Genomic DNA, 117,290 nt, shown 5'->3' with positions numbered 1-117,290 from the left:
CAACCAAGCATATTCAACAGTGTCTAAGCATTAAAGGCAAGGCTTAAAAGCTTAGAGCATCCTTCTAAGTCCTCCAGCCTCACCCAACAAGTCAGCCAGCTTGTTGGCTTCTTTCATCATATGCTTGAAGGTAAAATTCTTGATCACTGCCTTAGATACATTTTAAACACTCCTACAAATCCTACATATATCTTAACACAATAAAATTAATGTTGAAATAACCATAAATGATGAAGGAATATTTGGCCCGGCCTCATAGTTACGCAACACGTGGCAAAGGCAACAGCTCGGCACAAAACCACGCCTAAGGTGCGAGCACCAAGGGGAGAAACCAGCAGACCGAACTCAGCAGTCCGAACTCCCTACTAGGAGCCCAAACTCTCCCTTCAGCCCCAAGCCAGACAGTAACCCGAACTGGCCTGCATGTAGCAGTTCGGGACACAACTCGCCGAATTGGCCTACCTTGTAGTAGTTTGGAACACACCTCACCGAACTGGCCAGCCCTATAGCAATACAGGACATACCTCCGAACTCAAGACTTCACCTCGCTCACCACTCCAGCACATCGCCTCCAGGATGCCAAAACCGAACAAACCGTACCATGTCTAACACCGAGGAAGTTTGTACCCAGGGGCGGCGCACCTGACTGACTTGGGATCTGACGCTTGACGGCCGCACTCCATCGGCCACCTGCCACCGCCTCCTGACACCGCCATCTCCAGTTACAGAGACGGCTCCGACAAAGAGCAGTGGCGGTTCTATTCCAGCAGAAACGACGACACCCAAACTAGCAAAAGCAAAGGTAATCATACCCGACCTGACAGGGACTTTGGAGTGAGTGCACGAAGTGGCTAGAAAAGGCCCCCTACCCCCAACAACAAGGTGTGTGAACTTTGTGTCATATGGTCTTTACTTTGCCTTTGAGAGAATACTAACTTGAGCTTCGGAGTTATCTCACCGGGTTCCCCCGGAGTTCCCTCATCTTCTCCGTTTCAGGCTCCCCGTCGCTCCAGTCAGAGGCGAAATCGTTGACAGCTAAGACCGGCCGGATTGCGCTCCATCAATTGGCGCCGTTTGTGGGAAAGCTTCTAAAAGCCTCCCTCTAAATCTCTCTTACCTACCCTTCTTTCAAAAACTTCAACACCCATGGCCTCCTCCAATAGTGTCGGACGTGGAACAGAAACGGCCACCATCGGAGAGCAACTCCAAGTTCCCGTGGTGTGCATTGGGCAGTTCACCATCCCTCTTTCAGTGGATGGGATCCCCAGCTTGAATGTGCCACAAGCAGTGGCGCCCCTGAACCCTCCATTGAACATCCCTCTTCCACTCCCTATTGAAACAAACTTCGTTGAACCAATTGTTGTCCCACTGGCAACCCGCCAGAACCAGCTGGATGATCTAATGCAATGCATGCGGGCAATGCAAGCCTAAATGCAGCAATTCCAGCAGCACCAACTCCAGCAACACCAGGTACAGCACCACCTCTCCCAACACCATTATCAGCAGTAGTTCCCTCAGCTACACCTAAACCAGTCACTGCTCCCCCCCCGGCACCCTGTTTTGAATCCGATTAAGGCCTCCCCTCAAGATGGATGACCTCACCGAGGAGAAGCTTCCCAACCCCAGAACCCCCTAATAGCTAGGCCTCATCTCCAGGCCGAAAGCAAAGAAAAATCACCCCCGCCTCGCAGCTCGCAGGTGGTTCAGGAACCTCGCCAACAAAATCACCTCGGCACTCCAAGCCCGAGTTCCCACTCACGGAGAACCGGTTCAGCGCCCTAGCAGCAGGCCAACATTCCGGGCCCATCGAGCTCGGTAACACGGAGGCCAGCAGTGCCAGCACCAGGCCCGCTCAAAGAAGGTGCCAGCGAAGTCGCCGAACTGCTACCCGTGTCCTACCCGAGCTCAGAGGCAAGGAAGAGACGAGCTCGGACGAGGTAAAAACCGTCCCAATTCTCTCAGTTCCTTCCCCCCTTTCATCAGAACTTTTGGCAGTCCCCATGCCCAGAGACTTCAAACTTCCATCTCTGAACAAGTATGATGGGTCATTTGACCCCAACGACCACCTCGACGCATTGCAATCACAAATTCACCTCGCTAGGGCCAGTGAGCCATGCATGTGTGTGGCCTTCACCACCACCTTTAGGGGGGTGGCCCACACCTGGTACCGGAACCTAGCTTCCGGGTCAATAAGAAGCTGGGCACAGTTCGTGTAGATCTTCACTGCACACTTTGTTACCAGCAAGCGGTGCCCCAAAACTGAGGAAAGTATCTTCGGGGTAATCCAATGAGAAGGAGAACTCATCTGGAGCTACATCAAGCGGTTCAATGAAGCATGCTTGCAGATCCCATGGTTAGACCCCGCGGTACAGCTTGCAGCGGCCAAAAGAGGGGTAACGCACAAAGAATTCAAATGGCACATGGTGGCCAGCCAGCCAACAACTGTGGCCGATTTTCTCAAGCTCGCGAACAAGTTCATGAGAACGGAGGAAGAAATCAACCAAAGAACCGAAAGCGGGGTTGAAAAAAGAAAAAGAGAAGGCGAGCTCTCCAACCCAAGCGACAGAAAAAGCCAGGCCTGAGAGGCGAAGCCAAGCCAACCATCCCGAGCTCCCTCAGCAGTTCGGACGGATTACACGCCGTTGAACACAAGGCGGACAGAGATCCTGATGACGATCAAGGACGCCCCCTACATAAAGTGGCCACCTCGCCTAAAGAGTAATCCAAACGAAAGGAACAAAAATCTATATTGTAGTTTTCATAAAGATCACGGTCATAGTACCAAACAATGTAATAATCTCCAGGACGAGATAGAGGGACTCATCCGTCGTGGATACTTGAGAAATTTTGTATATAATGACAATAATAATAAAGAAAGTCGGCAAGGGGAACACGGAAAGGATGCCCCCGAGTCAAGCCGTAGACCGGCCGAAGCCTTGTAGCGACCTCCCCCAGAAGAGAGGCCAGTTCGGGGAACCATCCACGTAATAGTGGGCGGTTCGGTGGTAGCAGGTTGCACTATCTCCACGACAACGTGCTCGTCATAAAACTAAGGATCAGTGACTTCGAAGTCCAGCACGTACTTGTGGACTCAGGCAGTTTGGCGGACATCCTCTTCAAATCGGCGTTCGACCAATTACAGTTGCAAAAAAGCGAGTTGAAGCCCGCGCACACTCCTCTGGTGGGCTTCAGTGGAGAGGAAGTCAGGCCCCTGGGGAAGATAACAGTACCTGTGGAAGTCGGCACATGGCCGTGCGTGGTAAGACCCAACCACGATTTCCTGGTGGTCGCGACCCCCTCCCCATACAATGCCATAATAGGGCGGCCAATTACGCATATTCTGCATGTAGTGGTCTCCACCTACTATCTGGCAATGAAGTTCCCCACGGACTTCGGTGTGGGGGTAGCGTAGGGCGACCAACTTGAGTCCCGCAAATGCTATGTGGCCGCTCTAAAGGGAAAAACCAAGGCAGCCGATGACCTCGAACTGGGGTGGCCAATGGAGCAAGGCGAGGAACAAGCTTCGCCCACTAAGGAAACAGTCGTTGTCCCGACCTCGGCTACAGATCCGACGCGAATGCTACAAATCGGTGCCTCCATCAAGGAGCCTCTACGAACAGAACTAGTGAGTTTCTTACTTCAAAATTTAGATATATTTGCATGGTCCGCGTTGGATATGCCCGGTATTGACCCTGGCCTTATAACTCACAAACTTAACACTGACCCTGTAGTCAGACCCATTAGACAGAAGAAACACAACTTAGCCCCGGAGTGCTGGAGGGCGGTCGACGAAGAAGTCGAAAAGCTCCTCACAGCGGACTTCATTAGGGAAGTTCATTACCCGAGCTAGGTAGCCAACCCAGTGCTGGTAAAAAAAGCAAACGATAAGTGGCGCATGTGCGTCGACTACACCGACCTGAACCGAGCTTGCCCAAAAGACTGCTTCCCCCTACCCCGAATTGACCGCCTAGTGGACACGACCTCGGGACATGAGCTGCTAAGCTTCCTGGATGCTTACTCAGGTTACAACCAAATCAAGATGGACCAGTCCGACGAGGAAAAAACCAGTTTCATAACCGAGTTCGGCTTGTACTGTTACAAGGTCATGCCCTTCGGACTAAAGAATGTTGGTGCAACCTTCCAAAGACTTGTAAATAAACTTTTTCGGCCCTTAATTGGCACGAAAATAAAATGTTATGTAGACGACATGGTTGTCAAAACACAGTTCTCACAGGAATTAATAAAAGACTTAAATTTTGTCTTCCAAATTCTGCGTCAATATAGAATGAGACTAAACCCAAACAAGTGTGTCTTCGGTGTCACATCGGGTAAGTTCCTAGGGTACATTGTCAACCGGCGTGGTATTGAGGCCAACCTGGACAAAATAAAGGCCATCCTTGATATGAGACCACCTTGGAAAGTAAAAGAGGTTCAGAGGCTAAACGGCCACATAGCCGCTCTAAGCCGCTTCATGTCCAAATCGGCAGACCACTGCTTCCCTTTCTTTAAGGCAATCAAAGGCAAAGGGTTCAAATGGACCCGAGATTGCTAGCTCGCGTTCGAAGAGCTAAAAACCTACCTCGCCATTGTGCCAACCTTAGCCAGACCCGAGGAGGGCGAGGTCTTAGAACTGTACCTCTTGGAGAGCGACGAGGTGGTCAGTTCGGTACTAATAAAGGAAGTAGATTGGGTTTAGCGGTCCGTCTATTACATTAGTAAAATTCAGCAAGGAGCAGAGATGAGATACCCGCGGATAGAAAAAATAGCATACGCACTGGTGATTTCAGCTCGAAAACTCCGCCCGTACTTCCAAGTTCACACCGTCGTCGTCTTAACTGACAAACCTCTCAAACAAGTCTTGCTCAAGCCCGAGGTCTCCGGTCGGTTGACGAAGTGGGCCATCGAACTCAGCGAGTACGATCTCCAGTACAAACCACGGACAGCCATTAAGGCTCAAGCCTTAGCAGATTTTATCGCCAAGTGCACATTTAGCCTCGAAGCCCCTCGAGTGAACCTGGAGCTCCCAAGCCAATAGAGTCTAAACCCCGTGAAGTAGCAGCCAGTGTGGCATCTCTCCTGGTCAGGCCAAGCGCGAACTAGGATGAGGAGCCCTGGATCCTTCACGTAGATGGTTCCTCGAACCAGCAAGGCAGTGGGGCTAGAATAGTCTTATGAGGGCCAGGTAGCACAAAATTAGAATACGCACTACGCTTTGAGTTCGTGGCATCCAACAACGAGGCAGAATACAAAGCACTGATAGCCGGGCTGAACCTAGCGCAAAATGTAAGAGCAAAGCACATAGTCATCTGCAGCGATTCCCAGCTAGTGGTCAACCAGGTTATGGGCGAGTACGAAGCACGCGAGCTCTCCATGATCGCATACTTAGCGAAAGTAAAAGAGGCCCTGCTCAACTTCCAGTCACACTTCATCAGGCAAATCCCGAGGTCAGAGAACACTGAGGCCGATGCTCTATCCCGGTTAGCCAGCACAAGTCAAAACAACATGAGAACCATGTACATAGAGGACTTACCTCGACCTAGTATTCTCGATGGGGCAGAGGAGGTCGCTCCCGTCCTTGAAGCAGAGCCGAGCTGGATTGACCCACTCGTGAGCTTCTTGCTAGATGGAACCCTCCCAGCAGACTGCAATGTGGCCAAGAGAGTGCAGCGCCAGGCAGCCAAATACGTCATAATTGACGAACGGTTGTATCGGTGGTCCTACACGCTCCCTTACTTGCGTTGCCTGTGACCTGTTGAAGCCGAGCTCGTACTCCGTGACACTCATGAAGGTCTGTGCGGCGGACACCTAGGGGGTAGAGCACTCGCCCAAAAAGCACTTCGACAAGGATACTACTGGCCAACGATGAAGGCAGAAGCCGTCGAGCTGGTCAGAAAATGAGACAAGTATCAGAAGCACACCAATATCCACCATCAGCCTACTTCCGACCTCAAATACCTCACCAGCCCATGGCCCTTCGCACAATGGGGCATCGACCTCCTGGGGCCATTCCCGCCAGCAACAGCAGGGAGAAAGTTCCTAGTGGTGGCAGTAGATTACTTCACATAGTGGATAGAAGTCGAACCTCTGACAACAGTTACAACCCAAAATATACAGAACTTCTTTTGGAAGAACATAGTATATCGCTTCGGGTTACCTCGGGTACTGATCTCTGACAACGACAAGCAGTTCGAGGATATCAAGTTCCAAGAATGGTGCCAGAGTATGGGAATTCGGCAGAACTTCACATCGGTCACGCACCCGTAGGCAAACGGTCAAACAGAAGTAATGAACAGAGCCATCCTGCGCGGACTAAAAGCATGTCTAGACCGAGCTAAAGGGTTGTGGGTGGAAGAGCTACCAAGTGTTTTATGGGCTCACCGAACTACAAAAAAAACCGCCACAGGAGAGACCCCCTTCAACCTCACCTACGGCACTTTAGCTGTAATCCCAGCGGAAATTGAAGTACCTACACTGCGACTAGAAACATATGACGATCTGACAAACGGAGACGAGTTACGCACCAACCTCGACCTACTGGATGAGGTAAGAGACATCGCGCACATTCGAACGGTGGCCTATCAACAGCAGGTAGCTCGGTACTACAACGCCAAAGTAAAGAAGCGAACTTCCAAGTCGGCAACCTAGTTCTCCGTAAGATTATGGTACCTGAACCCGGCGTGGGCAAACTTGGATCAAATTGGGAAGGGCCCTATAGAGTAAAGAGAGCACTCGGGGGGGCATACGAGCTCGAAACCTTAGAAGGAAAACAAGTACCCCGAGCGTGGAACATCATTAACTTAAGGCGATACTACCTATAGACTGCCAAGAGAAGTGGAGAAAATCTCTACAAGAGCCTAAGGGCCAGGATGTCGAGCTAATAAGAGGAACCTCGGCATAGGCAAGTAAAGAAAAGTCGGGCATATTAGCAGTTCGGCAAAATATCAGTCAAAAGACTAAAGCAAAGCAGAGACTAAGTATTAAAACACCGAAACAGGTCGTGCGAGTGCAATAACCCAGACAAGAAATAGATCGGGCATATTATCAGTTCGGCGAATTATCAGTTCGAAAAAAAAAGAACAACGCTTAACCAAAAAGATTGTCTATTTCATTGCAAGAAAAGGAAGAGTACAAAAAAAAATTTACAAGCCCGGAGCTACTTCTACCCCATCAGAAAGCACTTCAACGACACCCAAAGGCCCTGCCTCACCCTTAGAATCCGACTCGCCATCAGCCGCATTGGCCATCTCCTGAGTTATATGCGAAGTGGATATGGCACAACATCGAGGTCGGGATACGTGTTCCGAATCATCTACCGGCTCAGTTTGAATCCCCTTCTATAAGAATCCACCATCAGGTTGTCAAAACGCGGCGAGGCAAGGTAGTCCTCAACGGCCTTCTTCTTGGCATCTTCAATACCTTGGGAAAAGATCTACGTTTTCTACCTGATGTCCTCCTGAAGATATTCAACCTGATGCTGCAGGTCCAACCCTAGGTCCGCCATATGCTTCACGACTACCCCCATGGCCTCGGCATCTCGCTGAAACATCACCTGCCTAGCCATAGCAACCCGAGCAACCTCTTCGGCAGCATGAGCGGCCACCTCAGCAGTGCGGGTATTCGCCTCGGCGGCACGAAAAGCCTCTTCGGCAGCATGAGCAGCCGCCTCAGCAGCTCACACCTGTCGCGAGCTCCTCTCCACTTGAGCCGCTAAGGCGTGAATAGAAGAGTTCACCTACCAAAAGAAACAAGTGAGCGACAACAGCAAGAAGGATAGAAAACGAAGAAGGCAGACGAAATCTGACTTACCACCATAGCATGAGTTACGGCACGGCAGGCAACCTGATTCAAGGGAAGATCGGTCCACGCTGTGATCTCCTCGGGAAAAGTAGCCTCCCTACTCTTCTGAAGAGCATAGTTCGGCGACAACACACTCCTGAACTCCCCTTGAGCTCCCGAGCCCGAGGGCCCAGCCCGCGTATGAGCGGACCTAGAGTAAGCAGGAGCACTCGAGTAGGCAGGAGCACCCGTGTGAGTGGTCTCGGCGTAAGGGGCCCATGTCGCTTCATGCACCGGAGGAGCCACCTCGGGCTCCCTGGACAGATCCTCCGGCGTGTGGCCTGGAACTTGAGGCTCCTCATCTTGGGGTAGCTCGGTACGTGTTCGCTTGGCGACCCGCTTCCTCCTCTTCATGCCTTGGAGCAAGCGCCCCCCACGAGTCCTCTCTGAGTCCATCACACCTGCAGAAAAGAGTTCGGCATAAGAAAAAATGAAGGAACAAAGCGAACAAGAAACCTCTAAGCAAGAAACCTACCCAAACTCAGGTCGGCCGCAATAAGCTTGGCCTCCGTTAAGTACTTATGGCACTTTAACCCTTGTCGTGCCCATTGTCGAAGGCCCTTCACCGTCTCTTTATCGAGAGTGACACCAGAATCAGGAGCGGCCTCCCCCCACCCAGTCTGAAAAGGCCACCCTTGTGCACTTTGCACCCCAAAGTAATCCCGCTTCCACGCCGAGACCTTGTTGGGAAATTTGTGCAGAAGCTTAAAACCCGGGCGAGGAGACAGGTAATACGCCAGTCTTCCCCTGGGAAGAGAACCCGCTTGTTTCGTGAGCATTAAAATAGAGGAGAATATCTCCAAGTCTAAAGAGAAGTTCTGTTCGTAAAAAAGGGAGACTGTCTCCACCAGGTTCCGAATAGAGTTCGGATGAAGCTAGCCAACGGTAACGCCGAAGTGGTTTATGACATCGACGAGAAGGGGGTGGAAAGGCAATCGTAGCCCCGTAGCGAGCTGCTCCCAAAAAATCACGATCTCATCAGGACCGTGTTCCCAAGGAAAGCTACCTGAAGGAATGAAATAGGTGTACCCCCCAAGCATATTGTAAGAGATAAGTAGAGATTGGAGCCCCTCGGGCGTCATGGTCGAAGGACCAAACCTGTCTAGCATCCGACCTCGACAAGAGGTAGATGCCAAACTGCCCGAAGCGGCTCGGCCTACGGGTTCGAGGTCATCCTCAAGTTCCACCTCAGGATCACTAAGGCAATCGGGGGATATGACTCAGTTCATAGAACCTACATCAGCCCTACTTGAAGAATCGTCTGAGCTATCAAAGCTAAACATCGAGGAGAAAAGGTGGATTCAAGAAAGTACTCACCGGAAGAAAGTTTTGAAGGCTCCGAAAACTGGAACAAGCCAAAAACCTTGAAGGCAAAATAACAAGCCTAGACGCAAACTGAAAGGCCTGGATGCGAGCTGAAAAGTTGGACGCGAGCTCAAGAAGCAAACCGCAGAAGTGACAAATCGACTGGGGTCCCCTCTATTTATAGCTACAGTAACCAATCCGATAGCCTGCATTCGCGCTGACTGCACGTCCCCTGAGACCGAGACATGGCTGGCGCACATCTCTCCGAAATGGACGAAACGTCAGCGCACGTCTTTCTGAAACCGACAATGCGTCAGCATGTCTTTCTGAAACTGACAACACGCCGCACACGTCTCTCTGCAACTGACAACTGCCAGCGCACGTCTCCTCAAAATGGTAGTGGCGCGCTTTTTTCAAAATTAAAAGACCCGCTGTCACGTCCCCAACAGCGTGATTTTTTGAAATTTAAAATAAACGCACGCTGCCACGCCTATCAACATTTATAAGCAGGTAGGCACGTCTCCCGCCTTTTCAGACACTCCAGAAAACCGAAGAACCCTGGCAAAGCACCTCGCGCTGTCAAGATTCGAAGAATGGGACAAATCCACCTACCACCTCGCAAACTCCCCACGCCAGGGCAAGACCCTTGGCACAAGGAGTGGGGAGCAATTGATGAAGGAAGATTTGACCTGACCTCATAGTTATGCAACATGTGGTAGAGGCAACAACTCGGCACAAAAGCATGCCTAAGGCGCGAGCACCAAGGGGAGAAACTAGTGAACGAACTCAGCAGTTCGAACTCCCTACAAGGAGCCCGAACTCTCCCTTCAGCCCCAAGCCAGACAGTAACCCGAACTGGCCTGCATGTAGCAGTTCGGGACACACCTCGCCGAATTGGCCTGCCTTGTAGCAGTTCGAAACACACCTCACCGAACTGGCCTACCCTATAGCAATACAGGACATACCTCCAAACTCAAGACTTCACCTCGCTCACCACTCCAGCACATCGCCTCCAGGATGCCAAAACCGAACAAACCGTACCATGCCTGACACTGAGGAAGTTCGTACCCAGGGGTGGCGCACCTGACTGACTTGGGATCTGACGCTTGACGGCCGCACTCCAACGGCCACCTGCCACCGCCTCCTGACACCGCCATCTCCAGTTACAGAGACGGTTCCGACAAAGAGCAGTGGCAGTTCTGTCCCAGCAGAAAGGACGACATCAGAACTGGCAGAAGCAAAGGTAATCATACCCGACCTGACAGGGACTTCGGAGTGAGTGCACGAAGTGGCTATAAAAGGCCCCCTACCCCCAACAACAAGGTATGTGAACTTTGCGCCATCTGGTCTTTACTTTGCCTTTGAGAGAATACTAACTTGAGCTTCGGAGTTATCTCACCGGGTTCCCCCGGAGTTCCCTCATCTTCTCCGTTTCAGGCTCCCCGTCGCTCCAGTCAGAAGCGAAATCATTGACAGCTAAGACCGGCCAGATTGCGCTCCATCAATAAGTAATATATAAAATACATATTTTAATAGTATATATGAGAGACACATTATAGTCAATGTGGTGGCATACTTAGATATCATACAACTTTATTACTAACGCATCAATTAACACTCAAAATATATTATATAAAATTGTATCATACAACTTTATTTGTAGAAGACTACCGGGTTTTTTTTTTTTGTCTTAAATCAATTCAATTTTGATTTAGTGCTATCATACAATGAGGAATCATTCCTCTCCGCATACCCCAAAACTCGAATATTTGGAACCTTAGCCAAGCCAAGCTTAACATTTTCTGTACGAATGTGTCATTTGGCTTGCGAGTAAAGTCTCTCGGTGCTTTAGCCATGAATTTCCTTGTTGGGCATGAAGTGTTTTGAGCAGCCCATTCTAATGCACGACTCCTTTTGTCTTAGTTTTTTGTTAGTGAGAAATCTTGTTATCTATGGATCTGGGAAAGGTTAGTTTATGTCCTCCCATCCTCTATCCAGAGTAAATTTTGGGGTCGAAAAAAAATTATACTAGTACTCAGTGGATCACACTTCACTATTTTTTTAACTTCTTTTACAAGTCTCTTTTGTTGAGAGAGTACAGAGACTCTTGACATTCTACAAGACTTCACCTATTGAGTTCGTGACCATCATCAATCCACAATTCATCTTTGGTTTTCAATTTTATGTGATGATATTTCTCTATTTATCTCTTGTAATCAACTTATTAATACCATAGAGAATGTCTTCATTTAATTTTGTTTTGACTATTTGATTCTCCATCTTATTTTGGTGGACTGTGAACCCTATTATTAACCTTTGATATCCAAAACTGCTCCACCCGGGTGCTTTGTCTGCATACCGAGATTGGTAAGAGTTTCCGACGATTATATTTATGCATTTCCAGCCTCACTCAAATTAAAAAAAAAAATAGCAATTTACCAACAGATGGTCCTTGCATACCATTCGAACTGTAAGGGAATCATGTGAAAAAAATGACTCGATATATAGCAATTTGCCAACGTTGGTTCCACAGGTTTCGATCAGATAGATGGAACATTTAAAACCAAAACAGAAAAACAGAAGAGAGAGAGAGAGAGAGAGAGAGAGAGAGAGAGAGAGATGGTCCTTTATTGTTGCTTTTCAACCTTGCACGAGCTGTTGGATGGTTGGAGAACAGACAGAAGAATAATTAAAGCAACGGGTTCCGATGGTTGAATAGATAGCTTCAGTGAGGTGCATACCATCCCAGAAGGCATGTCTGCCACCGTCGGAGCACGAAACTAAACCTGGAATGCAGGTCCAAGCTCCATTGTTAACCGCAATGCAACATGGGTCTGTTGTATCTCCTAGCCCTGATAAAGAAAATCCACAGATGTTATGTAAATGCTTACATTTTCTGAGCAGTAGTTAGTTATCAGAGAATATATAGTAGGGATTATATATTCAAGGGTACGTAGAATTAGGTCGATATCAATGCTCACCATATTTTGAAGGATTTGTGATCATATCATGTCCAAGCTTCGAAAAATATCAAGTGCAAAGGTGGAGCCTTGGAGCGAAGTTGTCAATTGTTTCAGCATTGCAGGAAGCCCACCATTGAAGACTGATACAACCTGATTTAGTTCTTCAACACATGGTCCTTCGTGTGGTACTAATCTTGTAACTATTGGCATGCATCGGAGCAATCTCGAACACTAGAAACTTCCTGGCCCCCAACTTGTAAAGAGTCTGTCCATTTATATATTTGTCAATAAATCAAAGGATAGATGCACCATATATACATATATATATATACGCTATTATTGTTCTTCTTGTTATTGCCATCAAGGTTCCAATATTTAACATTCATAAATCAATATGATCCTAAGATACCCATTTGAATTATCTTTTCATTGCACAGATTGCAGTGTAGTAAGACCCAAAATCGAACCGGCCGGATGGTCAGACCATGAACAGTGAGTGGTGGTGGATATTTACCTCCAAGCGTTGAGAAAGTATGTCTTTGAGTAGTTGAGCAAATGCTTGAGGAGTGTACATTAAATTGGTTTTAGAAACATAAGACACAAGGTAGCCGCCGTAGTCATTGTTTCCAATATTGATAACAAAGATGGACTTGGAAAGGTAGTCTGAAAGCTCTTTGGAGCTGCCGAAGTGTGGTTGCAGCTCCATCTCTATAGTCTTTTGGAACAAGACGACCTGATCATCTAGGTTGAGGCACTTACCCTGCACAAAACCCATTAGTCCAAACTGGAGAAAACAAAAGAAACCGAGAGAGAAGCAGTTAAATATGTATCAAATGACTAGTAGTAGACATGATTCCTTACGAATTCGCTTCCAGTCAATGGGAGAATGCCGCATGATCCAGACGCATAATTCCGGCCAGTTATTGTACCAGACTTGAACAGGCGTATGGATGGAGGAGCGAATGGTAGCCCAAGTTGTTCAGCTGTGGAAGAACATACAACAAGTAGCATTGAGATGAACACAGCAGAAGAAAATTCTAAAACCCAGAAACAAATTAGTTTTGGGTTAATTTCAATGTTTTACATATTGACACCATGACTCACCAATGTAATCTGCGACTGTTTTGCCATTGGTGAATCTCCCCGTGACGCCACCGGCAAAGTCTACCCCATATGGCAGGTAATTCGCTTTGGCAATTGTTGGTAGAAAATTATTGTAGCAACTGTCAAGCAGAGAGTCTCCAAACACGTACAGTGCTGGTGCCAGAGGATTCTCTGCTATGGCTACCAAGGCATGGGAGAAAATAGTGAAACAAATGAAAACGAGGGAATTGGAATTAGGAGATCTTCTCATTCTGCTCAAAATTCTTTCCAGCAGGAGTTGCAGCCTGTGAAGGAAATGAGTTGCAGGAAGTTTAGTTTTGGAGGGTTTTAAAAGATTTTCTGTTTACTCCACACCCGAGAATTCAGTTTTCACTGGTTATGGGTAATTTACTATTTTTGTTGGACCAATAAACGAATTCAACCAATGGAAGCTCGAGCAGTTACAAATCAAGTCAAGACTGATAACTGTTTCGGTCTTGTTTTCAAATTTTGTAATCAAAATACAATCTGTATATAAATACTCACACCAACACATAAAATGACATGAGACTTTCAGACTCCGAATTATTCTCCAATAATTTATATAGTCAGGCTACCGTTATTTTCTAATCTTTCGATCTCTCAAGGTATATCCGTCTATCTCCCTTCATTAATGGCGTCGTCGACACTATTTTGTTTCAAATCAACGGTTTAATTAATCGGCCAAAATACAAAAACCCCCCTAGTTTCGTTGTAATAAATACCTCCCTTGAATTTTTGTTAACTAAACCTTCCTTCCGTGGAAAACGTATACATTTAAAAGATTATCACTAGGGCGTCATTTAAAGAAATCATAAAATACCATATTTGCCCTGTGCACTATCTCCCAATTTCCTTCATTACTGCTAACGAATAAGCACGAGCTACATACAACTAAGGCTGCAATGTGGGCCGGGTTGGCTTAAACCCAACCCATAAAAGTCAGGTTGGGTTGGTCAGGTTGATGCTCGGATTAGGGTTAGGGTTGACCCCTCAAACAACCCAGCCAAACCCAAACCCAATTCTATAGTACATATCATATATAAATATGTATTATATATAAGATATCATACATTGGTTTATTTATATGCATGATAGTTGTGTAGCCCCTATTACATAATACCATTTATTTCTTTTAAGATAATCACCTCACTTAATCTTAATTGGAAATACCAAAATCTTAATAACATTTTTTATATGTTTTTTGAATATTTTATTCTTTTATCTCCTCTTTGTTGTTTGCCACCCGTAGTCCATAAAAAATCTATTATAAGCTATAACTCACAAGAAACTATAATCATTTCAAACACTTTTTTTTTAAATTGTGTACTTAAAGAACCAATAAATACATAACAAATAAATACTAATAAAACATAGAATTAATATATGTAGTGAGAGTTGAGTTAAGATCTGAGATTAAGAAGTTCTATGAGATTTTAAAGGATGGGAAGAAAGTTGGGTTGGGTTAAGGATTTAGAACTTAGGGTTGGGCTAGGGTTGGACTCAACCTGACCTAACCTGGCCCAACTTGCAACCCTAGCTACAACTAAACATGTTCATGGATCAACCGCGGCTCGGAGTTTGCCAAAATTTGAATGTGCCCAACCCAAAGCCAAGCACAACAAAGTGTAAAGTCAAGTCCAAAGCTCGACCCATTAATGGGTCTAGGTACAACCATGGCCATCAAACCACTCTCATTCTAATGAAAGAGGGGATCCTTAGATGAATTCGTTCATTTTCATTTGAATGAATTCTTTCTCCCACTTAAACCCAAACATATGCCCTCCAAAAGGTATACTAGAATACCTTTATCATTGATGTCGTGCATCTGCATTCTTAGAATTTTAGAATCTTCAGTCCATTTGGCATCAGCTCCATTTAATCTGTTAGCCTGTGCTTTCTTCACAGCAAACTACTACTCAACAATTTTGCTTCATATTTTATTTAGAACTTCAGAAAGGCGATTAGGGCTCTAATGATAATTGATAAAGTCAACAGGAATTGATCAGTTAGTCATTGTAATCAATACTAAACCCAATGGCTACTTCGACTAGTTTTTTGTGCAAATGAGATTTTATGAGCAAAGAACCTAAAAGATAAACTAAAAATGGTGTATATCTTCAGTAAAATGGTGACTTGACAAACTAGAAGATGGCTCTCAATCTCTTATTAGAGATCACATGGAAAAGTTATAACAAAAGCATTGTCTTTACTCTTAACTTCAATTCTAAAACTTGTGTAAGGAATAGAGAGGCCGATACTCACCAAATAATGATTCTAATGTAGTTATATAAGCTGTTTGGATCCTAGGAAATTACTTACCTAGGTATTCCATAAACATTCAAAGTTCTCTTTGGTGTTCAAGAATTGAGATAGCGGCTAAGAAAGAATGATATGGTTTAGACTTTGAAGCCATAGTTGCAATTTTAGCATCTTCCTTAACTAAGTGTTTGTTTGGCATCAATGCCGTTGCTCCAGAAAATGGGGACACATCAGTGCAACGTCGGAGAAAACAATGCTCCAGAAAATATAAATATATTTGGAACCATTTTTCATAAAAAAATGGTGCTCCAAGCCAAGCTTGGAAATCGAGAAGGCATGGTTTGGAGCAATGACGAATTTGACATTTTCTCAAAATGGAGCTTATTGCTGCCAATGAGGAAGACATGATGTGGAAGTGATGTGGACTTCCTATGATGGGTACCAATGCTGAAAACAGATATAGAACACTAGTACCAAACAAAAGGTGCTGTTGTTGCTCCAAGAAACACCCTACCTAGCAACAATGTTTCCAAACAAAAAAAAGACACCATTTTCTCAGAAAGTGGTGCTTCCAACCCACACATCAGCATTAATCTGCAACATCAGTGCCAAACATATACTAAAGCTTCATCAGAGCTAATCATTGCAATATGAAATTGAATTTAGGGCACTTTGATCATAGAAATGTGCTTCCGTTCAATGTTGTTTTGGCCTTTGAGGTTGCAGTAGTGTGGCTTGGAAATGCTGTAATATGGGAAAAACTGAAGCTCTTTTTGATTTCAAACAACGAATTTAGAGCTGCATGCATTCTTGGACCATCACCATGTTAGTTTTGCCAAATGATACTAGTGCGAAACCTCTTATTTCTTTCTTTCTTGGTTATTATTGGATTTTAACCTCATAAGAGATTAAATCCAATGGGTTTGATTGGTCAATTACATGAGAAATTTCACCTACACACTCGATTGAAAAATTAGTTTTTTTCTTACAAAACTCAATTTTGAACTTGTCCCACATTGGAAAATTATAAGCTTTATTTTCAGTATTTTAATAGGAGTTGATTTACTCCTCTTAGAAATAGTAGAGGAGAGAGTGTGGGGGTTTGTTACCGCGCAATACGCATGCACACGTGTGTGGTGCAATGAAGTGCTTTAGACGTGTGCGCGTGTGTGTGCGACACAATGAGGTGCTTTAGAGGTGCACTTTACTCGCACTTCGAGCACACCCATGTGGCTCGTGAAGGGCAGTTTGGTTTTGGTGTGATGTTGGCCGTTGGTCACTGTTGATGAGATCAATGGTCATGATTCGATCAGGTGTGATCAAGAGGCATGATTCAAAATAGTCACAATGTTTGAAATTGTGATTATTCAAGATGCCTTCTCTAAACCAGCACCTACATTTTCTTCATACCTCTCAATAAACTATTTAAGGAGCATGAATTAGACTTCAAAAACATACAATTTCGAAATTCACTTTCTCTCTCTCTTAGTCTGGTTTCCTACAATCTCACAGAAGGTTTCTCTAGAGATTCTTCAACTTTGCTGGTTGCGGATTCTCGCCCAAGGCTCTGTTATATCCTAGGAATGAATTTGCTTGTAACCCAACAACAAACCCAGTGAAACTGAGTGGGGGCAAATAACATTCTAAAGACAGTGTCTTCAGATGAGCCTCAGAGCTTCTCCTCCAAAGTTACAGTGACCCCATTTTCCAACAATTATCACATCAAAGAGGGTTCTAAATGTGAACATTACACATTTGATAGATACACAAGAGCTATTTGTAGAGAGAGAGAGAGAGGTGAACAAGGATCATGGCATATGCTCAAAAATTGAAACATGGAACTAAGTTACTAGTTATCTTTCAGAATTGGAAAAACAATAATAATACAAGGCCGTTACTTTTAAGTCAATAAAAACGCAAATTGATCGATATGAACTCTCAAATTGTGGTTGTGCTTTACTTCTTTAGTCTATTTAGTCTGTAGAAGAGATGAAACTATTTATGGCGGGCATGACCTCAAGCACACACGTATAGAGGAACTTGTGGAGTCTGTGTTCCACATATTTCTCTCCTTCCTCAATGTTCTTGTAATCAACTGTAGGTGTGTACAGATTCAACTAGTTAGTTGTTGGGTGAGATATATGTTCCTGTGTTTACTCAAGCCAGGAGAAAAGGAATAACTAGTTGAAACATATCTAGGTCTAACAAGCAAGAAACATATCTTGGTCTGAGTATGTCCTAGACAGGCAATGAGAAGGAATAACACAAAGACTAGACTTCATCTTGGCAGAAGCCGTGGTGCCATTGTCGTTGCCACATAGGTGGTAAGTGAGATTTTCCATTTGGATTAGTAACAAAAGTGTAAATTCAGTATTTAAAAAAGTTATGCATCAATTAACATTTTATGTCTAGATCAATGATGAAAGTGAGGTTTTTGTCAAATTTCTTAAAAGATCAAGGAGGTATTTGTTAAAATGAATCTATAGGAAAGGTTTTTATGATTGTAATAAAACTGACCAAGGATAACTATATCCTTTTGGGCAGCTTATTTCATTCTTGCAGCCTTGCTTGAGGATCTTTGGGTAGGTAGATGAATCTTTCCGTGCCAATCTAAATTCCTCAACAAATCTAACATAGAATAAGGTTATGATCAGATTGTCAACCCAGTTTATACTGCATGGATAGAATAGGACCAAATCTTGTGCATGTTAAGAAAGGAAATTTCACTATTGCTTCTTAGGTTAAGTATTGAATTGGACGATTCACCAAAGATCTTGATTAATCCTATTAATAAGTAACTAAGGCTTAGTTTGGAAGGAGTACAAATGCAAATATGTAGAGTGCAAAATCTTATATTTTGTATTATTTTTTATGTATTTGGACTGTACATATTTGTATCTGTATTCTTTACAAACTGAGTCCAAAGTCAACACACTCAATTGCACAAGGACAATGATACAATTAGTGAAAAAGATAAAATATCATGTAAGACGATGTTTGTTTTATTAAAACACTGACATGTTGAAAACAATTCACATTTGCACCCTACAAACACCCCACAACGTGTATTGGGAATATCTCTAAATGACAAGTACAAGAGATGTTCCCAATGCATGCTATGGACTCTATTAAGGTAAGTTCACATTAGATATATAGTCTAATTGTCATTGCCATTTTGAAAGATTCCATGTTGAATATGGAGGTGTTTGGCAATACTTTTGAATGGGTTTTTTTTAACTTTTCAAAGCTAGGAAGATCAAAATTTGGTAATTTCTATATGACAAGGAAAGATAAGAAACCAAAAATGGCCTATGCCCTAAAAAGCTCATTAAAACTTGTTGAAATAATTTAGTTATTTATGTTAGGGTCTGTTTGGCTAGTTAAAGCATTTTTTATTTTTGTTATATCTGTAATTGTACTCACTTACAACAGGGGCACAAGGGTCTTTTCCCTTCTTATTTCTACCACCCTATATAATATAACAAAAGTTGGCGCTGCCAGCACCATTCCATTGCCAATCTCTTCTCTTCTCCCTTCTCTCTTCTTCTTTTCTTCTCTTCTCTTCCTCTTATTTCTGGCCAGCCACACTCTTAAGATGGTATCAGAGCAAGAATGCTGACTGAGAGAACAGATCGAACAAGCTTCCTTCCTTTTTTGCTGAATCTGGGTGGAACAAAGATTTGAATTTGGGCAGAAGGAAATAGATCTACAACCGGTACAATCCTTCCTTTTTTTTCTCTTCCTTACCCTCCTTGGTCGTGTACCAACTTTTAGACCTTTGTGAGGTTTATACCTCTTGCTTTTTGGATTGTGTGATCGTATTCTTGTGTTAAGGTGACTATAGGTCACGGATGACCTGTTATCTTAATTTTTTGGCTTGATTATAAGTGTTAAGGATCTCTCTTGCTTATTAGTGTTCTTAGAAATTCTGGAAGGTTGGTAGGTTGGGACTGTTAAACCATATAGGTCTGAAATTTGCCGAATCTTGCTTTTTTTTGTCCTGAAATTGGTATTGTTTATACTCAAACTATTTTTCAAACCCAAGTGTGTGGGTGTGGACTGAGTATGTGTGTAGAGCAATTTTGTTTTTGAGTAAGGAGGGATCCTAAGTCCAGTGTTTGGGACTGATTATTTGTTTTGACCATGTTGTTTGAGAATTATGCTACTTCAAAGATTCTAGAGAGCTACAATGGAGTGAGTGGGGGAATGGATATGAGTTTCCCCATGGCTGTTATTCCCTTTGATGATCAGAGCTACCTCAAGTGATCTAGGGGAATAAAACTCTACATCACTGCTAGGGGGAAAATAGGATACATCAATGGGAGAGTGAAGGAACTACATTACAGAAGTATTGAATATAATAGGTAGAACCAAGAGAATAGTATGATGATATCATGGCTCTTGGTTTCCATGCTGCCACAGGTAAGGAAGACTTTTATGTGGGCAGAAACTACTTGTGAGATATGGGAACAAGCAAAGTCCACCTATTTAGAGCTGAGACATTATGCCAAGATATAACAACTACAAGCTGAATCCTCTATTTGCAAGCAGGGGGAGAGGAGTCTCTCAATGTACTATTCTGATTTAACATTAATATAGAAAGAACTTGATCACTACTAGAATGTGAATCAGAAGTGTGATGAAGATGCAAACGCGTACAAGTCACTTGTATCTCAACAACAGGTCTTTGCCTTTCTCCTAGGGATGAATCCTTCATATGAGTTCATTAGGGTGTAAATCTTGGGTAGTAAAGACTTGCCATTAGTTTAGGAGGTGTATGCCTTAGTGCAGTTAGAAGAGAGTAGAAGAAGTGTGATGAATTGTGTAGAAGGCGAGTCAGTTGCCCTAGTTGTCCGGGGAAATTCGATAGGTGACTCTCAAAAAAGAACAGATGATAAGAGTAAACTTTAGTGCACTCACTACTAGAAGACATGACACATGAGAGATACATATTGGGATTTCCATGGAAAACCTAATTGGGCATAGGATTTGGGTAAGAAGTCAGCACCTGATCAGAGTAAGAAATCAAGCCAGTAGAATAAAAAAAAAGTATAACTCAGCTAATATGACATTGACAAAGACTAGTCCATTGGTGACTCAGGAGAGGCATCCCAGTTTTGACCCTAAGGAATAAATTATCAACTTCTTTCGTGACCATTTGGAATTGTATGGTAAGACTCTTCGCCAAATGGATTCTGGTCCTACTCCTACTACGTCTTTTGTGTTTACATTAGGTAATGCTATCATTGCCTTCCATGTGTCATCTCATACCATTGATTCTCCTTGGGTTATTGACTCCGGGCCTCAAACCACATGATCAGTAAGTCAAATTTATTTCAGACATGTAACTTCTCTAGGAGAGATAAGGTGAGACTAGTTGATGGTTCTTTCTTTACCATAGTTGGCCAAGGTACCATACCCCTCCCACTCGGCCTTACCCTTTCTAATGTACTGCATATTCCAAAATTACCTATTAATTTGCTATCAATTAGTAGTATAACTCACTCCTTGAACTGTTTAGTCACTTTTCTTCTATCTTCATGTGTGTTTTAGGATTTGGCCTTGGGGAAGACAATTGGTAAAAGAAGCATGGTGGATGGTCTCTACGTGTTGGAGAATAAAGCTTGTCTTGTGGCTACAAAGTCCATGAGTTTGTCAAGTGAGAGTCAAGCCTATTTATGGGATAGTCGTCTAAGTCATCTTTCTTTTGAGTCATTAAAAGTTATGTTCCCAAAGTTGTTTGAGTCATTGTCAATGAGTCAGTTACAGTGTCAGGCATGTTAATTGATTAAACATTGTAGAAGTTCTTTACCTTTGAGAAAAAGAAGATCTGAATTTCCATTTCGTATTGTTTATTCTAATGTTTGGGGCCCTGTTACTCTACTCACTGAGGTTACTTATAAGTACTTCATTACCTTGACTAATGATTACTCCAGATACACTTGGGTTTACCCTATGCAATTTTGAGATGAAGTGCCAAAATTTGTGAAAGACTTTCAACGCATGGTGTTCACTCAGTTTCAAATTAAAATCCATATCTTCCAGTCGAACAGTGTGAAGGAATACTTCCATACTGATCTCATTGAGTGTTTTTTGCTTCGAGTGGGTCACTTTAGTGAAGCTCTTGTGCTAGGACACCCCAACAAAATGGTGTTGTTGAACGGAAGAACTGTCACCTTCTTGAAGTAGCTTGTGGCTTATTAATTCATATGAATGTGCCAAAACATTTTTAGATTAATGTAGTTTTGTGTGCTACATACATCATCAATCGTATGTCATCTTGGTCACTGGAGTATAAGGCCCCACATCAGCTCCTGTTTCCTATAGCTCCATTGTTCACTATTCTGATGCATGTTTTTGGGTGTCGTTGCCTTGTCCATAACATGTCCCCTACTCAAGGTAAGCTTTATCCTCAGGCTAATCCTTGTGTTTTCCTTGGTTACCCTTTATCTCAAAAGGGGTATTATTGCTATGATCTTACCTCAAGCAAGTACTATGTCTCCATTGATGAACCCTTCTTTGAGAATCAACATTTCTTCTTGGTTTCTCCTCAGGGGGAGAGTAGGGTTGAGGAGAAACAAGCAACTCAAACTCAACTACCTCCTTTACTTGATCTTCCTCCATTCCGAGTTTTTTATCATTGGCATAAAAGCCAACAAAGTTCATGAGCTATGGAACCTGACACTGTGCAACCAACATCATTGGATTCACCATAGGCAGATCCATCTCATCAACCAGGTACACTTGCTCCTATTAATATGCCTATTCCTCTGAATGTTGATTCACTTGTCATCAATGATCTTGATGTTCCTATTGCTAAGAGAAAGGGTGTTAGATCTTGTACCACTAATCACCCTATCTCTAATTTTGTGTCTTATGATCATGTTTAACTTTCATTATGTGCATTTCTCTCCTCTATAGATAGTGTCCCCATTCCTAAGAATATGGAAAAAGCTTTGTCTAACCTAAATGGACAGATTTAATGTAGAAAGAAATTGATGCATTACACAAAAATGGCACTTGAGATTTGGTGGGCCTTCCTGAAGGGAAAGAACCAATGGGTTGCAAGTGGATGTTCACAATGAAACACAAGGTTGATGGGACTGTTGAAAGGTACAAGGTTAGACTTGTAGCAAGAGATTTTATACAGGTATATGGAGTAGATTATGTAGAGACTTTTGCTTCAATAGTCAAGATGAACTCTATTAGGGTCCTTTCATTGGTAGCAAATCTTGATTGGGAACTTCACCAATTGGACATAAAAAATGCTTTTTTGAATGGTGACTTGGAAGAGGAAGTGTACATGACCCAACATCTAGGTTTTTATGCTAAAGGTAGAGAACAAAAGGTATATAGGTTAAAAAAATCTTTATATAGGTTGAAACAATCACCTTAGGCTTGGTTTAGTAAGTTCCATTTAGCAATTCAACAAATGGAGTTCAAACAATGCCAGTCAAATTACACTCTATTTGTGAAAAGAGGTGAAGGGAGATTTGCAGCTCTTATTGTGCATGTGGATGACATAGTGATCACTAGAGATTGGGAGGCTGAAATATGGAGACAATTCTTAGCCACTCAATTTGAGGTGAAAAATCTAGACCCTTTACGTTATTTCCTTGGAATTGAAGTTGCCCGCTCTCACAAGGGCATCTTTATTTTCCAACGAAAATATGTACTATGTCTACTAGAAGATATAGGCAAATTGGGAGTAAAACCAATTGACTCACCAATTAAATCTAATCATCATCTAGGAGACAGTCAATGAGAGTTTTTGAAAGATGTGAAGAAGTTCCAAAGACTCGTAGGGAGACTCTTGTATTTGTTTATGACCAGGCCAGATATTGCTTATGCAGTGGATGTCCTTAGTCAATTCATGCACAACCCTAGGACAACTCATTTTGAAGCTGTAGAGAGGATTCTTAGATACCTCAAGAAATTTCTCAGAACTGGTTTGTTGTTTCAGATACATGGTCACTTAAATGTGAAAGTATATACTGATGCTGATTAGGCAAGAGCAGTCGATGATCAAAAGTCTACCAATGGGTACTGTGCCTTTGTAAGAGGAAACCTAGTCACATGGAGAAGTGAAAAACAAAGTGTGGTGGCTAGATCTAGTGCTGAGGCAGAATATAAAACGATGTCTCATGGGGTTTCTGAAATCATGTGGATAAGAAATTCGTTAGGTGAATTGGGTCTTGTAGTGAATAACCCTATGTCACTCAACTGTGACAATAAAGCTGCCATCATCCAGTCCTATATGACAATATGAAACACGTTGAAGTAGACAAGCATTTTATTAGAGAGAAACTTGTAAATAGAGAAGTGTGCACTCCATATGTTAGCTCAGAAGAATAACTTGCAGATATCTTCACCAAAGGTCTTTAACTTTTGTGGCACAATGATTTGTATGACAAATTAGGTTTGATTGTCATCTGTGCTCCAACTTGAGGAGGAGTGTTGAAATAATTTAGTTATTTGTGTTAGGGTCTATTTGACTAGTTAAAGCATTTTTTATTTCTGTTATGTTTGTTATTGTACGCACTTATAGTAGAGGCACAAGGGTCTTTTCCCTTCTCATTTCTGCCGCCCTATATAATATAATAAAAGTTGGTGCCGCTAGCACCATTCCATTGCCAATCTCTTCTCTTCTCCATTCTCCCTTCTTTTCTTCTCTTCTCTTCCTCTTATTTCTGGCTGACCACACTGTCAAGATCAAACTGGCCAATAATTTGAAAACTTTAAATGAAACTTCCTGTCTTTTTGAATCTAAAATCTTTTATTAACAAATCTAGAGATCATGTTAGATTTGGATACTTACCAAACAACCTACATCTTTATAGACAAAGCCCCAAAAACTTATTACGTCTTTTGGCCATCTACATTGTCAAAAGATATTTACAAAAAGACTTGCCAAACAATACTTAATCTTTCTTTGTATATATCTTACTAAATATAAACAACCAAACATTATTATTTAATTCATTGGCGCCCAACCAATTGGTGACGAGCACCATTTACCACCACCAAAACATTGTTGCACAGATAGAAGTCATCTCTTTCAACCTCGACACGTACCTATTAAAAGTAGAGTACAGAAATGAGAGACCAGACACCATTATCTTTGAAATAGATGGGCACCGACCCCATTTCCACTTGTGACACAGGCCATTCACTGTGGAAATGAATACAATACACCCCGAATTGGAGATAGACCTGTCCATGGGACCGGCCCGGGTTCAGTTTTTGCCAAATTTGGATGAGCCCGCCCAAATCTCAAGCCCAAAATAGTGTAATGTTGAACCCGATGGACTGCCGATGAAGAGGTAGGTCTATTTGAAGCTATCTTATTGATACTTTAAACCTTGAGATTGCTATTATCCACAAAAGTACATCCGAAAATTTACAAACAATCCAATAATTCTGGAACAGAGGATCAACATCAGGAACCAATCTCTACTTACAGTCTCAAAGAACTTGATGCCATATTCATCATCAAGCACTTGGCCCTTTGAAGTGGGCACATCTTAAAAAAAGGATGGATCTATCTTATTTCAATATATTACTTGAAAATGATGAAGACAAGAGAAAGCCAAACCCGAATTATCTTTATTTCAACCATATGGAGAAAAAAATAGCACCACACAAGTACCAGATTAAGGTGGCTGATTCTATCAAGAAAAAAAAAAAAATCAAAGTGACTGATTCAATCAAAACTTTTCTTCATTTTCCTTTTATGCGTGATACATGGGCCCAAAAATCAACCCCAACAATGTAACTCAAAAGCAAGCACTTCCATAGCCAATGAGAGAGCTCATGATCCATCTTAAACAGAGTCTTTTAAAAGCAATAGGGACAAGTAAAGCACAAGCATAGAAACTGAGGTGAAGGCCTGAACCAAAGTTAAGTGCCACTTATTGGAGAAAAAGTAAACAAAAACACACACATACACACTCCCACAAAATGAGCCTCGTCTGTGAGCCTAAGTGGACCAATGCTGCCCTTAACCAAGCACTGCTAAACCACCAATAAAGACATGCAAATCCAAGGGCAGAGCCTTACCCTTTTACTTTCATCCATATCAGCTTTGTTCCCCACCAGAATCTTGTTCACATTGTCAGAAGCATGTTGTTCAATGTTGCGAATCCAATTCCTGATGTCTGTCATCATGGTAATAAGCCAATTTTAATGAAAACAAGAAGAAAACTGAAGATTATAAATCAAAGGTCCACTATTAGCAGTGAAGCAACCTCCTCCATAAAGTAGATACACAGAAACATCAACATAAGCACCAATCTGGCGAAGTTCTTGATGATAAAGCCAGAGAAATCGGCAATAACTATACAGTTCTTGATATATCCCAGACGTACAAAATTATCTGCTTATTATGAATATATTAACTTCAAAGTTCAAAATATAGATACATCCGTTACATCGGTAGTGGCGTATTGAACAGTATCGATAACTTTTCTTTTATTTTTTAGTTTCTTTTCGAATCTGATTCAGAGAAGCTGGTTTAAGGTCCGTTCACCCTCTAATTCGGTCAAGACCCCAAAACACCTCAATAGGATCATATCAAGAAACCCCGGATATAATATGTATCAATACTTTGAACTTTGATTAAATTGAAAGATGCCCTGAACAAGAATTTTACACTAGATCAACCTCTCCAATATAACAATTTGTAAGGAGAGAGAACATTTTTGAATTAACATCATAGATTCGGAATAATAAGTCTGAATCAGTTTTGGATGGCTATAATATGTACACGGCATTCACTTTAGAATTAGACACTATTTTCACCCGAATTAGAAAAATGGGTCAAAATGTGGATGCTCTTTAAAATAGTTGGACCGGAATCTGGTTTTGGGTCCTTACATCATGGGCTTTGGATAAGATCCAGCTAGAACCTCTGGATCCGACTTGCACCATGTGGGAATATTGTGACCATGAGATATACACGCATACTTGAATTATGAAAACTGCCAAAATTAAGAAGATCTTTTAATAAAATAAATATCGAAAGAAAAGAAATAGCAATTCACAAGACTAAAATACTTCCACCACAGGTCCAAAGTTCATTGTTAAATCTGAATGATTTTTAGTTCCCAAATTAAGACATCATTTTTCTAGATATTAACTTCTCAGATGTAAATACTGACACAACAAATCTACACACAGAAACATCATCTTCGCCGGCCATGGTTTTGCTGTTGTGGCTCTAGAGGAACACCACCATTGTTTTGGTTGGGCGGTGGCAATGGAGGAGCATCAACCTGGCTTGGCTGGAGTACCGGTGGCAATGGAGGAACACCCACATGGTTTTCATTCAGTAGTTGCACCAGAGGATCACCCACAAGGTTGTGATTGAATTGTTGCAGTGGCAACGGGGGAACATCAACAAAGTTGTAATTCAATGGTGACGGAGAAGCAACAATGCGCCTCCGTCTGAGTGGTGGCACTGGTGGAACTGTTGAATCATCACCGTGCTCGGTTTTGAGCTCTGGTTGTAGAACTGAAGCTTCAGCGATACACGGAGACAACGTATCATGCAAGAATCACTTAACTGCCGAAAGAGATCATTACAGCTTCCGTGCACTGATTTTCAAGGGTTATCTGCACCATTAGTGTGCAGATTCGAGTTGGATTCCAGTAGTCTGAATCCAATTCAGCAGATCCATGAAGTAACCCCATATTTGTGAACCTCTGGTCGTTGTTAGGAAAGTTCTACCGGTACTCTAAATTACTATTTTGCAGAGGTTGATCTGGTATACCTTCGTTAGTGTAAAAGTTTTGCTCAGGATCTTCCTTATGCATGTTAATATATTCACCACAAAATGACGATTGTGTGTATGGGATATCAAGATCACTGTGATTATTGCCGATTTCTCTGGCTTCACTATCAACCTTCGCCTTCTCTCGACCTCCCGCCACCCGAGTCGTTTCCGATTTCTCTGGCTTCTTATAAATCTTGCAAAGAACAAAGTCGTCCAAATGCATCATAAATGAAAAGAAAAAGATTAGGGTTTAAAAGAAAAAGAAAGATTAATTCAGTATTTAAAACGAAAGAGTATGCTCAAAATTAAAGATGAAACTCGATAAGAAAGACGTAAAAGAAAAGTTAGAAAACTTGCTCAGGTATCTAAATGAACAAAATAAAATTAACGAAGAATGCAAGAGAGCCGGTGCAAGGAAAGAACAAGACAGTCGGATCAGATATTAAACCTTGGTGATGAAAACATAAGAAGGCGGCTGGAAGACTTGCTCAAAGCAGACTGGAATGAACAACTGATTAAAACAAATGAAAAGAATGATCAAAAACCATATTCTCATGTCATGGCCTTTTTCCTTAGGACGAGGATTAATGTATTTAGCGACCCTATACTCGTGCATAATCCAGTTAGTCTTCTCACCCTCGGAGGCTTCCCCTTGTAGAATACCAATGCCTTCTTATACCTGATATGCACACCTCACTGTAAATCGATTTATCAGCTCCGGTGGTCTTCCGATACCCATCTCTGGCAGATCGGTTCGACCAAGATCCATTCCTGTACTTTCGATCTCTATGGGTAAAGAAATAGCATTCCTTCTACCTCAAGTAGGTTTCATGTTTCTCTGTATATCAATGGATACATTAAATACACAGCATAGAGAAAGAAGAAATCAAGAAGGAAAAAAAGATTATATCCACCATCACCCATGTCAAGAAGAAGCAAACCTGTTAGTGCTGTGGACTGTAATCGTAAAGAGAAACCAATTTAATCTTGTTCGCAGGCGACCGTTCATTTAAAAGAATTTTCTTCCAGTAAGAAACGACGAGTTCTTCGTCGCTTGGAGTGAATCTGAAGCCAGGTGGAATGTCGGAGAAATCAACGTCACCTCTGGAGTCGTTGGTCTTACACGGACTCTTCACCGAAGTTGGACTGCTGCTACTAACGTCCTCCATGGTTATGGTTTTAGGTGGGTAGAGATGTTTACGAAAAAAAACTCTTCTATTTATATCAAAATTCAGATAATTTTCACTTAGAGACTTTTAGATAACGATTTCAAGATTAGTATTACAAATCTTTAATCTTATCTTTTCATCTACTAGAGATAATATTTACAACCCCCAATTTTTGTACTGAGCCAATAGAATCTCAGCGGGTGGGGTCAACCCATCACAATTATTAGGCGGAATAAATTCAAAATCATAGACCAGCAGAATGAACCATCCCGATTAAATAATCGGTATCCACAACTACAATCATTTAAATAAACTAGCAAGATACATGCGATGCACGACAAAAATTGAAATATTTAATAATTTTATTTTTCATTTAATGTTGATTTATAAAAAATAATTATTGTTAATTGAATATGAATAAATATTTTTTAATAAATTTAGTTTTATTAATAATTTGTAGTATTTTTAGTAATTTTTATTCTTTTTTATTATTTTATGAAATTTTGATTAAATTTAAATAAATAAAAATAATTATAAAAGCTAATATTTTTATTAATTCCACTAATAATTAACAATTATATAAGAATGGCAATAGGGTGGGTTCAGGGCAAGGCACCCCATCCCTTTACCTGCCCCATAGTCAAAGACACTCTACCCTATCCCTACCCCGTCCCCAATGTCACACGGGTTCAGGGCAAGGTAACTAATCGTGCATGATCAAGGTGCTCTTAGCGGGAGGGTAGATTGGATGTCGATGCTTAGCTGGCCGGTTGAACTGTAAGAGAAAGGACCAGAGAACCTAGGGTGGCTAACCCGATGAGGTCGCTCTGATGCTTAAGTTAGTACTTGCTTAGTAGATTGTGAGCTGGAAATCAGTAATCTAAAGAGCTAGAATGCACTTAATCGTGCGTACCTAGGTACTAGGGGTTGATGCATTTTTATAGTTTAGATGTCGTGAACCTCAAGGAACCTCTCAGAGATCTACGGGCTGAGCCAAAGGAGTCCATTCCGCTTCGGGAGGTGACTAACGTGCTAGCTGATAAGGCTTATGTGTCCACTCAATTCGGGCAGGATGAGGATAAGGCCTACGGTTGTGCGACATGATCCCAGACGATTCGGAGGTAGTTGACGAGCTTCTAGAATCTGCTACGTGTTGTCTTCGGCAGATTTAGTCATCCGAGGTACCCAGACCTCGGTGCTATCCGAGATGACTAGGGCACCCGAGGTGACCTAATTCACTGAGAGGGCGGGAGGTGTTAAATCATCATCCAATTGGCGAGCCACATCCACGTGTCTTCTGCTTTTCAAGTCGGACCAAATCACCCCTCATCAATTGACTCCCACTCCTCAATCAGGGGTCTCGACCCGGTACGAGGAGTCCATGACGAGCTAAGGTGGATTTGGCCTTAGTTAAGTAAGGTTAATGGGCATGACGCAGCAATTTTCCAACTATGTCTAGCAGTTAGGTAAGGTTAATGGGCAAACTGTACTGATCTTGTTTTGAGGGTTCCATTGGAGCTAGTCTCCAACTATATTGGACTGGAATCAGTTTGTGATATCTACCACTTATGTGAGATTTGAAAGGGGAAAGAAAGAATGAAAATCTGTACTTTCACTTGATAAATTAATGGCAATCCAATCTGAACTATCCGTCGTCCAATAGGATGAACTCCATTTGTCTTTCTGTAACCATTTCTGATGGTGCTTGGATGCATGATGCTTGTCTTGGACTGGTATCCAAGTTTGAACGAGGTTTCTATCAATGGAGAAACTGATATCCAAATCTTCTGCTGGAAGTGGAACAAAATTAGGAACTTGGTTCATGAGATGATGGTATAGTTGGACTTGGGCCTGAAAAGAAAATGCATGTCATAAATCATTAAGCTAAATTTGGGCCTGATAAGAAGTCGAGCCCATGTTTTTCAGATGGGAGGTCACTAAATCAGTGCCCCCAAAACCTCTAATGGATGTGGGTTAGCAATTAAGAATGAAATATAAGAGGGCCCAAATTAAGGTTTGCTCCAATCTGTCTCTTCCTTGAATTCAATTTAGTGTCGATTCTTCACATTTGAACATTTACTAGTCAATGATCACTCATACTGAGGAGTGAGTATGGGCCACTGGGACGGAAATTAAAGGATTCGAAGTGAGAACATGTGCTGGAAGAGTGAAACCAGGAAAGAGCAAACATAAGAGGGCCATTGCTTGCTTCGAATTGACAACCATTGGTAGACAAGTTATTTTAATATATTATATATGTGATTCTTATATCTTATATCTTCTCCGAAGTGGCAGTCTTGGCGTTATTCAGGGTAAAATAAAATGCTTTTTAGTAGAATAAACTAAAGGAGAATAAGCTATTTTATATTTAGAGTTCCTTAGTCCTTGTGATTCAATGTTTGACAATAGAGAATTCCTTGCTTTCAGTGCTAATGCATTGGAATGTAGAAATCCTCCTTGCAATCCTATGGACTCGAGAACTCCAACTTTTCAATGCAAAGGATTCTTATCTACAGTCTCATTTGTTTTTTTTTATTTTTCCTTTTCATTCTGATATTGTTGGAAAGAGTGGTCCAAGATAAGTGGTGAGAGCTAGGAAGAAGATTATTAATATAACAGATTAGCAATCATAAGCAGGGCCCTTCACTGGCGAGATTTATTTGATCAGTTTTAGCTGGAGAGAAGTTAACACTACAAGAAAACCGGTCTAAGCTGGCTTAGGCCTTAAAGACTGCCAGCTTTGATCTAAGGCGGCAGTCTTCAGTCCTCCCCTTAAACCTCTACTGGCTTAGATGCAAAAAGACTGCCGCCTTAGGTGGCCAGTTCAAATTGCTCTAAAGCAGCGATCACACCAAGCCGCTGGCTTAGCATTAATCAGGTGGCGGTTTAGACCGCCGGCTTAGATTTCTATCAAACTCTCTTGTGTTCTTAGCTGGCGGTCCGAACTGCTGGCTTATATGCTAATTGGCCGCCGCCTTGTGTGTTGCTTGTGGCTAAACTGGCGGTTGATCTTTTTTTTTTATTTTTTTTTATGCTAGGTTAATTCTAACATTTTTTTGGTCATGTTGATAGCTAAGCCGGCGGACATGACCGCTGGCATATACCTATTTTTTTCAAAAAAAATGCATATACCTGCTTAATTGCAGCATTTTTGTGGTACCTGAATTATTTATTGATTTAACATTTTCATACCTGTTTAATACAGCAAAACCATTTGATAAAAATCAATTTAAAATGAAATCTATTTATTCAAAGATTATATATTAAAATATCCAAAAGACATTGTTCAAATGCAATATCCAATTAACATATAAATAGTACAAGAACATAAAAAATAATCGAATTCTCTAATAATGCAACACATCTTCCAATGTCTCTGCACCTAAAGAATTGCATCACTTCCTGCACCCATTCAAAAGTGAAATAAGTATAAATCTACAGTACCAAATAGCTCTTAGACATGTAACTTCAAAAAAACAAAAAAAGATGCATGATAAACCATGGAAAAATATGAGGATCTCCCACTTGGGATATGACTTGCCATCCAATACGGCATTTGCAACATCAGTAGCCTCAGCACGAGTTGGTCTCAGGTTATTAGTCATATTGTCCACAACTTGGGTAACAACTACAGGTTTTCCAGACATGTTGCACTTGTAGACAGCAGATTTTTGAAATAAGAAAACCTGATCACAATTCAGGAAGGATAAAGTATCATATCCAGGTTAGTTCCAATGGTTAGCATAGCAAATCGCTAATACCAGATGGTTAACCAACAAGCAGTGTTCAATGGGTTGGCAGATTTTCTAGCCAAACAAGAGGTACATAGGACTCAGCTATGTTGGGCTCAACTGTACATAGGATCTCATCAAAATGGGTTAAGCCCTGCAAGAATCGAAGAAAGGTTGCATTACTCACATTGTCATACAAGTACTACTGCGAAGAAGATGGTCAAAACTACATTAATTTAGAATGTACTAATAATATTTTAGAAGCTTACCTCAACATTTTCAATCTTTGCAAAAATCTGAGTCTGACTAAGGTCAACCAATTTAGTAAGGTACTCACGAGCCTGCATCATCAAGCTCATTATGTTAATTAACAGCTAATTTTATATATTTAATCCCAGAATATTCCTTGGAAATAGATTACATATGCACATGTATATACATAAACTGTAACAACGAAAATAATCTAAGCATGAATGTCCACACAAAGTGATTCTTACCTGACGAACATCCTCTGCATGACGGGTATATGACAAAGACAAAATCAATATTGTTTCTGACACTCCATGTACTTATTACCTGAAATAATCAATGAAATATCATGAAACATAATGGACAAAAACCTATAGGCAAGCAGCAAAACACCATAACATTTAGTGTGAGAAGATTCAAATTTTAAAAGCACCTACTCAATCTGAAAATCACTGAAGATCAAGCTAACACTAAGAGATCCATAATCACTACATGAAAGTTGCTAAGTAATAAATCTTTCATTTTACATCCATAATCACTAGATGAAAGTTCATAAGTAATAAATCTTTACTTTTACATTCTAAAGGTATCAAATGTTTCATCATGTCCACCCACCCAACTCAAGAAACGCAACTTCTAATAGCCATACTATTGTTTAGCATTAAATGGAGCATATAAATAGTTCTATAGTAGGAAAGATTATTGCAAAATAACTAAAACTTACTTCTTTATCTTTATCAGTTAGGGTAGGCAGGTCAATACGGATTTGAGAAACATGCAATGTGAACTACTTGGTTCAGAAACCTGCAATGAAAGACACAAGTTTACAAATTCAGATTAGTGTCATTTCCACTAGGCAAAATAATATCTTACTCGAAATTACATACTTTACTGAACTACTTGGTCCTCCACCCAGACTAATTGCCCCAACAGGTCACACCACCCAAGTTTTTATGTTTTTCCACTTCTTTTTTATTTCTTTTTAGCTGGGGGTTAGAGACAAAAATTTTTTTAAATCGGTATATAGACTAACCTTTGAAATGCTAGGACCCTTCATTTAGTTTCATAATGTTATGGATGCATTCGTGGGGAAGACATACCGCCGCTGGCCGCAGCAATGAGGAGGGGCCCACACGACAGCTTATCCTGCCAGCTCTCCACCACCTTACCTTATCCCATCTATTCTTACTTTATCTATTAGAAATAGGAGTTAAGTTCTGTTCTTAGTAGGACTTTGTTTACCTATTAGAAGTAGGAGTTTGATTTAAAGTTGGATTATCCTAGCCTAGTCGAATTCAATAAGGAGTCACCTCTTGTAATCTCCTATTTAAGGAGTTGTGAATTGGGAATAAAGGCATTCAGTTTTTCACTCAAGGGAAGAGTGAGGAGAGTTCGGGTGATCTCTTGGACAAATCACCCATCAGGTTGCCACAATAGGGTCTACACGCAAAGGGAGGGGCAAGGGGAAGCTAGAGGTTCTCCCCGTGAACCGACCCATGACGAGATCCTATGCCTGGGCCCATAACATCTTGGTACCAGAGCCTACCGTCATGGGAGATCTGGAGTCGCTATCATCCAGGGTCCACGAACTGGAGCATAGGCTCACAGAAACCAGCATGGAGGTTCATGAGGCAAGGTCAGTCTGGCCGCCTTCCACCTAACGGAAGAGGCACAACTCTGGTTCTACCGTCTGGAGCAGGAAGAACTCGGGCTCAGTTGGGAACAATTTAAATCCTATTGCCTCCTCAGGTTTGGACCCCCGTTGACAAGCAACCCGCTGGGCGAGTTAATTAACCTCAAGCAAACTGGGACCGTGGCAGAATACCAATGACAGTTCCAAACCCTTCTCACCAGGGCAGCCTCGGTATGCCCAGATCAGCAAGTAGATATGTTCACCGCAGGGTTAGCAGAACCCCTAAGGGTGGACATGGAGATGCAACACCCTCCCAACCTGGTCACAGCAATGAACCCCGCATGCTCCTTTGAACGGAAACTGCAGCTCACCCACGGAACACTCAATATAGGTCGGCCAGCAACGACCTAGGCACCTTCGAAGACAGCAGAAGTGTCTCCTTCGAAGACCACCAGCAGGGAACAGAGGCCTCCTACCAGTAACCCTAACAGATTGGCATCAAGTATAGGGAGTAGCAGGACAACGCCCAGACGACTGTCCCGAGCCGAGATGGCAGAATGGCGCACAAGAAGGCAGTGCTTCAACTGTGATGATCTGTACTCCTCTAGGCACAGGTGCAAGAAGCTATTCTGTCTTCTGGTAGACAAACCCGAAGAAGATGAGGATGAACCTGTAGCATCAGATCCCGAGATCTCCATCCATGCAATCACGGGGATCAAAACCTCACAAACCATGCAACTAAGGGCACTGGTAGCAAGGAAACCAGTATGCATTCTCGTAGACTCCGAAAGCACCCACAACTTTGTCAGTGAACAGGCTGCCCGCCAGTTAGAATTACCGATGGAAATCAGGCCGCAATTACAGGTAGCCATGGCAAATGGGGAAAGAGTTCACAACCCCGATATCTACAAGGACACCAAAATTCAGGTCGGATCAGAATCTTTCCTTGCTGATTTATTCGTACTCTCCTTGGATGAATTCGACATCGTCCTAGGAGTCAAGTGGCTGATCACTCTAGGGACAATCCTATGGGATTTCAGCACCCTGACAATGACATTCCACCTGGATGGAAAACCGGTTACATGGCAGGGAACCAGGATAAGAACAAAGACGCAGTTGCATACACTTCAAGGTGAGAACTTGCATGCAACAGATATGGAGAGGCTTCTCACAGATTTCTCTACAGTATTCCAAGAACCCAAGGGGCTCCCACCATCCAAAGCCTGTGATCATCAGATCCTTCTGATAGCCGGATCAGATCCCATCGTCGTCTAACCCTATCACTAGCCACACCGACAAAAGGATGAAATAGAAAGGCAGTGTGCGGATATGTTACAGCAGGGGATCATCCGTCCTAGCCGCTCCCCCTTCTCCTCTCCGGTTCTGTTGGTACCTAAGCAAGATGGGACTTGGAGATTTTGTGTGGACTACAGAGAGCTTAACAGTCGAACGGTCAAGGATAAATTTCCTATCCCCATCGTAGATGAGCTATTGGACGAACTCCATGGCGCCCAATACTTCTCAAAATTAGACCTCCAGTCGGGTTACTTCCAGGTCCAAATGACTCCCAAAGATATAGAGAAAACAGCCTTCAAAACACATCATGGCCATTTTGAATTCCTAGTTATGCCATTCGGCCTCAGCAACGCACCTTCCACGTTCCAGTCCCTGATGAACGAGGTATTTCACTCCCACCTCCGCAGATTTGTCTTGGTATTCTTTGACGACATCCTAGTATAGCAAGTCGTGGGTAGAACACGTGCAACATCTACGTACTGTTTTTGAACTCCTGCGACAACACCAACTCTTCCTTAAGCGATCCAAGTGCTCCTTTGGGGAACGTCGGGTCCTTTATTTAGGACATGTGATCAGCGGGCAAGGGGTCACTGTGGATGACTCCAAGATTCAGGCGATCAAGGAATGGCCCTGACCGCAATCCGCCAAGGCTCTCCGCGAGTTCCTAGGGTTGACAGGTTACTACCGCAAGTTCGTACAAAATTACGGACTTTTGGCGGCCCCACTAACCAATCTGCTCAAGAAAAATGCCTTCCACTGGGATAATACAGCCGATGCAGCCTTTGCGAGTTTAAGAGAAGCCCTCTCCTCCACACCGGTTTTATAGCTGCCAAACTTTAAGCTTGAGTTCACATTCGAATGCAATGCATCCGGCATCGGCGTTGGTGCCATACTACAACAGCAAGGGCATCCGGTAGCCTTCTTCAGCCGCAAACTAGCTGACCGCCACCTTAAATTACCCGCCGACGAATGTGAACTGATTGGGCTGGCTAAGGCAGTGCAGCACTGGAGGCCATACTTATGGGGAAGGTCCTTCATCGTCAAGACAGACCACTACAGCCTCAAATACTTGTTGGAATAACGGCTTACCACTTCGCCGCAACAGCATTGGGTCAACAAACTACTTGGTTTCGACTTTCGGGTGGAATACAAGGCAGGAACCTTGAACCGTGCAGTAGATGCCTTGTCTTGCCAAGAAGAAGACAATATGCTCCTCCATGCGATCTCCCAACCCCGAGCCACCCTGCTGGAAGACATCCGGAACACACTGCCGCAATCACCAGAGTGGAACGATCTTGTCCAGAAAATACAGTCCGGAACGACCAACCCAAACTAGTCCATGCACGACGGGTTGGCACTATACAAGGGATGGATATATCTCCCAGCCGACTGTCCCTTAATCCCCTCCGTCATCTCCAGCATACACAACTCCACGCATGAAGGTGTCCATAAAACATTGCACCGCATCCATGTTGATTTCCACTGGCAGGGTATGAAGGCTTCGGTGCGGAACTTCATTCAGAATTGCTCTATGTGCCAACAACAAAAGCGGGAAAACTTGCACCCAGCTGGCCTTCTCCAACCACTTTCACTCCCAACTCAGATCTGGGCCAATATTTCCATGGACTTCATTGAGGGCCTACACAAGGTTGGTGGGAAATCGGTCTTATTCGTGGTGGTGGATTGTTTTTCCAAGTATGCTCATTTCCTTCCCTTATCCCACCCATAAAGCGCGGTTTCAATTGCCCACGCCTTCTTTACCCATATTTTTCGATTGCATGGGCTACCCGAATCCATCATCAGTGACAGGGACCCGGTTTTTACTAGCACCTTCTGGAAGGAGCTATTTCGACTGCAGGGAACAGCCCTAGCCTTCTCCTCCGCCTACCATCCGCAGACTGATGGCCAAACGGAGGTGGTAAACCGAACAATAGAGATGTTCCGCTGTTTTGTGGGAGACCAGCCACGGCGTTGTGTAGAGTACCTTCCGTGGGCCGAATACTGTTACAACACGTCTTACCACTCCTCTCTTGGCATGACTCCCTTTCGGGTTGTTTATGGTCGGGACCCTCCCCGCCTATTGTCTTACGAACCCGGTTCAACACAGTTGGAAGAAGTGGACCAAAGCCTACAAGACCGTGATGCCGTCCTAGCCGAAGTCTCCCTACACTTACAGCAGGCTCAGACGCGCATGAAGAACGCCTACGATCAGCGCCACAGAGAATTAACCTTTGAACTCGGACAGTTCGTATGGCTAAAGCTCCAACCCTATCAGCAACACTCCCTCAGACACAGAGCTTTCCCTAAACTGGCTCCCAAATTCTATGGGCCCTTCAAGATTTTACGGCAGATGGGGAAGGTTGCATATCAACTCGAGCTACCAGAACATAGTAGACTCCATGATACCTTCCACGTGTCCTTACTTAAGCCATTTATAGGGACTCCTACTGATAAGATACCTCCCTTACCACCCTTAAAGGACGGCAGACCCATTCTCTGACCTCGGGCTCTTGTCCGGTCCCGCGTCAATCGGGGTACCTTAGAAGTCCTAGTGGAGTGGGACGAACTACCATTAGCTGAGGCCACCTGGATCCCCTGGTTTGATCTTCACAATGCCTATCCAGATCTCAAGCATGGGGACAAGCTCGTTGCCCATAGACTTGTTCATGGGCCGGGTGGCCCAACAGGCCATCCTGGCCCGGCCCGACCCTCGGGTGGGCTTGAACATGCTTATACGCCCGCGAGCTTAAATTCGGGCCAAAAAAGCCGACCCACAATAAATTCGAGCCGGGCTCGGGTTTTGTCAAAATAGCCCGGCCCGAGCCCGGCCCGGCCCGACCTAATATTAAACTTAAAATTAGTTATGTGATTATGTCCATTTGAATAAACTTTTTGATTTAAGAATGTAAAATTGTGTTTTAAAATATAAAAGAAAGGGAAAAATACCATCTTGTAGGCCCTTTGTTCATTTAAATAGAAAAAAAATATTATCTGAATTTTAATTCTAATTTGAATAGAGAAAATTGTTTTTTTTTTTCAATTAGGTCAGGCTTCGGGCTCGGGCTCGGGTTTCGGGCTTTTTACCAGGGTCGGGCTCAGGCCCAAGTTATAGGCCCGTTGGTCGGGCCGGGCTCAGGCTCGGGCCTAGTATATTTTCATTAATGACAAGTGAAAGCCCGGCCCCAACCTGACCCGGCCCATGAACAGGTCTAGTTGCCCAGGAGAGGTGTGATGTTATGGATGCATTCTTGGGGAAGACATACTGCCGCCAGTAGTAGCAATGAGGAGGGGCCCACACGACAGCTTATCCTGCTAGCTCTCCACCACCTTACCTTATCCCATCTATTCTTACTTTATCTATTAGAAATAAGAGTTAAGTTTTGTTCTTAGTAGACTTTGTTTACCTATTAGAAGTAGGAGTTTGATTTAAAGTTGGATTATCCTAGCCTAGTCGAATTCAATAAGGAGTCACCTCTTGTAATCTCCTATTTAAGGAGCTGTGAATTGGGAATAAAGGCATTCAGTTTTTCAGTCAAGGGAAGAGTGAGGAGAGTTCGGGTGATCTCTTGGACAAATCACCCATCAGGTTGCCACAATAGGGTCTGCATGCAAAGGGAGGGGCAAGGGGAAGCTAGAGGTTCTCCCCGTGGACCGACCCATGACGAGATCCTACGCCCAGGCCCATAACACATAATACTTTTTGAAGCATGCTAGGTCTACATGAGATACATGATTTGCAACTCAGGAATTTCAACAGATCAAAGGACCTTCAAATAACCCAGTCAACCAAATTTTTCTTGTGAAAGAACATTAATTAAATATTAATTAGATATATACAACATAGCAAAGTCACTATCCTTTTCTATAGGATGGCATAAGGGCCACTTAACCCAAACTTCTGGTTTTCTTTAAAACCCTACCCCCTAAACAATATCTGTCAATTTACCCCTTGTTCAAACGGTTGAGTTTTGGTGGCAGTAAGAAGTTTCACTGTGGTTTAGACATTTTTGTTTTGATCAACCCACTATGGTTTAGATATCTAAGCATCTGTTCCTCAATTTTGAATTGTTGTGTTTGCTTGATTAGAATGAGCAATCAATCTGATTCTTGATTGTAGAATTATGTAAAGTTCAACTTAGCTTTCACTATGTCAGGCATGAGGACTTGGTTGTTGCACTTGATCTCTATGAATTTCTTTCTAGGTCCACATACCCTGTTGGTAGCAGGGCTGAAATTTATCTCTTAATCCCTCAGTAAGAGTGTTATCAATGAGACCAATTAGTTTAGAATTCTTGGTGTATTTTGTTTCAGGATAGTCCTTTTTGGGTACTTTCTTGGCTATTGGTTTCAGGATAGTCCTTTTTGGGTACTTTCTTGGCTATTGGTATTTTAATGTTAATTTGGATGGGTAAGATGCTTTACTGGCTAGGTGATCCAAGAGATGGTAGAACAAGTTAAAGAGTTGGGTTATTGGTACATGACAGATACTCTATGTTACAATGTGGATTGAAGTTTTTGATTTCTTGGGTTTGCGGAGAAGCCTGCCTTCCACAACTGAATTTAGATCAACAAAAAGCACTCCATCAGGGCTGGAAGCATTTTAATTTTGTATCAGTATGTTTTGGATTTGAGTGAATCTTTATTTGTTCTGTACCTAGAGAGAAGATAAAAGAGAAAAAGTAATAGGGATATAAAAGAAAAAGGCAAGATAGTAGGTATACTTGAGATATATTTTTTTCTTATGAGAAAAGAGAAGAGAACAAAACTAGTTGCTTCCATTGTCATAAACTATGCTTCTCTCTATTAACTTATTGAGATGATGGCCCTATTTTCTGATGCATTGAAAATCTATTTAGCTACGATGACAAATTGCTTAAGCCTACACTATGAGTTGATCACTGGGATTCACATTACACGAAACTCAGAAACCATCCACCCAAGGACAAGGAGTGCGTTACTGCACAGGACACCTAAATTCTACTTTCCAGATTTTAAAAGAACCCTGATGGAACCTCCCCACATGAACAGCCGAGGCTTGGTCCTATGACCATCCCTTTGTTTTAAAGCTAAGTAGCCTCTGTATTATGTTCTGTTGCAGTGGAATGTTTCATAATGCCATCATTCAGACTGCCACTCTAGCCATTTAGCTTGTTAAGCATCATTCAAACTTTCATGTTTCCCATCTCACTATTTAATTTTATCAGTAAAATTATTGTATGATGCCTGTATATTCCTAGTATTTTTTTCTTTTTTTTTTTTTTTTTTGGGGGGGGGGGGGGGAATGCATTGGAGCTCCATCTGGGTTCCCTACCCTCAAGATGGTTCAGATGTCGATAAATCTAAACCATTCAATGAAGGGATTCTTTCTATGCATGTGGTCTATAAGCACTAATCAATTGTTTGTGCTTTATCAATGGACATATATCTAAGAAGCAAGTAATAGGGTCCCCCTAGGAATATGAGATGAGCATCAATTATACCAACTGCAATTCATCACTTGGGTGAGATATAAATGAAACAGTCCACCAGAGGAGAATAATGCACTGTATATTTGCATTGAAAGACTCTGGAGTACTCAGTACGAAAGAATGACCCTTAGCAACTATACTACAAATCCTGTAACTGAGTTTAGAGAGTTACAGGTGAAAGAAGCTAGCTGGTGGGAGAGGGTGGTTTGAGAGAATGGGGTTTGGTGGTTCCACAGCAGAACTTACTTATTATGAATGTGTCTAGTTGGGGCTAAGCTGACTTTGTAGGGGAAGGACAGACGTGTCAAACATTGCTGGGCTGAAAGTATCAGTCTTATCAAAAATGCAGAAAAAGCTGTTTCCACTATATGGTGTGGGCCATATAAAAAGTGCATGTGTGGCATTTAAAGGCAAATATGCTGTTCATATCACTAGACAAAAACGCAACAGTGAGATTTAGTAGGTAGTTTTGTGTTTGCCACCAAGCTCACTCCTGGACCCGCTTTTTTTTTTTACTTCTATCTCTTCAAATTTAATCACAAAGCTCAAACCTTTTGATTTGTCTAGTTATAGCCATCTAGATCCAATCTTCTGTGCTGTCTGCTATTTGATTCTTGGAAAGCTATATGCCTATACCTATATGAGTTACAGTTCAATGTTTGAGCTGTCACTGGATAAACCATGAGCATGCTAATGTTTTGATTTCACTAGTTGGCTTGACAATTATAGTTAGAAAAAGAGTTGTGACTACTATGTTTCTTTTGCTATCTAATAAACCAAGCATTCCATCCTTCTCTGGACTGGTTAGCATTTTAGGGTCATCCAACTAAATATATGTGAAGGAGATGGATTGTAGCCTGCTAAGATATATATCACCCAAAGAGCCCAATATATAATTTTTTCACTTGGTTATATATGAATTTGATCTTAAATTTCATGGTGAATTCAATATGGGTTAATAATATCAAAGCTTTTATTTCTCTGTACAATATATGGACTTGGAAACAGAAACTACGGGAAGAGGGGAAGAAATGATCCATAAACTATGCAACAAATCCAGTTGGATGTAACAGTACATTTGAAGAAATAAACAAAGTGCAACCACCTTCAAAGAAGAAGATAAGAAAAAAACAACAAGAAGAAGAACCAACACAATTCCAAGCGTAGGAATATTTGAATAAAAATAAGATGAATTATGCATACAGCTATGTTCATGCAAGCTACAAGTTTCCCAACTGATCCCATCCAAAATATATGCCACTTTCACTTCACTCCCACAACCCTAACTCTAGATAAGCTCTCGGTTGATAGTATGCTAGCTGCTTTAGTCTTAGAAGAAGGGTTCTTCTATAGGTCTAGGGTTTCCAAGATGAAGACCATACAACAGGTTCCTCCTCCCATGTCAAGTAAAGGCCTGAATCATCATCTCCTTGGGGAAGCACAAGTGACCATCCGACTCTGTACCTCTTCAGGAGCGCCCTTACATCATCCACCACATCGTCACTGAACTCAACTGGTGAGAAGGCCTCCTTATAAGCCTATCACACCATTGTCTCCCCCTCTCTCTTCTCTCAGATTCCTCACTGCAGCTACCACCATCACCTTCATCACAAGACAACACACTAATGGGTGTTCTATAAGGTGTCCTGTTCAAATTTCAATACTCCTGGAGCACTCCCTCTCCAACATCAATCTCTCATTGCTGGTTGGAGGAAAACTCTCCTCTAGCATCTCAAAAAACAATGCGTAAAATCTGAGGCATTCACCGAACCACCACATTCCCAGAAAACTGATTCAAGAGATCTAAACGTGCACCAAACCCTAACCACCGATTTTTCAATTATATTTTTCTTTAAAAGTCATTAGTTTAAAGAGGAAAATTAAACTCAGCATGTAAGAAAATCTTAAACTTCAAGGCTATGGAGTTAGAAGTCAAAAAATAAAACCTAAATGAAACCCGATTCAGGTCAAAGAATTTAAAATCTAACTCAACCATAAAGCTGAATATACCTAGATTTGAATATCGATACGATACTGGACATGTCATATTGTTATCGATTAATAACAGTACGACATATGTTATGAATACAAGTGTATCTTGTCAATCGTTCGTATTGAATGGATGCGTATCGGCTCGTACCGCATTGTATTGTCCGATACGCACGATAAGCGCTGCATCCATTCAATAATCTCCATAAAGACACAAATGAAGTGATTCAAAGTCATCTCACCTAATACGCGTTTTGTGCTTCCAAACCAGTAAGTTATTCTTCATTTCGTGATATAATGTAAAATAAAACAAATTTTAGGGTAAATTACAAAGACCCCCCTATACTTTGTTTTGTGACAAAAACACCCCTTGTACTATGACCATGAGACAAAGACCCCCTTCCGTTATCCTTCCATCCAAAAAGGCTGTTATAATATTTTTTAATTCCCATACTACCCTTGAAGATGGGAATTGGAAATACTCCGACGACTGGATTGAATCCATTTAATCCTGACTACAACCAAATGGCGATTGGCTACTAGTACAAGCAAGCAAATACTACAACCAAATGACAATTCGATCTTAAGCCGACTACACTATCAGGATTGTACCAACAAGCAAATAATACAGCGTCATGAGAAGAGAGGCGGAGAGTTGAAAATACTAAGTTACTAACAACGATTGCTTGCTTCAGACTTTAGAGTTGAGAGTTAGACATCGACGCCGCGGGATTGTACCAGCTAGTACTTGAAGGTCGTTTCGATGGGAATCCCTATGTTCTGATTGCCAAAGGTGATATAAGTTGGAGATCCAAGTACCCACCTTCCACCTAAGCTTTCCATTATTCTTGATTTTGATCAAGACGGTACCAAAATTATGCTCTTGAGAAAACGAGGCAGCGAGGTAAGGTGCAATTGGCACAGACATGTCGTAGATGAACGGAGACCAAACGTTGATGTCTTTGTGACCCTGGTAGGTGGGTGGTAATCTAATCGGGAGGGTGATCTACTGATTACTCTACATCGCACACACATGCTTTTGGGGCTCTTTTGGAATCATATTGGATATCCACTTTATAAGTTTTGGTTTTCCATAACCTTTTTGGAAGATGAAATTCGATTCTTTGGTTCCTGGTTCTTGTTGGACTTTATTTTGTTCTGATTCAATGGGAGTTTCAGAACCTTTGATTGTATCAGGAGTTTGATTTGATCTTAACTAAGACTTTTTTTGTTCATTTTTTTAACTAATACAGAAGGTGGTGCTAAAGTTGGATTTACATGATGACAAGGCCAAGCAGAAGGCCATGAAGGCAGTCTCTAGACTTTCAGGTATCAAGATGATCTTTACCCTATTTTCTTATTGAACTGAAGTAAGCAATCTCAATTTTGAGAAAGAAAAAATAGCCTGAAGCTATCGAAATAACTTTTGCGTTTTTCATCTTTATGAATTTGTAGGAATTGATTCTATCGCCATGGACATGAAAGAGAAGAAATTGAAAATCGTCGAAGATGTGGTGAGCAAGCTATGCAAACTCTGGCACATAGATATAGTTTTTGTAGGGCTTGCAAAAGAGCCAGAGAAAGAAGGAGGAACCCAAGAAGGAAGAAAAGAAGGAAGAACCCAAGAAAGATCCAGTGGAGTAGTAGATCTAGAACATGGTCAAGGCCTATCAGGATTATAATCCCCACATGACCACTCACTACTATGTCCAAAGTGTGGAAGAGAATCCAAATGCTTGTGTTATTTGTTAATTCTTAGATATTTAAGGAGGGGAAAGGAACAATCTGAGATGCTAATGGATTCGAAATTCTGAGTGTATTGTCGACGACTATATCTGAGGCGAGATACCCAAAACAGGGAGGCTAATATGTATAGTTTTAGGTGAGAAAGTTCCCACCGAAGATGTTAAACTGATATACCATAGTGTCTTGCAGTGTGAACTGGGGCTTGGAGGGTTAGAGGATCGCCCATACAAGGAAAGAATGAAAGAGGGTGGGGAAAAGAAGAGAAGAAAGGGAAAGGGGCAAAAAAAATAAAATAGAAAAAGTTTAGTGGAGTATTTTGGTAATTTAACGTGTTCCGTCATCTAACTTAACGGTCAAGGGGGTTTTGATCTTACGATCATAGTATAGGGGGGTCTTTGTCACAAATGTTACTATGGGATGAAAGGGGTAGAGTCCTCCTTCAGTCGGTCCTTGGTGCAGGATCCTCCTAGTCACCTTGTCCTATACAACAAAGCCAGATGCATCAAAAACAAATTTGCAGTTATTATCTTTTGAGAATTGGTAAATTGAAAGCAGGTTAGAGGAGTCATCGGGACAGTGAAGAACATGATTTAGGTGAAAAGTAGAAGATGGCTAGGTTAGAGTGGAGGTGCTGGTGTGTTTGATGTCTAAGCCATGTCCGTTACCCACTGTGACCAAGTTGGAACAAGCATAAGGAAGCAGATTAGAAACTCTACCAAGATCTGGAGTGATGTGGTGAGATGCTCCGGTATCGGAGTACCATGTGCCGTCATCAAGAGGATCATGAGAAGTTGTTGCCATTGCAACTAGTTTATGTGGTTTATGTCTACCTTGATAGGTGAGATTCAGCCTCTGGAAACAGTCAATGGCTATGTGTCCAAATTTGTTGTAGATTTGGCAAGTTGGTCGAGAGTCGTTATTGGTTGGATGTGGACACATAGTGGATCAGTTGCTCCCTTGATTAGATTGTGAAGGTCGCAAGGCGACTGCATTTTGTTGCTGGCATTTGGAATCATACTATGAAGTGTTTTGGCGATTTGAAGAGTTGGGATGGCGAGAATGTTGTTGTTGTTGTGTCTTGGCTACCACCAGGGCATGGGAGTTTTTTGTAGGAGCATCTTCTACAAGAGACATTTCTTCACAGATGAGCAGGTCGTGGAGTTCTTCTAGCGTAACTACTGCAATTCAGGCATGCCCATGAATAGTAGAGGCAAATGGATGATATGATGAAGGCAATCCGTCCAAGATATAGATCTGTAATTCATCATCAGATATGGGTGCACCACCTCGAAAGTTGATCACTGATAGATTTAACTTACTGGAGGTAGTCATGCATGGTGAGAGAACCCTTTTTCAGATATGGGTGCACCACCTCGAAAGTTGATCACTTCCCTTGCGAAGGGAAGTGACGTGCATGGGGGTGGAAGAGGCATAGAGACGTTCCGGAATATCCCATGCTTCCTTGGATGACTTCACGCCAACCATGTAGGGCAGAGCCCATGTGGACAGAGTAGCTCGAGTCTAGGAGAGAAGCATTTGGTTATATTCGTACTTGGTTTCAAACATTTGATCATCAGTACTTGAAGCTGATTTAGATCCAATGATGAAAGACATAAGCTGGTGCCCTGTGAAAATGGGCTCAAACAATGATTTCCATAGGAGATAGTTTGTGTTGTCGAGCTTTATGGGCACAAGATTGGAGATGTTTGATATCACCAATGAAGAGGATGTTGGGAACGAACTGGCATCGATCTAGGAAGTTGAGGTTGAAGCTAACATGATGATGATGCAATTTTGCTATGCCTCTGACACCATAAAGTAAACACTGAGTTGATTCAAACAGAAAGATCACACACTCAATGGGTGATCATTGATAGTATTTATAGTTATTCTAATATGTTTATCATGTACAAGGATAAATACAAAGGGAGATCAGATTGGTTAGGAGTTTTGGTTTATCTTGATTAGAAGATGAGGCTTATCTGGGTTAGTTGGCGTATAGATGAGGTTTATCTTGAATAGTTGGTGTGTGGCCTGATGCATGGGCCTGATGAGTGGGCTCACTATCATTGTATACTTTAATTTTTTTGTAGATAGGTTGACATGTTCATGTCGCCCTTTTGGAGAGAACCTAGTTCATTGCAAATTCCCATTGCATTTTTTGTTTCTCTAAATACAATTTTTCGAGAGTGTCCCACACTTCTCTGCTTGTTTTAGAGCCAACAATTTGGGTGAGTATAGCCTCGTTGAGTGAGGCTGGCAGCCATCTAAATATGTACCTGTCTTGCTTGACCCATTGGCAATATTGTTCACTCGAAGATGATGATGATGAGACCTCTGATGAAGAGGAGGACGAATGGGATGCACATGGATTTGAACCATCTACAAAACTGAGGAGCTCATGACTCAAAAGAGCATTTTTGACTTAAAAATGCCAAACAATGTAGTTTGTTCCGTCTAGGTGGACTATAATAAAGTGGGGAAGTTGATTTCCCAGTGATCCAAAACTAATATGAGTAACAGTGGTGGATCCGATTGAGTTTCTGGATGACATGACGAAAGGTGCAAAGAGTAAAATGAAGGAATTAGGGATGACAGTTTTCCTCATTTCCCCAATCCCCGTGGGGATCCACCCCGAATGGGGTGGGGACAGGGAGAACACTCCCCGCCCTATAGGGACCCCGATCCTTGTCATTGGAATCCCCACTAATATATATGTATATATATGTATACGTTATATATGTACACATACGTCTATGTATTAATGTTCTAAAAATATGATTGAATATATTTGAATCTTTTTTAATATATTGTAAATTTTAATTATTTTATTTTTATTTTTTAAATAAAATAAAAAACAAAAATAAATTTATTAACATTATAAAAAATTATGAAGAATAAAGATGGGAATGGAGATAGGAATAACCTTATCCCCGTTAGCGGGGATGGGGATTTTCACGGGGACGGGCAAAGGGATGAAGATGTTAGTCGTTTATGGCTCTAATACCATGTAAACGCTAACTCAAAAGAGAGAAAAGCCCGTTCCAAAGGTGAAATCGATTGAGTTTATTCATTGGGTATATATAGTAAAGGATATGTATAATTTGAAATTTAAATGATACAACAATTATCTCCAACAGATAATAGAGATCCACAAGGATCAGTCCTGAAGACTAGGGAACGCGTTTCAAACGCATGAGTCCTGAGGTGGTGAGCCATGTTATTATGTGCATGAATGGCACATGTAACATGGGCTACTGCTTACAAAAACATATCTTGCAAAGCTTTAGGAATATTGAAACTTTAGATCAGTTGGTTTTCAAAATTGCAGGAAAAGAAGCATTATCAAGTGATTATAATGTTTGTTGTATTGTGTAAAAAGTTAAAAGAAAATAAAAGATCATTTTACAATTTGACCTAATGGTGCTGCATTTGAATAGGTCTGTGATGAGAATGAAGTAGATTTTGAGAAGAGAAAGAAGCAGGGAGGAAGAGGCAAGATAGAAGGTTGTTCACGGAAGCTAGGTCGGTGGTAGCGTGAAAACGGGAAACTCTATAATATTTAATGCACGTCTCTTGGAATGAGAGAGAGAGAGAGAGTGAGTGGATAAGTGAATGGGTTGGGGTTGCTCAGGTAATAAAAAAGAATCCAATTGCCATTTTTTGCATCCTAGGACAAGATTCATCCATTGTGGGAGTTTGGATCTACTGCCCACAATAAGTCCGCCCATGTTTATCAGAGACGCACATGGAGAACATCTCATCCTCTGTATAGTATTATATAGGGGGAGATATTTTCAATTCACGATGAATAGTGTATTGTGGGTAGGCATGGGCAGAGTTTTCGTGGGTGGGTGATCCGGACTCCCATTGTAGAAACACTACTTCCAAAAAGTATTCATATATTTCTAATACACCTGTTCATGGGCCGGGCCGGGCTGGGCTTTCACTTGTCACTAATGAAAATATACTAGGCCCGAGCCCGAGCCCAAGCCCGAGCCTGACCCGACCAACGGGCCTATAATTTGGGCCCGAGCCCAGCCCTGGTAAAAAGCCCAAAACCCGAGCCCGAGCCCGAAGCCTGACCTAATTGAAAAAATAAAACAATTTTCCCTATTCAAATTAGAATTAAAAATTCAGATCGTATTTTTTTTTCTATTTAAATGAACAATGGGCCTACAAGATGATATTTTTCCCTTTCTTTTATATTTTAAAACACAATTTTACATTCTTAAATCAAAAAGTTTATTCAAATGGACATAACCACGTAACTAATTTTAAGTTTAATATTAGGTCGGGCCGGGCTATTTTTACAAAACCCGAGCCCAGCTCAAATTTATTGCGGGTCGGGATTTTTGGCCCAAATTTAAGCCTGCGGGCCTATAAACATGTTCAATTTCGTTTGGGGGTCGGGCCGGACCGTCGGGCCACCCAACCACACGGTGGATGTGCATGTGAGGCGCCCAAGTGTGAGGAGCAAATCTCGTTCCTCAAATTCATGTGTCCGGACTGATTTCATGTGAGGCGCCCAAACATGTTCACAAAGTACGTCTCACACTGATTTCACTAATCTCACATCATGTCCTGACTGACATCTCCTATACATATATTTATTATGGAATATATTTATTATGGAAGGGGATCTACTCCTCACATGCACATCCACTACATGATGAAACTGACGGGTTAAAACCCGCATCTATACTCATTCGGATGTATTTCTCTATTTGAGTCCAAATCCGACCTGTTTCTTTCCCTAATGCGAACCGGTTATGAGATCCGACATGTCACGCCTTTATGTTCTCTGTGTTTTGGGTTGCATGGCATTGTAATTTATACTACAAGGAACGATGAGTCACAAAGAAAAAGAATTCAGAGGCTCTGCAACACTTGGGGCGAATATATCGCTTTGACTCAATGTTGCTTTTAAGCTCCTCCAACTTTAGCTGTGATCCCGCTAAATTTGATGTCGATTTGCCAAATGGGAACAAAAGAAATCCCGTCTTTTTCGATCATTGGAGGGGTTCGCCATTTCTTTGCATTCATGGCCAAATCAAGCCCTTGTTGTTCAAACACTCTGAACCTTTGGTTTTTGATGAAGAACACGCGCTAGTTCTATGGATTGTTTTCTCTGGAAGATGATCTGGATTTCTGTAGGGTTCTGGACTGTTGTTTTCCGGATACTGATCTCGGTGGATGCTAAAACAGATGCTTCAGATGGTATGGAATTATGGATAATGGACTTCATTTTTATTTTCCTGTTAGCATCAATTCATGTTTGGAGTTGATATCTTATGACAATTCTGAACTACTGTGCTTTTCTTTGTTCCTGCATTATGTTCTGTAAATGCTGCCAAATGGACTGAATTTGTGATGGATTCACATGTCGCGTTGAGAGAATTTTACTATCTGATAATTTGTACTAACAAATGTCTGGAATTCTCTTCTAAGTATTTTCTAAATGAATACGCAGAAATTTCATTTTTCTATCGAAACAGAATTTACCCATTTCTAGTACAACTTTTCTCACCCAGATCTCACAGTTTGTACTATGCACTCCTTTAAAAAAAATGAACCCTAGACTTTACTTCTGGTGGGGATTGCGAGTGAAAAGGAAAACAGAACAGAGAGTTGAAGAAAGGGGCCAATAGTGTGTTGAGAGATCCAAGTGTCACTTATAATGAGTTTGAATACAACAGTAATGAGATAAGAATAGGACTCGAAACAGAGCCGGACTCAAAACAGAGTCAGTTACAATGAATCTGAGGTGTTCAGCCTGATTGGAACTGTTGAGCTTTATCTTGAGTGATCGTGAGTCTTATCATGTTTGCATGCCCCCTCAAGTAGAACACTGGTACACAAGTGCAGCTTGTCACAAGGAGTACTGAATCTGAGATGAGGTAAACTCTTCGTAATTATATTTCCAACCTGAGCTTCAGTAGGAAGATAGTGAACTGAAATAGCACGCTGTTGTACTAGGTCCCAAACAAAGTGGAAGTCCATTTCCACATGCTAGGTAGAAGACAAAGCTCTTTTAAGAGATGCTGCATCCAAACAACTTCAGTGACAACAGTGGCAAGTGCTCTAAGCTCTGCTTCTGTACTTGAACAAGCAATAGCCTGTTGCTTCTTAGCATTCCAAGAGATGAGCTTGGAATGAAGAAGAGGAAATAGGCTGACTCAGTGGTTGGAGCTGCATTCATAGAGTGGTGAATAGGAGATAGCACTGGTACAGTGGATTGAGAATTATAGTTGCAACCGATGTAGCTGAAGCTGCAGGTGGGTTGTCAATGGGCTGGGTTTGAGATGCATCATTTACATTTGTAGTATGCTGGTCTATGGGCTGATCTGAAGAGGAAATAGTGTTAGACAGTTTTGTATGCCCTTAGTTTCAATCAAGATGATGTACTTTATGAGTTTATTGTAAATGAATAAAAGTGCATATTTGATTTATGTTCCCTTGGTATGTTTCTGTGTAATACCCTTAAACTGGACACTTAATGAGACTCGTGTTAGTTTAGAATGTTCACAGCTAGTGGGTCGGTCTGGGGAGACCTATCCTGGCAAGGCTGACACTGTGGTGCCACTCGGTTGGGGTGGTCTGTCTCAGCTGCCAGGGTGAGACCCTAGGCACATACAGTGTAGGATTAATTAAATCTATGAACTGGACCAGATTTCCAGTATTGCCTTAGACCTTGGAGATTGATGGGCAAAATTGGAAAGTTACACCCGACCCCTAGACTCGATTATGATACTGCACTAGGTGTCGGATTGGGTTGTCTTTGATATACCAATCAGTGAGATCCTTAGTGGGGGTCAAAACCTGGGTATGTTGGGACAATCTGAGAATTCATCTGAGTGGGTGATCATAGTGACAGGATCAGCCCCTTTGTCGGACAAAGGTAATGATCGGGGATGCACTCTCACTGATGGAAACCAAGACTGCCAGCAGCCGATTTCAATTGTTGAGATTTGTTTTGCAAAATATATTTTATATGAGATATAAAAGTATATATTTAATGGTATCTAGAAGGTTTGCAAAATGTTTTAATTCCCGGGATCCATATAAGCAGAGAGTGCAACACTATTCCTTGCAGCCGAGGGAGAGGTCCTCTCTTGTCGGGCAGTGTATGATCATTATAGGCTGAGAGGTTAAGTGTAAGACCATTGAGGATAATACCCGATGGGCTAATCTTGCATCTGCCCACAGTCCCTGGGTGTTACAAGGTGGCTTGGCCCAGGGACCACTTAGGGTAAGTGTTGGGCCCATAGAGCCCATGAGATGGGTTTCAGGGGGTGCACTGTCCATAACAGTGTATTCGGCCAGGCCTTGTAATAAAGGCTAGGCTGAACTCATGTGGCTGATGTGTAGATCAATGTTTGGGTCCCACGCCATACAAGGAAGCCCAACTGGGTAGCAGTTTGAAAGGCTAAGTGAATACATAACCTTAAATGGGCCTTAAGCCCATTTCGAACTGGGCTAATTTGATTAGTCACTTAAAGGGGCGAATTCTGAGATGGATCAGCTGATAGGATTGGGCCCAGACCCTATCCACTTAAAGAGTCCAAGATCTAAATAAGATTTAGATCTGGAAGCCTCCTAATTAGATTAAGAGATGGCTGATCTGATCTACAGATAAGAACAGGGTTATCCCTTATCACTTAAAGGGACTTCTAATCCAAATTTGATTTGGATCAGCAACTCCTAATGGGATTAGGAGTTGATCCCTTTATGTCTATAAAAGCAGGAGGGGGCGACAGCCTTTAGACATGTAATACACAACTCCTGTCTTCAGAGCTAAAATCACAAGAAGAGAGAATTCTGCTACCTGCGAATACTCTCTTGCCGCCTCCTTCTTGCAGTCGCCGCCTCCAGCAGTTCGATCTCCTCCACTCTATAGGAGTAATCAAGATTCGATCTTGATCATCCAGTTGATTCTTGCAAAGGGTCAAGTTCTTTTGGAAGAACACTGCTGATTCTGCTCCACCCTACACTGCGCCATTTTTAGTGGAAGCAGATTTTGGATCTTTCCTTGGGCGTGAACACTTCCATCGGGAGATACTGTTTCTCCGTATCAGGTATAATCCCTCTCTACTCCTTTTGGTTCAGATATGGTTCAGTTTATGGTTCAAGAATGATCATTGAAAATATGATTTTCTAAATAGGGAATTCGATTCCCAGTTGAAGGGAGAGAAAAAATTTTTGAAATTCGCCCCTTATTCCACAATCTTTGGGCGTCCATGTGATGGATATCCTATCCCTTCAAATAGGACCAGGAACTACTGATGGAACTGAAATATAGGTACTAGCACTGGGCCTGGATGTTGACTTTGCAATAGAGGATTCATCAACAAATGGGAATTGATTCTCATCAAATAGCACTGGCGTGAGATGATAACCCGACCTGTAGAAGGGAGATAACACTGATAACCTTTATGCATAGTGCTGTAGCCAATAAACACAAAATTATCAGATCTGTATTCAAATTTTTTTATGATTATAGGGTCGTAACAGTACCCAAAGGTCTGAAGCATGGTATTATCAAGAGGGCATCCAAATATTTCTCAAGGGGAGAAATACCTCCAAGAATGGGAGAGGGAAGGCAATTGATTAAAAACACAGCACAATGAACAACATCATCCCAAAAATGAAGAGGAAGCGAGGCATGGTTGAGCAGAGCCAAGGTGGTGGTGCCACTTTTGTCCAGCATGATTGGGTCTGTTGAGCCCTATCTGGTTTACAGCCAAAAGGACCACAAGGAACAAGGATAATTACTAATGATAATAATAAAAGAAGTAATACCATACTCCTTATGAAACTAAGGGTGTAATGGTGGGTCTAGGACTATAATTAATCTTCGTACCCCTATCATTTTCCATGACACCATAAGCTTATCTCTGGTCAGCTCCTAGAAAGATGATACGAAACCGGTTTACCTAAGTAGACATCATCTGTCAGATTTTTTTTTCCTGTATGTACTTCAAAATTTGAATTAGCTAGCAAGTAGAGAATAGATTCGTTTCCAATTTCCACCATGTATTAAGTGATAACCAAGTTCCCTACAAGTTATAAGGCCCCATTTGGCTCGTGGGAATGGACTATTCTGGTTTCAACTATTTGGTTGAACAGAATCAGAATCCCATTCCCATTTCTATTGGAATGGCATTCTCCCATTTGAGGGAATGCTCATTTCTTGCCCTTCCCTTGGGAATGAAACCCCATTCCTACCAACTCCCATTTCCAACCCCATTCCTATTCGAACCTAACAGACTATGGGAATGGACCATTCCGATTCCAATTCTGACTACAAACCAAACAGATCCTAAAATCCGTGAGAATCAGTAAAATACACTATCAATGAATAACAATACATCAAGTGGTTTCCAAGGTCTATCCTGTTCCAATAGGGCTTGGCGTTCATCTATAACTCTTGCTAAAATGCAACAACAAGAGTGCTTGATAAGAGTCATCAATATTCTCGTCACTTCTCCTATCAACAGGATTATGAAATTAGATGTCCTCATCTTCATTAACTCTAAACATAACAGCTAACATGGATAAACATATATAGTAACCTGTTTCACAATAACATTCGTGAAGCAACTCTAAAGCAGTTGTTTCATAAATTCACATTCAGGATTATATAGCAACATAATCTAATGAAGTGAAAAAGTTCCAAGCTTCTATAGATCATCTGAAATTTCATTCTAGACAGATTTTCAAAACCTTCTAGTGATTATTCCAGTTAATTAAAATGATAGACAAGGGAGGCTGATAAACAATGTTCTTACAATAGCTTGTTACATGCATGATAACACTAAACTAGGTATAAATATGAGACCAAATCACTTTTGCTAACCTGTCTCTACTAGCTTGATGGCACTTCAATTATGGAAATATTGCACTTGCAACCTCAATATAGACACTTGGAAGCAATATAAATTTAGCAAGACTCAATATTAATTAATTCTCTATTTAGCAGCTTCCCTGCAAAAATCAATTACCTTAATTGGAATTTTAATATCAAATCCATTCCTATAATGGTTGGATTCAAGTTTTCTTTTTCTTTTTTTCTTTTTTATGTTCAACAGTAACTTCACATGTTCAGGATTTGATTCCTAAGCTAAAGTGTATCTTCACTATTGTGGCCAAGGATGGCTAAAAAATGTTGAAGCGTATAAAGACATTCTTTGAGCCTTCTTTAAGTGATGTGATGCTTTAGATGTAAATCAGTCCTCAAAAATTAGGTGTAAATTTGAAAATTAGAGAGAAAAATGAAGAAGAAAGTAAGAGTAGCAGTACAAGAGAAGAAGATGGCGAAAAGAGGAGGAAGAAGAAAGGTTCGAATTATTCTTCCCTTTATTCTCTAGTCCGTTTTATTAAGAATTAATGTTAAAGTAATTACAAGTATGCCCTTAAGTGGGCGGCCAGCTAGGCAGTAACATAAAGAGATCAAACAAAAAAGAAATAACAGGCCCATTAGCTAACAAGAAAAAAAAAGATATTACAAGAGAAGATACTAGGACCCACTCGGCCCAGTCTCTTTACACTCCCCCTCAAACTGAGCATAGATGTCAATCATGCCCAGCTTGCTTATATAGTGTGTCATTTTCCCTCTTGGAACTCCCTTGGTCAAGATATCAGCCAGTTGTTCATCTAATGTGATAAATGGCAAACAAATTTCTCTTGAGGAAACTCTTTCCCTTATAAAATGTCTATCAACCTCAATGTGCTTAGTTCTATCATGTTGAACAGGATTATGTGCAATACTGATAGCTACTTGGTTGTCACAATAGAGCATCATTGGCTTCTCGTAGTCAACCCCCAATTCTTTTAAAAGGAATCGTAGCCACAGTAATTCTGACACACCATGTGCCATTGCCCTGTATTCTGCTTCAGTTGAGGATCTAGCAACAACAGACTATTTCTTAATCTTCCATGACACAATGTTCCCAGTGACCAAAGCACAATAACCTGAGGTGGATCTCCTATCATCAATACATCCTGCCCAATCAGCATTAGTGAAAGCTTTCAGTTTCATGTGTCCATGTTTGGCAAATAGAATACCTTTCCCTGGAGTACCTTTCAAGTAACACAGAACCCTTTCTGCAACAGTTAAATGAGTATCTCTAGGAGAATGCATAAATTGACTAATAACACTTACTGCATAGGAAATTTCTGGCCGAGTCATGCAAAGATATAATAACTTCCCAAGCAGTCTCTAAAACACCCCCTTATCAGATAAAATGTCACTATCTATAGCAAAAAACTTATGATTGGGATCAATAGGAGTGGAGATTGGTTTAGCTCCAAATTTACTAGTCTCAGCAAGGAGGTCAATGACATATTTACGCTGAGAAATGAAGATACCATCCTTAGATCTATCAACTTCAATGCCCAAAAAATATTGAAGATCTCTCAAATCCTTGATATCAAATTTAGAGTTAAGAAATCTTTTTAGTTTACTGACCTCTTAAGTGTCATTACCCGTGACCACAATATCACCAACATAAACTATTAAGGTCACCAAAGAGCCATTTTCTCTTCAAGAACAGGGTATTGATCCGATTGAGTTTGTGTGTAACCAAAGGAGACAAGAGCAGCCCTAAACCTCTCAAACCAAGCCCGAGGAGACTGTTTGAGACCATAAATAGATTTCTGCAGTTTATATACCTTGCCTTGCATTTCTTTCCCATACACCCCTAGAGGAAAAGGAATATAGACCTCTTCATGTAAGTCTCCATTCAAGAAGGCATTTTTAACATCAAACTGGTGTAGGGGCCAATCAAAAGTAGCGACTAGAGATAACAAAACCCGTACTGAGGTCATCTTAGCTATAGGAGCAAATGTCTCAAGATGGTCAATACCATACATTTGAGTGTAGCTTTTAGCAATTAGCCTAGCCTTGAACCTCTCAATAGATCCATCAGAGTGATATTTAATGGTAAACACCCATTTACAACTCACTGGTTCCTTCCCTTCAGGCAAGTCAACAATATCCCAGGTATGGTTCTTATGCAAAGCATCCAGTTCAGCCATCATAGCATCCCTCCATTCAGGTTCAGATAAGGAAGCAAGAAAAGAGTAGTAGGAAGAAGAGAAAAGGTTGTAAGACATGTGTTTGGAGATACAATGGGTTATACACTTCTGCTTGCCCTTGCGGAGAGCAATAGGAAGGTCAAGGTCTGGGAAAGATGTAGATGGGTCAGAAGAAGGCTGACCTGTTACCTCAGTAATGATAGAAGGTGCAAGAGGCACTTCTGTAGGAGTGGAAACAACCTGCCCATGTCTGAATCTGTGTCTCTAGTACCACCTTTGGAGAACAGGATGAGGAGGAATTATAGGAGAATGAGGTGGAGGAGGTGGAACAAGAATATCGAAGGTAGGTCTAGTGGGAGAAGTAGACACCTCATGAGAGAACTCAATAGGAATGAGAAGAGGAACAGTTGGAGACATAGCAAAGGGCTCTTCAAATTTCTCCCCCTCAAGAGAAATACTAAAGAAAGGAGTCAACTCAGCAAATGTGACATCCTAAGATACAAAGCGGGTGCCACTAATTGGATCAAAACAGCAATATCCCTTCTGTGTGGAAGCATATTCTAGAAAAACACATTTACGAGCCTTAGGTTCAAATTTGTGCCTTTGATGGCTGTGAACATGCACATAGCAAGTGCACCCAAAAACACGGAGAGGAGGAGAAAAAATATCCTCATCTGAGAAGAGAAGGCTAAAGGGGGTTTTGAAGTTAAGAACCCGGGAGGGCATACGGTTGATAAAAAATATAGTAGTAAGAACAACATCTTCCCAAAGTTTTATAGGAACATGGGATGTAAACAGGAGGGATCTGGCAACTTCAACCACATGTCTGTTCTTCCTTTCTGCCACTCCGTTCTGTTGTGTAGTGTAGGAACAAGAACTTTGATGAATAACCCCAAAAGTTTCAAGATAGGTGGAGAGGGTTTTCTCAAAATACTCCTTAGCATTATTAGAACGGAATATTTTGATCCAAGTATTAAACTGGGTAAGGATGAGTTTATGAAATTTTTGCACAATAGTTGGTATTTCATCCCTAGATTTCATCATGAGATAAATCCAAGTGTAACGAGAATAGTCATCAATAAGAAGGATAAAGTACCTGTAACCCCCCATAGTTGGCAAATGATATGCCCCCCACACGTCAAAGTGAACAATATGAAAAGGGGGAAAATATCTTTTATTGCTTACTGAATAAGAATGTCTACAATGCTTTGCTAGTTCACATGACTCACAATGAAGATTCGATAAAGACACTCCCTTAAACATATCTGGAAACAAATGACTCAAAGCACAAAAAGACAAATGACCAAACCGAAAGTGACATAACAAGACTTTGTCAATAGACTTTGAAAAAATTGACCTTAAGGCAACTCCATGAGGTGGTCCAAAAGCTCTATCTGGTGTGTCCAACAAGTATATTCCGTTCGCCTTCTGTTTACTCCCAATCATCCTCTGAGATTGCAGGTCCTGAAAAACACAATGAGTGGGAAAAAGGTTATGCTACAATTCATGGATTTAGTTAAGCTGCTAACAGATAAAAGGTTTGTATTAAGTTTAGGGTCGTAAAGGACAGAGGATAAATAGAAGGTGTCAGAGGTCTTTATTTCCCCTTTACCAGAGATGGGAGCAAGAGAAGGTGGTATGAGCAGAAGAGATTAGACAGGCTAGTCATATGGTCTGATGCACCGGAATCAATAATCCAATGGATTTTATGATTACCTCAAACTAAAGCATGATTTGTAGAAGCATAAATACCTGAGTGAGCAAATGCAGATGAAGATGATGTGTTGCTGGAAGAGTGAGATGAAGAAACAGTAGCTTCCAAGTGATTTAGCAGCCTCCCATACTTTTCAAAATCTGCCTTCATTGCTGCCAACTGCTCAATGGTTGATTTTTCTTCACTCTCCTTATTTCCTCCTTCAGGTACTGTAGCAAAATTAGCTATCTTAGTCTTTCCTACTTGACTGCCCTCCTTTGTATGCCTCAATTTCTTGCAATATTCACATATCTGCTCCTTTTTCTTAGTAGGACCCTTTGGCTTTATTCCAGCATGCGCAAAGTATTCTGTAGGTAGATTCGACAACTGAACCTATCACCTACTCTCCTTACTTTTTATCATAGCGTATGCTTGGGAAAGATTAACCTCATCTTTGGCCAAGATATTTTGCCTAATGATGTCAGACTTAGGGTTGAGTCCAGTGAGAAATTCAAACACCATATTTCTCTCCACCAACTTCCTATACATTTCAGCACCATTCTTACTCTCCCATACAATTGTCTCCATAACATCAATTTCTTGCCATAGGGATTTCAATATAGAGTAGTAGATTGCTACAGTCTTCTCCCCTTGTCTTAGGTTCTTCATGTCACTTTTCAACTTGTAGACTCTGGGTACATTCAACTTCTGTAACATAAAGAGATCAAACAAAAAAGAAATAACAAGCCCTCTAAGAGAGGCCCATTAGCTAACAAGAAAAAGAAAAGATATTACAAGAGAAGATACTAGGACCCATTCGGCCCAGTCTCTTTACAGCTTTTTTAGTACTGGTCATATTTGACAGGAATACTAGAATTTCAAATATCTTTCCTACTCATAATTGCCAACAAAACTATATTTAGAGGCTAATGCAGTATGTACTTCATCCTTGCTACACTGTTATCATCTGTATTATCAAATTGATCAGATTCCATATTTAAGGTTAACACCATGTGTTATATTAGAAGGGCTATAAATCAGGTTTCACATGGTTGAACCAGGTTTGGTGGATGGCCCAACCAGGTTTGTGTAATTTTTTGCTTTTTATATCTTAAATTATATTTAAATATAATTACTTTCAATGTTTGTTTAAAAATTTAATTATATTACTTGAAATTTGAAATATAATTAACAATTTTAAAAAATGTTAATTAATGAATTAATAAAAAATATTAATACTGTAAAATATAGTATTTTAATAAACACTATTAATTAATAAATACTGCAATTAATGAAAATATTGTAAAATATGGTTAATTATTAATATTTTAATTATTAAAAATAATGTTAATAAAAATACATTATTTAAAATACTTTTGATTATTTAATAATACTAAATTATTAAAAATACATTATTAATTAAAAGTATGGTTAATTCTTTTAATTAATGAAATACTTTAATTATTTAATAAATACATTATATTAATTAAAAAAATACATTATTTAATACTATTTTTTAATAAATACTGATAATTAATTAAAAATACTAATAATGAATAAATACATTATTTTTAAAAGATATGGTTAATACTGTTAATTAATAAAAATGCTATTAATTATTAGAAATCTTGTAATTATTATTAATACTGTAAAATTTTAAATACAATAATTATTATTATTACTCCATCTCTCTCTCTCTCTCTCTCTCCCCCCCCCCCCCCTTAAATGTCTATTTTAAATATAATAATAGCATGCATTAAAATAAGAGGCCTTGAAAAGCCCAAAGGTCTCTCTCTGTAATAGGGTGCAGATTTATTAATCTAATCAAGATAAGCAATGATTATTTTTTTTTTATAATTTTAAAATTAAAGAAAATAGAAAAATTGCAAAAAATTGAGAAAATAGATAAATAGCTTCTCTCAAAAGAAGAGACATGCTGACATCAACCATCCAATTATATATATATATATATATATATATATATATATATACTAGACCAACCATAAAAAAAATTTAAGTCACAAAACAAAAAGCTCGACTTTTTCTATGAGTGGAATATATGGTTCAATCACCATGTGTGGATTTTTTTTTTTTCAATCTCATTGGAAGTGAATGACATACTTCATGTCCTTTGGATCCTTTATGGGCATGACTAGTATTCACCATGTGGCTGTTTAATCCCATACTCCCATTTGACCCTCCCCTTGATATAGGATTTCTCTAATTGATTATCACGGATGCCTCTATACATGTTAAAAATAGTCTTAGGCCTTGTTCACTTTTCGGTAAGTTATTTATCTAGGTAAATGCACTTACCCGGGTAAGTGTTTCACAGGAATGAGTTACCCGGGTAATTGCATTTACCCATATTCTTCTATTTCGCATTTAAATAAGGCAAGGGCCATTTTAGCCATAAAAATCAATTATTAAAAGGGGCATATTTGTCCCATTCAAGTATTGGCAACTTTCCCTGTAGGTGGGAAAGTTATTTACCCACTTAGGAGATGAATATCATCACTTACTCAAGTAAATGATACCGAGAAAAAAAAACCCTCTCTGATCCCCACATAAATCTAAAACAAGAACATGGGTTTCTTGGTCAATGAAAATCAAAATCCCATTGACCAACTTCCCCTCAAAATTTGAAAAAAGAGCAACCCTTAATAATATTTAATTTATTTAGAATATCTATGTTCTCTCTTAGAAATAAGTCATGGGCACTTATGTTTGCCTGTTCTTTTCCCGTAAGTCAGGATACTGATGTTCCTTGGTTGTTTTCTTTTCAGTCTCTGCTTTACATGTAATGTATACTAGCTTAAATTCTCCGTCAAAGCTGACTAATTGGAAATCTAGTGGAGGTGATCCTTGTGGCGACTCCTGGAAAGGAATCAAGTGCTCAGGCTCACATGTGAAAGAAATGTAGTGATCTTTACTTAAAGAGTATACTAAGCTGTAATATTACTTCTCAATATCATTGTTACTGAACCTTTTATCTGTTAATTTGTGCAGAAAGTTATCTGGTCTTGGATTGACTGGATCATTAGGCTACAAACTCTCAAGTTTGACATCACTTACCTACTTGTGAGACCTAACTTTTCTAAATAAGCATGCTTATGACTGTAATTTTTCTGCTGAAAGGATTTCAACTAAAGCAAGTGGTCTTTTTTTTTTTTTTTTTTTGTCGTAGTACAGTGATTTGAGCAACAACAATCTCAAGGATAGCATACCATATCAGCTTCCACCTAATGTCCTTCACATGTAAGCAATCAACTTTGATCTCATTTACAATTAAAGAAAAAGGGTTTCCTGGTTGATTATAATCTGTCTTAAAGTGGCCATAAAATGCATACCTACACATGTAGGAGAATGGGATTCATCAATTGATGACTTCTGTAACAGGTTTCTTAGGAAAAAAATTGGATTTGAACTGATTGATAAGACTGACAACCATTTTTTTTTACTTTGTTTAATCTGTGTACATACATATTGCTTTTTTCTATCTGGGAGCATGTAAGAAGTCGAATTATTACAATCATCAGAACAATTCAACTTCTGAATTTTTTTTTACCACAAAGCATTGGTAGAGAGTCTTAATGTTCTAAACTCGCATAATAGCCACCTTAAATTAATTCATATGATATTAATTAGATAAATAACCAAGGATTGAAAAGATAATAGGAACCGATAGCTTGAAGTGTTGGTCCAGATTTTTATTTATACACATTGAGTTTGAATTACACTGAAACTCTTTGTTGTTTGGATTACAAATGACTTACATGGATAAGATAACACACAACTCAACAAGATAAGAGAAAATCTTTTGATGGACTCCAGTAGATCATCATTTGATAGACTCCAACAGATCATTGAGTATCACGTACACATGTTCTCTAACATGCCTCCTTCAAACAAATGGTCTTCCAAAACATGAAGCTTGAACTTGGACCTCTGAAAGTGTGAATCACCTAATGGTTTAGTAAGAACATCAGCTATTTGATCACCAGAAGATATAAATTGTACTTGAATTCTCTTGTTGAGTACCTGATCTCTTAGAAAATGAAAATCGACATCTACATGTCGTGTTCTGGCATGAAAGATAAGATTGGAGTTCAAAAAAGTTGCACCAATGTTGTCACACCAAATTACCGGTGGTTGTGGTAATTGGATTCCAAGATCATCAAGTAAAGCCCTTAGACATAGAACTTCAGTGGCTGTGTTTGCACATGCTAAAAACTCAGATTCAGTACCCTTCAGTGGACCTTTTCTCATCTTGACACCCAACCCAGTCAGCATCTGAAAAAGCTTACAAGGAGAGTGGGCCTAGTGTAGAGGCAAAGAAGAACACATGATCAATAGTGCCTTTCAAATAGCACAAAATGTGCTTGCAGCCTAGTGTTCCGTGGATGGAGAATGAAGAACTTGACATACTCTGTTGACTGAAAATGCTATGTTGGGCCTAGTAATGGTCACATATTGTAGAGTTCCTACAATGCTCCGAAACTCTGTGGGGTCCGTGAGAGACGTGACATCTACCTATGAGAATTTGCAGTCTACAGCCATTGGAGAAGAAATGGGCTTGGCATGAAGCTTGTGGGCCCTTTGTAATAGATTCAAAACATAGCTTCTTTGGGACGAAAGAAGCCCAATTTTTTGTTGAACGAATTTCATGCCCATGAAGTAACCGGCTGGTCCCAAATCCTTCAGTGAAAAGATTGAAGCAAGTGTGGAGATAATTTGTTCACTGCTTGAGACATATTTCCAATAATGAGTATGTTATCCACATATATGAGCATGTAAATTCTTACCTTTCCCTTAGAGTAAACAAATATAGATGGGTTTGATTTGGAGCCTTGAAACCCAATGGTGAGTAAATGAGAAGTAAGGTGAGCATACCAGACCCGTGGTGCTTGCCGAAGCCCATACAAAGCTTTGTCAAGTTTGTAGACATGGGAAGGGTATTGTGGGTGTTCAAATCTCTTGGGCTGCCAAACATAGATTTCTTCTTCAATGTACCCATTTAAAAAGGCATTATCAAAGTCTAATTGATAAACACACCATCGTTGAGATATGACAAGTGCAAGAAAGGTATAAATGATTACTGGTTTTGCAACTAGGCTGAAAGTGCCACAGTAATCTACTCCTGGAAGTTGAGAGAATCCTTGGGCAACTAAACAAGCCTTGTACCATTCTACTGACCCATCCACCTTTCTCTTTATTTTATAGACCCATTTTGTTCCTATAACATTCATATTGGGCTTTCTAGGGACTAAGGTCCATGTCTTATTCTTCATCAGGGCAGTATATTCTTTTGTCATTGTTTCTTGCCAATGAGGGTGCTTAGAGGCTTCCAAGAAAGTAGTGGGCTCAACAGAATTAGAATGCAATTGAGTAATGAGAGTATTGGGTAATGGGTACCCGACTTTAGTGTTGGCTCGTGAGGGTAATGTACCATCCATCGATCGAGTCACCATGTGGTGTGAACAGTTTTGGCTTGGTAGTGGAGCTGGTTTGGTGGCATCTAACAGCTCCTGTACAAGTCATGTGCATCGAGGTGGTGTCTTAGTGATGCTGATGGGCTCAGGTGATGAAGGTTTTCAAGAGAGTTGCTGCTGTACTCAGAAGGCTGAAAGGTGGTGCTGCCAGCTTCATGAATCCCCTCATTAGTGTTGGAGCTTCCCAAACAATGATTATTGTTGTTGAGTATTGCACCAGAATTCTGCAACAATGGTGATGTCGGACCAGTGGTGTCTATAGTAATATTATTAGTTGTTTGTCCATGACTTGGGATATGCGAGAGACCTTGTATAAAGACACACCACTATCCATATTGGAGGAAGATACCAGATTATGATTGGGAATACTGGGAAAATTTGTTTCATCAAACACAACGTGTCTACAAAAATATTCACGTCCTGAGGAGGATGATAGCATCTATAACCTTTATGTCAATCACTGCACCCTAGAAAAATGCATTTCATGGAATGATAATTGAACTTGTTGGTATTGTATGGTTGAAGAAACAAGTAGCAAGCACACCGAAAAATCTTTAGCATTTTATAATCTGGGGGTACCCCAAACAACTTCTCATACGGTGATTTTCCACCCAACACTGGACTCGGAAGCTTGTTAATCAAGAAAGTAGTTGTGATAGCATCATTAGCCCAAAAACTAATGGGGAGAGAAGAGGTGGCCAATAGTGACAACTTGGACTATATGATGTGTTAGTGCTTCCTTTCAACAGTGTCATTTTGCTCATGGGTATGAGGGAAAGCAAGTCTATGATTAATACCGTATTCGTTATGTAGTTTTTCAAGTCTCCTATACTCTCCTCCCCAATCAGACTGAAAATTTTTTATCTTTGCATCAAACAAGACTTCAACATGTCTTTTGAAACTTACAAAGATGTCAAATACGTCTAATTTATTGTGCATGGAAAAATCCAAGAAAATTTACTAAAATTGTCAACAAACACTACATAATATTTGAAACCATTTTGAGACTCAACTAGAGCCGGTCCCCAAACATCTGAAAAAACCGACTTTTAGACTCTGAACTAGACAAGGATAATGATAACTTGTGACTTTTTCCTAACTAACATGATTCACACACTACTTGATGCTTAAAAGAACCAATGTAAGGTAAACCATATCTCGACGAGACTTGCCTCACCAACTGAAGAGCTAGATGTCCAAGCTATAGGAGACTTGTTTAAAGTAATATTTAGAAAGCAATATAAGCCGTCTCTACTAGGTCCTTGTAGTACTATTCTCCCCGTGTAATCCTTCAAGAGAAAATAATTCTGGTGAAACTCAAAAAATAGATCATTATCCTTTGTGAATTTTCTAACAGATAGTAAGTTCTTAGTAAGGGCAGGAACATAAAGCATGTCATCTAAATAAAACTGAGAATGAGAGGTAGATAGTGAAGAAGTTCCAACATGAGTGGTTTGCAAACTTGACCCATTGCAAATTCTAACTTGATCATTTCCACCATACTTGATCGATTTTGGATATTATTAGCATCTAGAGTCATGTGGTGATTGGTGCCGGTATCAAGGTACCATGTGGGATCAAAAATAGATGACACCTTGCTCTAGAATGCTGAAGGATCATACTCATTATTGTTGTAAGAATAATGAAATCTGCATCTGCACTTGGCTACAACGTGATTGGGTTTGTTGCATAGTTGACAAATCACATTAGAGTTTCCACGTCCACAACCCACCATTGTTGTAAAAGCGGGTATCCTGATTGAACCTCTTTCTTTCCCGTGGCCATGTCTAGAATTGTTGTTTTTAGGGGCATAATTTTAGTTTTATTGAGATCCCTGCCCTTTACCTTTGAAATTTGCTACATTGGCTGATGGTTAAGTTGTATCTGTGGTATTATTAGTACCATATTGCTCAAGAATAGCTTCATGGCTCAATACGATTCTGAGTACATGATCCATCCAATTCAAACTAGGCAGCAGGTTAAGGAGTAAGTGAGCACATAAGCTTAATGGGCCTAAAGCCCAATTTAAACCAGGCTTAAGTTAGTTATTTAAAAAGAGACAAGATCTGATTTATAATCTGATTAGAATTAGTTGAAAGGATAAGATATGTCTTATCCATTTAAGAGTCCAGACCCAAATATCAGATTTGGATTCAGAAACCCTCTCCTAATTAGATTAGGAGGCCTATCCAAAGAAGACTATAAATACGGGGTGAATTCCTCAGTTTTAACACAACAAACAACAATTTGTAGAGTTTTTCCCTGTTTTTGCCGCCCCTACCCAGTTCGATCTCAACTTGTGGAAGTGATCAAGAAATTTTCTTGATATTGCTTCTTGGTAGAAGAAGCAATCTGAAGTCGTGCTCACCAGTCCCTGTTCAATTCTTGATGTAGAGCCATCCTACTGATCCTACTTCGACACGCACTGTGTCATCTTTAGTTGAAGCGGGTTTTGGTTTCCTCTTTGGGCGTGAACACCTTCATTGGGAGTTACTATTACTTCGTATTAGGTATTCTTCTACCAACAAACAACAATTTGTAGAGTTTTTCCCTGTTCTTGCCGCCCCTACCCAGTTCGATCTCAACTTGTGGAAGTGATCAAGAATTTTTCTTGATATTGCTTCTTGGTAGAAGAAGCAATCTGAAGTCGTGCTCACCAGCCTCTGTTCAATTCTTGATGTAGAGCCATCCTACTGATCCTACTTCGACACGCACTGTGTCATCTTCAGTGGAAGCGGGTTTTGGTATCCTCTTTGGGCGTGAACACCTTCATTGGAGTTACTATTACTTTGTATTAGGTATATCTCTTACTTCCTAATGGTTTCAGATCTGGTCCAGTTTTGGATTCAAGATTGATCCTTAAAAATGTAGTTTTCTAAAATAGGGAATGCGATTTCCAGATGGGAGAGAGAGAAATTTTTTAAATTTTGCCCAACCTTCCTGCAAGGTTCAACCATCCATATGATGGATCTCTCATCCCTTCACCATAATGCTCTCTGTTAAGGACGATATAATCCAACTAAGAACTAGTTGATCTAACTGAAACCAACTCTCATATGTAGGATTTGTTACCCTCTTCATTGGATCATTGGGATCAACAACTTCTCTAGATGGTGCTAGGATGGACTTATCGACATTACCCTTTAATTTGTGGGTATAGAGAATGGGAAGCAACTGAGCCTTCCAAAGCTAATAACTTTCGCTGGTCAATTTCACAGGTGTGTAGCCTGTAACAATGGGAAGTTGCGACAGTTTATTAGAGCTGTCAATTATCTAGGCGGGTTTGATGCAAGGGCAGAACTATTGGTTGACGGCATGAGAGTGGTGGCTCTAATACCAAGATAAATAACCAAGGATTGAAAAGATAATAGGAACCCATATCTTGAGGTGTCGGTCCTAATTTTTATTTATACACATTGAGTTTGAATTGCATTGAAACACTTTGTTGTTTGGATTACATTAAATGCCTTACATGGATAAGATAACACACAACCCAACAAGATAAGATAAGATCTTTCGATGGACTCCGGTAGGTCATCATCTGATAGACTCCAGCAGATCATGGAGTCTCATGTACACATGTTCTCTAACAAAATTGTTTAGGTTCAATTTGGAAGGAGTACAAATGCAAATTTGTAGAGTGTAAAACCTTGTATTCTATATTATTTTGGATGTATTTGTACTCTACAAATTTGCATTTATACTCTTTCCAAACTGAGCCTTAGAAGAAATTGTCATATGCTTGTTATTGGTTAGAATCAGTGTTGTTTTATGGACTCTCCTAAATGGACGAAATGTCCATGTCAGATAAACATGGGAATCCTTGTCATTTGATATTTTTTTTCTCCTTTCTTATTCGAAATAAATGAACAGTGAATGTACACAATTGATATCATTTTCCTATGGAATATTATAATCTTTTAGACCTTCTTCTATAGTCTTACAATGTTGAAATTCAATAGCTATGGACACCTTTTAGTTGATTATACTTTTCTATGTTGGATTCCGATTCCTCTGTCCATTTCCTTATGACATTAGTCAAGATGTTATATTCAACTTGTTATTGTTAAGACAATTATCTGCATTGAGTTACGAAGGTTCCAGATACCTTTCTGATTGTAGTAAAGACATGGGGCCAGTCCCACCTTCACTAGGGCATGGGGAAGGCTACCCCCATATAAATGTAGCCCATTTACCCCAACAAAAACATATTTATACTGAATTGAGCATCTCTCTACCAACTTATGTAATCAGCTAATGCAATCTCTTATAATCCAAAATCTATTAGACCTGCAGGAAACATGGAATGTTAATGATCCAACAAATCCATTAGTAATTCTATGAGCTTGTGTAGAAATCTTGCAGGCAATAGCTTTACAGGAACGGTGCCTTACTCAATTTCTCAAATGTTGAACCTCAAATATCTGTAAGTGGTAATTTTTTTCTCTTATAAATTCTTTTATGTACTTTACTATAGAAACTCTCTCTTTATCAGATACCTTTTTTTTTGAATACAGAAATCTCGGTCACAATCAGCTTAGTGGCCAACTGAGCGATATGTTTGGACATCTTACTAGACTACAATTTCTGTATGTGCTGCTTTAATTCAGTTATTTGACTATATTATTTTTAATTTGTTCTATCTTGAATAAACATTTTCTTGATCATGAAGCAGAGCCTAGAGCTTCCATTTTGTAATAAAAGTAAAACATTATTAAACAAAGAAACAGGAGGAATTAATATTAGGGGTGTATAGTTATGGATGATAATGGCGTAGAGTTTGGTTATTGGTGATTGAAGAAGGAAGAACAGAAGTAGGGATCAAAGGTGAAGACAACATTGGTTATGATTGTGCGGGCATTTTTGAAAAGAATTGCAACATTCCAGATGACAAGGTGAAGAAACTGGGTTTAAACAATCTGCTGCCTGGTTTCCTTCTATAAAAATGTGTGATGTAAGATGTGGCCATTTCCCTAATTGATGATCGATCCAATGTCTTTGATAACAGTTATAATGGTCCAAGGTGGAACCAACCTATTTGAGGTTGATCCATTGACATAGTGGCATTGAAACATTTTCAAGTATAAGGCTGGTGAAGAGCGATGTTTGGCTTCTCAGAAACTGGTGCAGCATCGATTCATATAACTCTAGCAGGTATCAGAGATTGTGTGGCTGGATCTGGGGTGAGAGATAGGGAGTTCTGGCTTAAAATATGCTTCCTTGGAAAACTCAAAGGGGAGCACATTCAGACGTCAAAGTTGCTATCTCAGGTTTCTTGGGTGTGGAACTGCAAGATTGAACTGAAAGTAAGGCTTGTGTCGGGTGGTAGTTCCTAATCACTTTGGATTCGGAGTTAAAGTGTTGAGGATAGCAGAAGGAAGCCCTCAGAGAATTGGAGGTAGGGCCTTATCTCTATTTCGATGGGCACTAGGTCTAGAGAGAATTTGCAGAGGCAAAGAATCTTAGTGGTGGAGAGAAAAAATCTTCAACTTAGCACTGTTGGGGAAACAAACCCCTTTAAACTTCCATGTGCAAATTAAAGAGATTAACAAGCAAATAGAAAGAAACAATATATAGAAGAAATTTAACAAATACAATGCAAGTAATGACAAAGACACCAAGATTTATGTAGAAAACCTCCCAATGGGAGGGTAAAAACCATGAAACTGAATTCCATAATTTCCACTATCAACCAAATAGTAGGGTACAACAAGTTCTATCTAGTTGCAACTAGATGAATACATTAAGAGAGAACCTCTTGGTTTCCAACAACAACGAGCATCATCTATATAGATGGAATAATCAATAAGAAAGATCTCACCAACAAGAAAGCAAAAGAGAAGGAGCCAAGAGATGCTGTAGGATTCCTTCTTTCTTTTACAATCCTTGTATTTTCTTCTTGTACCTTTCTCAAAACCCTTCTCTACCAAACCTTGTTCTTCCTCCAAAATCCCTTGGAAAGCAAAAAAGGTAGAAAGCTGAACTTAATTCGTTGAGACCCAAAAGGCATATTGGCTTGTAAGACAAGCCAAATACAAAAGCCACTTTTTTCTTTGATTTATTTCTTTTTGTCTTTTTGCACTCTTCTTCTTTTTGTCTTTATTGATTTGGGGTCCTACCTCATGAGGAGGGCCCCAAAAAATCTCCCACTCTGATTCATGAGGAGGTCTTCTTCATGATCAAGCCTACCAAGCCTCTACAAAAATCAAAGTTGTTCTTGGCAGGTTTGATGTTCATGTGGAGGCCTTCTTCATGATGTTCTTCATGATCAAACCCACCAACCCATTATATCTTAACCATTTATTTCAGTATGAATCTTCGCTAGATGCAATTGTTTCTCTTCAAGATCATCTATAATTGTATGGTACCTAACACCAATATGCTTAGACTTGAAATGAAAACTTGGATTCTTACCTATCTAAGTGGATAACATTCTGAGTGTCACAAAGAAAAGCATATTCGTCTTGCTCTATACCCAATTCTTCAAAGAATTGCTTCATCCATAATTTCCTTACAAGCTTTGGTTGCAGTAATGTATTCAGCTTTTGTATCGGATAAAGCAACATATTTCTATAGTTTGGATTGGCATGACACAACTCCTCTTACAAAATTAAGTAAAAATCTTGATGTGGACTTTCTAGAGTCAATGTCCCCAGCCATGTCTACATCTGTATAGCATTCCAAAATTGTTTTACCACTAAAAAGATATAAAAATAAATCAAGAGTACCCCTAAGATACTTGAAAATCCACTTAACTGCTTTCGATTACTCTTTGCCTAGATTGGAAAGTAATATACTAAGCACATAAGTTGCATGTGCAATGTCAAGCTTAATGCAAATCATAGTATACATCAAACTTCCTACAACTGAATAGTATGGCACATTCATCATTTCTTCTTTTTCTTTTTCACTTAAAAGGACTTTGTTCAAGATTTAACTTGAAGTGACTTTCAACTGAAGTGTTAATTGACTTGACCTTATCCATGTTGAACATTTCCAACACTTTCTCAATGTACATTTCTTGTGATAGCCATAACTTTTCAGCTTTCCTATCATGAGAGATTTGCATTACAAATATTTGTTATGCTAAACCCAATTCTTTCATAGCAAACCATTTTCTTAACTCATTATTCAACCTGTTAATCTTTCTTATGTCTTACCCAACAATCAACATATCATCAACATGGAGAAAGAGAATAATAAAATCATCATTAAAAAATTTCTTAATAAATACACAATGATTGGTAGTTTTTTTCTTGTACCCATTGTCCATCGTAAAGGACTCAAATTTCTTGTACCATTGCTGGGGTATTTGTTTTAACACGTATAAGATCTTTCCTAGCTTAGAAACCATGTGTTTTTCTCCCTTGACTTCAAATCCTTCCGATTGCTCCATGTAGATGTCTTCTTCCAAATCACCATGAAGAAATGCAATTTTGACACCTAACTATTCAGCCTCTAAATTCATACTTGTTGCTAGGCCTGACACTACTCTGATTGATGACATCTTCACAATTAGATAGAAAATTTCATCAAAATCAATGCCCTTTTTCTAACTAAAGCCTTTCACAACTAACCTTGCTTTGTACCTTGGCCATAAGCATTTTTTTTCTATTTCCAACCTAAATACACATTTGTTATTGAATGCCTTTTTACCTTTTGGTAAATCTACCAAGTCATAATTGTAGTTCTTATGCAATGAATATATTTATTTTTTCATAGCCTTCAATCATTTTTCTTTTTCTTTACTTTCTATAACTTCCTCATAACATTGTGATTCTCTTGCATCACTGAGCATAACATACTCGTGAAGAGAGTATTTCTTTGATGGCACCCATTCCCTATTAGACCTTCTCAATTGTGGTTCTTCTTCTTGAGCTTGAAGTTGCTTTTGTGATACCTGAGGAGCTTCTATTGGCTGCTCTTCCTTTTTTTCATTATCAACATCAACTAAATTTCCACTTGAAGCATTACCTTCATTAACCTTGTTATCTTGTAAATCTTCTTTGTTTTCACCATGAACAATAAAGGAAGGAATTGGATCCAAATCAGTAAAGCTTTTAAACTATGATTGTAACTTTGTAGTGTTCTCAAGCTCAACTATTTGATCTTCAAGAAAGATCATATATCTACTTCTTATTAGCTTCAAGAAAGATCACATGTTTGTTGTTCTTAGGAATTCTATTATATCATGGATCACAAGTGCATGAGTTCTGGTGAATAACCCTCTTTCTTTAAAGAATACTCAATTATCTTTGAAAATATTCCTTGACATTATCAAATTTATATTTTAATCCTCTTTTCAAATTGTGTCTCCACCATATCACAAAGTTTTGGGCAGTTGTAAGAAATTCATCCCGACTTCTCATCCAGTAGAGCCAAGTATATCAAGTATAGTCATCAATGAAGAAAATAAAATACTTATAACCACTAATACAAAGAACAATATATGTCCCCCAATCATCAATATCTATCAAGTGAAAAGCAATATTACTTTTATTAATTACAAAATATGTGGTTATACATTGTTTTGATAAATGATAGACCTTACATTAAGGACTCAAGTTTGACACTAAACTAAACAAAATTGGAAGTAAAATTTTAAAACCAAACTGCATGTCACGAAGAGGCAATGCCACAATTGCAAAAGACTCAATTTCTCATAGAATAAGACCCAATCTAGTATAACATCTCTTGTTATGAAACCTGGTTAAAAAGGAAGACTGCATCAACATCACATCCACATTTAATCATTCTCCTCAAACTTATGTCCTAAAAACATAATGGGTAGAAAATAAATGACAAATTCTAGGGAAAGGTTGTGAGCAAGCTTAACTTTACACAGACTAGTAATTGGTGTCTAAGAGCCATCAACAACAATTTCTTGCCTTTCATGGGGGTTAACTTGTATGAACTAAAATATTAAGGCATACTAGTCATGCGGGAAAATGCCTTAAAATCAATATTCAAGGGAACTGTTAGGAGAGAAGTAAGTAGGTGTGGTACTTGTCTTAATATCTGCACTAGAAGAGTCCTTAAAATCAATATTTTCTCTAGATGCAACAAGAGACTCCTTAGTTTGTCCATTACATCAGAGGAATCCTAGGAAAGAATTGGAGTGGTAGAAGGTTTAACATCATTACCAACCATAGCCAAATGGCACTACCCTTCTTCCTAATCTTAAGCTATCAAAGTTTCAAGCATGGATTGAGTTTTCAGTATCTTTTCTTAGTACATTTGACTTCTTACAATATTCACAAATTACATCATTAGCCTTCTCATTAACAATGTGCTTACTAGTGCTCTACTTGGGCAACTAAAGACATTAAAGCAAAATGTTCAATTATAGAAGCATACGTTAGGACAGCCCACCTACTCTCCTTACCCTGCACTTGGCAATAGTCAACTATAAGAGATACAATGTTTGCACTCAATAAATGTTGTCGAGTTAAATCAAACTCAAGATTGAGAACTGTTGGTTCGGCTGTCTTATTTTATATGTTTACCTTTGTTGGGTCTTAAGTCATTAGTTAGTGGGCCTTGTTACTGGGCTTAATCTTACTTAATGTTTATTTCGACTAGGTGTCCCATCACTAATCAGTGGCAGTCTTGTCCATTCATGTAACATTATGTAATGTCTTTATATATAATAGATTAGGGCTGGCCGAAAGGATTACTGCCGCCTATTTCATTTCTGTTCCTCTTCTTCTTTCTCTTCTTCTCTCATTCGACAGCCCTATTTCAGCAAACATGGTATTAGAGCACTGATCTTACGACTGGTTACAGCAGCCACTTCTTCTACTCGCAGGTAATTCTCTCATATTTCTTGTTGGTTGCTGCAAAGAAACCCTAGGGTTGGTCGTAGAACATAGCTAGACCTACATCTAGGGTTTCCCTTGGTTGTAGGGCCCAAGGGGAGTTAGACCCAGAGGCTGATGCCCTAATAGACACAGTACAGCAGACTGTAGCCATTCGGCTAAGATAGATCTGTGTAGAACAGATCTAGGCGGAAGGACTGATTTCAGCAGTCCTAGAACTGTTCGTGGGTAAAGTTATAACTTGCGGTAGCAGTGCTTAGCATACAGTAGAAGCCAACACAGCAAGTTGCAGTGTAGTACTCGGTGACAACAGTAATTTGGGCACAGTGTGCAGTGTTTCAGCTCTGTGTCTGGTTCTCAGGACTGAGTTTACAGTGCAGCAAGTTCCGTAAGTGTGAAACAGTTCTCTATACATTGCAGTTACAGTATTGACACTTACAAGTAAGTGAAGATGTCTTCGATATCCGGGGAAGTGTCTTTTAGAGATGTTAGGGCTTATGGGAGGTCTCCTAATCTGGAGAATCCAAATCTGCATAGCCTACAGATCACAAGTGTGTTGTTGGATGAGTACAACTTCAGGGAATGGTCTGTCTCAGCCATGCTTTTCATCACATCCCGTGAACTCACTGGTTACTTAGACGGGCAGAAGAAGGAACCAGAAGTGGGAAGTGCTGAATATGGAACTTGGCGCAAAGAGAATGCTATAGTTATGTCCTGGCTACTTGCCTCAATGACTCCAAGAGTAGTCAGGACTATTCAACATTTTTCCACGGCTGCCAAGATATGGGAAAAGGTTTCTAAAACCTATGGGCAGAAAAAGAATAATGCTAGAGTTTACAGATTGAATCAAGATATTGCTGCCTTGAGGCAAAGAGATATGAGTATTGCAACATATTTTGCTACACTAGGAGGACTATGGGAAGAGTTAGATCACCACCTTATCATTGACTGGGAGAGTGCTGGAGACAAAGAGAAGCATGACAAACAAATTGAAGAGGGTAGAGCATTTAAGTTTCTGACTGGCCTAGATCCTATATATGAGAGCATAAGATCCCAAATTCTGGGAAGGGATGAAATGCCAGACTTACATCATGTCTACTACCATGTGAGGAATGAAGAGGTGAGAAGAAAAGAGATGCAGGTTGATACTCAAACAAAATTAGCTGAACAGCCTGTGGAGCATTCGGCCCTAATCTCTACAAATCAAAGGGGAAACAGGTACTCTGACAAGAGACATCTGAAGTGCACCCACTGTGGAGGGGAAAGGTATGTGAAAGAGACCTGTTGGGTTCTCCATCCGCATCTGAAGCCAGCTGCATTAAGGAAAGATAAGAAGCATCAGAAGGGTCAATCTGCAAGTGTGAATTTGGCTATGGGTCAAAGTGATGATGGTTCAAAACACACATCTACAATTAATTCCTCTTCCATGGGACAGACTTCTAATTCCCCTTGAACCAAGTCCTTGGGTTTTACTACCGATGAGGTAGAGGTACTTAGCCGGGCCCTAGCCCGTCTAAGGACCAATTCTCTTCCATCCTCTTCCCTTGCCAGATCAGGTATTGTCTCTGCCTTTAGTGCTACTAGTTCTATTGATCCTGCCTCTTGGATTATTGATTCTGGTGCAACTGACCACATGACACACATGTCTTCTCTATTTTCTTCCTATCATTTAATGTCTGGCCAAGATAAAATGAGGGTTGCTAATGGTTCTCTCTCTACCATCTCTGGGAAGGAAGTGGTTGACCTAAGCAAGGACCTCTCACTAAAATCTGTCTTGCATGTTCCCAATCTTTCTTCAAATCTCTTATCTGTTTCAAAGCTTACCAAAAATTTGAATTGTACCATAACCTTTTTTCCTACTCACTGTGTCTTTCAGGACAGTTTAACGAAGAGAACGATTGGGAGCGGTCATGAGTGTGGAGGTCTCTACTACCTTAGTGCAGACATCAGTTCGGCCTTGCAAACATCTGCTACTTGTAGTCAGTCCAATGTGGAGTCAATAGCTAGGTTACATCTATGGCATGCTAGGCTAGGTCATTTACCTTTTTCATCATTGGAAGTGTTGTTTCCAGAACTATTCAAAAGTGTTTCAAGTCAAGAGTTAGTTTGTGAAGTCTGTCAACTATCAAAGCAATGTAGAACTGCTTATTCAACTTCAAGTAATGAAATTCGAGCTTCTTTTGACTTAGTCCACTCTGATGTTTGGGGTCCTTCTCCCATTATTTCTGTTGATGGCTTTCGATACTTTATCAGTTTTATTGATCACTATTCTCGATGCACATGGATCTACTTATTAAAATCACGAGAGGAAGTGCTGCGGGTAACCATGACATTTTGCAAAATGATTGAAACACAATTTGGTACGAAGGTCAAACAATTCAGGTCAGATAATGCTGCAGAATACTTTGAAAGGTCCTTGAATCTGTTTATGGAAGATGCTGGAATGATTCATCAGTCATCTTGTGCTAGTACCCCCCAACAGAATGGGGTTGCTGAGCGCAAGAACAGGCACCTATTGGAGACTGCTCGAGCCTTACTATTTCAGCACAAAGTTCCTAAAAGCTATTGGTCTCAAGCAATCCTTACTGCATCATATCTGATAAATCGAATGCCATCCAAGGTATTAGGGATGAAAACTCCTTTCTCTGTTCTTTGCCCCCATCTTCCTGACTTTTCTCTTCCACCGAGAGTCTTTGGTTATGTATGCTTTATACATGTCAAGGATCCGAAGAAGACCAAATTGGATCCTAGGGCTACAAAGGGAATCTTTTTGGGGTACTCCTCTGCTCAGAAGGGATACAAGTGTTATGATCCAGTCACCAAGAAAAAATATGTCACAAAGGATGTGGTATTCTTTGAGTCTCAATCCTATTTTCACTCTTCCCAGAATCATCTTCAGGGGGAGACTAGTGGGATGGAAGAGGATTCTTCTGTTTCCCCATTCTTTGTACCTCTCTCGACCTCAGGTCTTCCATCTTCTCCTCCTGATCCACCTAGTTGTGGTATCCCGGGTGAATCTAGTAAGGCTCCCATTGTACCAGCTACTACTAGTGATGTTGCAAATATTACTGAAGACTCCGGCAAGCTGCAAAGAGATATCAGAATCACCTACAACAGAAGGAAGAAGAGTCCTCTAACTCATGACAACGACCAATTGGACTTGGATCAACCTGTCTCAGAAACTCAAGGTAATCCTATCAGTTCCTCTGACTTAGATCTTTCTATTGCCCTTTGTAAGTCTACTCGTTCTTGTACTATCAAATACCCCATTGCTGATTTTGTGTCTTACTCACAGTTGTCTCCTCGTTATTGTTCTTTTGTGTCTGCTCTATCTTCTATGCATGTTCCTACCAGGTATACTGAGGCAGTATCTGACCCAAAATGGAAAGAGGCTATGGATGAAGAAATGAAAGCCTTAATGAAAGCAAGGACTTGGGAATTAGTTGATCTACCAGAAGGGAAATGCACTGTTGGATACAAGTGGGTGTTCACTGTGAAGCACAAGGAGGATGGGTCCATTGAGAGGTACAAGGCTAGACTGGTAGCAAAAGGGTTTACTAAAAAAGAAGGGATTGACTACAAAGAAACTTTTGCTCCGGTGGCAAAACTCAACACAATCCGACTTCTATTATTTAGCTGCAAATTTCTCATGGGAGCTACATCAGTTGGACGTGAAGAATGCTTTCTTGAATGGCGACCTGCATGAAGAGGTGTTCATGGATCCTCCACCAGGTTGTCTTTGGCAAAAAGGTATGTAGATTGAGAAAGGCCCTTTACGGCCTTAAGCAGTCCCCTCGAACTGCTTTTGTAAGAGGCTAGGTTGGATTCACAAAGGTCTCCCTCAAGTCCATAACAGTCCAGCCCCACCTTTGTAAGAGGCTAGGTTGGATTCACTGTTCAGAGCAGTGAACCCCTGAGCCAATCAACATGGACTTAGTCTGGGCCTAACATTTATACCTAAATAATCATTGGATTCAGCCACTCTATGAAGATCTAAGGATAATGGACTTAAGTGAGATAGATCTCATCAGGTAATCATCCTTATAATGCTCTCCTATATTTAACCTTTTAGCCCATAATGATTAAAACTACTACTTGATGGGGAAGGACCTTTCACCTGGCTGCAAGGTGTAGTGCAAAACTTTATGCTCAAATGGATCACAGGATTAAAACCTTTTGCAAAACTTTTTCATAAAGTAATAGTATATAACATATAAATATATTTTTCAAAAACAGATTTCAAATACAATTGAAATCCACTATTAGTAATTTAGGTTTCCATTTGAGTATAAACCCTGATATTCAGTTTTTCTGACAAAGGGGCTAATCGTATCACTATGATCACCCACTCAGGTAAATTCCCAAACTGCCTTAACATGCCTAGGTGTTGACTCTTGATAGATCTCACTAATTAGCACATCAAAGATAACTTAGTCCAACACCTAGTGCAGTACCATAATCAATTCTGGGGTTATGTATAACTTTCTAGTTTTGCCCATCTATCTCCAAGGTCCAAGGCATAACTAGAAATCGATCCGAGTTCAGTGTTTCTTCCAAACACACACTATTTGTACTTGGGGTCTAACCCTAGCAACTGAGACAAACTGCTCCAACTGTTTGGCAGCACACTAGTGTCAGCCTTGGCAGGATAAACTCACCAAGTCTATTCAATGGATCAAAACATTCTAAACTAACACGAGCCTCATAAGTGTCCAGTTTAAGGGGTAATTCACTAAAAAGTACCAATATCAACATGAAACAATAATGTACTTTATTCATTTACAAATAAATGTTCATGTACATCAATCCAGTTAGAGTTAAGGGCATTTACTGTCCAACAGCTCCCACTTGCACTTAAGTCCAATCAGGTATAACCCTTAGTCTCATACTATCCATGTGTTTCCCAAATACTTTCTATGTTAGTGGCTTAGTTAATGGGTTTGCAACATTTTCTGCTAATGGTACCTTATAAATTTGGATGTCTCCTCTACCAACAATCTCTCGTAGAGTGTGATACTTCCTCTTGATGTGCTTTGACTTTGAGTGGGCTTTTGGATCCTTAGCCTAAGCAATATTTCAAGTATTGTCACACAATAGTGGAATGGGTGATGTGATGGATGGTGTGACTCCTAATTCTTGGATGAATTTCTTCATCCAAACTGCTTCCTTGATAGCCTCACTTGCAACAATGTACTTAGCCTTGATCATTGAATCTATTATAGACCCTCGTTTGATGCTTTTCAAACTAAGTACGTAGGACCCCATTATAAAGAACTATCCAGATGTAGACTTTCTATCATCTGGATCAGACTACAAATCAACATTTGTATAACTGATCATTTGTAGTAAACTACCATCAAAGACAAGACAATAATCTTTAGTCCTCTGTAGGTATTTTAGTATGTTTTTCACTGTAAGGCATATGCTTTGGTCCTATGTTAGATTGATATCTACTTATAACACTCACAACCTAATCAATGTTTGGCCAAGTGCACAACATACATACATAATGCTTCCTACGACAAAGGCATAGGGTACCTTTCTCATGTCCTCTATCTCCTCAAGGTTCTTAGGTGGCACTCCTTTGGAGAGAGTAATTCCATATCTAAAATGAATGAATCCCTCCTTGGAATCCTATATGTTGAATCTCTTAACGATCTTATCAACATAAATAGATTGAGACAATCTAATTAACTTCTTTGATCTATCTCTATAAAGCCAAAGTCTCAAGATTTAAGAGGCTTTTCTAAAATCTTTAATGGATAATTGCTATAAAAGCCATACCTTCACTATGGTTACAGGTTTGCATCATTTCCAATGAACAGAATGTCGTCTACATATTGAACCAAGAATGTAGTCTTATCTCTCACTATCTTTCTGTAAAGACATGGTTCATTTGGATTTTTCTCAAAATCAAACTATTTAACTATTGAATCAAACCAGATGTTCTAGCTTTTGAAAACTTGCTTTAATCCATGTATGGATCTATTCAGTTTACACACCATGTGTTTCTGACCCTTGACAACAAAGCCTTTCAGTTGTTGCATATAGATATATTCAATAAGATCTCCATTTAAGAATGCAGTTTTAACATCCACTTACGAAATCTCATAATCATAGTGTGCAACCATAACCAATAGTGTCCTAATTAATTTAAGCATGACTGTAAGTGAGAATCCTCATAATCGACTCCTTCTTTCTAAGTGTAACCTTTCGTTACAAGTTGACCTTTATAAGTCTAAACCTTTCGTCAAGGCCCTTCTTCCTCTTATAGTTCCATTTGCAATCAATTTCTTTCACTCCAAGGGGAGGGTCTATGAGAGTCCAGACTCTATTGATATCATTAACTGCACATCAACTTACATTTCATCTATCCACTTCGGGGAGTTTATGTATAACATAACTTCTGTATAATCCATGAGATCTTCCTCACTATCTATAGTTTTCATCATGTAACTTTCTTGATCATAGTCAAAACGTACAGGAGGTTTAAAAACTGAGGTAGATCTTCTAAGCTAGGTGTTGCGATCTAGAATTTGTGGATTATCTCCACTACTCCTAAGCTCTCCTCATCAACAACAACTTCCTAATGATGATTGATTAAAATGTAGTTTTCCTCTAAGAAGTGGGCATTTCGACTAACAAAAACCTTTTGTTCCCATCGGTCATAGAAGAATTACCCAACAGAGTCCTTGGAGTAGCCTACAAATAGGCATTGATTGGTCTTAGATTCCAATTTGTCTGCACTTATCTTTTTTACGTGTATTGGATAACCCCATATTTTTAAGTATTTAACACTTGGTTTCTTGCTAGTCCAAAGTTTATAGGGAGTCTTAGTAACCAACTTGGTTGGAACTTGGTTCAGCAATTAGATTGCAATATCCAATGCATATCCCCAAAAGAATATGTGTAACTCTAAATGGATGAGGAGTGGTCAAACCATATCTAATAAATTTAATTTCTTCTCCTTGATACACCATTAAATTGTGGTGAAGCAGGATTCATCTATGATATAATCTCATTGTCCTTTAAGTAGTCAATGAATTTGTTGGAAAGATAGTCACCTCCTCAGTCTGATAGAAGAGTTTTAATTTGTCTCCCCAACTACTTCTTGACTTCTTGTCTGAACTCCTTTAACTTTTCAAATGATTCAGACTTAAGTCTCATTAGGTATATGTAAATATATTGATAATAGTCAATGGTAAAATTCATAAAATAGACATGTTAGTTGCGTGTCCTAACATTCATGGGACCACATACATTAATATGTATGTGGTCAAGTGTGCTCGTACTTCTTTCAAACTTACCTTTAAATGGCCATTTTTCCATCTTACCTTTAAGGCAATGATCACAAGTTGGTAGATCTTTTACAGTGAGAAAATCTAGAAGACCATCACTCATCAATTTTGTGATATGTTCTTTTTTTATATAGCCAAGTTAATAATGCAACAGGTATGTGGGAATAATCGTTTCTTGTGCTCTTTTCTTGGGTATGTGTTTCAGCATTGTTTCATTTACATTTGTTTCTAGAGAAGGGTGGAGTACATAAAGATCATTCCCAAGTTCTCCATGATTAAGGATTTTTTTATTCAATTTAATTATAATCGTATTATTAAATAAAATAGAATAACCATCCTTACATAACTTATAAATAGAAAGAAAATTTCTTCTAAGCTACAGAACATAAAGGCAATCTTTAAGGATAATAATCCCTTCTCTAAAAACTAAATCTATTGATTCTATATCAGTAGTTGCAACAGTTGTAAATTATCCAAGTAGAACACGACCTCATCATCACCTAGCCGTCTACTTTCCTTGAACCCCTGCAAAGAGTTACATACACGAGTGGAAGCCCCATAATTAATACACCAAGAGGTAGAAGTAACCAACAAATTGATCTCTATGACTAGAGATTCAAAATTACTTTCTTTCTTCTTCTTGAGGGATTCTAGATACTGAAGGCAGTTCCTCTTTTAGTGCTAGGTTTCCTTGCAAAAGTGGTATTCATCAGGTGACTTGTATATCTTCTACTTCTTTAGTTTGTCTCCCTTTCTCTGAGGCCTTTTCTTTCCCTTTCATTTCTTCCTACCAAATTTGTATCTTTTAACAAGCATGGCTAATGGCTTGTCCTTCTTAATTAGTTCATCAACTCTCTACAACATATTACCAAGCTCCTGCAAAAGTGGTATTCATCAGGTGACTTGTTCATGTTGTAGTTCATGACAAACTAATTAAAGGATGTGGGTAGAGAGTTTAAGATGACATCAGTTTTAGTGTCATCATCAAGTTGGGAGTCAAGAGCCCACACTTCATTGATATCCCCTATTATCCGGATGACATGGTCATGAACTAATCGGGTCTCAGTCATCATCATGGTCATTAATAGTTTGAGGATATTCTATCATGAAAAATGATTTTGCTCTTTACACATGGATTTTAGACTATCCAGGATATCTTTGTAGATATCAATTTTGTCAAACAATCTTTGGATAGAATTGTCCATTCAGGCTATGATGTAACACCAAGCAAGAGAGTTTTTTCTCCTCATTCTTAATACTCCCTTTTTCTTGCTTTAGAGACTATCACTAGGATGTTCCGACGCTGGGTTTTTGGAAACTTTGTCCAATTTCTCATACGTGACTACCAAATTAAGGTTACAAAATCAATCTGCATAATTAGGTCCTTTGAGTTATTGTCATCTAACAATTTAGTGAATTGTCAGTGTGCCATTTCTAACAAAAGCACAAGTCAATTGGTCCATGGCCTTATTATTATTTCATGTTATCTTCCATAGAAAGGATTTTTATCTATGCTCTATCTCCATTTGTTCATCTCTGAGATTTCTCTCTTATCTCAATGATGGGGACACTATTTATGTCCCTAGAAATGTGAAAAAATACCATAGGTGCATGGAGTCATCTATTTCAACTGCATAACCCCGTCACTTTCTGTAAAAGATCAAATTCACCCATCTTATGAGCTTTCCCTTCGGCCTCCATTCGACAAGGTTCATTTCCATTTTAAGTTAAACATTTCCAATCAATAAGTATTGGGCCGTCATATCGACAAGCCCCATAGTAATGTGAGAGTCTTCTATTTTAGAATAGGCCCCTCCCACTAGTATATGATGCCCCTATCATTCAATGAATCACTCCTACCAATTATCTCAATGAAATGGATAGCCCAATTTTATGGTGCATTCTCGCTCACCAATTCAACCGACTTTCGTGCTAATGAAAGAAGGCCTTTAAGGGTATCATCTTATGGCATTTCCTATCTCAAAACACTTATATTATGTAGGAGGAAACAAAATATTAGTTCCCAGTCTAGCTTTAGGTCTTACCACAGTGTCTTCCATTGACTTTCATAATGTCAAATCCAAATGGGTCTTTAATGGGCTAGGGTTCCCATAGGATTCCTCTTTGGAGAGGAAACAAGAGAAGGGTCCATTAGAATGGAGATTAGCACATGATCATCCCATCAATGGACCCAATTATCTAATAATATTTATCTTAGCATATCCCAATTGCAAAAAGCAATTTGACGCATATAGTTGTCCATGCTAAAATGGGCTATTGTTGCTTTAATCTAACTCTAAATAGGATTTACATGCATGGGCTGAATTGGTCCATGTAATGGCCCATCAAACCTTGGGTCAAGATCCAATCTTGATCACCTAATCATCGATCTAAGGGGCTGTTGACAGTCCCCATTAAATCATAGGTTTGGCCCATATGAGTTGGACCAAAACTAGGTCAAATTGGCCTAGGTTTTAGTGTCCAAAGCATGCATCAATTTACAAGGATTATGATCTGAAAATTCTCAATTATGATTCACAACCATATCAGTAAATAAAAAGAAACTAATCAAATTAAATAACTAGGGTTGATAGTGTGATGGTTTGAATTCAATTCAGACGAACGTAGGATGCCATCAAATTGCAATCTCCAAATTGACCTTCTCTCTCTTTCTTTGTGATCTCTGGTGATTTTTCTAATGTAAATAAAATATGAAAACTCTTATTTTTAATGCTTACATAAAAAAAGCCTAATATACTCTTTTTAGAAAAGTATAAGAATTAATTGCATACCAAATAATCAAATTGGTGTGCATGAATCTTGCCACCATCAAAGACTTCAATCTCCATCACACTTTCAGCCCAAGAATTTAGAATAAAACAATTCTATAATATATCAAAAAATATAAAGATTGATTTTCAATTCATTGGCCTTATACTGAGAACCGATTTCTTAGTTTTTACTACTGTTTAGGCCATATCGGCTAAAATAGTTCCCGCCCATTTAATCTCTTTTCTGAATCTGATTTGGTTTGGTTCAAGAACCAAACCTTTTGGCTCTAATACAACTATTGTAATAGGGTTAGAATCCATCAGATGGATAGCCGAACCATGCAAAGTGGCTGGCCGGATTTCAAAAATTTTGCTTTCTCAGGAACCAACTTCCTAGTAAATTGAAATTTGAAATTTCAAGATCGTTCTTGTATTGAACCAGACCATATTTAAAACCAAAGAGAAGGGAGATTATACCTGATATGGAGACCACAAATTGCAGCTCCCAAGGTGTTAATTCACACCCAATATCAGATTTGAAACCGTTTTCCAACTGAAGATGGCATAGTGTACAGAGAACCGACTCAACAACACTTGTTTTTAGCAAATATGCTATCCAACTTGTTTAGATCAAGTGGGGTGGTTGAACCTGAAATTCTTTTGAGTTTTTCTTGCAAAATCAAAGAAAAAAAAACTAATTTGGATGTGGACTCTATTATCCCATTATGGAGCACTCTCCTAATCTAATTAGGAAATTATCTAAATCTAATTTGGATGTGGACTCTATTAAGAGATAAACCTTATCATCTTAAGAGGATAGGTACTCCATACCCAATACTAAACCCAGACTTGACCCAAATCACATGACAACTCACATGACAACTTCAGTTGTCATGTGACAAATTAATAAATCTTATTAATATTGGCCCTTTGGCCCATTTTCTTCAAAGGTCCACGACCCTATGTAGGCCTGATATCGTATGACATGGGACCCACAAAAGTATCTCTCAAGTCCATAAGGGTTTGGCCCAACCTCTATAAGAGGCTTGACCGAATTCACTACTCGGAGCAATGAACCCCTAAGCTAATCGGCATGGACTTAATCTGGGTCCAACATTTACACCTAAAGCCCATTAGGTAGTCATCCCTATATGTCTCTTATACTTAACCTCTCGGCCATATGATCAAAAACGCCACCCAATAGGGAAGGACCTCTCCCCTGGCTGCAAGGTATAATGCCACTATCTCCTCAGATGGATCCCAGGATTAAAACCTTTTGCAAACCTTTTTCATAAAATAGTAGTATAAAACATATAAATACATATTACAAAAACATGTTTCAAATACAATTAAAATCCAGTACTGTCAATTTAGGTTTTCATCAAAGAGAGTGTAAACCTTGATATTCACTTTGTTTGATAAAGGGCCAATCCTATCACTATGATCACCCACTTAAGTGAATTCCCAAACTGCCCCAACATGCCTAGGTGTTGATCCTTGATAGATCTCACTGATTATCACATCAAAGACAGCCTAGTCCAACACCGAATGCAGTACTATCATCAAGTCTGGGGTTATGTGTATCTTTCCAATTTTACCCATCTATATCTAAAGACCAGGGCATAACTGAAAATCGGTCCGGGTTCAGTGTTTCTTCCAAACACACCCTACCTATGCTTAGGGTCTAACGCTAACAGCTAAGACAAGTTGCTCCAATTGGTTTGCAGCACACCAACGTCAGCCTTGGCAGGATAAACTCCCCAAGTCTATCCATTGGCTGAGAAAATTCTAAATTAACATGAATCTCATAAGTGTCCAGTTTAAGGGGTAATCCATAGAAAACATACCAATATCTACATGAAACAACAATAGATTTTATTCATTTATAATTAAATGTTCGTGTACGTCAGTCCGATTAGAGCTAAGGGCATATACTATCTAACACTTCAATGGTAAGCTTGGAAGATTGGGACCATTCCAAAAAATTTGTTCCACCAAAGCTTTTCAATGATTATCATATGACTAGAAGTATCCACATTTCCTAAAAGCACACTAAGGGTCACTTGAACGTCCTTGGAAGACTCTATACCTCGTCAAAAGTCAATTAGGAGGCAAATAATAATCTAAAATCTAGTTGGCAACAATATAGGAAAAAATCTCCTAAAAATTTTCTAAGTTTTACAAAAACGTGGGACCACTTTTTGCCATCCTAGAAAAGCAAAACAACTTAACAAGTCTAGGTTTAAGAGAAAAACTCATCTAATTCATAGAAAAGGCTTCATTATAAAATCCAATTTTTTTACCAATTTTTGCTTGTAAAAATCATAATAAATTACAACAACTTCAAATGGATATGAGATTTGTACCAAAAAAATCCCTAAAATCAAGGTGATTCAAAGTATACTAGATTCAATGGTTGTCACCACAACCTATGCAAACAATTGACATCACTCAGTAGCAATCTAACATCAATAGGTAGCCTTTGAAGTGGAGAAAAGCTGCAAATGTCATCCCACAGATCTAAGAGATGCTTTGGTACCAAGTTGTTAGACTGAAGAAGAAGAAGAAGAAGAAGTTATGAATGGTATGTCTATTCACACCCAAACAAGAAATTTATACTTATGGAGAAAAGTACAAGATTGCACTTACATAGGTGCCCAAACATAATTTAAGCCAAATTTCTCTTTTAAATAACATTTCTTTCTTTCTCAACACCATTAATTGTTCTACATTCCCTAACAAATTATAGCTTAATTTGTTTTTCTTAAACTTTTATAAATTAAAATGCAAAAGGTTGTAAGGAGAGAACTAATGAGGTATAAGAGAGCATGAAAGATGGGATGAGAGTGATGGTTAGGGTGAGATAGACAAGATAGAAGGGAGACTGAGAGAGAGAAGCAAAAAGTTCTTGAAAAAACATGTTCTGTTAATTGTAAATCAGTTACCTCACTCTACAAATGAACCATTCCATATCAATACACAGAAAGTTGAACCTTATAAAAAAAGTTTTATAATTTCTTCCTTTAAACGAATTATGATTCATTTGCCACCCAAGAACATACGTTGTCCATCATTTATGACATTCTACAAAAAATGCTTATCTCCTTATATGTGCTTCCTTTGTAAAGAAAATGATGAAACTATCCCCCATTTAGTAATCTCTTGCCCTCCATTCACTTTTTTTAGAAGTACTTGTTCTCTCTTTGGGTGTAGGTGAGCTCCCCCTCAAGACATGGTAATTAAGTCTCTTTAGCTCAAGTCCTTTTAGACAACCAAAAAAAAGAGGGAGAGTTACTATATGGAAGGCAATTAGGACAACATTGGCGATGACTATTTGGAAAGAAACAAATGGAAGAATCTTCAATGGAAAACGTAGATCCAAGAATGAATTTAAGGCTTCTCATTGAATGATATTATAAGAACTTGGGCTAAGGTGGCACAATCTTCTAAGGTAAAAGACATGTTAGTAATGGAGTGGAAACCTCTACCACGCAAAACAATAAAGCTGAATGGGAGTTCTATGGGTCCAAGGTCAATGGGTATAGTGGGTTTATTTAGAGATTCCTTGAGAACAGTTGTGGCTAGGTACTGAAGACCTTTTGTAGTCGGTGATTATATAATAAAATCTGAATTGACGGCCTTATTACAAAGCCTTATATTAGCCAAGCAATCTAAATTTTTCTTATTAGAAGTAAAGGGGGCTAAAAAAAATTGATTTTCACTTAGGCAAAAGGCATATGCAAAGTCCCTTGGACACATGCATGTTTTCATGTAAATTAAATGTCCATCAAGATAGTTAAACACCTGCTACAATTGGGTTAGAAGAACTTTAAACAAGTCACTGGATTCATTAGCAAAACAAAAGGTTAATAGACATCATTTGTTTTTGGCCTTAGTTTGAATGTTATGTATATTGATTATTAGACATTATTTGATTTTACTAAACTTTTTCATATAATTATTGAAATGTTTCTCCTTTTCTAAATAAAAAAGAAAATCTGACCATTCCTCTCCCTCCACGCTTCCTAAAAAATAGCTTCCAAGATAATACTCCAAGCCACTCTGCAACCTCTACTAAGCCTTTTAGATCCCAAGATTCTAGCAAATAGTTAATGTTCTCTTCTATTGTACATCTATACTACTTTTTTGTTTATAAAATTAAAAGAAATATTTTTCAAGTATTAGATATCTTGAATAGAAAGAATCTCTTCCTATTATTGCCCTATTACAACCATTCCCTTCTTAACCAACCTTACAAACAAAATTTGGACGTTTTGGGGAGTTGGAGTGAAGATGTGAAATGTGATTATGAAGTAGAGGAGAATGAAAATTGATATGGTTCAATTTCAATTTATGAAGTTTTCAAGATTGATAAAGGAAAGTTATTGAATGTGGTTGAAAGAGAAGTTGAGATTGACAAGAACTTATGTTTGTTTTTTCTAGGTGCGGAAGAATATGTTAGAAAAAGTGATTTTAGAATTACAAGAGAAAGAAGAGCTTATCTTAAATCTCATATTGAGAGTCTGAAAGGTAACCTAGAGAAAGTATGAGTGAGAAGTTGAAAAAGTGCAAATGAAATTTTAGAAAAGTTATAAGGAAAAACAAAAAGTAAAAGTAAAAGTTGGACACACAATCTTGCCAAAATCTCTCCAAAGCTCCTGTAAGTTTTGTGGAGCATTGATCATATTATTTATTTAACAAAACTAAATATTTATAAGTTTTAATTTATATCCAGTTTTTCTTTTGTGGTTTTACTAGAATTTCTAATATCTTTGCCCAAAACCTTAGAGGTTGTTTGATAATAGTTGAGGTAATTGAACTATCGCTTTGTCTTTTAGTTAATAGGTTATTAAGGAGGCTACAACTGAAGCTGAAATTGGGTTGATGACAATATTCTTGAATATCTTATTATTTAATTATTTTATTCACAAAAGACAAAACAATAAGTTATTTGGTCCATCCATTTTACCCATATTATGAAAAAGCTCCTTAGAAAGTCCAATTTTTGAAATATTTGAGAGGTTTTATAGTACAACCTCAATGGGTCCAAACTTATAACCAAGTGATCAGATCTAGCTATCTAGGTTTGTTTGTTTTACCTTGTGTTTTTTAACTTTAAAGCTAGAGTTTCATGTATCACATAAAAAATGTATGCATTGATGTGCTAATAAAATACCATGCAGGGATCTCTCTTTCAATAGTTTTTCTGGAAACTTGCCTCAAAGTTTTGAAACTCTTTCTAGCCTTTCTACATTGTAAGCATCTAATTTCAATTACGTTTTCTATTAGTAACACTAAATTATTGAATTATGTATATAAAGAATAATATACATCAATATGCCAAGCACCCCATACAAGGATCAATGATCAAATTTCAACTGTTCAGTGTGCTGAATTTTCTAACTTAGAGTTTGTGTTCTACAGATATTTGCAGAATAACAAATTTACAGGTTCAATTAATGTTTTAACACATCTTCCTATTGATGACCTGTAAGTTTCTCATAAGCTTAAATACATAATATCTTTAGTTGTTACTTTACTTATGTCATTTTTTTATTGTAGTTTTTATTAAATAAGAATTTGAAGATATTGGAAAAAGCAAAATGTGAAGTAGTAATTTGATCACCCATTAAAATATTTTTAAAACTAGTGTAAATAAAATCAACACATCAGCTTAGACAATTATTGTTCAAAATAGAAAATCAACATTTCTACTTAAATCTAAGGTCTAATGTTTCCTTCCTCAATCTTTATTTCTTTACAAATTTAATAAATAGTTATTTAATAATGACTATTAATTCACTCTTATTATTTTCTTAAAGTTTATTCTTTTGAAATTCATTTTAATTTATTTTTGTTAGTGCTAGCCTAATTTAAAGTATCATTTAATATACTGAAAAATTCTTACACTTAAACTTCCTTTTTTGTTGACAGTAATGTTGCAAACAACCAATTCACTGGTTGGATCCCTTCCGAGTTGAAGAACATAGATAATATCAAGTAAGTATTCCTTCATAATAATTGATTGGATAATTTTTCTAAAACATGATTTTTTTTACTTTCATTATTAAATAAAAAAATTATGATAAATTTTTACATCAATAATTAACTAAAAAATATCATAATATTTTGTTTATCACATTAATTGATAAAAGCTTTTAGCATGCATTTTTATTTTCAATTGATTAAAATTTTTAATATAAAATTTTATTTTTTTTATTATTCAAAAAATTTTTTATTAGTAACCCATTAAATTGATTATGTTTTTAAGATAAATTGTTTTTGTTAATAATCATAACTAATTTAAAAGAATTAAGATAATAAGATTTTAATTTGTAATTGATTAAAGGTTTTTAAAATAAAATATTTTCTACATTAATTGAATTATTTGAATAGTTTTACAAATAATTGATTAACAAATATTTTAAGGTATGATTGTACAAATAATTATTTGAATAGTTTTAAGATAAATTTTTATCAATAATCAATTAAATTATTTTAATAATAATTCAATAATTATTATGTTAAAACATTGGTTTTTTTAATGAGGCATATATAGTGGTTGTTATAATCATTGGCTAATGGGCACTATACTTGTATTTTTTTGCTAGAACTGGAGGAAATCAATGGTCAAGTGAACCTGCTCCACCTCCACCTTTAGGTACATTTGGTGCTGCCCAGCAAAAAAATCCCACTAAAAAATCTTCTAAAGAAGAAAAAGGTTCAAAAAAATCCGTTCTGAATGGAGCACTTATAGGGGGGATAGTGATTGGCCTGTTACTGGCACTTGTGATTTTAATTGTTTTATTGAAACGAAAATCTTCTTCTACTTCTTCTCATTTTCTTGATGAAGAGAAGATCAATCAGAAAATATCATTGAATCCCTTGGTATCAAATGAACTATCTAATGACAGATCAAGCGAGTTCTCCAATAATGCACTTAAGGACTTTAAAGGTAGTTTTCCCACATCTATAAGCATAAAAGTTTTTTTTTTTTTTTTTTATAATGAGTATTGTACATTTATATTTGTGATACTAGTAACTGTATAGGTACAAATACTTGTAAATTATGAGAAATTCTGAGTTTATAAGTCTATATTGCATCGCAACTAACTAAATGTTAATCCACTACAGATCTAAAGTCATTGGATTCATCTTTTTCAATCAATGCTAGGTCTTCGCAGCCATATGCTTCAATTGGTCTCAAGCCTCCACCTACTGATCGAATGAAATCATTTAATGACACTGAGCTTGTAAATAGAATAAATGTCAAAAGAAACTCATCAATTCATGCTGTAATTTATACCTTGGCAGATCTACAGTCTGCCACTGGTAACTTTGCAACTGCTCGCCTTTTGGGTGAGGGATCAATAGGACGTGTTTACAGAGCAAAATATCCAAATGGGAAGGTATTAATTATTATTTAATGCTTCTTTCCAATTAATTATATGAAAATACTTGTTCATGAATCATGGCATTTATTTACTTGTCATTTTTATAAGCACATTTATATAATTGTCCCATGTATATTTTAAATACTATACACTTTTTATTGTAATAAACATGATTCATGAATTTTATTCGGGTGTAATTTAAGTTTTACATCACTTTATATATTTGTAACCATTTTCTTCCTTTTATGGTTTTTTTATATCCTCGCTAATTGATTTTTACACTTTTTGGAGGATATCACTCTCTAGTTATGCAAATTAATAATTTACTTCAATTTCAAAATTATAAGTATATAAAAAGGCAAAACTATGATATTTTCTTAATTGAATAGTCTAGATACTCATTTGGTCATGATAATCATTATTATTTCTTGAAAACATGACTATACCTCTAAGTTGGTTCAATTTCTCAATTATAAGTATATAAATTGACAAAAGTATGCTATTTCCTTGATTGAATAGTCTAGATACTCATTAAGCCATGAGAGTAATTATTGTTATTTGAACATAACTATAAACCTCTACATAGGAAATGTTATATTAGAATTAGACCTCTAAGTTGGTTCAATTTCTCAATTATAAGTATATAAATTGACAAAAGTATGCTATTTCCTTGATTGAATAGTCTAGATAGTCATTAGGCCATGAGAGTAATTATTGTTACTTGAATATAACTATAAACCTCTACATAGGAAATGTTATATTAGAAACAGATGTAGTTTCATGATTAGATAATAATTAAAGTAAACTATATTAAATTATAATTATCCAGAGATAAAATAAATGTCATGAAATTATTTGCATAAGGTCTATATCCATGGCTTTAGATTATCAATCCATGCTAAGCCTCACTCCTATAGCATCAACTAAATATAAAAGCTAGGATGGGACCTTAGACCTAATCTATTCCATCGCATTTTCAATGATTAGTTCCCTTGGAATGGATATTTAAAAAACAAACCTCTTTATATTAGGTGATGAGGGTGGATTTGGCCCTCCAATAACATCATGACACATAGCCACCGTCTGTGGGAAGATATCTCTAATGCATAGCTATAAAAGCTGTGATGACTGTGTGAGAATGAATATGAGACCATCCTAGTGAGCCTGAGGGTGCCGAGAGTGCCGTGTAGCGAGCTAGAAGATGACTTGGACCTTAGTCGTGTAGCGAGCTGGACCAAGCTGCAAGACAGAGGATTAGAGAACCCGGGGTGGCTAACCCGGCAAGGTCGCTCCGATGCTTAAGTCAGTATTGGGTTGTGCGAGCTAAAAGTTTGTATGCTAGTAATCTAGTGAGCAAATAATCACGCGTACCCCGTGTCATTGGGGTTGGTGTCTTTATATAGGAATTGTTTGGTGTAGGCTTCGCACACCACATCCAAGATTTCCGACAGGTTGTGCCTTATCGGTCCAAAATCCTCAGAGGTAACCACTATGCACGTTGACCATCCTTCGGAACATTCGGTACGCGAGTCAACTTCAAAGAAACCTGGGAGTGTGGGGTATGCATGTGGATTTTGTCGGCGAGCACATCTCGCAGGTCACTGCTTGGTCCTCAGTTAGGTCAGCAAGCCCTCGAGAGAGGTCGTGCCTCGTGTCGATGTCACTTCGGCCGGTGATGAGGTGCTACTAGTCGGCCCTGGACGAGGTGTTGCAAGCCGACCTAAGTTGTGGTCGAGGTCGCCAAGTCAGCGATAAAGGCAGGTCGCCAGGTCGGGGCGAAGACAAACTATGATCTGGGACTCCAAATCATCGCTTAGGTGGCATTTAGGTGTCGTCCAACTGTTTTGGGATGCCATGTTTCATGAGGTTATTGGAGGGCCAAATCCACCCTCATCAATTGCCCCCACTCTTGAGCTGAGGGCAACTCGGCGAAGGGAGTAGATTTTTCCTTTGGCTTCAATCCAATTTGTTTAATGAGCTTGTAGTTGTTGGCTTCAATCCAATTTGCTCCTCAGGTCGGAAGAGTCCAAGTGTTTGCAACCTTACGCAGGACCTCACAATCTTGATTATCGGGGCACAAGAGCAAATTCATCCGCTCAAGGAGAGGTGGAACAGGTACCCCGATGACATCTACCTTATTAGGGATGCAACCGTCAAGGGGGTTCTGCAATCCGACTAAGTACCTCAAGTGTAAAGCTCATCATGCCATCCTTAAGAAGGGGTTCTATGTGATTGCTTTATCAGGTTGCTCCACCTAGGTAGACTTCGACGCAGTGTACCTCAAACTGATTCTGAAAAGAGTAGCTAGCGAATTCAATGCGGAAACTGAAACCGAGGTGGAGGTCTACTGTGAAGAGATTGGCCAAGTTTGCGTCTGTCATGGTCTAGTCTTTCCTTTGTTTCTCTTTCTTGTGCTGAATTAGTCTTCCTTCCTTTGCTTCTTTTTTTGTCTTTCTTTTTCTCTTTCTTCTTCTGCACACCGATGAGGCTGAGGCGGAGCGGTATGTACCCGACCTATTTGCACACCGATGGGGCTGAACGCGAACAACCTTTTTATTCTTCCCATGCTGAAGAGGCGACTAGGTCTTATGTTGCCCATGCCAAATAGGCGATTGGGTCTTATTCATGTTTAACACTAAGGTGTGGCCTGACCTCTCCGCCTAAGCAGGTGATCATTCTGTAGTAACTTCTCATATGGATGCTTCTACGTCACCCCGTGGGATTATCTTCCTGGGTGAGTGCTTGTGAGACCACAACATACATGTTCTGCCCCCCCCCCCCCCCTTGTGAGGGTTGTTGATACATAAAGTTGTTGTCGGCGTGAGTTAGCATTTCGAGGCCACGGCTGCACTGCAACAGCCTCATAGTGACGCCGGCCATCCATTCCTACAAGAAGCCATTGGGAGCTCGACCTGCGGGGGCAGCACTACTGACTTTAGGTCACCAGCTCGCACGGAAGCCTTGGAAGGCTTGACCTGCAAGGGTGTCCATGCAGTTCGTTGGCTGTCGGCTCCTGCGGGAGCCACGAAGAGCTTGACTTGTAGAGGCGACCTTGTGAAACGGGGCTGATGAGGCCTTGTCCTGGCTAATTACTATTGAGGATGAGTTGAGGTCGTTTTGCTGCTATCTACATCGGGCTTCTCCCATGCTCAGATATGGGAATTCATACTTCACCTCATAAAATTTCCATGCTTCAATCTTGGCGGGAACTGCTGATAGCTCTACCGTGGGGAGAGGGAAGTTCACATGCGGTAGCGGTATATTTATCTGGGGCACCGAGAATGCTGGGTTTGCCCCCCGGTGGTGTTCATCTCAATGCTTTTCCCGGTGTGGCTGGAGGATGCCATTGAAGTTGAAGTTGCAAAGAGGTAGGAATGACCTTTCAATCGTTTCCCACAAACGGCGCCAATTGATGTTGCGCGATCTGACTACTCCCTGTTGGAGGATGATCTGGCTTCCAATTGAGCAGTGAGCTAGATGAATCTGCAAGTAAGTGGATCAGAGAACCTGGGGTGACTAACCTGGCGAGGTCGCTTCGATGCTTAAGTTAGGTCATCTTCCAGCTAGGAGCTTCCAGATCGTGCATCATCATTAGGTATAATTATTTAGGTAATTATTCATATCTTTAAGTGGCATCTAAGTTATGTCGAAGTTGGAATTACTCTTCATTATGTTATGACTTTTAACGCTTTGTCACATAATGATTATACTTTAAACCATGAAAATTAACCTGTGTCTAATTATAATTTAAGAGTTTCACTTCAAATTTAATAAAATTCATATGAATGGACAATGTATGCTGGGAACCAAGAAGAAAATGAAAAAGAAAAATGGCATGTCTTTAATTTGGAGCTTTTCTTGAGAAAATAGGTAGTTTGGAGTCTTTCTTTCTAAAGGACCTTTTAAACTTTGTTGGAATTGTATAGCATCAAAAGTAAGGCATCAGCATAAGAATTTCATGGGAGAAGTTGAAGAAGAATAAATTCAAAGTTGCTACTCTTTTTTTGTGCTTGCAATCTTGTAGTTAATTATATTTTGAATGTCTTACAATTGTAGGCAAATACAAGTATAGCAGACTTATACTCCACTGAAAAAAATATATATATGTAAACTTAAACAAATGTCATTTCATTTAATTGTGTCATGAAGATTTTTTCCACTTTAACTGGGTCTTTGTTTCTCAGGTTCTTGCCGTGAAAAAGATAGACTCTTCACATCTTCAAGGCATAAGTCAAGAAGATCTTATGGAAATAATTTCAAAAATCTCGAAAATGGACCATCCAAATATTACTGAACTTGTTGGTTATTGTTCAGAACAGGGTCATAATCTTCTTGTCTATGAGTATTTTAGGAATGGATCACTCCATGAATTTCTACATCTGTCAGATGAATACAGTAAGCCACTTACATGGAACACTCGGGTCAGAATTGCTCTAGGAACAGCTCGAGCAATAGAGTAAGTAATTCTTTGCTGCTATGTTTTTGTTTGACAAGTCATTTTCTCTCATGGCCTGTGGGAAAAGATATAAATGGGTCAATTTCATTAGTTGGATTTGCTTTTCAATTTGGTGCACCTTCAGGTGTGATATATTGAGTAGTGGATCTGATCTCTATAATTTGATCACATGTCATCACAAGGGGGTTGTATTCCTGTTTATTTTTTGTCATTGTTAAGGATTGGATTTGGTGTTTGTAACTCAGCCTAAATACCCATTTGGGGTGTCTCAACTAGCAATGTTAGATAGTCTATACATAGTCTCTTCTAGAATAATTTCTAGCTAGTTTTCTTTAAGTGCTAAGAAAACTAAGACTAATAGGATAATCATACTTGATTTAGATAAAATATTGTGATAACACAATTGCAAACTTGCTCTCTACCTATCAATCTATCTATCTATTCATTTGTCAATATATACTATCAAGAAGATGCAATCATACTATTACAAAGTCATGACTTTGACTATAGATTTACTTGCAAAATATTTTTCACACATGTTGATGTTAACTGTGTTTTTCTCCACATTGAATTGGTTTAGTCATTACATCACCTTAATAAACATGTAAATGACTGTCAGAAAACGGCTCACTTGGGCTGAATTGGAGTCACCACCCATCAATTAAGGAAATGAAGGTGATGCGACCTCTAAGAATGGCATCAAGAATCGCTTTGCATTTATAGTAACTTCAAAGCCCGAGACATTGATTACACCAATCCGGGTAAGACTTGGATTGGAGTGGGAAGAGGTTAGGCCCCCTCTCCCAGGTCCAATAGGTGGAGTCCACATGGTATCTCAAACAAACAAGCATAAATGAGAATAAAACACAAGAATAAATCATCATAAAAATAAATCCTCCCTAATTATTTATTATTTTAGTTTTTTTAAGAGGATGTATTCATAGGTTGCGACATTCCCCACTTACTCTGAGCTACAAAAACTGAAAATCTCACACTACTCAACCATCTACTATTCTATTCATGTTCATAAGCGGCATTAGAATCACATAGACATTACTAATTGAAGGTAGGGAACATGTATTGCGGTAAAACAAGTCTTAATCACAACATCAAATCAAATCCAATTATTAGAACAAGAGAAAAGAATAAATTGATATATCATAGAGAAATCTAAGCTTCAATCCATAGAATAACTGAAGAGGAGAATTAACAATATTATCAACATCATTTCATTAAGCTGGAAAGAATACTACAATCTTTAGAAACAGAAAAGAATTGATTCTATTTCCAAAACAGTCGCTTGATTCAACTAAAATTTTACACAACTATCTAAATCCTATGAAAGTAAGAAAGAGGACTAGTGGATTTAGGTTGGTACTAAGAGTTTACAAGAGTTGAATTAGCTCGGTCTCTCTCCTCCCAACTACAGATACGGAGAAAGCCAAGTAAAACAAGAAAAGAAATAAGATCCATATGCAAAGAAAGCAAGAATGGGCCTTACTTAGTTGGAATATAGCCTGATATCAAGATTGAATACTATAAACAGGAGGGTGACAAGAAATGATCATTGGAATCACCTCTAGTATGACTCTTGGCCTGAAATCATATAATGAACAGAGTTGGGTTCCTATCGCTCTTGATTTCTTCCTTCGAGCTACTACAACAATCTGTGTCTAGGGCTAGGAACTTGGTGAGATGAAACAATGTCTTCAACGTAAACTTCGCATGACACTGGGAAGGCAGGTAATAGCTGCTTCCTTGATTTCTACTAAACCGATGAAGAGGACTAAGAACAAGGCGTTGTCAGATGGTTGGAAGAGTTGGAAAACTATGGTATGTTAAAGGGAAACGATGGGGGACTAGAATGGAATTGGGTATCGACCAGTTTTATGCCTGACAATGGATTAACAAAATGAATAATACAGAGGGGATTGTTATTGCAACTCCTTTGTTGCTCATTGAGAGTGATGGATAATGATGAGAAAAGAGGAAAGGGTGTGTGTGTGTGTGAGAGAGAGAGAGAGAACAATGAAAGAAAGAGAGGGGGAGAGGGGGAAAAGTGGGAGAGGCTAGAGGAGAGAAAGTTATCGTCGTCGCTAGTTAAGTTTAGTCATAGGGAAGACGAAGATGAATGGTATTCTCATGTGATTAAATGAAGAAGAAGATGAAGATGATGATGATGAATAGTATTCTCAGGTGATTAAAAGAAGAAGCCTGGAAAGAAAAAGAGAAAGAGAGAGAAGAAGGGAGAGAGAGAGAGAGGGGGGAGATCAGATGTAAAGAAAATCCGCTACCACAACTCTGGTGTTTATTCAAATGGGGAAGAAGATGAATGGTAAATTTAGAGATTCGGCGATTGTTAGGATTCAAATAATGTAAGTTTAAATTTATAGGGAGGGGGAGTGGCATATTTGTAATTTTGGACGTTTTGAGGGGTAATTTGGTAATTTCAAAAAAGGGTAATATAGTCCAGACGGGTCCAGGAAGTCAAACCAGGGTTCTGGTTCATTGATAAGGGGGTTTTGGTTTAATTACCAAAGGGTTGAGATGGGTTCTAAGTACAGAGAAGGGTTTTACATTTGCGGGCTAACAAGACTAACCAAAACGGAATCTGTTTGGATGGATATGCAAACAGGGGTATTTTTATTTGAAATTTGATAGGGTGTGGTTTTTTGACATTCTAAGTTGATTGGTGAAGTCAGATTGGGCCAATTGGGCCCAAATAGGGCAGATTTGGAAATGGGCTTGATTTGATCGATCTAGAATCTCAAAATGGGAACTTTGTGCGATTGAGGGGCAAACAAGGATATTAGTTGTCAAAACTTCATAGGGTAGGGTTTCTGGGATTTGGTTATAATGTCTGATTGGTTTCAAGAGGATCAAGATCATAGGAATTTGGGTCAACGATAGGATAGAAAACTTAAATTTATAGGTGGGTATTTTAGAGTATATGGGATCTGGTGGTAATGTCTGATTGGTCCAAGAGGGGTCAAGTTCGTACAAATCTGGGTCAACGAGAAGATTCGAAACAAAATCTTGGTTTGATAGAGGGGTAAACAGGAAAATCTTAGGTTAAAATTTATGGGCAGGTGTTTGGTGTGTCTAGAACTTAATCATATGGTCTAATTGGCTTAGATATGTTTAGATCAAGGGGATCTAGGTTGCAGGTGTTTAGGTTGATGAAAATGCCCAAAATGGAATCTTCGCATGATGAAAGGGTAAATTGAGGAATTTTGAGTTGAGATTTGCTAGTTAGGTATTTTGGGCGGTATTAAGTCTGATGGTGGTGTCTAATCTAAGGGTTGAGGTGTAGATGAGGTTGATCAGGGCCATCGGATTGAAATCAAGTAAGTTTAATGGTGGATCTGGGGGCTTTTCGATTGGAATTTGGGATTTTTGGATTTTTATATGTTTTAGAGATATTAGAAGGGTCTGATTGGAAATTTGAGAGGAATTAGGGTTCATGCGGCGGACCGAGCAAAAATCGGGTGCTAACAATGTATAATTGCAATGTGTAGCTACATTTCTAATTTTAAACATAAGAGTAGGATTGTCATTCCTATAAAATTTATTATGGACAATTCACCATCATTGCAGGAATTTTACTTGTGGTTGTTAATGTATCACCATAGTTAGGATAGCCTCATTTAACTCTTATTTTAATTTGCAAATGATTTTTACCATAATCACCAGGATTGTCTTCTTTCCTTTTGACTCTTTAGTTAATTTTTTCGTTTTCAGGTACCTCCATGAGAAATGCTCCCCTTCCTCTGTCCACAAGAACATTAAGTCGGCCAATATCTTGCTTGATAGCGAACTTAATCCTCACCTCACAGATTGTGGTTTAGCAACCTTCCACCAGGTTATTTTGTGTTTAATTATAATAATAATAATAATAATAATAATAATAATAATCAACAACAACGATAATAATAATAATAATAATAATAATAATAACGTTGGTCATAATGGGGGTTCATATGGAAGGGTGGATTTTGAATACATTTTCATATACCATACATATGATATTAGGAAATATATGGCTATAGTTCATGAAAGGTTTCCTATTGCTACTATAGAATTTAAAAGCCTATTTCATAGGGGTTTGTTGCTACATGGAGGGATGACATGGAAAATCTAGAATGTTGATGTGTTGTTAAACCATCTGGATTGTGATATTTTATATATAATTACCTTCATGTATCTACTCAATACAATTTCATAAAGATTTGACAAAACAATACATTTCTACCAACCAAACTAAATATCTAGTTTTATATTTTGCATTTCTACATAAAAATGCAAGGGTGAAAGCATCAGTATGATACACATTGTATCGAGCATATCAAATCGTTTTGATGTTTTTAATCTTTAATTAGGATAATATAAACCCCCCTTATACAAATATGGAAAAAAAAATAGTGTATTGGTTATCCAAAGCACATAATACATACATTCATGTGTATTAGGTGTATCAATACTTTGAACCTTGATAGAATAGTATCCCTTAATTTCTTGATTTTTTCTTTAATTTTTCAACAGCATACAAGAGAAACTCTTCTTTCTATATTGAAGTGGACAATTGCCATTAGTCTTCTTATATGGAAAAATAGTTTTGGAGAAAGGCAAACCTTAGATTGCCTATCAACTAGAAAGATAAGGGATTGAAACTTTGAATCATGTTGATACATAATTTTGACAATTGACAACTAAGAATCAATCCATAGTGGGCCACATGATTCCCATGCCATCCTCCTTTCATGTAGCAATTTTCATCCTAATACAACAGCCACTAGTATGATTTGGAGAAATCTAAATACATGTCGTTAGGGGTAGGGATGAGTTGACATGGGTTGGAGGCAAAAGAGGGGAAAATAGATAAATCTACTAATTAATGGATAATTTAGTAATCTTTTGAAGATTGAGCTAGACTAGAATGAAACCCAATCCTTTCCAATGAAACTTGCCAATAAAGATTCTATTTTAAGTTAAATCATCTAGTTTTTTTAGGTCAATAATGAGAATGAACTAATTGTAACCAAAGAAATTGATAGAAGCCACTTTGTAGATGGATTGGAGGAAAAAGAGGGGAACAGAGATAAATCCACTAATTAAGGGATAATTTAGTAATCTTTTGAAGATTGGGCTTGACTAAAATCAAACCCAATCCTTTCCAATGAAACTTGCCAATAAAGATGCTATTTTAAGTTAAATCATCTAGTTAATTTTTTTTTTTTTTTGAGGGGATCAATAATGGGGATGAACTAATTGTAATCAATGAAATTGATAGAAGCCACTTTGTATTTTCAGGGGTCCTAGGTACAATCAACTTTGTACATAAGGCTAAGTTTGGAAAGAGTATAAAAAAAAAATGTGTAGTACAAATGCATACAAAATAATACAAAGTACTAGAAGTGCTAGGTACGATCAATCTTGTACATAAGGCTCAGTTTAGAAGGAGTATAAATACAAATATGTATAGTGCAAATACATACAAAATAATACAAAATATAAGGTTTTGCACTCAACAAATTTGCATTTATACTCCTTCCAAACCGAACCTAAGGCTCAATATGGAAAGACTACAAATACAAAAATGTACAATGCAAATACATACAAAATGATACAAAATACAAGATTTTACCCTCTACATATTTGTATTTGTACTCCTAAATTAATCCTAACCACTTTTTACCACGATTCAATAAATTTTTTAAAACTTATCAAATAAAAAACATTTGGTTAAAATGTTTTAATGGGGTCAACAATAGGGATGAACCAATTAGTTTGTAATCAAAGAATTTGATAGAAGTTTCAGTAGCTTCAGGGGTGCTATGCACAATCCACTTTGTACATTAGCAATTTTACAATGATTTAATAATTTTTTAAGGTATCAATAAAAAAGCATTTAGTTAAACTAGGAAATTCAAATCACCCCCTTTTGGTCTAATGTCTACTCCAATACAAAATATTTATTTTAAGAGTATGAGTTGATAAAGGATTAGGTCAAACATTTGTAGTTGATGGCTAGATAGTGTAGAAAACTAATAAATGACCGACACCAATTGTCCTATTATAATTTCTTGCTAAACTAACCTTACCAATAGAAAATCATCACTTATTTTACTAGTTAAGTTTTTGATATTTCATCAGCGTACGAGCCAAAACCTTGGAGTTGGATATAATGCTCCAGAGTGCATAAAACCATCAGCATATACACTAAAGAGTGATGTCTATAGTTTTGGGGTTGTTATGTTGGAGCTATTGACAGGACGGGTACCTTTTGACAGGTGTTGTATATCTATTGACATATAGATTCTATAATCATTGCTCAACTCTGTCTTGGTGTTATCATTTTACTTATTGAACTTTGTTTCAATATTCTATCTTATAGTTCTACTATTTTATTTTCTTCAGTTCAAAACCAAGAGTAGAACAATCTCTAGTTCGATGGGCAACACCAAAGCTTCATGACATTGATACATTGGACAAGATGGTGGACCCAGCTCTCTGTGGGTTGTATCCTCCCAAGTCATTATCTCGATTTGCTGATGTCATAGCTCTTTGTGTCCAGGTGAAAACTAAAACATTATTGAAAGATGATATGCAAATAATCATGTTATGCAAAATTCTATCAATTTGAAAATGAAAATTTTCTAAAAACCTTAATCTTGAAATCATACATGGAGAGAAAATCTGATTTTTCTCCTTAGATCATTTGGGATTCTTGGACCAAGAAAGATTAAATCTCAAGAATGAATGTAATACCTAATTATGATTCCAAAAAATTCAAAAATCGAAATGGTGTTCAGACCTAAGCTTAGATCTTCCCAAAACACTGTAGCTAGTTGAAGATTGTGCAACTATATAATTGCAGTCTTAAAAAGCTTTTCTATAATTTAAAGTGGCAAAGATCCAATCATTTACACGAATTTGGGTGATATTTTTTACCCAAAATATGTTTAGATAAATTCTAGAAAAGTTGACGAACAGGTTTCGTCGATTGGGATTCAAAACTCTAATTAAGATTGGTCTCACTAGGTTGGATCAAATTCAGCACTATAGGGAGAATTTGCATGGTTTGATTCCTTCACATATAACTCTATTTATAAAGCATATAAGGATGAAAGATTCCTCTCTTTGTATATCTATGACTCTTATCATGATTAGGTTCAAGTTGGAGAGAATATTGCTTTCCTAATCATGCCCATAGATTTAAATCTATCTAGCTAGTTAAACTAGTCAAATCCTAATCATATATTATCTAGTTGATAAATTGACTTGGATTTTTATGTAAAACTTTTAATTAATCATTAGCACCTTAATAATTATGGAAATTAAAATTATTTTTCTAATTAGGAAATTCCATATTATATGGCATGGAACCCACAACTTAATGTGAGAACAAACATATCACATGCTTTAGGTAAGTTAGTGGGTTAACCACTTAATGTTTTAATTAGCCTAATAATCTAATTCAACCATAATTGTTATGACCTTAAGTAATCAAGCCCATTTTCACTTAAACTACTTAGGACCTTGTCATCTTAAAGGCCCAAGTATATTGGTTCAGCCCATTATATAATAATTAAGTCAACACAATCCAATTAATCACTTATAATTAATGTCATTGTTAATAATACTTAACACCACATTAGGGGAAGAACTCTTTCTCTCTTTGTCTTTATGACATGGTATCCAACTTCTAACACCAACGAATCTTTTATTAAGGATTCAAATGATCCTAATATCGTAGATTCAAGAATCCAAAGATTAAGTTGTACAAAATATTATCTGTCTTAACATAGTAATAGATCCTATCACATCAATTATTAGTTGGTATACCATCCTTGAATATCCCAAATTATCCAAGTATTTAACCCCACAAGGATCTCACTGGTTAGCATATCAAAAACAGACAAATTTGATTCTCAATTTGATATCAATATGAAGTTTGGAGATTAAAAGCAACACCCAATTCTAAGTTTGGTTTAATTTAATGTTTCTTATAGACATCTTTATACCTTAGGTCACAACATAAGTAGTTGATACCTACTACTTCATTACCTTGGGCAGTATGAGAATAACAACCTTGTCAAGATAAACTTCCCCTAATGTATCCATATTAGTTATGAAGATTTAAGTCCATATTATGATAACTATGTAGTCTTATACATAATACTAATATGAAATAAGGAGATTTAGCAAAACAACCCAATGACACCTAAAACACATATTATTTTCTTGATAATAAAAGTATATACAATAAATACATCAGTTAGAGCTGAGGGCATACACATTGTCTAACAATTATCCCCCGAGATTGTGTCCATTATAGTATGGCAACCTTCATTCTTTTCTTGTATCATATATGATATATAACGTAGATTGAATAAAACACCTTCATTAACTTGACTTCTTTACAACCTTATCTCTTTGTTACTCATAAGAAATCCCTATAGATTATTATTCAACAACTTCTACATATCTCTTTGTTACTCAAAGCATGGGATTTACTCCCTTAGGATATTAATGTAGTATTATTGGAATATCAATGCCTATAATTCTTTTGGTTCATTAACTTATATATTACTTTATATGGATATCAACTGATATGAGAATGGTCTATTCATTATAACAAAAAAAAAAAAAAAAAGTCTAGGTGGCAAAAAGTGGGAAGGACATCACATTCAATTAATAGTTTTCATATTCATGTTTTGCATATTGAAGGTAGAATAGTAATGTCAAGGATCCTGATGTAGATGCAATATCAAAATCATTATTATTTATGCTTATATGTAATTATTATTTGTTTATTTTTTAGTTATCATTTATTTTGTAGCCGGAGCCCGAATTTCGTCCACCAATGTCAGAGGTGGTTCAGTCACTTATGCGAATTGAGCTCTCAAGTATGAACAAAAGAGGAGAAGATATTGGTGCTTTTTCGTCAGATGAATGAGGAAAGCCACATAGGTTATTGTTGAAAAAGTATACTCCGTTTGGTTATTTGATATACTTGCTAACATTTGAAAAGTGATTTTTTGTTTTTTTTTATTTAAATTTTGTTCCTTCACTCCCCCCACCCCCACTTTTGGGGGTCTTATATCTGTTAGGATGCTACTGTTGTTCGTAAGAAAAACAGAAATTTAGAGATACTCTTAAGTGTAAATTTTATCATCATTTACTTTTTTTTTAAATGTTAGAAAATAGTTTCATTACATTTTAGTTCTCGGGTTTACTAATGTAACATTTCTCAATGCATTTGTGTCTTGCATATAATATGACAAATTTTCTAATATATGTACACATACACCATTAAAAAATAACATTTACCCCATGTCATGGAAATTGTAAGTCCCCATATAGTAAGGAACTTTTTCTTTTTCTTTTTATTTATTTAGTTTTTTATGATCACATATAGTAAGGAACTTGGGATATGGTTCTATTGAGTTTACTTACAAAACTTCATTAGGATTGTCTTCTCTCTTAAGACAAATATGGTTCAGTATTAAATCTTTTTCCAGATTTGTAGTAATACATTAATGTGAGCATCGAAAAACTGCCCGCTTGGGCTGACTTGGAGTCGCCACCCATCATTTTCAAATAATTGGGGGTGATAGGACCTCCAAAAATTAGATTAAACATCATTTTAATTGAATAGTGACTCCAAAACACAAGGCACGACTAAACCAGCTAGATAAAACTCAAAAGGGAGAGGGAAGGGATTGGTCACCCCTCTCCCATGTCCATTAAGTGGGGCCCACATAGGGGTTCGAACTAAACACAAGAAGGCTCAAAAGAAGTAATCCCTAACAAACAAAAGTTATTCAACAACCTAAGAAAGCATTTTGATAATTGACAAAGGAGAGAAAGAAACAAAATGATAATTGTTTAATAATTTTAAGAAGAGAATGAGTCACTAATCTAAACAAAAGAGTGTTCACAAGAATTAGTAGTTGACATAAATGAAGAATTATCTAATAATCTAATCTAAGGTCATAATTACTAAATACAAAAATGGGATTATTAAACAACATGAGAGGATTCACCTAAACCAATAGGAATGAATTAACTAATATGATAAATATTTTCTTTTTATGATAACAAAGAAGAGAATGATCAACTAATTGCTAATACACAATTTTTAGCCGTAGAGAATCTGTTATTTTGATGATTATTTGACATGCTGAAATGGTTAGGAAGTAGATCCAACACAATTGATTAATAATAACGAAGAAACAAAATAAAATAAAAAAAGGGCGCCCAAAGAGAAAGAAATTAAATGAAACCTCAGCACATAGCTAATGGGATTTGTACTACAAGGAATAATGAAAACCAGAAACCACCATTAGCTATGCTAATTACGAGAGAGTTATCAAGAAAACACATCATGAGACAACCCAGCACCGATCTACCACAACACCAAACCATTATACATCACCACGCATTACCAAAGAGATTGAGACAAATCAAAACCATAAATGAAAGTTTAGAAATAAATTAATTAAAAACACAGACATAACCGAAAAAATTTTGGATAGGCATTAAAGCCATTTATGTGGCGAGACTGTTGAACCAAATATTGCCTTGGATTTTTTATTTGCTATGGAAGAAGCTGCACCTATCGAACTGAACTCGATGAATTGTAGTCATACAAACAGTGATGGATGAGTCACGTTCAGAAAAGGAGTTCAGGAGCTAACTGGTGATTTTAGGGGCTAACTCGTGAGTTCAGGAGTTCAAGGATGCATGGCAGAATCTTCACACTCTTCATCTTTTTCATCAACGAATTAAAGTTTCGGCCTTATATATGTTGGAGAGCTAAAAACGGGGGTGACGAGCTCGGTGCGTCATTGACTTCAAGCCCCACGACAAACTCTCTGCTACCCTTACGATTCTAACGGTGAATTTGGAGGACTGTCAGACAAACAATACCTTTCGGCCTTAGTTACAGGCAAAGACACTAGAACCGGGGTGCCGCCTGTGGGGTTTCATATTGGGAAAAGGATGTGCCAACAAGAGACGGGTGTGGCCAGGAAGATGGATCTAAATAGGAAAGGGCCGATGGAGCGGGGTGAGAGCATTGGGAATGGAGATGCAACAGTGGTGTGTCATGGCATCTGTTCTATGGAGGGGGAGGAAATAGGGGGAACCGTAAGCAATGGAGAGAGGGTACAAGACAATGAACTGAGGAGGCCCTGTTGCAATGGTGGAGAGAAGAACATGGGAGGTGGTTGCCATGAAGAGAAAAAGAAGATAAGGTGATGGTGGAGAAAAATAGAGAGAGAGATTACGATAAGGAGAGGAGTTGGAATGATGAGGTGGTGCTCTGTTTTTTACAATTTGTTGCAATGACAAGAAATGGAGGGGGCTTTACCAGTTCGGTGAGGAAGAAAATGAAACAGGAGATATCAGGGATGACAATGGTGGAATGAGAGGTAGAATACGGTGAATGGTGTATTTTTTCTTGTTGGTGGTGAGAGACAAGGGAACGAAGGGAGGAAATAGAGAATGAAAGAGACGTCGGAGGAGAGGATGTCGCCGCTATCAAGAGGTTGAAGAAGATCAATAAAAAAACGCCCCCTTGTCATAGGGCTAGTCGCTAGGGCTCCGGGCAGCACTTGAATGTGACAAGTAAGCTTATGTAACAAGCAACAACACAAGAAAATGCAACAAGAAGACACACGAATTAGTCAATAAAGCTACTTGTATTGCATTAATGGATGGCAAGCACAAGCACACAGTTTAGTGTTGAGGGGATCTCGTGCTTAACCTTTACATGCTTGTGACTCACTCGACTACCTACCTCCCCTCAAAAAGTACGTTAAGCTTTTGGGGGAATGACATAAAGATACATCAAAATTATGAAAAATCATACTAAATAATTACAAGAATGCCATTGGAAATCCCCTATACAAAAATACATGCATAGCCCACCCAAGACGCACACTTGGACACTGGAGTGGCGGCTGTAGAAACGATGGATGACACTTGATAGCGCGGCGAAGAGAACATTGTGACAGTCTCCCCCACTCAATATAATTTCCGTCCTCGAAGACTAGCTTCTGCTCGAGGCTCAGATCTACTATTGATGAAGGAGGGTTCTTCAGCCGCTCCACGAACTTTATCTCTTCCAAGGCCCGGGCATGATGATGGGTGGAAGTTTTTAGGGTGTTCAGGATGGTGGGAAAACCTATGGCTAGTCCCTACGTTAAGTCCTTGCCTGACTGCTTCAAGGTAGGATTTTGGATGTTCTGCTTTGGTGTTAGGAAGATTTGTGGCCAAGGCTAAGTCAAAATGAAGGTTTGGATTTTTCGGGTATTGTTCCCCCTGATAATTTCTTTCCCAAGGGTTGCTCCTCACAAGGCTCCTATGAGGGTTGGTTTGATCATTGTGGTGGCAGACAGGGTACCTAAGTGGATTTGGTGGTAATCGCTCTCCCCGATGATGGTCATAGTGGAACTAGTTGTGGCTGGAGACGGCCTTGGGTCTTCTAGGAGTCTTTTGTGTTATCGGCTCATGGCGCTGGCGTTGGTGCCGTTGTTGATGTTGATGTTGGCGCTGGTGCTGCTACTGCCATTGGTACTAGCGCTAGTGCTGATGTTGGAACGGCTTTGGGGGAGACTTCTTCCTGGTAATGACTTCCCAACCTGTCCCAGTGCTGATGTGAGATGATTGTGACAGGGTCTTCCTTGTAGGCACAGCACTAGCTTCGTGGGTATTTGCTAACTGATAGTATTGTAGGGCCGAAAGTTGCTTCCTGTGTACCTTCAAGGTTGTTGTCACTGGAATCATGCAAGGAGAACACTCGTTCAAGATGAGCAGACTGTCTATGTGTAGCATGAGAGTTGATTCAGCCTATGCGAGAAACTCCATTCCCAAGACAACCTGAAAATCATCCAAAAGTACTACAAATAGATTGATCGCTCCTTTCCATGACCCAACTTAGAGATCTACCCCATGAGCCATGCCTTTTACAGCCTTGGCCCCTTAGTTGATACCCTTGATCCACCCTATCTGTTTGGTGGTGGTCAAGCCAAGTCGCTTTGCCTCCGCAAGCGAGATGAAGTTATGGGTGGCCCCAGTGTCCACCAAGGCTTGGGTCGGCCTCCCGTCGAGAGTGATGTCTACATATTTCAGCCCCTTGTGGACTTTGGTGGGCCGCTTGGATGTGGCCTCTTTCTTAACCATGGCATTGATGAGTTGGAGGGCGCTTATTCTTGGCGCCGCTGTGGGTTTCTCCTCATCGCTCTCTTTACTATTGCGGAATTTGGCGATGAGGGCAGTGAGTTTCTTCCTTGTTGGGCAGCCACTCGTCCAATGATTCCCATTGCAAAGGTAACAAGGCGCAAGAGGAGTAGTTGGTCTCCTAGTGAACCGGTGGCCCTAATAGCCTGGGCTTCCTTGTGGATTCTTCCCTTGTTGATAATTGTTGGGCTTATTAGTGGGCACTGGTTTCTCCCATGTAGAGGTTGATTTCTGATCTCCCCCACTCAAGCTATTGGTACGTGGGCTATGTGGTTGGTGGTCTTCCTCTTCTGACTTCCTTGGATCAACTAGTTGATCGGCCACCACCATGGCTGTTGCTAAGTCCTTCACCCCACACCGTTGTAGTTCAAGTTCCGCCCATGGTTTGAGACCATCCATGAAGTTGAACAAAATGTCTTTGTCAGACATGTCGGAGATTTCAAGGGTCAAGGCTGAGAACTCTTGGACATAGTCATGCAATGAGTCTTGGTGCTTCAAGTTCTTCAACTTTCTTCGTGCCAAGTACTCAACATTTTTGGGGAAGAACCGTCGCTTGATCTCTCTCTTGAAATCGGCCTAGGTGTTGAGGGTCCGAGTGCCACATTCAATGTCCTTGCAACATCTACACCACCATAACATTGCAATATCATTTAAATACATGGTGGTTGTACGTACCTGAGTTTGGTCATCATGGATGCCAGTCGCAGAGAAGTACTGATCAAATTGCCACAAGAAGTTTTCAAGCTCTCGAGCATCATGAGCATCGGAGTATGGAGTTGGTTGGCGCACCTTGATGTGAGTGGATGGAGCAGATGAATGGCTGGTGGAATTGGCCATAGCTCTTTTCATGATTGTTAGCTCGACCCTCATCTCATCCAACTGCGCTTGGAAGCTATCCATCATGCTATGAAGGCTGCTTTGGGAAGAGCTGGCTTGTGACTGTTGCACGGTGTTCTGGACATCTTGGAGGGCTCCGTTAAAGTGTCTCTCCAGCACCACCATAGCATTCTCTACCGTCTCTATGTTGAGATGGAGTTCGTCGACCCGGTCTCGAGTCTCACCTACTGTTGCCTCGCAGCGTAAGATGCACATGTCCATGCTAGCTAATTGGTTGATAGATTTGTCACGCTTGCTAGCTTTAGTTGTGCGGCCCTTTGGGGGTTGTGTCTTGGCAAGATCATCGAGTGGAGCCTCATTGGTGTCATGGGCTTGGTGTAGCCTGTGTAGTGTGCCATCAGCAATGTCATGGTTGTTCTTCATTGTACTGAAGTAAGGGCAAAAATAGGGTCCAATGTGTGTGTAGGAGCTCCTGCTCTGATATCAACTGTCACAGGGCTAGTCGCTGGGGCCCCGTGCGGCACTCAAATGTGATGAGTAAGCCTGTGTAACAAGCAACAACACAAGAAAAGGCAACATGATGGCACACGAATTAGTCAAAAAGGCTACTTGTATTGCATTAATTGATGGCAAGCACAAGCACACAGTTCAATGTCAAGGGGATCTCATGCTTAACATTTACACACTTGTAACTCACTCGGCTACCTACCTCCCCTCAAAGAGTACGTTAAGCTTTTGGGGGAGTGACATAAAGATACATCAAAATGATGAAAAATCATACTAGGTAATTATAAGAATGCCATTGACAATCCCCCATACAAAAATACATGCATAGCCCACCCAAGACGCACACTTGGACACTAGAGTGGCGGCTGTAGGCACGATGGATGGCACTTGATGGTGCGGCGAAGAGAACACTTGTGACACCCTGGCTGATCCCCTTGTAACCCTAAAACAAATTGGGTTTTATAAAGGAGTAAAGGGGTAATTTCATAATTTTGTGACATTTAGGCGTATTTTTGTCAAATCAATTAGGAAAGGGTGTAAATATAGGCATTTTTGGGTGAAATTTGATAGGGTAGGGTTTTGGGGCATTCTAGATCGATTGGTGGGGTCATAATAGCCTAACGGTGTTTGGATAAGGGAACTTGAGGTATGAGCACTCCGATTGACTAAAAAGCTCAAAATGAAATCTTTATTCAATGGAGGGGTAAACTAAGGAATTTTAAGTTAAAATTTCACAATATGAGGTTTCTGAAGAGATTGGATGAATTTACAAGGTTTGATTAGCTCAGATGTGCCCAGATTAGGGGAATCGGAGGTACAGGTGATTTAACCGATAAAGATGTTCAAAATATAATCTTTACTAGATGGATGGGTAGATGGAGGAATTTTGAGTTGAAATTTTGTAAGATAGTATTTCTAAGTGTCTTGGATGAATTGGAAAAGTTTGATCTGTTCAAATGTGTTCAGATTGAGGAGAATTCAAGGCACAAGTGGCCTGACCATTGAAAATGCTTGGAATGGAATATTATTTGATGATAGGCAGATGGAGGAATTTTGAACTAAAATTTTGAATGGTGGTATTTCTAAGTGTCCTAGATGAATTAACAAGATTTGATTGGTTCAAATGCATTCAGATTAGGGGGATTTAGGGTACAATTAGTCCAACCAATGAAAATATTCATAATGGAATCTTCATTTGATGAATGGGCAAAATGAGGAATTTTGAGTTAAAATTTTGTACGATCAAATTTTTGAATGCTTTGGACAAATTAATGAGATTTTATCGGTTTGAAACTTCAAATGTGTTTGGATCAAGGGAATTTGATGTACGAGTGGTCCAGCCAATTAAAAGGTTTAGAATGGAATATTTGTATAATGAAGAGGTAAAGCGGCTATTTTAAGGGCTAAAATTTGATGGGTGGTCAATGAGAGTTTTAGAAAGGCATTAGTAAGGTTTAGGGGTCTTGGAAAATGTATTATGGTACAGATCTATGGTTCTAAGAATAATGGTTAACAAGATGGCTTAAATTATAACCTTTTTGTAGGATGAAAAAAAAATGAGAGTTTTAGGTCTGAAATTTTGATGGGTTTGGAGGTGTTGGATTATAAGTTACGATGGAGATCTTGAATTTGGAGAGTGGCTGCCAATAAGAATTACTTATTTGGAATCTTTTTAAATGAACGATGAAATGGTCATTTTGAGATTTGAAATTTGATGGATGGTCGATCGAAAGGTTGATGAAGGTTTTGTTCATATCCAAGGTATTTAGATTCTAGGTTTTAGTTATAGTGTTTGGTTCGTCAAAATAAAATCTTCTATGAGCAAATGACGAAATCATTGAATTTAAGGTTGAGATTTGGATCATGGGTTTTAATCAGAGTGTCCAATTCGTCAAAGTGGAATCCTCGATGAGTAGATGGAGAAATCAAGGAATTTAAGGTTGAGATTTGGATGGTGGGTTTTAGTCATAGCATTCGATTCGTTAAAATGGAATCTTCGATGGATGGACGACGAAGTTAAGGAATTTAAGGCTGAAATTTAGTATAATTGGTTGTTTAAAGGTTTTGCTTCATATTATGGGATCTAATTGTGTAATAGGTGTGGTGATGGGGCACAATCATGGCCGTCAAAAGGAAATATTGTAGTTTTAATAGTGAATTTTGAGGGTGCTTGAGTCAAAATTTGGTCTTTTAGGGCTTTGACATGTTCTAGAGAGAATTGTAGGGTCTGGTTGGGCATTTGGAGTGTAAGGAGTGGGTTAGAGAGGGAATTGAATAAAAATCGAGTGCTAACAATTAATAATACGCATTCCTTGAGATGGATAGTTTTTCCCACAAGTGGTAGACACTATCAAGGTTAAAGCAAACCACACTAAAAATAGAACCATGTAAGAAATGATTGAGTCAATTAACTGGAGCATCAGTGGAATGAAATGATTGAGCATTAATGAAAACCAAGTCATACTACTTAGATTTTGATTGTTTGGGTGTTCAAGTTTATCTAAGAATGAAGCTTAAATGCACTCTATCTAGTAAAGCATCCTCCAAAGCTCCAATAACTCTACAACTTGTTACATCCGGTTAAGCATAGGATTTAACCAATTATGTAATCATTTGTAACATAGATATGACAAAAAGATTGTTAAACAAAAAGATAAAGAATGTAATGATTTCCTTTGAATTGATGCAAATAAATTGGGATCCCAAGTGGTCAAATGGCATGAAGTCATGCTTACATGGATTTACATACAAGATGCAAGTTATTAAATGGTTATTGCAAATCATCTAGTGTTCACTAGATGAAGCATTCAGATTTCTCTTCTCATTTTAACATTGGATTAGTTAGTAATAGGAGCTACTACAAATAAGGAGAGAATTTCTCTTTTAGTTGGAAACAACTATTGTATTAGAAAAATATCTACTATAATTACAAGTATAAATATCTCTTAGAATTTCATTAAACTTTATCTTGATTTGATTCCTATAAATCTCTTTGTTTTGGAGGTTGTGCTTTCCTTGGAATTAACAAAAGGAATCTTATCACTTTTCACTTCTTCACCTTTGGCAAAATACTGAAAAAGAAGCAGCACCCTCTCAATGAGGATTCTTCTCTAGTTATTCAATGTTTATTGCAAATCATCTAGTGTTCACTAGATGAAGTATTCAAGTTTCTCTTGTCATTTTAACATTGGGTTAGTTAGTAATAGAAGCTACTAGAAATAAGGAGAGAATTTCTCTTTTAGTTGGAAACAACTATTGCGTTAGAAAAACATCTATATAATTACAAGTATAAATATCTCTTAGAATTTCATTAAATTTTATCTTGATTTGATTCCTACTAGACTTATTCATGAGCTGGGCTCGGGCTTGGCTTTTGTCAAAATTTTAATGGGCCCAGCCCGAAGCCCGAACCAGAGATAGTATAAAATTGGGCCCGAAATCCAACCCGTGAACAGGTCTAATTCCTATAAATCTCTTTATTTTGGAGGTTGTGCTTTCCTTGGAATTAACAAAAGGAATCTTATCACTTCTCACTTCTCACTTCTTCACCTTTGGCAAAATACCGAAGAAGAAGCAACACCCTCTCAATTAGGATTCTTCTCTAATCAACTTTGGCCAATATGCATTATTGCATTGTCCTCTCACCAATCAGATATAGGGCCTCGTAACATAATAATACCATTTTTTGGTTTAATGCTTGCTTTGTGTTCAAGATACCAAAACCCATCATGGTATTAACAACAAAATATGATTCTAGTGTTAAATGTGTGAATAGTTAATAATACACACACATACACATATAATTAGTTTATTTATAAATGGTTTATTCTATTAATTAACATCAATAATTGAAAACAATATAAAGTTGCATTAATTGTATCTAATGACAAAGAGGGAGAATGTTACATGAAAATAATATTGTAATAGTTGCAGTCTTAAGTTAAAAAGCTTGTTTTATTTAGTAACATTTAAAAATAAAATCTTTTCTTTATTATTTCACAATTTACAAACAAATTTGTTAAGGTTCAATTTTGGAAAGAATACAAACACAAACATTTATAGTATAAATACATACAAAATAATACAAAATTCAAGGTTTTACACTCTACATATTTGTATTTGTGCCAAATTCTAAACTAAGCCTAATGTTTTATGGCCAAAGTACTTTATAAAGTGCACAATAGATACCATTTACTAAAAATGGTTGAAATTTACTAGGCATGGATCCCAACTATAAGTACATGTAAATAATCATCATAGAATCTAGGATGAAGCTCGTAATAATGTAAGAATAACCACCACAGAAAATACAATAATGACGATCCATCACCAAAGTTAATACAAATCACATAGTTAAAGATTAAAATCATAGGAATATATGACTCCACAAACCATATAAAACATGCAATGATGCTCTCCATAAGCTTGCTGATCCTATTATCAACAAGGATGCCATTCAAATAAGATGACTACAAAGAGACATATTATGATGATGACGATAAGCACTATAGCATGACCAACAGATAACGCACTATCGCACCCACCAAACTACTTAAATTGACATCACAGGATGCCACTAAGACAATGCCTAATACAACAACAATGACAATGATAGTATCTGCAATATCGCATGTAAATGTGTTCGCATCATCCCGTGTGCTTTTAGGTGATCTCTCAAAAGGGTTATAGCTATTAATGTGCTCGCTTGAGAACCCTAAACACAGGGATTCGTAATCTTAAGAGATTCCCATGGACATGTGGCAAAACCCTGGACTACTTACCCATTTTATATTTAATGAACTATAACTATCTTTTTAGGATAAGAAAGCTTCCTTTTGATATTCCCCATTCCCTCTTATAGTCATTCCTCTCCTTCTGTAAATAGAAAAGGCCTGAAGTCTTCCATACAAGATCATCCTATGAGATTCCTAGCAACCCAACCTTCTACTTTCCCAAAATTCCCTGTTACCCTATTCTAGCCTACACCCTTGCATCTGTAACGCCTCTAGTCATCTATTGTCATTTAGTTAAACCTCGCTTGTAGCCTTACCTCACCACACAAGCCAACCATAGTATATAAGATAAATAACAAGCTCTGGAACTTCATACTAGGTCTTTAGTCCATGTTCTCACACTCATTACCTCTAAATTTGCACAAGAGTAGAGTGTCATTTGGTAACATTGGAGTGATCTCCAATCACTAGAACATTGTTTTTATGTAACTATAGGGTGTTTGCTATGGCCTCTAAATTCATGTGTTGATCTTTAAGGAAATTCTAAGAAAGTTTGAATACTTCAAACATTTGAACATTTTAAAGGTTTTTAAACATATTTTTTGAGAACTAATGCCCCTTATGAATTTCAAAAATCTTACATGAATCTTAAACATTTTAATTTTTTAAATATTAAAATTATTAATAAATGTATAATTTATAAAATAATTGATAATAACCAATTGCGAAATGTGTAAAATATATTTCTACAAGGTTATACATACTAAACAGTTATAGTATAATATAAAAAAACATTTAAATTTATTAAAATTTGTTCAAAATAATAAAAATGGAACAATTATTAGTAATTTTATATTTAAAAATATAAGTAATACTTATAAAATATGTAAAATACGCTAGTGAAGAAGTAATAATTGTTAGATAGATAAAAATAATAAGGCACTTAAAAATTATGAAAAGGTTTTTAAAATACTAAAAAAGTCAAAACTATTAATAATATTATAATTAATTAAATAATAGTTCAAAATAATAAACTAAATATGCACCTATTAAGGGTAAGAAATTTAGAATACTTTTGACATTTAGATTACTAAATAGATTCAGTACAATCGGAGATCAAGAAAAGCGAAAAAAAGCAAATTTTACTTCTTAGAGCTCAAAAATATTCCTAAACCTTTTTCATTATTCAAAGATTCAAGTTCATATTTACCAAAAGCCCCTTATTAAAGCCTTAGTACCATATAAAACCCTTTGTTGTTCTAGGTAATTTAGCATTCCGCAATCCATGGTAATTGAAGGTTTTTCAACAAGAGAAGAGGAGAAAGAAGAGGGAACAAGAGAAAAGAATAGGAGACAATGACAAAAATACACTTCTATATATCAAGCCCATGTTGATATTTAAAGAAATTTTAAAAACATGAGAAAGTACAAGTAATCGGGTTCTATATATTGTAACGTACATAATTGGTTTGGGTTTGTTTCAAAATGATTTACAATTAACTGAACCAAAACCAAAACTGACTAATCGGGTTCCATTATTAAATAATCCAAAATTGAACCAACTTTTTTGGGAATTGACCATTACGGGTCAAGTTGGGCTGCTGGTTTGATTACTAAGAACCATTTGAGTGTAAGGCCTCTATGTGGGCCAAAAAGGGTACCAAGTTCAAGTATCCATGGAGAATGTGCTCTGGAAGCTTTCGGGCTCTGGAGTGAAGTGCTCTGCATGAGTGAGCTATATGCTTTTGGGAGGCCTGAAAGCACAGAGAGAAGACAAAGGTTGGGAATCCTGGTACCAGATAATCGATGCAAAGGAAAATGGGATCTTCAAGCTCTGAAGACCTGGAAAGCGACGAACATAGACAAGATCAAGGGGATTGGGATGGGGATGAGATTAAAGAAGAAGAAGACAAGGCTCAGAGAAAGTTTAGAGAAAGCGTTTTCGGATGGGTTTTAACGGATAAGAAGTTAAATGCGAAGGGTACAATAGAACAAGCCAAAAATATGTTCACGTTGGGAAAAGGTTACGAGGTTAAGATGCTAAACGACGGAATCCTCTCCTCTGGTTCAGCTTCAAGTCAAAAGAAGAAAAGAAGATGTTCCTAGATAAGGAACCGTGGGTGATCAAGGACTACTCGCTACTGCTGAAGGAATGGGAACCGGACCTAAGCATCAGCGAAGTTTTCCAAAACAAAATGAAAGTTTGAGTGAGGATACTCCAACTGCTAGTGGAATGCATGACAAAAGCAGTAGGAGAAACGCTCGGGAAACAGATAGGAGAGGTTATCGCAGTGCAAGAGTGCAGTACAAAAGATGCTGGGAATGTACATTTAGTAGGAGCTTTTCTCAAGGTGAGGGTACTAATTGATGTGTTTAAACATTTAACATGTGCTGTACATAGGAGGTTACCTGACGGAAGAAGAAAGTGGCATGCAATCCAATATGAGAGACTCCCAGCTTT

The 117,290-nt window shown here is 38.9% G+C and overlaps 3 protein-coding genes, 1 long non-coding RNA gene and 1 pseudogene across 11 annotated transcripts in view; 3 read left to right on the top strand and 2 right to left on the bottom strand.

The window, feature by feature from the left end:
• Nucleotides 1-12,143: 12,143 nt before the first annotated feature.
• On the bottom strand, nucleotides 12,144-25,655 carry LOC148844347 (GDSL esterase/lipase 7-like). The gene is made up of 5 exons (XM_088959540.1): nucleotides 25,556-25,655; nucleotides 13,209-13,388; nucleotides 12,966-13,087; nucleotides 12,619-12,864; nucleotides 12,144-12,335 (listed from the first exon to the last, which is right to left on the bottom strand). The coding sequence occupies exons 1-5, from the start codon at nucleotides 25,653-25,655 to the stop codon at nucleotides 12,144-12,146; spliced, it is 840 nt and encodes a 279-aa protein (XP_088815666.1).
• A 6,158-nt stretch (nucleotides 25,656-31,813) lies between these two features.
• LOC148844346 (pyruvate kinase 1, cytosolic-like) lies at nucleotides 31,814-33,468 on the bottom strand. The gene is made up of 7 exons (XM_088959539.1): nucleotides 33,445-33,468; nucleotides 32,660-32,738; nucleotides 32,602-32,606; nucleotides 32,432-32,503; nucleotides 32,257-32,316; nucleotides 31,973-32,117; nucleotides 31,814-31,833 (listed from the first exon to the last, which is right to left on the bottom strand). Exons 1-7 carry the CDS (start codon nucleotides 33,466-33,468, stop codon nucleotides 31,814-31,816), a joined length of 405 nt encoding a protein of 134 aa, XP_088815665.1.
• Nucleotides 33,469-35,373: 1,905 nt separating this feature from the next.
• Nucleotides 35,374-44,549, top strand: LOC148844345 (heavy metal-associated isoprenylated plant protein 39 pseudogene; annotated as a pseudogene).
• A 4,807-nt stretch (nucleotides 44,550-49,356) lies between these two features.
• On the top strand, nucleotides 49,357-104,729 carry LOC148844344 (protein STRUBBELIG-RECEPTOR FAMILY 5-like). Of its 8 annotated transcripts, none has more exons than XM_088959813.1 (16): nucleotides 49,357-49,763; nucleotides 61,062-61,194; nucleotides 61,285-61,356; nucleotides 61,468-61,533; nucleotides 68,122-68,193; nucleotides 68,285-68,356; nucleotides 88,838-88,909; nucleotides 89,079-89,144; nucleotides 89,589-89,654; nucleotides 90,266-90,609; nucleotides 90,789-91,063; nucleotides 95,233-95,504; nucleotides 99,246-99,366; nucleotides 101,658-101,794; nucleotides 101,922-102,078; nucleotides 104,347-104,729. In XM_088959813.1, the coding sequence occupies exons 1-16, from the start codon at nucleotides 49,661-49,663 to the stop codon at nucleotides 104,461-104,463; spliced, it is 2,145 nt and encodes a 714-aa protein (XP_088815939.1). In that variant the 5' UTR covers nucleotides 49,357-49,660; the 3' UTR covers nucleotides 104,464-104,729. The 8 variants fall into 8 exon arrangements, 5 of the variants coding, with proteins under 5 accessions (XP_088815939.1, XP_088815942.1, XP_088815941.1 ...); XM_088959815.1 differs by having other exon boundaries at nucleotides 49,369-49,763; nucleotides 104,329-104,729; XM_088959817.1 differs by having other exon boundaries at nucleotides 49,369-49,763; nucleotides 61,463-61,533.
• A 12,471-nt stretch (nucleotides 104,730-117,200) lies between these two features.
• LOC148844343 (uncharacterized) overlaps nucleotides 117,201-117,290 on the top strand; it is a 4,856-nt gene continuing 4,766 nt past the window's right edge. Inside the window, exon 1 of the long non-coding RNA XR_016103734.1 lies at nucleotides 117,201-117,290. This exon is cut by the window's right edge and continues 1,000 nt beyond it. This is a non-coding gene — a long non-coding RNA (uncharacterized LOC148844343).

The sequence above is a fragment of the Nelumbo lutea genome, chromosome 8, assembly GCF_056320005.1.
Source record: "Nelumbo lutea isolate HS-2025 chromosome 8, American lotus-T2T, whole genome shotgun sequence".
Classification (NCBI taxonomy): domain Eukaryota; kingdom Viridiplantae; phylum Streptophyta; class Magnoliopsida; order Proteales; family Nelumbonaceae; genus Nelumbo; species Nelumbo lutea.
This window is presented reverse-complemented; position numbering and strand designations above follow the sequence as displayed.

Bases quoted from the DNA above. Each gene is read 5' to 3' on its own strand.
- LOC148844347 (XM_088959540.1), bottom strand. From the start codon at position 25,655: ATGATGACAGACATCAGGAATTGGATTCGCAACATTGAACAACATGCT. The intron at 13,389-25,555 runs GTAAAAGGGTAA...ATGCCTTGGTAG, and splicing joins CAAAGCTGATATGGATGAAA to CCATAGCAGAGAATCCTCTG. The intron at 12,865-12,965 runs GTAAGGAATCAT...GGTTTTGTGCAG, and splicing joins CATTGACTGGAAGCGAATTC to GGTAAGTGCCTCAACCTAGA.
- LOC148844344 (XM_088959813.1), top strand. From the start codon at position 49,661: ATGGATTGTTTTCTCTGGAAGATGATCTGGATTTCTGTAGGGTTCTGG. The intron at 99,367-101,657 runs GTTATTTTGTGT...ATATTTCATCAG, and splicing joins GTTTAGCAACCTTCCACCAG to CGTACGAGCCAAAACCTTGG. The intron at 102,079-104,346 runs GTGAAAACTAAA...TTTATTTTGTAG, and splicing joins TCATAGCTCTTTGTGTCCAG to CCGGAGCCCGAATTTCGTCC.
- LOC148844346 (XM_088959539.1), bottom strand. From the start codon at position 33,468: ATGAAGGGTCCTAGCATTTCAAAG. The intron at 32,739-33,444 runs GTTAGTCTATAT...TGATTATTTCAG, and splicing joins AGGGTCCTAGCATTTCAAAG to GTAATAAGTACATGGAGTGT. The intron at 31,834-31,972 runs GCAAGTCATATC...GAATGGGTGCAG, and splicing joins TGCAAATGCCGTATTGGATG to GAAGTGATGCAATTCTTTAG.